Source organism: Homo sapiens, chromosome 9 (assembly GCF_000001405.40).
Source record: "Homo sapiens chromosome 9, GRCh38.p14 Primary Assembly".
Lineage (NCBI taxonomy): Eukaryota > Metazoa > Chordata > Mammalia > Primates > Hominidae > Homo > Homo sapiens.
The window spans coordinates 66,081,830-66,226,008 of NC_000009.12; the positions used below are offsets into that span (position 1 = coordinate 66,081,830).

At 38.6% G+C, this 144,179-nt stretch overlaps 5 pseudogenes across 7 annotated transcripts, besides 4 other annotated features; 1 reads left to right on the plus strand and 4 right to left on the minus strand.

Moving 5' to 3' along the window:
* SNX18P4 (sorting nexin 18 pseudogene 4) lies at positions 556-1,943 on the minus strand (annotated as a pseudogene).
* On the minus strand, positions 12,117-71,358 carry ANKRD20A3P (ankyrin repeat domain 20 family member A3, pseudogene; annotated as a pseudogene). Of its 6 annotated transcripts, none has more exons than XR_001746296.3 (18): positions 70,823-71,355; positions 67,396-67,510; positions 67,060-67,233; positions 63,070-63,176; positions 61,886-62,023; positions 59,233-59,288; positions 52,655-52,685; positions 49,899-49,968; positions 45,867-45,951; positions 43,130-43,158; positions 42,966-43,038; positions 36,920-36,990; positions 32,698-32,861; positions 31,090-31,270; positions 28,996-29,919; positions 27,384-27,459; positions 20,349-20,478; positions 12,117-12,205 (listed from the first exon to the last, which is right to left on the minus strand). The product of XR_001746296.3 is annotated as an ankyrin repeat domain 20 family member A3, pseudogene, transcript variant X2 (transcript). The 6 variants fall into 6 exon arrangements; XR_001746295.3 differs by having other exon boundaries at positions 27,310-27,459; XR_007061553.1 differs by lacking the exons at positions 12,117-12,205; positions 20,349-20,478 and adding an exon at positions 22,479-22,595.
* On the minus strand, positions 60,392-60,498 carry RNU6-538P (RNA, U6 small nuclear 538, pseudogene; annotated as a pseudogene).
* Positions 71,280-71,329: a silencer, noted in NCBI's record as "silent region_19926". NCBI's record gives its function as "represses an Ori minimal core promoter by ATAC-STARR-seq in GM12878 lymphoblastoid cells {active_cell/tissue: GM12878}" and the evidence as "EXISTENCE:reporter gene assay evidence [ECO:0000049][PMID:35858748]".
* Positions 71,280-72,061: a biological region, named in NCBI's record as "H3K27ac-H3K4me1 hESC enhancer GRCh37_chr9:43133708-43134468".
* Positions 71,301-72,061: an enhancer, noted in NCBI's record as "H3K27ac-H3K4me1 hESC enhancer chr9:43133708-43134468 (GRCh37/hg19 assembly coordinates)". NCBI's record gives its function as "activates a minimal SCP1, AML or CMV promoter by ChIP-STARR-seq in primed H9 embryonic stem cells {active_cell/tissue: H9 hESC(primed)}" and the evidence as "EXISTENCE:reporter gene assay evidence [ECO:0000049][PMID:30033119]".
* Positions 72,062-72,822: an enhancer, noted in NCBI's record as "H3K27ac-H3K4me1 hESC enhancer chr9:43134469-43135229 (GRCh37/hg19 assembly coordinates)". NCBI's record gives its function as "activates a minimal SCP1, AML or CMV promoter by ChIP-STARR-seq in primed H9 embryonic stem cells {active_cell/tissue: H9 hESC(primed)}" and the evidence as "EXISTENCE:reporter gene assay evidence [ECO:0000049][PMID:30033119]".
* On the minus strand, positions 78,130-97,646 carry LOC642929 (general transcription factor II, i pseudogene; annotated as a pseudogene). Its single transcript, NR_027472.2, has 7 exons — positions 97,457-97,646; positions 89,378-89,601; positions 82,737-83,160; positions 82,466-82,611; positions 80,984-81,058; positions 80,222-80,373; positions 78,130-78,400 (listed from the first exon to the last, which is right to left on the minus strand). The product of NR_027472.2 is annotated as a general transcription factor II, i pseudogene (transcript).
* Positions 100,495-107,267, plus strand: MEP1AP3 (meprin A subunit alpha pseudogene 3; annotated as a pseudogene).

Sequence of the window (144,179 nt, forward strand, 5' to 3'; positions counted from 1 at the left end):
ACTCATGATTGTGAGGATGGTACAAGGGGATGGTGCTGAACCATTCATGAGAAATTTGCCTTCATAAATCAATTGCCTTATACCAGGATCCACCTTCCACATTAGGAAATATAATTAAATATGAGATTTGGTGGGGACACATATTCGAATTGCATCATCAGTCTTTGAGTATAAAGACATGCACAGCAGGCTTTATCCAGCCAACTTATTTGGGACTCTTTATAGGGTTTGTGGTCTACAGCATATACACTAAAATATTCATACTTCAAAGAGCAGTAAAGTGGTATTATCATTCTTCCAAAAGTCCCAATGGTAGTTTAGGCATTCATGGCATGATTTAGTTCATGTTTGCTACTGTTTCTATTCTGTCAACATATTAACTGTTTCCTACACAATTCTGTATTCAGCTGGATTTCAGTTGAGCACAAAACCATCCTTGTGCTACCACGGATAGCTGGCACTAGCTCCTTGCTAGTGTTATTATTCTGTGTAGAAAGTATCCTTGAACTGGAAACAGTCCACAATCAAATATCTAGTCATTCAACATTATCAATTCCTGGATGATTTTTGAAAAAATAGTATCTCTTGTTGCAAGAAATGCTGCATCTGTGATTTCATGTCTCTCATTCAAATTGGATGGAAGTGGTGAATTTCCACTGAAGTGGTGAAAGAATTCCTGTTCCTGTGATTCTGGTGTCATCAGCCTCTGCATCTCTATCTTCCCTTCTGCCACATGTTGCCTGTCCTCCGCGACTTTGGTAAGAACTTGCTTGTGTATGTGGATGATGTTCAGGATGTTGGTCTGGTGTCCCTGAGACAGCACTAACAGGTCCATGACTGGGTCCAGGTTCTGCCTGGGATGATTGGCAAAGAGCTCACTGACAGTGTTGAAGGCATCTGTGGTGAAGTGGATGGGCTGGTCCAGCTCCAAGGCCTGGCTGAGGCTGAAGAACTGGCAGCCTTCTGATGCTCCTTCTTAAAGCCTGTCACCATCACCTGCTTGCATGTCAACTCATTGGCTGTGAAGTTGAGCCGAGTGCCCTGTTGTTCATCTTCTTGGTGAAGCATTTGAAGCTGTCAATCTTGCTCTCCCACTCCTAAAGTTTGAGTGTCACCCTGGAGGTGGGCTCAGAGCCAGGGAGAATCTGGCACTCACCATCTCATCCTTCTCAGCATTCCTCTTGCCCTGTCTCCAGGCTGTCTCTTCAGTGCTGGTGTGGCACATCAGGAAGTGATGGAAGATGTGGCACTGTGCCTGCACCCAGAAGCTGGCCATGTGGTTCATCCACCAGATTGGGCCCTTTCTGCACTTGAACATAGAATCCTCCTCAAGAGGGCCTGTGGTCTGCCTCTTGGCACCCAAGAAGCCCACAGTGCTGTAGGAGCCCTGATGCATGGATTGGAGCCCCAAAGGCAGCGCAAACCCTGCTCCTGAGGCTGCTGCTCATTTCCTCTATGTGGCTCCATTTGCAGCACAGTTGTTGAACTGAGGCTTGTGCATGCCAGGCAAGGCCAAGTTGGCTCAAAGAGCAACCAGCCACCTCTGCAAGGGTGTACCAGGAGCAGGTGGACCAGCCACCAACCTCACTTGCTGCCAATCGGGGTAAATCAGTTATTCTGCCCTGGAGGTAGGGCCCCAGTGCCATCTGCTTTTCCTCAGGCCTCCACTTCATCAGCTGTCAGGTGGTGGTCACTCAGGGTGTGGGAACCTGGCCATCCCTGTTTCCTTGAGTGGGTGAGGTTGGTGGCTGGTCCACCTGCTCCTGGCACACCCTTGCAGAGGTGGCTGGTTGCTCTTTGAGCCAGCTTGGACTTACTTGGCATGCACAGGCCCCGGGTACTGACAAGCTGCTCCGAGTGAGCTTGTCTTGTCTTGGGCCAAATTCTAACTCTGGCCAGGGCCACAGAAGGCTGAGTCCCCTGGGTGGTAATCCTGGCTGCTGCAGGGAGGCCCATGGTGCTCCTCCCCTCCCAGGGCTCAGGATGAGGTTCAACTAGGACAGGACCCTTTAGGTATGGGACTTGTGCCCCAGGAGGGGGCCTCTGTCACACAGGTTGGGTAAGATGTATGGCATGCTGCTGGCTTCCAGGGCTGTTGGGATGACACATTCACCCTTCCCTCCAGGGACCTCAAAATGACCAGCTTCCCCTTTGAGAATGACTTCCCAAGGCCTAGGAGCCATCTGGGGCTGCAGGGCAGCTGGCTGCATGCTGCCCTGGCTTCTTCCATGTCGTGCTGGTCACTACCCACCAAGGGGGGTCAGATGCAGGCACCATGCAGGGCAGTTGTCTCTGGACCTGCGTCTTTGTTATCATGGAGCTGGACTGGGCCTGGGTGAGAGGGCCTGATGGGGTTGTCCTGGGTAATCACGGGGGTGATCAGAAAAGATGCAGAATGGAATTGCTGCGAGGATGAACGAGATGACTGTCAGCACAGAATAGGCAGCCGGTGAGTGTTCAGGGATTACCCTCAGTAGCTGCTCAGAGGCCAAAACCACCCAACTGATAGCGACTGTCCCCAAGCTAGGAGCAAGAGAAGAGAGCAGGTCCCACTCACCTGAGTCTGATCAGTCAGCTGTGTTGAGATGTGCCTCTCACCTAGAAAACGGTCCTTCACGCAGAGCCACTCAGACACCACAGTGTGTCTCTAACTGCTCCACAACACAGAGGCGATGGGGGCTCAGCAACAGTGACATTGTGGGGTGACACAACCCACCACAATGGGAGCCTGCATGGGTCAACAGCGCCCAGAGTCAGTGTCCTCTATCCCCTGAACTGACATGTGTGGATGCAGTGTGTTTGTGCATGCGTGTGTGCCTGTGTGTGTGTGTGCACATATGTGTGTGTGTGTTTCTCTTGCTTCTCTGGCCAGGCCTAGCTTCTCCACTCACAGGTGCACCCAGGTCATCACCGAGGGCTCATGGCCAGCATTAGAGCTTCTACAGGTGCTCCCCAATCTCTGCCTTCCCCACCCATGGTGGTCCTGGGGATGCAGAGAGAGGAGGGGCACCAGGCACAGCAGAGAGGGCTGGGACCCCCTCTAGGTGGCACACAGGTCATGTGTAAAGTTGTAGGTCTGCCAAGTGGTGCTGGATTCAACACATCTTCTCACCTTCTCTTTCCAGCCACCCTCCAAGGTGCCCTGACTCACCTTCCCTGCAGATGGAGGCAAGGAGACTCCACAGACAAACCCCCTGCCTGAGGTCACACAGTGGCCAGCTGGCCAGGTTCCTACTGACCAGCCGCCCAGGACCAGTTTCCCACTGATGAGGCCTCTAATGACCACTCCTCCATTTACCAGTTCCCACTGACCAAGTCCCCACTGACCATGTCTTCCTAACCAGGCTCACACTTAATAGGCCTCATAGGCCAGACCTCACTGACCAATTTCCCACTGACCTGGTCCCCACTGACCAGGTTCCCACTGACAAGACCACAGTTGACCAAGTCGCTGCTCACCTGACCCCCACTAAACAATTTTCCATGGATCAGTCCCCAGCTGACCGAGCCCCCTCTGACCAGACCCTCACTGACGAGGCTCCAAGCCACTAAGGCCCCACACTGACCAGGCCCCTAGTATACTGCATAGGCCCCACCAGTTTTTCATTGTTTATGTTCCAGCCCATCAGGCCTCACTAAGAAGACCATCAGTGACCAGGTCCCCATGAACCGGGCTTCCAATGACTAGGTCACCAGGTCCCCACTGAGGAGGCCTTTACTGAGGAGGCCACCACTAACCAGGTCCCAACTGACTAGGTCCTAATGACCAGGTCATCTCTGAGCATGGTCCACTGACCAGGCCCCTGAGCAGCGTGCTCAAAGTCTCATTACAATGCCCCCCTCAGCCCACAGACCCTCCCTCCCTGTATGTGTGTCCAGAGGTCAGGCCCTGGGGTTTTTTTTGGGACATGGCTTTTCCTCCAAGACAGAGGGAGAGACAGCTGGCCTCAGGCTCCAGGTGCCCAGCTCCACACTCACCCCAAAAGCCCTCTGGGCCAATCTCAAAGGAGATAGTGAGGTGGCCTGGCACTGCCTGGACATGCCATGTAGCCTATTCCTGAGTGTCAGAGTGGGAGGAAGGCAGGGACATTTGGCAGATGAGACATCTTGTGCTGTTGGGCATCCCAGGGCCCTTCCCACAGAGTCCCGATCTACAGACACAGCACAGAGGCTACAGGAAGACTAATGCAGGACCCTTGAGGCTGAGCCAGGGACCACATGAGGACTGTGCCCAGACAGCCAGAAGGCCCTTTGCTAGTTTCTTGGTACCTCATGGATGTGGCAGCGGTTGTTCTGTTGGGGACCAGTGAGCACGTGCTGGGGAGGGCTCGCCTGTGCTTCCTCAGTGGCTCCACCTCTGCTTCTAAGAAAAATCACTCATTCCATGGCTGGAGCAGAGAAAATACAACATTAGCTTAGAACATCTTGTTCCTGAAACTAAAAAAGTGCTGACAGAGTAACGAAGACAAATAAAAAAGACAAGAAGTCAGCTTGAAATGTCTACCACTGGCCTAATCTTGGGGAATTGGAGCACCAGAATCATGAGCTTTCCCTTCTCAGTTATTTATTGGTTTTACTTCTCCAGGTACAGCAAAGAAGAGAAGAAAATAATCATCTGGCAACCATCATAGTAATAATTGTTCAAACACAAGTCATCCATGAAATGCTAAATCTAGTGGGTTCTGGGAGTAACTGGATATTTACAGAGCCTCAAAGTATCTCCCCACAAAATACGGTTCAACTACAAAAAGAAAATTGTCACATTAGCATGCACAAGCCTGGCAGGTACTCCTTAACTCCCCTAAGTAGTAAAAGCTGTAAAATGCAAAGAAGCCTTCGATGACCTTTACTAAAGTATCAATGATGACTTCGTTCTTTGGCTGTTTAAACAGCTGGCATTTGGGCAATTTGAGTACGTCAAACTCAATAATACTGGTGTTCATTTGCAAGATCCACTTAAAACTTAAGGAGGCTAAAAAACATCATTTAAATTACCCTATAAATTATCATCACACATGTGATACAAAAACATCCTACTTCAGTAAAGATTGTAATGTTATATATTTTATGAGAAACAATTAAAATGTTGTGTAAACAGCCCAGTAATAAAGTTTTATAATCTTTTAAATAATAAAATTTTTCCTTAAGACTTTATGGTTAAACATTCTCTTCATTAGATGTGGCTTACCAGTGGATTATAGAGAAGTAAGTAGACGGGAGCAAGTGTTCAACACAGCAACAACTGGAAAGAGAAAGAATTATGTTCTTTACCTAAAACACTTCAGTTAACTAAATGTGAGTTTAAATACTAAAGAGTTGAGAACTTTATCAGAGTTAGTAAGAATGAGAAATATCTATGTACATTTACAATACAAAATTACTATTAAATAATTTACACATGGCATTAATTCTATTGTGTTTAAATATTAGAGGTTTTTCATTCTTCATTCATGTAATCAACAGCCACGTGCTAAGGTACTAGAACCAGCACTGGAATTCCAAGATGAAGATGGCATGGTCCACCTCCCAATAGTCATATGCTATAACCTAAAAACACAGACAGGTAGGCAATGTCCACATAGTGTCATAGATACCATGACAGGTATACAGCAGGGCACTACTGGAACACACAAAAGGGACATCTATCCCACTTTTATGTCAATATCATGGGCTTTCTGGTGGAGGAGATAACATAGGTTGATACCTGAAGGACAAGGAAAAGCTTGCCAGATAGAGGGAAGAGGCGAAGGCAAAGAGCCTGAGGTGAGGAAGAGCCCTGCGGAGTTCTACTCTCCTCCACTTTGGTGCTAGAGCAAAGGGTAGAGTGCGGTAAGTGGCAAAAAACAAGGCTGAGTAACTTGACAAGAATCACATTGACGTGGGTGTTTTTATTTCATGGTGAAAAATTTGGAACTTTTCCTGAGAACAGATGTAAGCCAATGACACAGTATATGATAGGAGATTTAAAATGTCACCTGTCAAGTGACTGCTTATGAAGGGTTATTGCCCAGCTAAGAATTTCAAAATGAGTCTGAGGTCTGTTGGCCTTCAATCTGTACCAAAACCCTGAGAACTTGGTGATGCCTTTGTTTTCTGAGAATCGTTTCAGTGTGCTGGCTGACAGTTCCATGATGATGGCAAAACTTAAGAAAGTGTAGAGCCAGTAAAAAACAGATGCACAGACTTCTTGGGAATTTTTTAAGCTATGGAACATGATGAATTTATAGTGCATAAGTACAGTCTTCTCTGTGAAAGTTTTTGTTTTCACATCTTGCATTAGATGTGTGTAAGAAAAAAAATACTTGACATAGTATCTACTAACCAAACAATGAAAAGGAATGCCATTTGTTATTTACACTTAATTTCTAAAATAAACCTAAATGTAATTAATAAATTTTGGCAACATACTTCTCTTTGTTTCTCTAGTTATTTGTTCTACACAGTCCAGCTCCATCTAAAATAAGTAAAAATAATAATAATGTTTAAGTTAAACAAGAAACATTATCATGCAAATAATGTATCACTTACAAAATGTGACCTTTAGTATTTTTAGTGACTAGACATAACTTGAAGTTTGCTTAAATAGAAAAATAATCACATAAATAAAGTAAAATTTCTACTTATTTTAAGTTTAGATAACAGAGGATGCACCTGTGTAATGCTGTTTAGAGTAATCAGACAAAAATACAGTTAATATTGGTCTACTGCATATACATGATTTTAGAAAGGTAGTGTTTTATTAGTACAAAGGTTAAACAATGGCCAGGTGTGGTGACTCATGCCTGTAATCCCAGCACTTGGGGAGGCCAAGGCAGGCAGATCATGAGGTCAGGAGATCGAGACCATCCTGGCCAACATGGGGAAACTCTGTCTCTATTAAAAATACAAAAATTAGCTGGGCATGGTGGTGCACACTTGTAGTCCCAGCTACTCAGGAGGCTAAGGCAGGAGAATTGCTTGAAGCCAGGAGGTGGAGGTTGCAGTGAGCCAAGATTGCACCACTGCACTCCAGCCTGGTGATACAGTGAGACCTTGTCTCAAAAAAAAAAAAAAAATTAAATAATTAAAGTCATCTTTTCAATGAATGCATTGCTTTGAAATTCTTAGCAAAACTCTGCCCTTTATACAAGTTTAATCCAATTTTTTTACATCAATAAATTTTATCTTAAAAAGAAATTTCTATTCTCTACTTATAGTAAACTTTTTTAATAGTAAATTTTTCTTGTTTTTTTTTTGTTTGTTTTTTTCTAGTTTGTATTCTAAATTAAGGTGGTACCTGTGTAGGCTTCTTCCAAGAGAATATTGAGGGATGCCAAGGTTTAGAGTACAGTGGAACCCATCACACAGGTAGTAAGCATAGGACCCAATAAGTAGTTTTCCAACCCTGGCCCACTCTGTCCCTCCCTGTTCTTATTTCCCAGTGTCTATTGTTCCCAGGTTTATGACAATGTGCACCCAATGTGTAGCTCCCACATAAGTGAAAACATGAGATATTTGGTTTCTGTTTCTGTGTTAGTTTGCTTAGGATAGTGGATTCCAGCTGTATCCATGTTGCTGCAAAGGACATGATTTTGTTCTTTTCTTGGCTGCATAGTATTCCATGGTATGTATGGAACATTCCAATCTACCTTGGATTTTCAATCTGCCTTGGATGCACCTGGATTGACTCCATGTCTTTGCTGCTTTGAATAGTGCTGCAATGAACACACATGTGCAAGCATCTTTTTATTACAATGATTTATTGTCCTTTAGGTATACCCCTAGTATAGTAATGGGATTGCTGCATCCAACGGTCATCCTTAGTTCTTAATTTCCAAACTGCTCTCCATAGTAGCTGAATTAATTTACATTGCCACAAACGGTGTGTGTTCCCTTTTCTCCACTGCTTCCCCAACATCTTTTTTTTTTTCTTTTTACTTTTCAACAAAAGTTATTCTGACTGGTGTGAAATAGTATCTCACTGATGTTTTGTTTGGCACTTTTCTGATGATTAACAATGGTAAGCATTTGTTAATATGTTTGTTGGCCACTTACATGTGTTATTTTGAGAAGTGTCTGTTCACGTCCTTTGCCCATTTTTAATGGTGTTATTTATTTTTTGCTTGTTGATTTGTTTAGATCTCTTATGGATTCTGGATAATAGGCGTTTGCTGTATCCATAGTTTGTGAATATTTTCTTCCATTCTCTATGCTGTCTGTTTAATCCCGTGATAGTTTCTCATGCTGTGCAGAAGCTCTTTAGCTTAATTAGATCATACTTGTCAATTTTTGTTATTCTTGCAATTGCTTTTGAGGACTTTGCCATAAATTAATTGAGAAGTATGAAGTCCAGAAGAGTATTTCCTAGGTTTTCTTCCAGGATTTTTATAGTCAGAGGATGTACTCTTATGTAAGAAAAGCACAAACCTTTTTTTTTTTTTTTTGAGACAGAGTCTCCATATAGTGCAGTGGTATGATCTTGGTTCACTGCAACCTCTGTCTCCCGGGTTCAAGTGACTCTCCCGCCTCAGCCTCCCAAGTATCTGAGATTACACATGCCTGCCAACATGCCTTGCTAATTTTTGTATTTTTAGTAGAGTTGGGTTTCATCATGTTGGCCAGGCTGGTCTCAAACTCCTGACCTCAGGTGATCCACCTGCCTCGGCCTCCCAAAATGTTGGGATTGTAAGTGTGAGCCACGGCACCTGGCCAAGCACAAAGCTTTGAACATAAAAATGGAAATGAACATTTTAGTGTTTTGTTTAATTCATAAAATGCAATTATTTTGGATTCTACTAAATAATAAACATCTATATGTGGTAAACTGTTTGGATGCCAATCATTCAGTTGTGATTATGGGTGGGAAGAGTTGAGATGGTGCAAATAAACTTTTTTTTAAATTTTTTATATTCAAGATGAAGTCTCACCCTGTCACTCAGGCTGGAGTTCAGTGGCACGATCTCGGCTCACTGCAACCTCCGCCTCCTGGGTTCAAGCAATTCTCTGCCTCAGCCTCCCTAGTAGCTGGGATTACAGGTGCTCTCCACCACACCTGGCTAATTTTTTTTTTCTACTTTTTGTACTTTCACCATCTTGGCCAGGCTGGTCTTGAACTCCTGACATTGTGACACACCTGCCTCAGCCTCCCGAAGTGCTGGGATTACAGACATGAGCCACCACACCTGGCTGGTGCAAAGAAACTTTAAAAGTGACATGGGCTGGACGTGGTAGCTCATGCCTGTTATCCCAGCACTTTGGGAGGCTGAGGCAGGCAGATCACAAGGTCAGGAGTTTGAGAACAGCCTGGCCAATATGGTGAAACCCTGTCTCTACTAAAAATACAAACATTAGCTGGGTGTAATGGCAGGTGCCTGTAGTCTCAGCTACTTGGGAGGCTGAGGCAGGAAAATCGCTTGAACCTGGGAGGTGGAGGTTGCAGTGAGCCAAGATGGTGCCACAACACTCCAGCCTGGGCAATAGAGTGAAACACTGTCTCAATTTAAAAAAAAGGGGGGGCAGTATGAACCACAGCTAAACTATAATCAATTAGAGAGTAAGCCAAAGCATCTCAAACTATATCATCAGTTATCAGGCAATAATATGCAATTTCTAAAACCTAACTTAAATGCAGCTTTTAAAGACATTTTAAATGTGTCAGTTTAGTCACATTTATGGAATAAAGTTAGTAAACGGGTATCTCTTGAAAATGAGAGCTCCAGGGAATTAAAAAATGTAAAGTTCCCATTTCCTTTCTGTGTTAACACAGCTAATTATGATCTTTACAAAACATGCATAAGTCAACAGAATTCAGTATTTCACCAAATTAAAAACAAGAATTATATTAGAGAAATGAAACCCAAAAGAGAAATGGTCATGTAACTAACCACAGTCTAGGAGTTCTTGCAGTTATTTGAAGTCTGTGGGCTTGAAATAGGAATTCTTATGGGTGTTTGGGGAATATATTTTCTGTTGAGTCCTATACTAGTAAGATTTTCAACACAAGGTGACTCTGGGTCTCGCCTTGTAGGAAGAGCACTGAGAAAATATTTCATCTGCTCTTTCTCCATAAGGAGCTTCATGCTGATCACTGCTATTTTCTTATTTGATCTGTAAAGATAGCAAAGACACACGCTTAGTATTTCATTTTTCCTCTAATGATTCTTAATGACTTGCAGTTTTTAAAAACTTGCCCTGAGAGCAAACCAAATTATCCACTAAACAGTGTTTTCACACTGAAGATGTGTGAGAGCATACCTGTTGTAAGCAAGTATAATTTTAAAATCATTCTAAAGAAGCACCTGTGTTTCTAAGGTGATTTATACTGAACAAGCAGTACAAACAAAGTAGACAGGGAAGAGAAATGGCTATCAGTGATATATGGCTTGACAGGTAACACTTGCTGCCTTCTAAAAGGGCTCTACTTGTGAGATTCTGAAGATTCCATTAGAAATACTCATATTTAAAGGGTAACAATGTGAGAAAAGAATATGTTGATTTGCTTGATTATAAGAACCACTTCACTAGAAATAATTGTATCAAAACATCATGTTGTACTCCTTAATGTAGGTTAAGAAAACTAAAATGAACAACAACAAAAAAATTTAGGAATACTTGTGTTTAGCAAACAAATTTTAGGTTTCACCCTTGTGCATTTCACCCATTATCTAGGAACAATTAAGCATTTGGCACTGAGGAATAATTCAGAACAACAACTCCTGGGGGAGAACTAGATTGGCTGGTTGGTGATCAAAAAGAACTAAAGCATGTCTGAAGGCAATTAGCGCCCAGCACTGTGACCAAGGCACTGGAGGTGGGGCTTTTTCCTTCTGCCTTCCACACACCCCTTCAGGCTGAACAAGTTTTTTTTTTTTTATACTTTAAGTTTTAGGGTACATGTGCACAACGTGCAGGTTAGTTACATATGTATACCTGTGCCATGTTGGTGTGCTGCACCCAGTAACTCATCATTTAACATTAGGTATATCTCCAAATGTTATCCCTCCCCCATCCCCCCACCCCACGACAGGCCCCGGTGTGTGATGTTCCCCCCTTCCTGTGTCCATGTGTTCTCATTGTTCAATTCCCACCTATGAGTGAGAACATACAGTGTTTGGTTTTTTGTCCTTGCGATAGTTTGCTGAGAATGATGGTTTCCAGCTCCATCCATGTCCCTACAAAGGACATGAACTCATTATTTGTTATGGCTGCATAGTATTCCATGGTGTATATGTGCGACATTTCCTTAATCCAGTCTATCATTGTTGGATATTTGTGTTGCTTCCAAGTCTTTGCTATTGTGAATAGTGCTGCAATAAACATACGTGTGCATGTGTCTTTATAGCAGCATGGTTTATAATCCTTTGGGTATACACCCAGTAATGGGATTGCTGGGTCAAATGGTATTTCTAGTTATGTTTTAACCACTTTGTGAATTACACTTCTTTAAATTCCTTGATAATTATTCCCTATTTCACAAGGATGCCTTTCTGTAACATCTTGAAAATGTTACACAAATAGTCTTTCTTGAGGCACGCTCTAGTGATAATACTAAAGATCACAATCAAAAATGATTGTGCCCGGAGTAGCAGTACCACTTGAAACTTTGGGTTTAGGTTGTGATCTACCAAAAAATAAATTAAACTCATTAATATTTCTATTTAGGAAAATTCTGACAAGCAATTTTATAACAAGATCACATTATTAATTATAAAGCTTCGAAAGTACTTAGTGACAAAAACTAACAGATCAGGTTAACTACATGAGACTTTTCAGGGGAAAAAAGCCATACAAAAGCAAAAAAAAAAAGAGAGAGAGAGAGAAAGAAATGGGACAGAAACTATCCTTGACTAACATTTTAAAGGTAAGATTATTTACTAACATTATTTTCTGAAATTACATTATTAGATTAGCATTCACTTCCTACTAATCTCCTGAAGCCATCTCACTAAAAATTATGCTTTCAAAACAAATTAATGAGCTTAATTCATTTTCTATGAGTGTATGTTTTGACTTACTTTGTTAATTTTTTTGACATGGAATTGTTAGCTTTCAATGCTGCTGCAAAGGCTTCCTTATATTCTTCTAATTCGGTTGTAACCTCTTCATAAGCAGTTTTCATTTCTGAGAATTTACATTCCACATCTTTAAGTGTGAGTTCCTTTTTATTTAGTGAAGCCATATTATCCTTGTTTAACTGCTCTAATTGTTTTTCATATTGTGCTTGTTCCTAAAACAAAGGAAAAGAATACACTTTTAAAACAATTATAACCTAATTATTATATGTTTGTTGCCTTTCATTTTGAGTCAGTGATTCAAAGAGCAATTGTGAATATGTTAGTAAAAGAGGCTGAAGCTTAAAATATTTATCAGCAAGTTCAAAACTAATAACTGAATTCAGAATTGTCTGATTTATAAAAATTTGAAATCATAATTATGTTAGTATTAATGTAATCTGGTCATATAAAAAGTAATAGAATCCATTCATAATTTTAAAAAGTGATTAATGAACAATGTAGCTTAAGACCAATTCAAAAGTATCACATAATTTTGAAATCACAATTGTTTCTTATGCCAACTGATCTTAATCATCAAATGACTCCACAGTGAGAATCATTACTCTGAAAGATTGATTTTGTTATAATAATAATGGAAATGTAAATATTTAAAAGAAAAAACAGATGCCATTTTTTTTCTAGAACTCTACAAAGCAAATTGCTACAAGAGAGGCAGAGGAAACATAATATATACATATCCAAAATATAATTTGCGGTGAAATAAATGAAAGCACATTACAGATAAACTTACCTGATTTAAAAAACTAACCTGTAAATGGATTTCTTCTAATTTTTCTACTGCCTGCACTGCCTTTTCATCTAGCTCCAATTTATATTCTTGTAGTTTACTAAGTTCTACCCTATTGTTTTCCATATGTGTCTTAAGATTTAATATTTCTTCTTTCAACATCTTTTTATCCTCCTCAAGTTTCTCACATTGCTGTTGTACTTTTTTCATAGATAAAAACTCCTGTTGAAGAACTTGATTGTCTTTAGCCAAATTGACACATTTTGAAGATAAAGCTTCCTTCTCTGCCGTAAGATCATCAAACTGCATGAATAAAATAATATAGCTTGATAATGAAGTAGGCTGAGAATAATCTAATACAAAACCAATAGCAAATTTTGAAATGCATTTACTTGCAATAAAATGTTATCCGTAATGCAGTGGATTCTTCAAATGTGAACCCTTAAATTACTCAGAATTTTAAGAACAAAGTTAAAGCTACCATGAGTCACAAAAATATATTATTTGCTATCATCATCTTTGCCACAGAATTTTTGCACTTCATCTTACTTTTATTTTTCTGATAATTCATTTTTGTTCCTCCTTAGATGGCACTAAGTTATCTCTTAGTAAAAAGTGTCTAACCACCTTCCCTCATTATCATTCCCCATAATATGTCAAAAAAAAGTTTCAGAGATATCATATTGAGTTATTTAGGCCAAAGTCAATAAATGGCTCTCAGAATAAGACTTTGAAAATAATATAACACTCTATACTAGGCATGGTGGCTCATTCCTGTAATTGTAGCAATTTAAAAGCCTGTGCCAGAATGATCACTTGAGGCCAGAATTTGAGATCAGCCAGAGCAACATAGTGAGACCCCCATGTCTACAAAATTTTTTTTTTAAATTAGCTTGGCATGGTGGCTCATGCCTCTAGACCCAGCTAGTTGGGAGACTGAGGCAAAAGGATGGCTTGTACCCAGAGTTCAGGGCTGCAGTGAATTATGACCACATCACCGCACTTCTGCCTGGATGACAGACAAAGACCATATCTCAAAAAAACACAAAATAATGAATCCTGTAAATAAGGATTCTGATGCCATAAGCCTTTCCTTAAACTGCAAATGTTTCATGCTAATTTGAATTGCATTTTACGAAGTAATGATTCTTGGGGTAAAGGCCATAGAATACACACCCAGAAATAAATCCACATATTTACAGCCAACTGATTTTGGACAAAGGTGCCAAGAACATACACTGGGGGAAGGACAGTCTCTTCAAATGAATGGCACTGGGAAAACTAAATATCCATATGGAGAAGAATGATACTAGCTTCCTATGTAACAGCACATAATGAAATAAACTCAGAATTGATTGAAGACTGACATTTAAGGCCTAAAATTATGAAACCACTCTAAGTAAATGGAGGAAAAATGCTTGAGGACATTAGTCTGCACAAAGATTTTTATGGGTAAGACATCAGAAGCATAGGCAAAAACCAAATGATAGACAAATGGTATTACATTAAGATAAAGAGCTTCTGCCCAGCAAACTGAGTGAAGAGAAAACCAGTGGAATGGGAGAAAATATTGTCAACTATTCATCTAATAAGGGACTAGTATCCAAAATATACAAGAAACTCAAAAAACTTGACAGTAAAAAAAAATCTGGGTTCAAAATTGGGCAAAATATCTAACTATACTTTTCTTTAGAAAAAAGAAATACAAATAGCCAATAAATAAATTTAAAAACGCTCAGTATCACTAATCCTCAGGGAAATAAAAATCAAATCTTCAATGTGATACAATCTTGCTTCAATTTGAATAAATTGCTATCATTGAAAAGACAAAAAAATAACATATGCTGGTGAGGTTCCAGAGAACAGTAAACTCTAACATGCTGTTGGTGGGAAGGTAAATTAGTGCAGCCACTATAGAAAACAACATGAGGTTTTCTCAAAAAGCTAATAATGGGACTGCCAAGGGATCCGGCAAACCCACTATTGGGTATTCAGGCAATAGAAAAGAAAACAATAGATCAAAAAGATACCTGTACTCGTATGTTTATTGTAGCACTATTCACAATAGCTGATGTATGGAATCAACCTGCATGTCCATAACCAAATGAATGGACAAAAAACTGTGGCACACAAACACAGTAGAATACTATTCACCGTATAAAGGAATTCAATCCTGTTATTCGTGGCCATGTGGATCAGTCTGAGGGATGGTATGTTAAGTGCAGACACAGAAAGATAAACACTGCACATTCTCACTCATATGTGGGAGCTAAAGAAAAACTGAGGGCTGGGCAACATGGCTATTGCCTGTAATTTCCTAGCACTTTGAAAGACCAAGGCAGGAGAATCACTTGAGGCCAAAGTTCCAGAGCACCCTGGACAACATAGGTAGATAGCTCTACAAAGTCAAAAATCAGACAGGTGCAATGGTGCATGCCCATAATCCTAGCTGCTCAGGAGGGTGAGGTCAGAGGATCACATGAGCCCAAGAGTTTGAGGCTGCAGTGAGCTATGATCAAGCCACTGTCTCTAGTCTGGGTGACTACAGATGCCCAGAGCCCAGACTGGACTAGCAAGGCCCTGTCTCTTAACAACAACAAAAAAGCTCACAGAGGTAGGGGAGGGGAGGATGGTTAATGGATACCGAATTACAGTTAGATAAGAGGAATGAGTTCTGGTGTTCTGTGGCATTGTAGGGTGAATATGGTTAACTATGATTTATTGTATATTTTTAAAAAGGCAGAAGATTTTGAATGTTCACAATTCAAAAAATGAAAAATGGTTGAAGTAGTAAATGTGCTAGTTAGCTCGATCATTACACACTATATACATGTATCAAAATATCACTCTATTGGCCAAAATTATGTATATACATGTCAATTAAAACAAAAGAGAAGCTATATTTATCCCATTAAAAAAACAGAATATGGGCAATCCTTACTGACTTCCTTCTAATGAATAGAATGCAGTAAAAGGGATATCATGTGGCTTCCCTATCTCAGACTGCTTTCCCTTTGAACTCAGCCCCCAGATTGTGAGTGAGATCAGGCCAGAGAGACAGCCTGGGAGTGTCAGTGTCAATATTCATGCTGCCTGCTCCAACCAAGGTTCCAGCCAATGGCCAGCATCAACCATCAAACACATGGGTGAGCAAAGCTTCAGAGGATTCCATTTCCCCAACTGATCAGCTATTCCTAGGGAAGCTGAGGGGAGCAGAGATGACCTGTCCTGGCTAAGCTTTTTTCAAACCATAGGTTCATGAACAAAATAAATGTTTTTCTTTTAAGCCACAAAAACCTGGATAATTGTTAGAAAAATAAGTTTTAAAAAGAGACAACAGGAAACATAACTTATGCAGAGAAAAGAGTCTCCTTTAAAGTAGGATCTAATAAATGTTGAGATTAATTTATTGATGGCAAACATTATTGAGAAGCAGTAGATAACCAGGAGAGAGACATAAGCTGCTGAGGAGGAACATTTCCTAAAACCCCCTTCAATTATGAACTCTGATAACAAGGCAAGGGTGTCTCCTTACAATTTCCCCTCAAGTTAGGAAATAAGACTGCAAAGAAAGAAGAAGTATGATTTGAAAAACAACTAGAAATACTTGGTTAGATAACCAAAATCAGACATTTGCCTGATTTCAGTTAATGAAAATTCTAAAAGAATAAGCTTTGAGTATTTATTAATCAATCTAGTATTCAATTTTCATTTTCCTTTTCTCAATGAGGAAATAAGGAGAACATTATGGAATGATTTTTAGTCTTCACAGAAGTAAAATAAGCACAATATGCTTTGAGTGTTAAGACATCAAATGCAATTTCTCCTTTATCTTACTTCAAGCTTGTTTGTATGGAGAAGTTAAGACCATCCCATCTCTGTATTATACCACAATGCTTCTCTACAGCACACAACTTGGCTCCGAAATTTCAAAAGTCAAAATACTAATCTACTATTTGTCTCTGATAAATTGCCTGAACATTACCTGATTTTGAAGTGCTGCACTCCTAAGACTTTTTCTTGGAATGAGTTAAACTTTATATCCCAAGAATCCTCTACTGAGCTAGAAAGCAGAGCTGTGCATCTCTGTTTCAGTAAAAGGAGGTCAATACAGGGAACTGTGGTTTCTGAGAATGCAAGATCTGCACCAAGTAAAGGATTAGATGCAGAGCTACCCAAGAGAACCAGCTACCAGGTGGAAAGAGGATCTGCGAACTACAACATGATGACTTCACATGATTTCCACTGAGGAAAGCTGGCAGCTCAGACTTCTCCTTCCTGGATGGTAAACATCTATGGAAGATTCTATGAATTATAATGAGTTAGCAAAACATAATACACTAAATATTAGACTACATCAGCAGATCCTGTGATGAAAACTTACTGAAAATATAACTATAGAGGGAGGCAATGGAAAAGAGACTAAAGGTTTGAATAGAGAAAAAAAGAAAGAGTGTCTTGTAAGCCTGACTTGCCATCATGTCTTAGAGTAAGTAAGGTATAAGCTGGCCAGAGATTCCTTTGAGGCACAAAAGGTGAAGTTAAAGATATTCCACTAAATTTAATTTTTATTATGATATAAGACAACTGGTAATATGCAACATGCTTGAAAAAATCTTCTCATTAAATTCAATTTGGCCTTGGCATAAGAATAGATATAAACAAACTAAGAATTGATAATCTACAAATAAACCTGCACATTTACAGTCAATTGATTTTATACAAGGTTAACAAAAGAACAGAATGGGAAAAGAATAGTCTTTTCAACAAATGGTGCTGCGACAACTGGATATCCACATGCAAAAAATAAATAAAGTACGAAGAAAACCCTGGCATAAATCTTTGTGACTGCATTTGGCAGTGTTTTCTTAGCTATGACTCCAAAGGAAAAATGGATTCAATGAACTTCAAAATTGAAAACTGCTGTGCTTGAGAAGACAGTATCAAGAAGTGAAAAGGTAAGATACTGAGTAGAAGAAAGTATTTGAAAAGCATGTATCTGATAAGGGACTTACATATGTAGGATATATAAAGAACCTTTGCAATTCATAAATAACAAGATAACCCAATTTAAAAAATGGGCAAAGATTTTGAATAGATATATTTGCAAAGAAGATATAAAGATGGATAATAAGCACATTAATAGATGCTTAATGTAATTAGTCATTAGGAAAAAGTAAATCAAAACCACGTGTGGTATCACTTCACACCACAGGATGAAACCTTTATTCAATAAAAAAGAGAAAATAAGTGTTAGGAAAAATGTAAAGAAATTAAAGCCCTTATCCAATGCTGCTGGGGATGTAAAGTGGTGCAGCCACTTTGGAAAACAAACTGGCAGCTCCTCAAAAGGTTAAGCATGAAGTTACCATATGACCCAGAAATTCCAGTCATGAGTATATACTCCAGAAAATCAAAAACATATGCAAGCACAAAAACTCATACGTAAATGTTTACAGCAGCATTATTAATAAGAGTGAAAAGTGGAAAGAACCAAAATGTCCATCACCTTTGGGTGGGAAAGAACCCAAAGGTCCATCACCTGGTGAATGGATAAATAAACTGTTTGATGTATCCATACAATGGAATATCACTCAGCAATAAGAAGAAACTAAGTACTGATACTGTATTAGGAGGAGACAGCAAAATGCCTAGGCAGATAAGGAAGGGTCCCCGGAGAATCCCCAACAAGCCTCACAAGTGTTTACACCAGACGTTATGTGCAGATAAGGGAACCTGGACTTGTCTTGCCTGGACATGCCGGCAGCAGACCCGAGGCCCACAAGCACTGGGGGGATGGGGTGGAGTCACCAGGAATTCACGCCTTATGCAGAGCAGGAGCCTGGCCGCTTCAGCTCCTGTGCTCCTGGTATTCAATTGTGAGGTGGAAACCTGTTTGCAGGACGCCCCTCTTTGCTGAGAGCTTTCCTTTCACTTAATAAATTCTGTCCTCCTCACCCTTCAATGTGTCTGTGTGCTTAATTTTTCCTGGTCATGAGAGAAGAAACCAGATTGAGCTGAACTAAGGAGCAAAAACCCTGCATCAATACCTGCTGCAACACAGATGCAGCATGGAAAATTATGCTAAGTGAAATAAGCCAGTCACAGTAGACCACTTGCTTTTCATTTCAGAGGCTTATAGGCAAATCTATACAAAGAAGGTGGGTGGTTACCTAGGGCTGAGGGAGGAAGGGAAAACTAGTGAAGATAGCTAAATGATGTGGGGTTTGCTTTTAGGGTGATGAAAATGTTCTACAATTGATTGTAATGATGACTGCATAACTCTCTGAAAATACTGAAGTTAATAAATTGTATATTTTAAATGAGTGAATTGCATGGTGTGTTCATTATTTCTCAATAAACCTGTTACCCCCCACCCCAAATTAATTTGGTACTAGTGATTTTGGTAGTAGTGATCTGGAGACAGGTACTGCTTGGTTTCAGATCACTGGCCAGGGTTCAAGGCCTAAGAGAATCAACAGCATGTCCTTTTCATAGAAAAAGAGATTGATATTTTAAAAGCTATCCTTTTCATTAGTTTCAAGTCTGTAAAATTAAATGAAAAATCTTTCACTGCTTAAAGCACTGACAGATTTATATTGAGGAATAAGACCTTGTTTTCCTTGGCCCCAATTTCTATCTAAAGGGTCTGGGAATCACACCCTTCAAACTATCAAATCTCATCAGATGGGTTTTATTAACTCTTATAATGTGGCTTCCTTTCTAACCTGATTCTGGTGCAGCATCACAGAGAGAAGAAGCTGAAGGAAATCAAAATATTTTACCCCAAAATATATTTTTTGTCATATTTTGAAATGGCTGCTGCAGGGCCAAGAGATTGAAATGGTCCTCATTAATGTAGCCCAATCTCTCCCCTTCTAGGTCTTCCCAGATCTGGGGAAGATTAACTAAGAGCCTGAGGCATTCAAAGTCTGAAAAGATATATTTACCCTCTATTTTCTCAACATATTTTGGCAGAATTTGGGTTTTTCCATTATCAATATTTTCCAAAATTACATGATTTTTAATACCAAAACTGATTTAAAATTACCATACGTTGGAATATAAATTATTCTATTATAAAGATACATGCATTTGTATGTTCATTGCAGCACTATTCACAACAGTAAAGCCATGGAATCAACCCAGATGTCCATCAGTGATAGACGGGATAAAGAAAATGTGGTACATATACATCATGGAATACTATGGAGCCATAAAAATGAATGAGATCATGCTTTTTGCAGGGATATGGATGAGCTCAAAGCTGATATCTTCAGCAAACTAATGCAGGAAGAAAAAAACAAACACTGCATCTTCTCACTTAGAAGTGGGAGCTGAATGATGAGAACACATGGACTCGGGGAGGGGAACAACAAACACTGGGGCCTGTTAGGATCAGGAGGGAGAGCATCAAGATCAATAGCTAATGCCTGCAGGGCTTAATATCTAGGTGATGGATTGATAGGTGCAGCAAACCAACATGACACACGTTTACCTATATAACAAACCTGCACGTCTCACACATGTAATCTAGACCTTAAGATAAAATAATTTTTTTAAATTACCTTCTGTTTTAGCTTCTTAATCAGAATATCCATTTTCAGTTGATCTGTTTTTAAGTCTCCATGGCAATCAAAGTCTTCATTTCCAAATACATTTAACATATTTATTGTCATTTCCAGGAGTTTCTTATATCTGCAGAAATGTACAGAATTAGTAAGTCAAGTATTTTTAAGAGTAAATATTTAATAATTGTTTAAACATCTGTTATGGCATATCAAAGAAACAAATCTATAAACTATGTTACTTTCAGTTTCAACTGAACATAGTTTGAAAGCATTCTATATGAAATTATAATCTTAGATAAATAATATGAAGAACAATTTTATGGCATATATGGCAGGTAAAGTGATATTATAGCCATACAGTGTTTTTGTTTTGTTTTTTGTTTTGTTTTGAGATGGAATTTCACTCTTGTTGCCCAGGCCAAAGTGCAGTGGTGTGGTCTCAGCTCACTGCAACCTCTGCCTCCTGGACTCAAGTGATTCACCTGTCTCAGCCTCCCAAGTGGCTGGGATTACAGGTGTGTACCACCACGCCTGGCTCATTTTGTATTTTTAGTAGAGACGGGGTTTCACTGGTCAGACTGGTCTTGAACTCTTGACCTCAAATGATCCACCCACATTGGCCTCCCAAAGTGCTGGGATTACAGGTGTGAGCCACCACACCTGGCCTAACCATACACTTTTTGTAAATAAACTACTGATATCCATGTTGGTATGCTAAGTAAAATAACGTATTACTAAATATAAGCCATAACCCAGAGATGAGTAACCAAGATAAAAAAGTAAAACACATACATTTAAAAAGACACAAAAGTACATTTTGATACCCACTGACCACAGTCTATCAGAAGAAAAAAAAGTACACACAAAAAGCATCAAGGAGATCATTCAATGTAGAAAAAGAGAAGAAAACATCTTTAATATCTGAGTTGAGGAGAAAAAGGATACAGGCAGTTTTAGAAAAAAGGAAAGGGGCAGAGAGATGTGTGACGATTTAAAGACTTTGAAGAAGAGATCTAGACATCTTTGCTGACATAATGTCAACAAAATGAAAGAGATACAAAACCATGTAGAGAAAAGCAATGACAGAAAAATGTTGATTCTAATCAGAAAACCAAATTAAGTGCTCAGTAAATAAATAGAAAAGTAGCTGTGTTCAGGGCTTCAAAGACAGATTCCATTGTTTTAAAAAAAATCTGTGATCAAAACATGAATGTTCATTTTACTTTTTCTTTAAGTTATACGTATATTTTTATATATATGAAATTTATTTATGTAAAACAAGTTTAATAACATGTATACTTCATGTATACAACAGAGGTACTCATGTACAATGAGTAAATTTCCACGTTTTATATCTAAAAGAAAAAGCAGAAACAAAATATAAGCTACATATCAAGATAAATTTGATGTTAAAGAATGACACAAACAGGTCTTCTTTAAACAATTTGAATGCAGCAGAGGATACTACAAAAGGAAGAAAAAATGACCACAGACAGCAAAAAAATATCTTCAGAAATAAAAATTCAAACCAGATAATGAAGAGTGCACTGGACATTAAATGTCCAAGGCGTGGTCATTGTTTTCAAAATCATTAAAGAATAAGTGGCTGGGCATGGTGGCTCATGTCACTTTGGGAGGCCGAGGCGGGCAGATCACGAGGTCAGGAATTCGAGACCAGCCTGACCAACTTGGCAAAACCCCGTCTCTAATAAAAATACAAAAATTAGCCGGGTGTGGTGGCACATGCCTGTAATGCCAGCTACTCAGGAGGCTGAGGCAGGAAAATTGCTTGGAGGCATAGGTTGCAGTGAGCCAAGACCGCGCCATTGTACTCCAGTCTGGGAAACAAAGCCAGACTTTTTCTCAAAAAAAAAAAAAAAAAAAAAAAAAAAGAATATTTTGGCATTCAAAAAAAATTTCACCTTGCCCCAGCAGCTCAGCTGACTCCCACCCCCATGACACACGTCTAAAAAGTTGTGCTGTGAGTTTCTGAAATACATTTTAAAACAGAATTCATTTAATTATGAAAATGCAAACATAAAATGAATTTGTATCTAGGTTTTAGTCAAGTAAAATTAGAGTTAAATCAATTAATAAATGGCTAACATGTTCTACAATATGAAAACCATACCCAGTTGCCTCTTCTTCTAATTCATCATTTTTCTTTCTTATTCGATTCACATTATACTTCAGTGATGATATTAACTCAAAAAGTTTTCTTAATTCTTCATTTTCTTTTTTAGGCTTAAAAAAAGTGTTTAAAATTATTTTTGTAAAATCTGGAGACCCTCTTTTATCTCAAAAATATTATTTCTCATAAGTGGATTAGTAATACGTATTTATGCAGGTGTATAAAGTGCATTTTATAAACCTGATGCCAATAAGGTCAGATTTCAATAATAGTCACTTTTCTTAAAACTGCTAAAAATGATTCAAATTTTCATCATTATCTTTTCTGAAATTTAAACTGCCAACAATGTTTGTTACAAATGAGGGTTTTTACACACAAAATACTAAGGGTTAGTTAAAAAAAAAAAGAGTAGTTATATTTACATTTTAGTTTTTAAAGATGCTCTAGAAATATTGTTTTTAACAGTTTAAGATATTCCAAGTTCTCTTAAATTACATCTTACTAAGACAAATTTTAGAAAACTCTTATCTAGTTCCCATTACATTTTTCATCCTCATCTGTCTTCAGGCTGAGCTAAATACTGTCATTCTAAGTATTCACCCATAGGTTTCAGTTTTTCCCTTTCTCTTAACCATTTCTCTTTAAATAAAGTTTATTTTTTCTACAATAAACAAAAACAACTTTCGTCTACTTTTTGTGGCTTTTCTATTATCCTGTTTCTCCCCTTCCATTGGACTCTATGACACATGGTTTCATTCAGAAATCTTTTTTCATCAATTATTGTGTTTTTTATACTGAAATCTGATTTTTAATAATTCCAATAAAAAAGTCCAACGGTCATGAAGGACTTTATCCTGCTTTACTCAGCAGAGCAGTGACCAAATGCTCCCTCTGCTCCTCTGACCCCACTTCCTTTCTAAATGCAGTGACCTCTGTTCTTCAGCCCTATCCTTTTCTGGTTTTTTGTTTTGTTTTTGTTTTTTGTTTTGAGATGGAGTCTCCCACTGTCACCCAGGTTGGAGTGCAGTGGCATGATCTCGGCTCACCACAACCTCCACCTCCTGGATTCAAGCGATTCTCCTGCCTCAGCCTCCCAAGTAGCTAGGATTACAGGCATGTGCTACCACACCCAGCTAATTTTTTGTATTCTTAGTAGAGACGGGGTTTCACTATGTTGGTCAGACTGGTCTTGAACTCCTGACCTCATGATCTGCCTGCCTTGGCCTCCCAAAGTGCTGGGATTACGGGTGTGGCCACTACGCCCGGTGGCTATTTAGCTTTTTAAATTCTCTCAGGACTCCTAAAATCTCAAAACTTTGACCTAGATTCCCTAATCTACATTTCCAGCTCTGACCTTTTTCTTGAGGTCTCTTCCTTCTAGTACACATATTATAGACAATATTCTCCACCACATGCTCATACATTGCTACTTGGTGCAGATTACTTTTGTAGATAGTGAATCTTGTCTATTTTATGTTGGTTCTTATTGATGTTACTTTGAGTATACTGTTATTTTCTAATCTCAAAGGGGGACTATCTCACTGTTACGATACTAACCAGTATACTTTGTCCTTTTTTTCATTCTTTCTTCTTTTTTGGACCAATATACTTTGTCCTTTTCTTTTTTTGAGATGGAGTCACACTGTGTCATCCAGGCTGGAGTGCAGTGGTGCCATCTCAGCTTACTGCAACTTCTACCTCCTGGGTTCAAGTGATTCTCCTGCCTCTGCCTGGCAAGTAGCTGGGACTACAGGTGCACACCACCACGCCTGGCTAATTTTTGTATTTTCAGTAGAGACAGGGTTTCACCATGTTGGCCAGGCTGTTTTTGAACTCCTGACCTCAGGTAATCCACCCCTCTCAGCCTCCCAAAGTGTTGGGATTACAGATGTGAGCCATGGAACCCAGCCCTCTTTTTCTTTGATAATGAAAACTTTCCCATGAGAATCAGATTATCAATTGTTTGCCTTTGTTTTCTTTTAAATAATTTCCTTTTCCATAGAGATATGGCATGATGAACATCTTGTTCTAAAGTTCCTTTTGGGGGACACTCAACTATGTCATCGGGAAGCTTCAGTAAGTAGAGATCTCCCTTCTTCCCATTCAAGATTCTTCATCTCAAAATGGTGTCTACCAAATGTCTTAATCCAGGTAGTCCCTTGCTTAGAAATTCATGAAATAAGAACCTTCTGGAGAAGTTAGAGGCTATTGATTGAGATGGTTTAAAGCTGCCCCTTATTATGTGTTTTACTCCCAAGGCAGACATCAAAGCGGCTAATAATTCTATGCCTGATGTCTAACTCACTTCTATGGGAATCTATACAACATGATTTATTTATGAGACAGAGTCTCCCTCTGCTACCTAGGCTGGAGTGCAGTGGCTTGATCACTGCTCACTGCAGCCTCAATATTCCAAGCTCAAACAACCCTCCTACCACAGCCTCCCAATGTAGCTGGGACTACAGGCATGCACCACCATGCCTCAGCTAAGTGTTTAAAAAAATTTTTTTTTTTTTTTAGAGACAGAGTCTCACTATATTGCTCTGGCTGGTCTCAAACTCCTGGGCTCAAGCAATCCTCCTGCCTCAGCCTTCCAAAACCAGGTGTTTAAATGGGGACTAACATGAAGCACTTAGAAGACTACATGGAACATAGTGAGCTACATAAAATATTTGCTATTAGCATAATAATTTTATTGTATATCTTAACAAAATTGTGTATTTACGCAGGTGGCATGCCAATGGAAGTAGTCTCCTATAGCTGCACTGAATCATTCTTAACACTGAGAGTTGCAGCAAATGGGGGACATAATTTATAACTTACTTTTCTCTCTGTATGACTCATTAGGCAATGACTGTGTATGTACTACAATGTAAATAGCACCTCCTGGATGGAATAGTACGTAACTGACATGACCAGCAGAGACAGGCTAAAGACACTGAGCTGAAAACCCTGGACTCTATTGCTAAGTCAAGGCTCCTGAATCCGTTCCCTCTGAGCAACTGTTGCTGTGGTGCTGCCTTCACAAGCACTCTGCTGAGCACTCAGATTGAGGGGCTGTGCTATCCTTCATCAGACAAGCTGCACCCAGAACTGTTCAGCTGACAGACTGGGAGCAGTCCAGAAACACAGTAATGGCTGCATAGTGAAAAAAGGCCAATTTATATTCTTTTTCATAGAGAGAAAAACATAAACACGTGATTGAACGCATCTCCTGTGTTAGACTAATTGGGTTAGATTTGATATTTAATTGCTAAAAATATATTTAGAATATAACCTTACTGTGTCAAGGTCTCAAAGAAGAAATAATTGGTATGGTATAAATGATTGAATTGTATGCTACAAACTTCTAAGCTAAAATATTTTCAATGTATGCAAGGATAGGTGGCATACACATTATATATTATTCCCCCATTAAGCAAATTTATAATGAGAGAAAATTATCTTCCATAAAAAAATAAAAGCCATGTAAAATTAAGGACTAAGTTTTTCAGCACAGACTAGACAACGATTGCTAACACATAAGGTCAATGACAGAACAGTCAGAGAAAGCTTCATGAAAACAAAAAAATTGTCTGCCAGGTCTGAATGAATGAGGCTAGATGAACAGAAACTGAGAAGGCAGAAAGAATAGCATGAGCAAGACAAGTGCTGAAATCTGCCCAATTAACTCTGAGGATAAAGTCCAATGGCAGGGAAATAAAAACCCGTGTCCACATAATAACCTGTAAGTGAATGTTCACAGCAGCATTTTTCATAATAGCTAAAAAGTGGAAACTAACCTAAAGGTCCATCAACTGATGAACGAATGGAAAACCAGTATAGCCATGGAATAGAATATCATTTAACTATAAGAAGAAATAAACTACGAATGTGTGCTAAAACATGCATGAATTCTGAAAACATTATGCTAAGTGAAAAAGCCAGTCACAAAGGACTACATATTGTATAACTCTATGTATATGAAATATGCAGAACAGGCAAACATATGGAGACAAAAGTAGACGGTGGTTGCCTACAACAGGGGTAGGTGGAGGGACATGGAGGAAGGCTGCAGTCATGCCTAGGAGATGTGGGGTCACTTTTCAGGGTGACGAAAATGCTGTGAACATACTAATAGACACTGAGTTGTACATTTTAAATGGTTGAACTGTCTGATATGTGAATGACATCTCAGTGAATCTTTTTAAAATCCAAAGGCAGGATCAAGATAATTTTCTCAACTCTTAATTTTTGATGTACATGCTATATCAAATCTAAATATTTCTACAGTTTTACAGTATATTTTAAATAAAAGATAAAGAAAATGCCTAACTTTTCAAATAGTTTGTAAATTAACCTAAAACATGCACATTTCAAAGAATAGTATAATGGCCTTTCTGTACAAGTTAACCTAGAATCTGTGAAACAAATAGACACAGATTCTGTGTCCATTCACAAAAGTGAAGAAATAAGACAATTTTCTGGAACATTCCATGAAACATTCTCCTCTGATTTAATCTGGCTTGCCTCATCAGAGCAATACACAAATTACTTAAAAATACTGTTTAACAGGAAAAAAGTCAATTTTCTATGAGGAATGATGTATAATTCTCAACTTTTCCAAGGGTACATATTGTAAGAGAAAAGGTATGCAATGGTTTTTCAAAATGGTATAATGAAAGTCACAATATAAAAAAATAGTACATTATAAAGATAGTAAAATGGAAATCATTCATTATAATGAAAATAAAAAATCAAGCTTCTGCCAAAATTAGTATCCTAAAACACGTTATATAATTCAACTAGCTACAGAATAACTGTTGACATGTTAAATTCCATACATATTTGACTTTTCACTTGAAATAATTTCTTATTTGAGGCCTGTGTCTCATCCAAATTAATGTGACAACGTGATATACCTTCCAGTGGAGACTCTAACGTCGTTAATTTTTTTACGCTGTCAGCCACTTCTTGTTGAAGTTGTCTCACAACCACCTGATAAAATATTTGTTACTGATTTTATAAACTGCCTTATTAAATTATGTTAATAATGTTTAATTCTAACATATCTACTTTGAAAATTATCACCACACATATCAATTCACCTTCTTTTAATCACATGTACACATTTTTATTTATTACTGAATTCAGTGAGGGATGCAGAATATGTTCTCTTCCTGCCAAATTGGTATTCTCTTACTTACACAACAGATTCATTCCAACATTCAATCATCTCAGAAGCTCAACTCAGCCTCAAAGTTCCTAACATATTCAATCACCTGTTCAAATCCTTCCAACAGATTCCTATCTCAGAATAAAAGTAAAATTCCAATGGCCTTTGAGGCCCTAGGTAAAAAGGCCTCTACCTCCCTCTCTGACTTCAAAGCTCCTACAACTCCCTCCTGTAATTACTCCATTCCCACTGTATGTGAAGCCTGCCACCCCTCAGTCTGAAAATGGAGATGTAGTGCCTAACTCGTAAATCACAGACAGCTACAAGTATCTTTGTACTGAACAAAATTATATTCCAATGACAGTCATTGAGCCTTGCAATAAAAATTATGAGCTAATTATTAATATAAATATTCAAAGTAAACTATAAATACCAGTGGGAAAACTAAACCAAATATAGTTTTGCTAAGTTTTACCACATTTATCCTAAATTATGATTTTATAACAAGTAGGTGCCTTTAAAACATTACATGGTCATAAAAACACGTAATTTGACATATTTTCAGATTTGTTAATATGAATAATAACAAAGCTATACCAACTAAAATACATAAAAAGCTAGTTAAAGCAAGGTATTACAAGACACAGCAATACACTTCAATTCATCTGGGGAATCTAGAATTAAGTGTCGAAGAAAATCACTTAATTAAATTTTAATTTGAAAATACTCACTTCAGGTGTAAACATTTCCATTTATAACTACATTATGGTCTTAACATGTGGCAACATAAAGACATTAAAATTACTATTTCAGCAATACAGAACTATCTACCTTAAAATATGACTCTGTGCCTAATAAAATTTCATAGGTGACACAATGTCTTTTCTCAAAGTAAATCATCTCTCACCTCTATCTTTTATTTCCTAGAAATGAGGCATGTTTCTAAGCCGATATAGTAAACACATTTTTCCTTTTTTTATTAAAACAGCTTTGTTGAAATATAATTTACATACTATAGAATGTATCTGTTTTAAGTTAAAAGATTTTTAGTACATTTACTGAGTTGTGCAGCCATCTCTACAATCCAACTTTAGAGCATTTCCATCACTGTAAGATTCCTCATGCCCATTAGCAGTCACTACCAGCTTCCAGCCCCAGCCCCTTGCAAACATGAATCTACTTTTTGTCCCTATACATTTATCTTTTCTGGATGCTTCATGTAAATGGAATTATACAGTATGGTAAACACACTTTTAATCTAGATTTTTATATTCAACTAAGTTCAACATGTATCCAGAACCAAATGTTTAAATTGTCTTTCTAGAAGTTTGAAAATATTTATCTTCCTTGATACTTACTACTCCTTCTGTTTTCTCTCTCTCATACTGAAAGAGACTTTCTTTTAAATGATCACATTCATTCATTAGCTTCTTACTTTTCTCTTCTAGCACGAGGTCTTTCTTTCCACTCTCAATAAAGCCTCTTTGGATATTAGTTACTATCTCTTTATGATCCTCTTTCTGATGAACGTCATCTAGTTGCTGTACAAGCCACGCATTTTCACGTTGGAGGTGACATATCCTCTCTTCTACACAGTTCCACTTTCCAGTGGAATTATTCACTTTAGCTTCTGCATTTTGATACATCTCTTTCATTTCCTGTGTTTGCTGCTGTGTTTGGCTTAGGTCGTTTTGTACAGTTTCTAAAGCCAATGACTTTTTTCTGAGACTATCTCTTGTCTTACGGAACTTATCTTTTAAGGCATTGAATTTAATTTGTGTTTCAGAAAGTTGTTCAGTAAGAAACTCATTCTCATCTTTTACTTTGGAAATAGCAGAACTCATTTCTACTTGTACAGAAACATCTCGTGTTCTCTCTAAAGCAAGTTTTAGGTTTCTTTCTGTTTTCACACTTTCACTGTGTTTGCTTATAGCAGCAGCCAGTCTAGACTGATAAGATTCAATGTCAGCTTCCAGTCTTTTCTTGCTTTCTTTTTCCTTCAACAGTTCGGCATTGAGCCTTGTATTCTCAGCCTTGAGATAATTAAGCTCTTGTTGATACCGGAATGCTGTTTCTGTTATCATTTCCTCATTGAGTTTTATATACTTTTCAAGGGCAGCATTTGTTTCTTTAACAATTTTAATGTCCTTAAGATATTTATTTTCTTTTTCCAAGTTGTCATTTTTCATTGTACATATTTCCTGTCTGAGTATAGCAATATCTGCCTTCAAAATGCAATTTTCATCCATCAGACCTTTCATTTCTTCATGATTATGAAAATCCTAAATAAAACAAAAGAAAGTTTTAGCTAGTACTCAATAAAATAACATATCATGATTACCTCTGAAGTTAAAGAATAACCTGCACATCCGTACCACTAAAAAGTTTACCATAAGTGGATATCCACCTGGAGAAAAAGTTGAAGCAAAACTTTGAACCTTATAGAGCATAAATTCCAGAAAGTTCAGAAATGTATTTAGAGTCAATGAATTTATAAAAGTAAACACACACACACACACACCAGAGAATTTTTAAGAATATCAGAATTGGAAAAGCCTTTCCCTGAATTACAACAAACTCAAAAGCATAAATTAAAGCATTAACAAATTTGACTAAATTAAGATATATCAAAAAATTGCATTTACACTTTGATACCTAACCCATACACCACCCTATAGTAAGAACTTTTGTTCACACATATTTGGACAGATAAAATTTCCCAGAGTTATTACAGTTCTGTTTCACTGATAACATTCTATTTCAGTTTGACTCTTTTAACACTTTTATAGTCAGTTATAAGAATTACATTCACTAAATCATAAACTAGACATTATACTAGTCACTCCTATATACATTCATTGATGAACTCATCTAGTTACCATAATTTTGAAAAAGAAATGTTAAAAATATAAGCAAGCTACAGGATTTTCCCCAGGACTTCTGACTCTACTTCTAGTTCTCCAACAGATCACAGTTACTTCTGTGGTGTAAATACATCAATACGAAAGAAAACTTTTATTTCAAAATGCCAATAGTAAATAAGATAAAATTTATAGAGCTCTTCTTAGAATATCATGAGATTATTTGCGATTGCAATAATTTCTGCTTCCTCTTTATAATATTAGGTGCAGTAATCAATATGAAATAGGGGAAAGTACAAGGAAAAATTTTACCTGGAACAAAATTTTTATCAATAGGTTATCACTAAGTATAAATTATGGCATATTATTGTTTTCAAAAGCTCTTTGTAATAAAATAATATCCTATGTGGATGCCAAGATTTATAATAAATATTAATAATTGTACCTGTAAGTGTCATCATTCATTTTTAAAAATGAGATAACATTTATGGTTTTAGACCTAAACAATATATATTAAATCAAGTGGATATTATAAGTAACAGTGATAAGATAAAGTTTAAAATATAGAATTTTTACCAAAGATTGATTTACCCGATTTGGAGTATTTCTTGCAGTCTTTGATTTCATCTCTAGTGACTGAACAGTTGGTTCAAGTTGTTTTGCTTCAACTTCTTTCTTATATTGTTTCTCTTTCCTTTCTAATTCTTCTCTATTTTTTTTGTACAGCATATTAACATTTGTTTTTTCTTCATTTTCTTGTTTTAAGGTGCATCTGCAGATAAAGACATTTGTCTTAAAATTCATTTTGTTAAAAAATAAGGAGTTCATCCTGTTATCTACCTCTGCAGATGTTGTTTATTATCCTAATAAAATTTCTATGTTCTGGATTATTTTTCCTTTGCAGTTCTCAGATATTTAATTTCTCACTTCAACATCTTCAAATGAATGCATATACTTGAAAAGTAGTAAGGAAAGAATATTCTGCTAAAGTTTTTGTTACTAGTCACTCTAATATATATTATAAAAAAGGATACCAGAGATAATTCAGTAAAGTTACAGGTTCAAAATTACCTTTTTAAATCACACAGTCATAATTACTCCCTAATTAGAAAAGATCATTTACAATCAACTAAATTTTTAAAGTTACTATTTATTGACAAGCGTATAAGTTCACTAGAAATAAATTTTCATCTTTATGAAATATTGCAGGTGTTTCTCCAAATGATTTACAGAGTGAGATGACACCTTCAGATGTCTCTCACACAAACTATATCTGCAGATGACTGTCATCCAAAACTAGGCTGAAAAGTCTAACATCTGTTTCCCCACACTTTTTATATTTCTTTCTTAATACTTTCAATTCACCTTCTTATTACATATATTTTATATATTCATTAACCTATTGTTCATTATGTGTAATATATAATTAATGCATGTTAATTATATATTAATAAGTGTGTGTATGTTTACACCAGTTATGTTTTCCTGTGAAATCTAGTCCCAGAAGTGGAGTTGTTGAGTTAAAGGGATGTCAGGCTATTTGAAATTTTGATACACAGCACTAAGTTACCCTTCAGAAATAATTTACTAATTTCCTATACCAACAGTGTATGAGAATGCCTTTTTCCTCACATTTGCCAACACTAATAATTACTTTTTAAATATCAGCATGACTTTACAAAATATATCTTATTTTATGTTAATTTGCTTTTTTCTGAATACCAGGCAGGGCTAAATACCCCTGGTAAAAATATAAAACTTGTTAATCATAAGGAATATTAGTCCAATTTTCAATTAGTTTATAGCACAATGACAATTATCTCCTGTGAAATACTGCTATAGGCGGCCAGGCACGGTGGCTCGCTCCTGTAAACCCAGCACTTTGGGAGGCCGAGGTGGGCAGAACACGTGAAGTCAGGAGTTCGAGACGAGCTTGGCTAACATGGTGAAATCCTATTTTTACTAAAAATACAAAAAATTAGCCGGGCATGGTGGCACATGCCTGTAATCCCAGCTACTAGGGAGACTGAGTCAGAAGAATCGCTTGAACCCAGGAGGCAGAGGCTGCAGTGAGCTGAGATCACACCATTGAACTCCAGCTTGGGCAGCAAGAGAGAAACTCCATCTCAAAAAAACAAAAACAAACAAAAAAAACCCAAAACCAAACAAACAAACAAAAAAACACTGCTATAGGCTTACCTATCATGCTCTTCCTTCAGCTTCTTGGGAAATTGCTGAGGATACGTTTTCCCAATCTTTCTTTGTTGGGTTAATCTGCCAGCAGCAGCAGAAGATGTACTATCACATATATTTTCTGAAAGTTGTATTTTTTCACTTTTGTTTGTATTATTTCCTTCTTTGACCTTTAATAAAAGATGAATAATAATTGTTATTATTTTATTCAATAAAAAGAACTTTTTCCCTGATTTTTATTACTTGATTCAGGTTAACTATCACCACTTTAATGATAAAAGTATTTTGTGCTTACTTTAATTTTATCATTATACATAATTATTATAATTATAAGATACTCTTATTTTATCATCGAAATTTTTGTCAAATCTGCTCATTTCTGTTTGAGGGAATAGAAGAATTTTCCAAAATTTCAAAAAGGGCTCTTCTCCATTTTGTGCTTTTATTCCCATCCACTCTTTGCTATCTGGTATAAATTTTTATGCTATCTGGCTGGCAGAAACAGAGAAATAAAAAGACACAGGCATAATATATGTCTTCTGTCTTTACTACCTGGATTTTACATGAAATAGCCAGATTAAGAAGATGTGACCTTGTAGGCCTTCAGGAACAGTAAAGAAGTTTTCCCTTTTCTGTACTGAGCTACTCTTTTCCCCACTGCCTTTTATCTCTCTTTTTTTTTTTTTTGAATCCTGTGATATCAAAAAAGTAAAGGTTCTCTTTGAATTATGGGAACCAACGTTTGCCACAACAAAAGAAGCAGAGTGAAACTGCTGAGTTTCTAGTGCAGAATTCTGGAAAATGAGATGCTTCCCAGATTTCACATTCAATTACCACAAAAGTTTATAGGTGGAAAACATATGGTACAGTTACCTACTTTAACCCCATTATCTACTGATAATGGGAGTCAAACCAACCAAGACATATTAAATGTTTCATCCAGAGCTCTTGAGGTGGCATTCACTAGCATTTCATGGCACCATATAACATGATACAATTCCATATTGCTGAATTACATAAATTACCAGATAAATTTATCAAATTAGATATATTAAAAGTCTAACTTGAGCAAAGCAATTTAATGCCTCAGAGGGTGGAAAAAGGCCTCATCTGCTTTTACTTTGAAAGAAGAAAATCTCTAGATTTTTGTCTATCTTTAGAACACAATGTACAGAACTCAACTTTCTACTAAAGAGTCAAAGGCTAAATTTTTGGCTAAGAAATTATGCTTCTTATATGATAAAAATCATACATGCCAAAACTTACCATACTTTATTAAACAACATAACGTAAGGTCTGATTCAACAGAAATATTGCAGAGTGGTGATTTTTTAAAATATGTGTAAGTATATGTTTGTTTTCAAAAATATTGGAAATAACCATGATGGGACTGTAAGTTCAAACAGTTTGAGCTAAGCAGATAAACTTGCATGCATGAAAACACATTAAACAGACTCATTTGGCTGGGAATATTCGTTGCAACTCTCAAGGCTAGACGTGTTTTTGTGGCTTGTCTCAGTCATTGCTTCCCTCCCATTGTATTCCCATTCTATCATTAAATAAATGTAAATTATCTCTAAATGAATACAAGAAAAAAGAATCTAGAATCTAGAGCTTGTTTCTTTAGCAATTTCTTTATGTTGATCTGGTTCAGAAGGTCACATGGTATGTGGCTTAATTAGTTTCCCAGCTCATACGCCACTTGGAAGACTGATAGTGAGACATAGGTTGATTAATGAACAAACATTATGAGAACATTCTCCAGAACCATTATTTAGATAGCAGAACTAATCTACTTTGACACATAATTACACATTTAGATAACCCCACTGTAACTGTACACATGAGATTTTCTTGAATAGAAAATTTGACTAAATCAAATAATTGATAAAGAGGAAAAAGAAGCAGCAAGTGAACCTCTGTCTTTTTGAAGTTGGACTTGCTTTTCTCCAAAGCCAGGAACTCAACTTGTAACATGCCTACCTCATTCTTTTTTTAATTATTATTATACTTTAAGTTCTGGTACATGTGCACAACATGCAGGTTTGTTACATATCTATTCATGTGCCATGTTGGTGACCTTGGAATATCTTCCCATAAGTCTTCTAGCTATATTTTTGATGTTCTCTCACTATGTGGTAAAGAATAACTCACATTTTATAATTCAAGATTCATGCTTCTGTAGTTGTTAGCACTGGGATTGCCATATAGTGGCTGCTGGAATAAACGCTGTATTGGTTTTCTGTTTTTATAAGTATCTGTAGCAGCAGAAATACTGTGGCTTTCTATCTGAATCATATGCTTCATTTCTTTGGGGTGGGTAAACAACAAATCAAAAAGACTTTCTGGATCTCTAGACTGAGGCCAATGCCTAATGTCCAATTTCCAATTAGTGGTATCTGGGTTTACATTTTTTGCCATTTGCATGTCAAACTCTTAATCATCTTTCATTTCAATCATAATTACTGGGTTCCTTAATTTTTTGGTTTCAGTATCATTACAAAAATTTTCATCATCTGTGTTAGAAACAAGCTATGTGTCTGGTTTGCTATCATTTTTATAGTCTGATTTATTTTCATTTAAATGAAGCTTAGAAGATGACTGGTAACTGTATTTCAGGGACCTGGAGTATGAATGGAATAAAAAGACATTTGACATGGGCTTCCTCTGTTCAGGCGCTGCCTGGAATGCCACAGAGTTAGACCCTCCAGATGCATCTTCCTCCTCACAATCAGGGACCTGATTCATCAGATTAGAGGGCACTCCTTTTTTGTTCGTCCCTCTTTAGAGTTACTATGTAGGAGCTCTTCCTCAGGGCAAGCAGTAATTCTGGAGTTTTCAAAACTTTCACCAATATTCAGCTTGAACTTGTTTGTAATGAATTTTAAAGAAAGTCGTGAATATACAGACAGATTATTCCCTTTATCACAATTCTTACCCAGTTCTGGTTCTTGAGACTTTTTTTTTTTTTTGGCAGGTGCAAAATGGAAAACAAATTTGCTTGTTTTGTTTCTCAGATGCCTTTTCTGTCAGAGTGCATGTTTTAAAATTAGCTTTAATCAAGTATAAACAAAAATACTAGAAAATAATTAAAATTTAACTGTGAAACTTAATCTATGTGTTGCCACTCTTAAATTATGGGATTGTAACTAAAAAGTGAAAAATAATTTGCCTTGGCTTAACATAGGACAGAAATATGAACTGGCAAGCTGAACGCTTAGCATTTGTTTGGATTAAACTTAATGCATTATGTGTAAAATCTACCAGAAATGAATTCAAAGCTGATAGGTAGTATTATAAAATCTTCCTCTCTTACAAAGATTTTACCTCAGCATACCAGAAAAAGTGAGCCCCTACAGTACGTGTATATTTCTGAAGATTAACTACAGACTAGGCAAACACTGAATTATTAAGAGCCAAACTGAACACCAATAAGAAAGGGAAGCAAAATTTTAAATTCTAATTCAAATAATATACTATGATAGTGTTATGTATCTAGATGGATTATCTGCTTATATCCACTTCTAATATATTTTAAGTTCCACTAGTGATAGTGGATGGATTTTTTAAATTTTAGTAACATTTACTATGTATTTATGTCAAAATAAAGTTATTGTTTGTACCCTGACACCAAAGGTCCCATTCCACAAGGTAGGATTCTCTTAATAGGCAACTGGGTTGACTTTTATGACCCCACTCACTCCCTGAACACAGACACAGAAGTCAAATGGTGACCACAAAACAGAATAAATCTTTAACCTCGGCACTGGTGACCAGCAATATAAAACTGCAACATTTGAACCATTGGCAATGATGACTCCTTTAACACTAGTTTAACTCAGTGGCCATCATTGTTAAATTGTTCACAATTTCTATTCCTTAATAATATGACCCAATATTTCATGTTACCTTCTGTATTATGAGTAAGGTTATAACAATAAAAGAGCAAGATAATTCTGAAAATGTCTTGCCTCAATTCCAAGGGTAAAGACAGCTATGAGTTACTAGAGATAGTAAGAATTACCAGAATAACTAATAGTTACTAGAGATAGTAAGAATATCTTAAGTTTCATAACTGGTTAAGATGTTTTAAAAATTAAATATAAAATTATGATCTATCGGATTCTAAAGGTATAGTCTAAAAGGTCATGTCATTTGGACTATGCTTTGTTACTGAAGCAAAAAAACAAAACCCAATATTAAACAAGAAACTTGAATTTTCATATACCTGTGGTTGCTTCTTTTCACTTCTTTCATGCCTTTCTTGCTCTTCCTCTGAAGCCACTGGTAAGGCTTGTTCTGTTGACAAATTCATTGGTTTAGTTCAAATGAACTAAGAACAGTTAGATAAAGACTATAATCTATATAAAAATAAATAGAGAATAACATTTCTTTGTATTTTATATTTTGAGAGTTTCAATGAAGCTTAATGTTTACTGAAATATTTAGTTCTTTAAGAAATACTTCTAATCATCCAAAATTTCAACAAACCACTTGGGGAGACATTAGATATCACCAGGTTCAAGCCATATGAAATCTCAGGGTCACTCACAAATTGTTCCACCCAACATAAATCAACAAAACTGTTAGAAACAAAACAAAATTTTGAAATACAGTCAAAATATACAATGTAACACTTTACTATACTTCATAACAGTATCTTTTTAACAAGACACTAATTGAGTTGGCAGTTACTAATAATTTGCAAAATTATTGTTGTTTATACCTTAATTAGTGTGCACCCCATTTTTTACATCGCAAATGTTTTCCCCTACTATTCTGAAAAATTTATTTTCATCTTTTAAGACTCAGAAAGTAGGCTGGGCATAATAGCTCACATCTGTAATCCCAGCACTTTGGAAGGCCAAAATGGGGGAACTGCTCAAGGCCAGGAGTTTAAGACCAGCCTGGGAACCATAGATAACCTTGACTCTACAAAAAATTGGACAGGTATGGTGATATGTGCTTGTAGTCCCAGCTACTCAAGAAGCTTAGGTGAGAAGATCCCTCGAGCCCAGGAGTTTGAGGTTGCAGTGAGTCTCGATCACACCATTGCACTCCACCCTGGGTAATAGAGTAAGAACTTGTCTCCAACAACAGAAAAAGAAAAAAAAAGGCTCAGAATGCTGTGTGAAGTCTTCCTTGATTCTAGCTGTCTTTCTCCACACACACAGGTGTCTGCTTCATTGGAGTTCCTTAGTACTTTGTCAACTTTTCCAGCGTCACTTTACCACCTGAACTGCACATCATGTCTTTACATGTTGATCCCCTTTGCTGTTAGACTGTAGAGGACAATCTTTTGAATCATCTTTGTATAAACAGTCTTAATTTTGCTAAATAATTACTTATTGAGTTCCTGCTAAGTGTTAGGCACTGGGGTATAAGGAAGGAAAATAAAAGCTGTCAGGGATGGCTTTCCTAAAGATCATGCATGAGCTGAGACTTAGAGAGTAAGGTTAGCCAGATTAAGTGAGGCAGAGGGCAGGAAAGGGTGAGCACATGCCAGGCAGCAACAAGAGAGGGAGAGAAGCCTCCAAGAGAGTATGTATTTCTCTGCAAAAGAGGAATGGTGAGGGGGCCATTACCAGCAGCTCAGTAATTCCAGAGAAAAAGGCAGATGGGGAAAGGGCTACAGATGGAGATTTGGGCAGAAATCAGTTTCCTTTTCTTTTCTTTTTTTGGGACAAGGTCTTACTCTGTCTCCCAGACTGGAGTGCAGTGGCATGATCTTGGCTCACTGCAACCCGGCCTCCCAGGTTCAAGTAATTCTCCTGCCTCAGCCTCCCAAGTAGCTGAGATTACAGGCATGTGCCATTACCACCTGCTAATTTTTGTATTCTATTAGAGATGGGGTTTCACCTTGTTGGCCAGGCTGGTCTTGAACTCCTGACCTCAAATGATCCACCTGCCTCAGCGTCCCAAAGTGCTGGGATTATAGACACGAGCCACCATGCCCAACCCAGAAATCAGTTTCTGAAATCCTTATATAAAACTTTAAGATGCTTGGACATAGGTATTCAGGAGTGGTTCACAGATCTATTTGCATTAGAGATAATTAACTCTAATTATTGTGAGGAGCATAAAATTCTGAGGCATATAAATCAATGAACAAAGATAAAATATAAGGCAGTGTTGCAAAGATGATGCAGGCCTGAGGAGATGTTTTCAGAAATATTTAGGACATAAGTATCAGTGGCCATTGTAAGCATGAATTTTTATTGAATGAATAAATGTATATATCTGGGTCCCTGGAGAAATACACTCTGCTCATTACTTTACAAATTTTATCAAATGAGAAGTAGAATAATATACATAAACTGTTTCAGTTACTTGTATTTACTTTACACTTTTTCTGTTTCAGTTTTACTGTGCCAAGGAAATGCATTTGGGTTTTGTGGTGGTTGTTGCTGTTGCTGTTGTTGTTGTTGTTGTTGTTGTTGTTGTTGTTGAGATGGAGTTTCACTCTTGCTGCCCAGGCTGAAGTGCAGTGGTGCAATCTCAGCTCACCGCAACTGCTGCCTCCCAGGTTCAAGTGATTCTCCTGCCTCAGCCTCCCGAGTAGCTGGAATTACAGGTATGTGCCACCATGCCCAGCTAATTTTGTGTTTTTAGTAGAGATGTGTTTCTCCATGTTGGTCAGGCTGGTCTCAAACTCCCAACCTCAGGTTATCTGCCCGCCTCAGCCTCCCAAAGTGCTGGGATTACAGGCACGAGCCACCGCGCCCAGCCACATATGGGGATTTTGTTTTAAAAGTTCTGTTTCCTGGATCTACCAAGCTCATGAGAAAATAGAAGCAAACAAGTCATTTGCATAGGTAAGAAACTTTGGATTTATACTTTGTCATCACTACTCTAGAAGATTATCATCATGTTTTGTAAAATAAAATGTTAATTCTAGACATAAGGGGAAAGAGAAATTAAAACTATAGGGGTGAAAAAATATTGCATAATTTATTACTGTTGACCTGACCATATGACTGATTAAGGGCACTGAATTTAACTTGTATGTGAAGTAGACCCCATATTAGCTGCAGTTAATCAATAGACCAGGTATTCTAGCAGAATTAAATTTGATGCTCCTGTGTTATCTTTAAATGATACAGCTCTTCTGAAAACCCATACTCATAGTGCATGATTATCCATTAAGACAAGGTGATGGAATGTGTGAATACAGCTCAGGAGACACCACAAGGCAAATGCTCAATGGTTCCCATTAATATTGGGGAAATCAACATTATAATACAGAAAACCATAGGCATTATTTAATATTTGGTTTTGGAAGGTATTTTTAGTGACACTGCATAGAGTTGTACCTAATAATTGCAAAATTACAGATGTAAAAATAAAACAAAGGCACATTGTGTTTGAGTAGGAAATCTGTAGACGTCTAGCTGGTTTTCTATTCCAGGCCCAAAATTCTAAATATAATCATGGTACCCGCACACAAATTTATGTTAAATACCAACTTCAATGAAATTACTCTTTCTCCTCATTCTCTTTGTTATTTATATGTTGCTTTCCTTAAGGGAAGAATACAAATGCCTTGCTAAGAAGCATTTTGTTTGGTTGTAGGCTGCATAAAGGGAGTAAACACAAAGTACATTTGACCACAGAATGACTTTTTAAAAGCCAGAACTATGGTAGCATGAAGCCAACTGAGGTAATCTAGAATAAAATTTTCTATGTTTGTTTCCCTTCTTTGCTCTCTTTCTACTCTAATAACTGCGATTCACAGAGGTAATGAAGAGTATAATTCCCTGATAAAAACACAGCTCCAAGATTAATCCTTTCTTTAACTATGAAGTTCGTGTGTCCAAAGTCTTGTAGTTGCTGATTTTTGATCACGAATGGTGATACAGATATTTATCATCAACTCACAACTTCCCAAATCTTTGAAAAGTCTTACTATTGATGGTTCAACTAGTAGAAACATAATCTAAAATATCTGAAAATAAAGTTTTTATTAGAATGTAAATAGTAATACAAATTGTAATAAGGTGTAAAAGTTCTTTCTTCACTGAAGCAGGACCATGATGTCCTCTACCCCACAAACACACTACTCCCTCATGGTCTAATGTATCTTAAAAGTCCTGTAATTGCTATTAACTCAGACAAGTTTACTTAACTTGTTCTAAGCTTCTGTTATTTACTACAATTTACTTTATCACTCAACAATCTCTATTATATATGTTGTTTTCCATGAGAAATTTTTTTATTAATAATTAGGATTCTTCAGGGATAAGAAAATATTTGAATAACTAAGTTTGTGCATAAACACATTAAGGTCAAATACCCATGACAATATTGTGTGTTTCTCTGTACTAGAGACAAAAACTTCAAAAAAATTTTTAATGAATATACATTAAAAACTGCTTTCATTAAACTGAGATGATCTTCCCTCAATGCATGAATACCTTCAGAATTCACATAGACCAAAGAATTGTATAAAATATAATAGCCTTAAAAATCTTATTTGTACCTGGCACAGTGGCTCCTGCCTGTAATCCCAGCATACTGGCAAGCTGAGGCAGGCAGATCACCTGAGATCAGGAGTTTGAGAGCAGCCTGGCCAACATGGTGAAACCCCATCTCTACTAAAAATAGAGAATTTAGCAGGGTATGGTAGCACATGCAGGTAGTATCAGCTACTCGAGGGCCTGAGGCAGGAGAATTGCTTGAACCCGAGAGGCAGAGGTGGTAATGAGTCAAGACCGAGCCACTGCACTGCAGCCTTGGTGACAGAGCAAGACTCTGTCTCAAAAACACAAACAAACAAACAAAACACCTAATTGTTCCCACATAAGTCTATATTCACACAAGATCTGAAGAGTACACAACACCGTGAGACAGGACAGACATAAATTTTAAAAGTTATATTCCCAGTTTCTGTAAAAATAAAACGGTTGAATTTAAGCTTTTAAGACAAGTCAAGGAAAAGAGCAAAAAATGCAAAAGTGAAACTTGAAAGGTCATTTTCCCATCAAGGGCTCATGATCCACTGGACATTCACAAACTATATTGTTCAAAACATTAGTTCTGAATTTTGATCTGAGTATCCCTGGAGTTGCAGTTTCATTCAAAGATGTCCAAGAGGTCAAATAAGACAATATCATTTGCTATTTTCAGTTTTCTTTTCTGAGAACAGCACAACAAACTTCTTCAGAGAAATGAATTGTCCTAACTTCATAGGCTAAAGGCTCATGAGTCACAGTTCTAAGGGCATTTATAAAATATGGTGGTGCATGCTTGTATTCTGAACTTTTCAACTTTAAACTCTCATATAGTAAATATTAATAGATACAAACTGATTAAAGAAAAGCCCACTTAATCTGACATTATTTTTATTTTTCTTTCTTTCTTCATTTATCAGCAACAGGAGAGTCTAACTAAATGTGGTAAAGTGGTATAAGGGAATACAATGAAAAGTGTAAAATGAATTAAACCAGAGATAATCATATCAATGTGGATACATCTGGAAAATATAATACAAAATACACCAAAGAAAGTGGCAGAAAGGTATGTAAAGTGTATAACCACTCACATACCATTTTGGGACACAAATAAAAAATTCTGCATATTATTTCTGAGCATCACAATATAGTTAAAGATTTCAAAAGGGCATTGAAATGAAAAACAACCAACTTATGATGTCGGTAGCCTCTATGCAATCATGTTTTAAAAACCTTAACACCAAAAAGTCTCAAAATCACCATTTTAAAAGACTGTGTCTACCAGTTATAAATGAATCATTACTTTCCTCATTTTTAATAGTCAAAGATGCCACAAACACACACATACACACAGCTATATATACACCTACACACACAGTCTTGCTCATTAGAACATCTGATTGGCTTCAGATCATCAGTGTAATAACACTAGCAGCAAGCCTCTAAAGTTAAAACAGAATCTGACATGTTAATAAGTAAAGCTTTCCTCTAGGTAAAGTTCAGAACTCCAAGTAGCACTTAACTCATTGGAAATATCTTAGAGTCTCAAAATTCACTGCTTTGAATCCCTGACAGGTATAAAAATTTTATACTGAAAACTTCATGCTATTCAAAACATTAAAAGAGAAACATCTGAGTTAAAGCTTACATTTTTAAAATCTTTTTTATGCTTCTAAATTTATTTTTATTCAAATATGGATACCAACAATAACATTTATGTCAATGCCTTCCATTCAATTTTGAACAAATAGAATTAGGAATAAGAATAATGTGAGTACTTCCAATCATTGAATGTACTTATTTCCAGTATTCCATTAAATGTACCTGCTCTCAATGTCTGTACATTCTTTCTTTGTACTGCTCCTTTCACAGCAGGATCTTCTACTTCAGTGCTAGGCTGAATGGGTTTTAAAAGAAAATGATTCATAAATCATATATATTTTATACAACATGGAGTTAGTGATTCAAAAATATACATAATTAATTACCTTCAAGGAAGGATGTTTTGCAGGAGGCCCTACAAAGCAAAGGGGATATGTCATCAATTATATGTAAGTATGACAGGGCCAACCAAACATTCATGCAGTGGTACTATCGAGCTGAATTCTCATGCCTGGCTATAAAAATAATTACTTAAGGTTTTGAGGGTTCTTCTTGGCATCTTTTCATTGCCTAGGACGGCAACATGACAGAAACATAATGAGGAAAATAGGAATATAGGATTCCTAAAATGCACAGTTTACATTTCAGTAGTGAGATTATGTTTCAAATGCCTATACCTAAAATAGAAAAGCATGGATATCACCGTGAACATGTGGACTGATGAGGAGAAAAGGGACCATTAAACAGAGGAGCAAATCAAACCTGAGGGAATCGACGTCAAAGCTGATGGTGAATGTACAGAGTATTTTAACTCAACACAGCAGAGGCATTGCTGCCAGCATGCCACAAACAAATTCCCCTTGTCTTGTCACTGAGGAAATACACAGTTGGGATGACAGTTCAGGTGAATGTGTGATTCACCTCTCATCAAAGAAAGTGTTCTACATTGATCAGCTAGTATACACACTTATGAAATGACAGCTAATCAAACTACTCATTTTTCCCATGATCACATGGGCTACTGCAGCACCTACATTTCTCCTATCCCCTCATTTGGCCTTGAGTTAGAGCTCCTTGATCCACTCATGCAAGGATCACATAAAATAAACCATGTCGAATAAGCTTCCGATATCAAAATATTTATCAAAAAAGAAAACACTGAATTACCACAGACTTGCTGGATATGAATACATATTTATATTTCAAAATCAGTGCAGTATTTATTGAAAAAGAGAATTTTGGTATTCACAGAATGAATTTTGTAATATCAAAAAAAATTAGCCAAAGCATCTATATGCAACTTAATCACATCTTATTCACTCATGTCAGTGAAACTTCTCTCTCTGAGGCCTGACAGTTATCAAGTGAAATGAGCTGCTGTGGTTTACCCCAACTCTAGCACTCCCTCCTGCCTCCAGTACTCTCCACAGCAATAACCTCTTTTGTGAGACTGGGCATATGCTGAAGCAACTGGAAGTGAGTTGTCTCAAGTTTACTTGGCTTCAACTCCCAAGACCCCAGCAAATGTCTTTCTTTCCTCCCTCCGTGTCCTTTCACAATCCCTCTTCCTTTGAAAAAGTGATTTTTAGAACTGTCATCCTGATGCTTCCCTTCCTAACTGCTTTTTATGGATAATTGTGACCACTTTTTTCATCTGTATTCAGCAGTAGTATACACCTGTAATCTCTCTGTTTTCATCTCATTCTCCTTCCCCTGTGGCTAGAATCATGCTCAGAAATAAAAGGAAATTAATGCTTTCCCTGGATTCTGTTATTTTTTAAATTGCTCTCCAATGGTTCTTTTTCCAGAGTTCTCTAAAGGAAGGCTATTCCCTTGCTATTCAGAGCTGTGTCCAAGGACCAGCACCAAAAATCACCTGAGTACTCATGAGAAATGCAGACTCCCATACCTGCTGAATCAGAATGTGCACCTTCCAGAAGCTCTTCAACTCATTCATGACAATTTGAATGCCCTGTTCTACACTGATGTGCTTCCATATTGGTTTCCCCTAATTGCCCTTTTGGCCTAGCCTCAATTTCTTCCCTATTATGTCCCTCAATTTAATACTACATTATAAGCCATAATGTTTCTAATGAACTTTTAATCAGGCAATAACTTCTTGAATTAATTTCTTCTCCATAAATCACCCAACACTATTCAATTATGTTAATTTGGCCTATATGATACTATCCTATGAGGTTACAACATTTTCTATAAAAACAAATTATAGCCATACATGGCTGACCATCTTTGGTGATGTTCATCTATGGTAGATAAAACACAGGTCTGTGTGGTGAGGTGCCTCAATCCTTAATGCCTCCCCAGTAGCGAGGATGACAGCAAGAGAAGGAAAATGTTACTGTAATTCTCTGACACATTTTGGTACTGGAAGCTCACTTTATCTTCTTTCCTGTTTCTAACACCATGTTCTTCCTTCTTCTACAGATCAATTTGCCTTTACTATCCTCTCTTACTTACCTCTGCATATGCTTTTTTATTTATTCCATGTACAATCCGCTCTCCTCATTCTTTCTTTCTCTTTATTCATTTCCTCTTCCCTCTCTCCTGACTTGCCTCAGGTCTTAGAGTATCTTAAAATGGAACTCACAATTCAGCTCCTTTAGTGGTACTCCCAATAGAATCAACTGCTGACCCTTGGTTAGAGACACAACTTATCACCATTTCACTTCTCCTTTACTTATTATACAGTTAATAGGACACTTTCTTTAGCTATTACACTCTATTAGTGCTCATATTTTCAAAGAAACATTCCATCAAATGACTTTTTTTGTTTTGTTTTTTCTGAGACGGAGTCTCGCTCTGTCGCCCAGGGTGGAATGCAGTGGTGGTATCTCCGCTCACTGCAAGCTCCGCCTCCCGGGTTCAAGCCATTCTCCTGCCTCAGCCTCCTGAGTAGCTGGGACTACAGGCGCCCACAACACCACCTGGCTAGTTTTTTGTATTTTTAGTAGAGATGGGGTTTCACCATGTTATCCAGGATGGTCTGGATCTCCTGACCTCGTGATCCGCCCGCCTCGGCCTCCCAAAGTGCTGGGATTACAGGCGTGAGCCACCGCACCCGGCCTCCATCAAAAGACTTTTTAAATAAAATACGGTTCTCACCTTCTCCTTGTCCATTGACTATTCTGTTTCCTTTTTCATGCGAAGATCCAGGTAAAGGCTCTGACACTTTCTCGGGGACACACTGCTAAGGTAATATCAAGAATTAGTTTCCATTTTAAAATTATAATGAGTTGCATCAAGAGTTTCTTATCAATCTCTTTTTATGAAACTGGGTCTCACTCTGTCAACCCAGGGCTAGAATGCAGGGGCCTGATTATGGCTCACTGTTGTCTCAAACTCCTGACCTCAAGCAATCTTCCCACCTCAACTTCCTGAATAGCTGGAACTACAGGTGTGTCCCTTCATGCCATGCTAATGTTTTTATTGTTATCTTTGCAGAGACAAGGCCTCATTATACTGCCCAGGCTGGTCTCAAACTCCTGAGCTCAAGTAAATCTTCCACTTCTGCCCCCCAAAGTGTTGAGATAAGCAGTGTGCACCACCACACCCAGCCCTAATCAATTTCTTTAAATCAATCTCAATGTTGCCCAGGCATGGTGGCTCACACCTGTAATCTCAGCCCTTTGCAAGGCCAAGGTGGGTGGATTGCTTGAGTTCAGGAGTTTGAGACCAGCCTGGGCAACATAATGAGAACACATCTCTACTCAAAAAATACCAAAAGGAGTCAGGCATGATGGTGTGCGCCTGTAGTCCCAGCTGCTTGGGAAGCTGATGTGGGAGGATCACTTGAGCCTGAGAGGTGGATACTGCAGTGAGCCAAGATCATGCCACTACACTGCAGCATGGGCAACAGAGCAAGACCCTGACTCCCCAAAAATTTCAATTTAAAATATGAGAATGAAGAGAGATACAAACAAAAAACAAGCCTAATTGGTCAATGAAATATGAGCTTAAGCCAAGAAAGAAAAGAGACAACATGAAGTACAATAAAGTACATGGGGAAATAGATCTATAACAGAGCCTTTTGCTCTTTCATATCCCTGATAATACTAATTAATATTTATGCTACAATTAGTTTTTTGTAAGTACTTCTGTGATATAGCTTATTACTATAAGACATTCAATTAGCTAAATATGGTCATCGACCACTACCTGAAAGAACATTATTATAACACAGAGAGAAAACTAGAACTTTCAATCAACTTTCCACCCAGAAAAAAATTGGTCACCAGAATTCTAAAGAGTAACGTATGGCAGACACATGAAAAAATGCTCATCATCACTGGCCATCAGAGAAATGCAAATCAAAACCACAATGAGATACCATCTCACACCAGTTACAATGACGATCATTAAAAAGTCAGGAACCCACAGGTGCTGGAGAGGATGTGGAGAAATAGGAGTACTTTTACACTGTTGGTGGGACTGTAAACTAGTTCATCCTTTGAGGAAGACAGTATGGTGATTCCTCAAGGATCTAGAACTAGAAATACCATTTGACCCAGCCATCCCATTACTGGGTATATACCCAAAGGATTATAAGTCATGCTGCTATAAAGACACATGCACACGTATGTTTATTGCGGCACTATTTACAATAGCAAAGACTTGGAACCAACCCAAATGTCCATCAATGATAGACTGGATTAAGACAATGTGGCACATATACACCATGGAATACTATGCAGCCATAAAAAAGGATGAGTTCATGTCCTTTGTAGGGACATGGATGAAGCTGGAAACCATCATTCTGAGCAAACTATCGCAAGGACAAAAAACCAAACACTGCATGTTCTCACTCATAGGTGGAAATTGAACAATGAGAACACTTGGACACAGGATGGGGAACATCACACACTGGGGCCTGTCGTGGGGCGGACAAGGGGGGAGGGATAGCATTAGGAGATATACCTAATGTAAATGATGAGTTAATGGGTGCAGCACACCAACATGGCACGTGTATACACATGTAACAAACCCACACATTGTGCACATGTACCCTAGAACTTACAGTATAAGAATAATAAAGAGTAATGTATGGCTTGAAAACGTATATTTAATAGAACATGAGTTAGAGCTAATAAAAAGCTTAAGAAATGTTAATCTAAAATCTCAATGTTAAGATTCCAGTTGAATGATACTAGAAAATATATTGTAACCCTATTTGCTACTGATGACCTATTTCTATTTTATTTCCTTTTTAATTATGGCATAATTTCTCAACATAACATATCAAAACTTATACACCCTTAAATATTAAAAAATACAATGTAAGCAATATTTTAAATACAATATTTAATTATTAGATACATTAGGTTTATTATATTACTTATAACATTCCATTATATAAAAATTCATTTGTCTATTTATTCAGATTAAACAACTATTAAGGCTGAATGTCTTATGCCTGTAACCCAGCACTTTGAGAGGCTGAGGCAGGCAGAACACTTGAGCCCAACAGTTAAAGACCAGCCTGGGCAACAAGGCAAAACCCTGTCTCTACAAAACTCAGCTGAGCATGGTGACACAGGTCTATGGTGACATAGCTCTATTGTTTAAACTACTTGGATGGCTGAGGTGTGAGGATCACCTGAGCCCAGGAAATGGAGATTGGAGTGAGCCAAGATCTCACCAGTGCCCTCCAGCCTGGGGGACAGAGTGAAACCCCATCTCAAAAAACAACAACTAAAATGCTTCTTACATGGAAGACTGTATTCTAGGTACTCCAGGATACACACAAATATGTTTACTGACCTCCAGTAGCTTACGGTATGCAGGAGCTTCCAATGATTATTTAAACAACTAAATAGAAAACCTTCTGAAATTCAAAATTTCAGAATATGATATGAGGACTTTGAGTGGCTATTTTATTTTTTAAGATGTAGTCTTGCTCTGTCACCCAGGCTGGAGTGCAATGGTGCGATCTTGGCTCACTGCAACCTCCGCCTCCCGGGTTCAAGCGATTCTCCCACCTTGGCCTCCTGAGCAGCTGGGGTTACAGGCATGCACCATCACGCCTGGTTAATTTTTCTGCTTTTGTTTTGTTTTGTTTTGTTTTGGTTTTGGTTTTTTTTAGAGACAGGGTTTCACCACGTTGGCCAGGCTGATCTTGAACTCCTGACCTCAGGTGATCTACCGACCTCGGCCTCCAAAACTGCTGGGATTACAGGTGAGTCTCCACACCTGGTGAAGTAAATATTTTAAATAAACTACAATGACAAAATTATGAGGATAAAGTCTTACCATCCATTGGTATTAAGAGTCTCTGCTTCTAGAACTGGTTATTTGCAGCAAAATACATGTTATTCAATTAGATGAAGTGCCTTATATAAACTCTTCATGGACAACTCATAAACCACACAAAAATTCCTTTGCAATACACATTTTGAGAACATAAATTTAAATTTCTATATTTCCACAATTTATATTTTTAAATCAGATACGATGTTGCCCAGGCTGTTCTCAAACTCCTGGGTTCAAGCAATCTTCCTGCCTCAAATTCCCAAGTAGCAGGGACTACAGGTGTACACCACCACACTCAGTTATTTTTCTACAATTTTTATTTTTTTTTGTCTCACTACAGAACCAATAATATAAGTAGAAAAACAATCTCTCGTAAAAACAATATGATACCAAAATAATAAGTTTCCAAGAACAAAAGCTATATGCTATGTGCTGAATATTCTTGCCACTAAAAATCACCAGGAGGATCCCATGATTACTGCAAATAATTTGATCCACTGAAGATTTATACAGGCATAAATATTAAGAAAGTCACACTCGTATGATTTAAAAGTCAAAGTATTAGTATTTATCCAAATAAACCTTAAGCAAATTTCATATTTCCTCTATTGGAGAAAGCATTTCCTAATGTGATTTTCCTGTCACTACTAATTTTCCAGTTCATTTTTTTTCAGCTCCCACCCTGTCACAGTACTTATCAATCTTTGTTAGTTACCAAAGTTAAACACATTTTTTGAATCAACTAGCCATATGTATGTTTTTCTCTGACCAACTTTCCATTACCACCATAAAACAATGATAGGTAAACCACTGCTAAATTTGAAAAGTAAATACTATGCAAAAGTACATTCAGAGTGAGAAAATTAATTTTACAAGAGACCACTTTACCTTAGTAGCAACATTCAAGTCTTTGTCATCCGATGCAGGCAATGAATCCACACGCAGTTCATGGAAAATGCTTGAGAGCAAAAACACACAACGAAAATGAGCAAGTTGATTTCTTTACAATTTTTTTAACTGCCAGTTTATATCCAGCTTCCCCCTCAAAAAAGGAAACCATAATCTAGGGAAAGGTCAGCAATCTATATATTAAATAGTGATTCTTGATATAATTAAAATATGTCCTCTTCTAAAAATAGATTTTAGTTACCTATTTCTGCCTCCACTTGTCTAAATCTATAAAATATTCAATGAAAACTAACCTTGAGCTTTATAACAAATAGTGACAGTCAATAAATTGGCAGAGCCTGACAATGATTTGCCCTCACAAATTATCTGTCCTGAAGCTGAACTTAAAATTCAATTAATGGATGACATAAATTTTGTTACCTAAACTGGAAGAAAACTAACAACCTAAAACAAGGTAGAAAGATCCACTGTCTCTTTTCCATGATCTGTCTCTGGATAAAAGACTAATCTGCATCACTTCAATATGGCAGTCTTGATTCCTCAGCATGGAACCCACTTAGGAAGGTCCTATTGCTTTCCTTTGCCCTAAATCAGTACAGGAAAGCCCCTACAATATTTGAAATGTATGAAAGCTAAATGTACAGAAGTCAAATAACAAAGGTGTATGTTCTTATTGAGAATACTTTTCCCAGAAAGATTGAAATATTAACAATTATAAAATCCCATTATTTTCACCCTATAGGTCCTACCTTATTCAGGTCCACATAAACTAGCAAGCCCTTAAAACTTTTCATAGGCACTCAGACACCCAAGGAGAGAGACTGTCAGAAAAAAACAGAGTCCTGGTAGGTGTACCTCTATTTCCCTAAGTACTCTCTAAGTATCTGTCTTCCTATGGGCTCCCACTTCCAGATTCCACTTCTGCAGGGCTCCACAGAAGTCTCCAATCTTTAAATCTTCAGTCTATGAAAGCACAGATTCCTGAAAGGATGGCCTCAAATGACCAGGACTAGGAGCTCTCTATATCCCTGCTCCTGAAAAACAAGCTAACTGGAGTCTCCATCACCTGCCCCCAGCTAGACACACTACCAACTACCCAACTGAACTCCATGACTGATTTGCCAGCCAATCATGCCCCTGAACCAGCCCACATGGACATGGGAAGGACATCAGTGAATCGGGAAAAGAGGCAGAGGTGAGGAGACACCTGTACTGGGCCACAGATCTATGTAGTTCAGCAATCTCCAGCCCCTTAGTACTCCAGGGGCTCTAAGCCACCCCTTTCTAAGTCAGGATGGAAGTAGATGACACCACATTTCTATCTGCTGCAGACGCTCCTCCCAGTGTCTCAAAATGTTTTAGCATCTTTCAGTAAAAATCTTCAAGTTTGTCAGTCCTTGATTTAAAAAAAAGCAGCAAACTTTTTAGAGCTCCCTTGAACCTTCTATTTTAATGTGCCTTCGTAGATAATTCCCAACATCTTGTGTCCTTCATTTTTATAATTTATCTTTATCAAACTTGTCATAAACCCCAATATTTTGATCTCTTATAGAAGAGTCTGTACTCCTATCCAATCCAGTGTTGTTTATCTTCAAACTTGGACTTCCCCTGCTCATTCCATTCTTATCTACTTCCATTGGGTTCCCCAGCTAATTCCATTCTCATTCTACCCACAGACTCACTCCCGTTTGTATTATTAAAACACACGCCAATAGGATATAAAAAGAAGCAAGAGTACTGGGCTTTAACATGAGTTCAAATCTCATTTCTGCCAATTCCTATGTCTAAAAAAAAGCATCCTAAACTCTTTGAGCCTCACATTCTCTATCTAGAGAATCATTTGACCAGAATGTTCAACACAGGTAAAAATACTAGAAGGTATTTTAATTCATTCCAAGATTCCTTAAAATTCTGTAATTCTATGTCCTCTTGATTCTGTCTATAGAAAAACTTAGAATACATAGCCAGCAGAGTTTGAAAAAATAATAGAACAAAAGAAATACCAAGAAAAGCAGAGAAGAAAGTTTTAAAAAATGAAGGCAAGATTATAGAAAAGTCACGGAAAAAGCAACAAGACTAAAAAATGTATTATGGAAGTAAGCAGAAATACTTGCCTAAATGGAAAACCAAACTGGGAAGTCAAATAATTTGTCTCTAAGACTTGCCTAAACTTGCTTTTGTAAAACTTACACCCCTATGGCAAAGCTAAGTAAGATCTGCCCTAGAGCCTTTGATGGTAAAAATAAGATACTGGTTACCACTGAAATTGTCAAATTTATTAGGACAAACTCTTGGACTAACCACATTCTAATGATAAACTTAAATGAGAGTTCAAGGTATTTAAACTCTCATTAATTTAGACATTAATCAAATTAATCAATCTGACTAATCTGATTCAGACCTATACCTTGATCCAAGGGCTGCACAGATATCTGTCAATCTATGCTGAGGAGCAAGAGACAGGATTTGGAAGGCAGGCAGGCTGATGGTCAAACTGTAGGCCAGCTACTTTGTTAACTATGGGATCATGAGGCAATTAATCAGCTCTAATCCATAGTTGTTTATTTAATAAACAGTAGGTTATAGGAACACAGATGTTGTGATGGCTTTATGAGATGATAAACGCATAGAACATATTAGGATGTCTAGCCCAGAATACAACACTCAACAGATATTCGTTTCTTCCATCTATATTTTCTTAGTTAACATAATTTTTTAAATCTATAAAATCCTACCTGACTGCAGATTCATCAGAACTTCCAACATCTATTAAAGAAAAAGGTAAAATGCATTTTAAATCAATAACAAATGTACAGAATATTAAAAGCATAAGAATGCACAGTGATGCATCCCTCTAATCCAAACTACTTGGGAGGCTGAGGCAGGAGGATCACTTGAGGAGCCCAGAAGTTTGAGACCAGCTTGGGAAACATAGTAAGACTCTACCTTCATAAAAAAATTGTGCACACTTGTATGTATGCTTTAGATCCTGTTTTTTGTTGTTGTTGTTTTTGTTTTGTTTTGGTTTGGTTTTTTAAAGCATAAGACTGATGCTTTGTTACAAAGCATTCCTTTGAGAGCATGCCTGGGACCTTATTAGAATTAACATTCGTTATACATATTGGTAGGTAATTAATGCAGTAAGAACTCTTCCCTTTGTATTTATTAGATGCAAAGAAGAATAAATTTATTAAAATTTGGTATCTACAAGTGAACTGCAGTATGCAAGTCATCTTAGCCAAACCCTATGAGGTTGAGTAAAAATGGTATTGTTAGCAGAACAGGTGTGATGAGTCACCAGTGTCAAAGAGCATGATTTCTGGACCAAAATATGAGGCGCCATTAAAACAGAGTACACAGTAGTACCCCTTATCCACTATACGTGCAGAAAGACATACTTGACACATTTTTCTCTACTGTCACACCACAGCAACAATCATCAACAAAGAAGGCTTCTGTGACCAAATGTGTGGAGGGTTTTTCCCCACCAACAAGCAAGCAATCATTCCTGCTGATGACACAATTCAATTCTCACACCTTATCTGCTGGTAACATCAGATTCAATTTAATTTATAAATTAAACTTTAGCATAGATATGTATGTATAGGGAAAAACAGTTTGTGATTCAGTACTATTCATGGTTTCATGCATCCACTTGGGGGTCTTGGAATGTATCTCCCACAGTTAAGGGGGAGCTACTGCACTTATTTTGTTATAACACAACACAGCCTCTCTAGCTCTTCAGTTCAAACTGCTCAGTTTAGAATAAAACACCCTAACACCAGATGTCAGCAAAACATAGGAATCCGACCAGAAACAGGAATCCTTGCAAAGACTTTCCAGCCGCTAGTGGAAAAGAGCTCAAAAGAGATCAATGTATTACTCTGGCTACTACTCTTTGGGGAAGGTGCTGGGTGGTTTACTTAGTTGTAGCTATTTGCTCTGCCCTACATATAGCAAGGCCCAAATTCACCTGCCATTTTACCTCCCACAGAAAAACCACTGGAAAGATCACTCCTTTAAGAGCTTATACGCTAGGAACCACACCTCACATTCAGAGAGAAGCTGAAGAAACACCAGGGAGGTGTGGCAGGCTGCTGGACAGTACTATATGATGTGAAAAATATATAGAAAGAAAACCATCAATGCCCTTTTACTACCAGAATGTTCCAGTGCTTGCCCTTCTCCCTAGTAGGGGAAAAAAATTCTTTTTCACCTCACAGAAAGCAAAACTCTCTTGCTATCCCTCATGACAGAATCTAGTTGTAGGTGAGTCACATCATCATAATACAGGCTGTTGTCAACCTCATCCCTCAAAGGAAGAGGATCAGTGAGGAACCTATGTACTTACCTATAGCATTCACTGTCTGGTCTTATTTCCAACCGAAGGTAAGTATGAAAGACTTTGTGATTCCAGTTTTATAAAGTACAACCCCTTGCACTTGTCCCCTTCCATTGCTAGAGAATCTATCTGGACCCACCTCACAGAGCAAGATGCTCCAGTTTGTGCTGTGTGGTACAGCATGGTGTCCTTTTCCTCAACCCTTTCTATTATGTGCACATATCTATACAAATCATGTTTTCTAAGTATGTAAAGCATATGTCATCAGAATATATCATTCTTTACAATGATAAAGAAGCAAAAGAAAAACAAAAGGACAAAGAACATCTTAAATGACTACATTCAACTGCCATGGAGCTTTAATTTTTTAACTATTCAAAAAGATATCCACTGTATTATTCCAACTATGTGACTCTTCTGAAAAAAGTAAAACTATGAAGACAGAGTAAACATCAATGGTTGCCACGAGTTACTAGGGAGAAAGGGAAAGATGAACAGGCATAGCACAGAGAATTTTTAGGGCTGTGAAACTGTTCTGTCGATAATATTACAGTAATAGATACATGTCATGTCATTATACACTTGTCCAAATTCACAGAACGTACAGCATCAAGAGTGAAGCCTGATGTAAACTATGAACTTTGAATGATTATAATGTGTCAATGTAAGTTCATCAGTTGTAACAAATGTACCACTCTCTGGTGGAAAATAGTAATAATGGGGGAGGCTATGCATGTGTGGGAGGCATGGGATATATGAGAAATCTCTGTACCTTCCTCTCAATTTTGCTGTGAACCTAAAACTGCTCTAAGAAATAAGGTTATTGATTTAAAAAAAGATATTCAGCTGGGCTCAGTGGCTCATGCCTGTCATCTCAGCACTTTGGGAGGCAAAGATGGGTGGATCACCTGAGGTCAGGAGTTCAAGACCGGCCTGGCCAACATGGCAAAACCTCGTCTCTAATAAAAATACAAAAATTAGCTGGGCATGGTGGCTGGCACCTGTAATTTCAGCTACTCAGGAGGCTGAGGCAGGAGAATCGCTTGAGCCTAGAAGGTGGAGGTTGCAGTTAACTGAGATCGCACCACTGCACTGCAGCCTGGGAGACAGAGTGAGACTCCATCTCAAAAAACAAAAAGATATTCACTGTCTATGCATCCCAGGATCTCCAGAACAATTACAATAAATAAATAAATAAATAAATAAATAAATAAATGGCTGGGGGCAGTGGCTCATGCCTGTAATCCCAGCACTTTGAGAGGCCGAGGTAGGTGGATCACCTGAGGTCAGGAGTTCGAGACCAGCCTGACTAACATGGTGAAACCCCATCTCTACTAAATACAAAAAATTAGCCAGGCATGATTGTGCATGCCTGTAGTTCCAGGTACCTAGGAGGCTGAGGCAGGAGAATCATTTGAAACTGGGAGGTGGAGGTTGCAATGAGCCAAGATTATGTCATTGTACTGCAGCCTGGGCAACAAGAGCAAAACTCCGTCTCAAAAAAATAAGTAAATAAAATAAAAAATAAAGATATTCACTGAACCTGTTACTATGATATATTTAAGCAAGACACGGTGACCCTAAAAATTAGAGATCATTGAAGACCAAAGTAACAACATGTGGTCATTACTTCTCAAATTGAACTATATAAAATATATAAAATAAATAAATTTAATTGCATGCTTAGGTAAGAAAATATTGATAAAAATAATTGAATATTTTATCTTATTTCATAATTCTAAACAGGGATTTAGCACAATATGAAAACTAGACTATTCATGTAATCAAAATAAAAGACAATTTTTATTCTAATGTTAACTCAGAAATTATTTTGCTTATTTAATTTAACAATTTTACTGAAAGGTTAATGAGATAAATAGGACAGATTATAATTACCTAACATTGCTATGGTAACTTATATACAAATAGCTGTTCATCACCAAAAGTCAAAAAAGTAACAAGCACTGCAACTTAAGATGGATTATACAACAGAAATTAGTACCAAGTTACCTTATCTTATAATATTATGTTATTAAAATGAAATTTTAAAACAACACCAAAAATTAAGTTGGGGTTACAAGTGTTGTGCAGAAAAGATTTCATATAGCAGGCAAGAGGCTGCCATCCTTAGAAAGGCCTGCATGCAAGGCTGGCCCTTGGCTGGTGTTTAGGAAATTGGAAATGGGAGGGTTTCCACCATTCCCTGAGAAGAGTGGCTCACTGTGTCTAAAGTGCTTATAGAAACAGTGTATTTACTCTAAACAGCTGCTTTCCTTGTAAGAGTCTGGAATTTGGGTACATGTGAGGGAGAGTAACCTCCATAGAAAAACTTGGGCACTTAGTCTCTAATGAAACTCTGGTACTGGTAGACATCACTGCACATATGTTGTCAAAATGTGAGCCTGGGAGAATTAAGCAGATCCCGGGAACTCCACAGGACAGAACTCCTGGAGGCTTGTGCCTTGTTTCCTCCAGAATTGACCACATGCACCTTTTTCCTCTACTAATTTTGCTTGTCCCCTTCCTTGTTATCAATTAAAGATCTGAGTATGACTATTTGTTGAGTCCTGTGAGTCCTTCTAATGAACCACCAAACCTGGGGTGGTCTTGGGAAACCTTGACACAAATTCATTGTGTAAGATTTGTATTAAGTTGATATGATACGTGTAACTGTAATCAGATGGTTATTTCACAGAATAACTTTACCTAATCTGTTTTTCTTTTCTTTTTTTGCCTTGATATTTGACTTGGAGATTCTCGTATTTCTATATCTATCCAATTGAATAAAGCCATAGAAGGAATAAATGAAAAAATAATGTCAGAAAATAATGTGAAATGAGCAGCAATCCTCTTTTATCTGAATAAAAAATAGAGAATCTGGGTGATTGACAATATGTTCTACAATATGAATGTTTCTAGAAAAAAAATGAAAAAGTGGTCAATTTTCTGCAACTCAACTGGGCTTCATTCCTTTTTATAATAATTTTGAAGGCCAGGTGCAGTGGCTCACACTTGTAAATCCGAGCATTTTGGGAGGTTGAGGCAGGAGGATCACTTGAGCCCGGAAGTTCCAGACCGGCCTCGGCAATATAGTGAGACCTCATCTATTAAACAAACAAACAAACAAAAATCCCTTAAAAAGAAAATTAGCCAAGTGTGGTAGTGCATGCCTGTAGTCCAAGCTACTTGGGAGGCTAAGGTGAAAGGATCATTTAAGGCCAGCAAGCAGAAGTTGCAGTGAGCCAAGATGACACCACTGCACACCAGTACTGACAACAGAGGGAGACCCTGTATTAAAAATAAATAAACAAATAAATAATTGTGTATCAGGCCAGATGTAACCACACAAAACTGTAGTCCCAGCTACTCAGGAGGATGAAGTAGGAGGACTGCTTGAGCCCAGGAGTTCAAGGCTACAGTGAGCTATGATTGCACCAATGAATAGACACTGTATTCTAGCCTAGGCAACATAGAGAGACCCCATCTCCTATGATAATAATAATTGATTAATTGTGCATCATTCAAGTAAATTGTGTAACTGGAGAAAAACATATGACTATTGAATATACTATTATAGTCTACTACTGACCATAGAGTTCCTGTTTACTTGCTTCTAATCTTTTTCTTCATTTCTCATAAAACTGAAAACATGATTTAAACCCATTAAAGGCAGTTCATCACAAAACAAGTCAAAAAGTCAAAAGAATTGCATCCAAACAGTAGGATGCGTTATCCACCGCTCTCTGTGAACAGTTGGATTTGGTCATTAAGAATCAGCAGGACTTTTAACTTTGTGTCTGTGTGCACAGGTGTGTGCACATGTGCACGTGTGTATGTGTATGTATGTAAACTATGACAGATAAAATCATTTTGCTTGTGTACGAATATGTAATATAACTTGTGCTTCTCACAAAGGAATTGCTTTTCCGTCTCCTGTGCTCAGTAGCTGTCTTCAAAAAATAATCTCCTATTTGTATGGGTGCACACTGGTTCAGTTCTACAGTTCTTATTGCCATTTATTTATGGTACCAGAAAGGGATTGCTGAGTTCCTGGTTCTAAAGATAGTTACTTTCTTAGTGACACAAATCAATATGTAATACAGTTCACCCTTGAACAGCAAGGGTTTCAACTGCAGGGATTCACTTATATGCAGATTTTCTTCTGCCTCTGCAACAGAGAGACAGCAAGATCCACCTCTCCTCTTCCTCCTCAGCCTAATCAACCTGAAGATCATGAAGACCTTTGTCAGGACTACTTATGCTTTATGAAAAGTCAATATGTTTCTCCTGATGATTTCCTTTCTAACAGCTTCATTTCTCTAGCTTATTTTATTGTGCGAACACAGTATATAATAATGCAGCAAAAACAAAATAGGTGTTCATCAACTGTTTATGTTATCAGGAAGGCTTCCAGTCAATTGTGGGCTATTAGTAGCTAAGGTGAAGGAATCAAAAGTTATACTCAGATTTTCAACTGCACAGGGATCAGAGTCCCTCACCCCCACATTATTCATGGGTCAACTGTAGTTATTTGTTTACTAAATATAAACAATTTATTATAAAAATGAAATCGAAGATCCATTTGTATAACAAGTCCAATTTGTTATAATGTGACTATAGAGGAAACATACAACATACTAACTTAAAAATCTTTTTTCTTATTTATGCAAAAATATTATATAGGATTTTAGGGATCATAATTAAATAAATGAATGTTTTCAGACAATAATGTTTGAGATTGTAAATTAGCTACAACTACCTTCTTAAATAAATCTGAATTTCAAACTAAAGAAGTTAAATTTTAAAAATTAATTTACATATGTATATACATATATACACATTCAATTTACACATATTTTTAAACTGGTCTTTTTTGACTGAAACTACCTTAATCTTACATCTTACTTTGTATTTTCTTATCAAGAGTAGGACCACCAAGACAAGTAAGAAATTCACAATCAGAAGTCTTACCTGATTTCTCCTTTTTAAGTATCTTCTTTTTATGTTCCAAAATTTGTTGTTGAATTCTATGTATACAAAAGTAATAAATAAAATTGCCATTTTTATAATGAAATAAAAAATATTCACCAAACATATTAAATTCCAAAACACTTTCAAGCAATATCAGACCTAATATCAGAATTTTAATGTCCCATACACTTCAAATTTGTAAACCTTACAAGCTTATTAAGCTTATAATTAAAGAAGAAAAGAAAGTGAAGTACTCATAAATGGAGGAAGCACAGCTCAGTAAATGAACTCTAGTTAGCTGGATATCATGCAAAGTGTCCTGCACTCAGAGTAAGTCCTTGCTCTGTAACCAAAATACCTCGCTCTGTAGGTATTTTGTCTTCAGACAAGTTGCTTCTCTTAGGCTCCATGGTTTCTTCTAAAAAACAAGGATTCTGCTACCTTACTTCACTAGGTTGTTTGGAAGATGTAATGAGATTACATGTTTATATGTTCAGAGAAATAGTAAAGCAATGGAATAATTTATTCTTGAACTTTATTGCTGAAACCATTTTGGAATCCCAAATAATGCTCGGTGTGTGTTTTTCTGTAAGTTCTAATACTCAAATGTTGCAGTTTTCAGAAAATGTTATTAAGTGCTAATTTTGGTTATTACTTGTATTCATTGTGGCTTGTAATTCAGGGCATTTTACCTAATTCATAACTTATTACTAAATTTCTATATATATAAATTTAGTGAGCTCATCACTGAGCTCATCAATCACACCAAGGGCAGAAAACTAATAGGTGTCAAAACCTGGCTTGGACAACTACCACTCCTTCTCTACCTCCTCAAACTCTGAGCCAGCAGATCTGTGCTTGGCTGCTGGATCTCCATGGTCCTCTCCAACTAACAGACAAGACAAAACCCTGCTTTGATTGTTTTTCAGTTCCATGAAGGAAATACAAGTTGACATTTTCTCATTTCCAAGACATGTACTAACAACATGTAACATCCCCTTATTACTCAGCTCTGTTCCCATTTCAGAGATCACCATACATCAATAGTTTCATAGCGATAATCACAATTTCAATATTGCGTGTCACCTGTTTTGGTTTTGCTCACACTGCTTCCTTGGAGCTACTCAACAAATAGTCAAATGGCCTACCTGGGACTAGGCAAAATATGGAATGTTTTCTGAATTTGTGTGCCATCCCTAGGCAGTAGCCATGCTTATCTGCTCTGTATTGATCCAATTTTAAAATATGTGCTGTTGAAATAAGTACAAAGCCCTGTTTGATACATGGATATTCATGAGTCATGGATGAGGCTTAGCTCTATTAAATCCAACTCACTTACTTCAGATTCAGAGAATTTTATTGAATGGCTTCCTGTGAGGTAGAATTTTAAAATATATTGAAAACTTGAGGAAGAGCTGCAAGTAGCCCAGGAGATTTTCATGATTATAGAGACACATTACTTGAGGGGCCAACTGCAAGCTGGTTCCCACTACTCAGTGGAAAGATAACATGGAACATTCCGCTATCTAACCAAAGCTGCTGCACAGGATATAAAAAAGCCTCAAGGTACAGATCTGATAGCAAAAGAGACAGGGAACTCTGATCTCTTCCTGCAACATTATTTGAACATCCCTGACTATTGAGAACAATCCCAACTAATATTGGTTAAAGGAAAGACAAACATGGCTCTCAAAGGATAACATACCACGAAGGCCTAGGCAAAGTCTAGCTAAGACGTGGGCTCCAAATAAGGTTTTTAGTGTAGGGTGAGCATCAACTTGCTCAATATTTGTGTGGATAAAGCTAGGAGGCCTAGCTGCCAGAGCAGGGTGCTGGGAACAATGACTGAGCACAAGTACATAAACTAATAAACACCGTAGCTTTGACCTCTATATATGAATCACCATGAAAACTGAGGGGTCTGAATCAGTGAAGGCATCCTGGTGGCAAAGGTCAATCATTATCAGATTGCAGGACCAGTTATAATGGCAATAATACAGCAAGTGAGTCCATGGAAACAACAGAATGATTAGAATGGCCTTTTTTCCCCTTCTTCTGACTTGTAAAGAAAGATTGCCTTCCTTGGACTTAGGAAACCCCTTAGCTTCTTGGAAAATTCAAAGAAGGAAGACACAGGAGAGAGCCCCAGGGGACAATACATGATTTTCTGTTAAACTGGACATTACAAGACTCAATAACTAATTAGAAAAGTCAGGCCAGGCATGGTGGCTAGCACTTTCAGAGGCCGAGGCAGGGGGATTACTTGACCTCAAAAGTTCAAGACCAGCCAGGGCAACAGAGTGAGACCTTGTCTCTACAAAAAAAAAAAAAAAAAAAAAAAAGGAAAGGAAAGGAAAAGAAATCAAAGACATGGCTCTTTTTATCCCATGCATGGGGATTATACTTAGAATAAAATGAATAACATTGAGATCCCTAGGGATAAATGTCTCAAAAATCCAGAAAAAATCTCGCACTCTACTTCTAACTAATCTAGACTTCTGCTTGATTTCTGGCTAAAAGGTAGACTAACTCTTCGCTATTTCAAACTATCTGAACCAAACTATGAACTCTCACCTAATGCATAAGATGGAGTAGTTGCAATTATTTTAAACTTCAATTTAGCATTAACTGGCCTTTTAACATAAACACTTACTTTGTCAAATGATGAGAAATAGCATAATCTTCTGCATCTCGTCCACACATGTCTTGAGCGAAGACATCAATATTTTGCTTAAGAAGGATATTGACAATACCTGGTGAGTCATAGTATACAGCAAGCATGAGAGCTGACCTAAAACAACAAAGAAATAACTCCACTCAAGAACTTTAATAAAGACTTTTTTAAAAAGCTAGTTTGATACACTTTACCAGTTTAATATCCGCCTGTCAGTATAGATGTAATAACTATTTGCATGTACTAGCTTGGGTCTATAAGCATCTAGGGTGCTCAAGTGTTCATCTTTGTAAATTGTCACCAAGGCTAAAAGAAAGGGACAACAGGGAAGCCTCTTGTCCCACTGGGGTAAGACATAATACAAGTTGCTAACTTATAGTCCTTTGATGGCCAAGAAACTGTGCTGAGGTCACTTATCTAAAGTAGGCAAAGATTTAGATGAAGATTTCCCCATTGCTTTCCTAGTCAAATCAGCTAGGGGTCAGATAAGAGTTATCTGCAGGCTGAAAACAACAACAACAACAATAATAATAATGACAATGCTAGTAGTCATAAACTAAAAGTCCACACTTTGAAAATGAATAAAACTTGTCAGGTGCAGTGTCTCATGCCTGTAATCCCAGCACTTTGGGAAGCCAAGGAGAGCAGATCACGAGGTCAAGAGATCAAGACCATCCTGGCCAACATGGTGAAATCCCATCTCTACTAAAAATACAAAAATTAGCTGGGCATGGTGGCGTGCACCTGTAGTCCCAGCTACTTGGGAGGTCGAGGCAGGAGAATCGCTTGAACCTGGGAGGTGGAGAATGCAGTGAGCTGAGATCACACCACTGCACTCCAGCCTGGCAACAGAGCAAGACTCCATCTCAAAAAAAAAAAAAATTAATAAAACTAATACAAAACCCTTTAGCTAATAAAAGATTACAGTACGAAAAACATCTGATTATAAATACCAAACTCTGTATATTATAAGAGAAGATGAATCCTACTATATACTATTCTTTATGTTACTCAGTCCAAATATTTGCTTGTCTACCTGATTATTCATGGTGATATTTTTCATTATATGCCAATAATTATGTTAATCTTCTTATTAATATTTCTGACTTGAGTGACCACTCTAGAATACTCAGGTTTTATTTTTAAAAAAAGAACTACTGTACCGTCTCAGCCTATCAACGGCATGTGAACTTGCTTTCCTTTTCAATAAAAATTCCACCATTTTCTCTTTCTTGCAAATTATAGCAAATAAAAGTGGGGTATTATTGTCCTATAAAACAGCAGAAAAAATTAATAATTCACAAAATTACATATTTCTCAACTGAACTGAAAATCTTCTCCAGGATGCTTTGAACTTCAACATACAATATAGAAAGGAAGTAAATGAAAAGCAGTCCCTTCATTCTCACTCCTCTGTGCTTTCTGATGTGCTGTGCTTTGCCTTGCAAACAACCCTCCTCTGTCTCCCTGGATTAACTGTGGTCATTGCCAAAACTCACTTTAAACATTTACTAGTCCCAAGAATCCTTGCTTTGATCACAGCACTTATCATGGTACATTGTAGTCATTTCATTGTTTCCCACTGAAACCAAGAGCTTCTTGAGGCAAGGGCCTAAAACCCTAAGACACAGTAGCAAATATTTTAAGTTTTTTACATTAATTAATGATCTAAATTACTATCTCTAAAGCAGTGTCTCTTAAACTATATTCCAAAGAATATTTGCTTTATCAGAAGTATTATACCGCAAGAGAAAGACTCCATGACCATCTGTATTTGAGAAGTATTACAAAACTGTATTTTATGTCCAATAATCAAGAAATCTCTTTAATTTCACCTAATCCCCTTTCACAATACTATTTGTGGCAAACATTAACATTTGAGGAATTAAGAGTTTCAGAGATACAGTTGCCAGAGCTTCCCAATACAGGTGGCAGTTCCCTCTGGGTGGTACAAACTTGCTTGATTCACTTTTATCAATGGTGTCAGGATCCCAGATGCCAATGTCAGGCACTCCTGCTCCAAATGGGTCACCATGGAAATGAGCTTTGAATTAAGAGAGATTGGCTTCAAATGCATTTATTTTCCTTATTATTAAATAGTCCATGGGTTTTTCCCCTAATACAAGAGAAGAGATTTTTATCTTTACTGTTAGAAAGCTCAGTATATTCTGTGTAAGAGAGATAGGTTTAAAAAACTTAAGAACAAATATTTTAAAAACCAAAACTCAGTAAGAAATACTATTCTCAATTATAATGGTAATCCCGGGACCCTAGTGCAGCTCTACTTTTTAAATCCATTTTTACTGGCTTCCACTTAAATGGCTACTTAAAATTATTTTTTATTTTAGACAAAATATAAATCAGAAATAAAAACATAATGGCTTATCAATAGAAGTTCTCATACTGATCCACATGGATTATTTCTGGCATAATACAAGCCAATAAGTCACTTGCATCCTTAAGGAAGAGCACTGAGGAGAAGGATGTACTGTCTGCAATATTCATAAATTATCCAACTATAACCAGGAATAACCTAAAAAGGCTTCTAGGCATTCTTATGGGCAGAGAATTATTTGTGGTATATATAAAGAAAAGAGTTAAAAACTTCTAAACTCTAAAATTCAACTCCATAACTGAGGGATTTATATACTCTATAGACTATATATTATAAACAAATACATGCTGACTTAAAAACCTTGAAATTTTTATCAAAATATACTATAACATAGGAGTTGTAAACTCAGATACTTACAAGGACAAAGGAAGGTTGCCTGAGTAAGGGAAGTACTAAGGTGGGCACAGTAGCAAACTGGAGAATACCTGCCTTCTATAAAGGGGCAACTTCTGCACAGCAGACCAAAGAATGATAGAAACTCAGGGGACACCAGATTTGATTTTTTAGGATATGCCTGAAGTCCACATTTCTTCACGAGTCTTCTAAATTTTACATGTTGATTCAACTTATAGAGGCAAACAAACAAATCTGTGTACCACATTAGAATACAGCCCTTGTTTTTTTTATATTCGCTATTAATGTGTTACTAAATGGTTGTGTATAATCCAAGTATTTTCATGTAAAATATTTTCTTTCTCTGGTATCATATGTTCTACCAAAAAATCAGGCTCTCATATATAATAAAAATTGCTAAAAAGACTCACAATACCTGCTTCAAGAATTTTTCCAACATGTATTCATTTAAAATATGTTTGTATATAATTTTCCCAGATTGTTAACCAAATAGATAATTGGTTCACAAGACTGCTAAAACTAAATTATTAAAAGAATTCCTATCTATATTCTTATTAACTTCATGGATTTCAGTGTTTAAAACTGACATTTTGGGTATGCTAAAGTTCTATAAACTTAACAAACATACTGAGATAGTTCATAACAAAACTTCAACTAAAAAAAATAGTTTAGGATTTGCTACTATTCTAATTGAGAAAGCCAAACTTGTAATGAACATTTGTTGACACATAATCACCTGCGTGGTGACAAAGGGACATGAAATCATGAAAGGGTCAGCCTCTACCTATTGAAAGATTACTCATAAGCAAATTTCTGAAGACTCTCTGAATGGTAGTGAATGATTCATGGTGGGAAGCAAAACATGTTATTCTGTAAGCTGAGAGATATTGCCAATGATATTACCTTTCACTTCCCAGTCACAGATGTAGAGAAAGACAGATAAGTCAGGCTAATATAATTGAAAAGGAGAACTTTGAAGGAAGTGGCAACTATCAAATGCCAACTCTTCTAGAGATTTCTTACATTTTTGAGATACAGAAATTTATATATTGCACTTATCTATTCTGGGGTTTTTAATCAAGAGTGTATCCCAACCTTGAAGGTTTTTTGTTTTTTTGTGGGGTTTTTTTTTGGCTATTATTGTTGTTAGAGACAAGAGTCTCACTATGTTGCTCAAGCTGGATTCAAACTCTTAGGCTCAAGCTGGGACTACAGGAATACACCACTGTGCCCAGCTTCAAGAAAACATTTTTAAACACGTTCAGGCCTTAATAGGTCTATTACATCAAAATCTTCAGGGGAAAGCCTACAATTGTAGATTTTTAACAAAATGTCCTCAGGTCACTGTAATGCACAATTCTGAGAATCAGTGCAGCAGACAATCACTTCAGTCTCACCTCTCACCCACATGGCTAATTCCTTTATCAGTTGGAGATGTGGCCAAAAAGAGAAAAGAGTAAGAGATAGTGTCATTTATTAAAACTCCAGTTAAGTTTCCTGGCTACGGGTAGAACAGGGACAAGTAAACTCAAAATCCCACTTGATTTTGCTATTTACAAGCTCCTTATCTCCCACCTTCCCACTAAGACATTCTAGATTTGAGAGGAGGCTTTAGGTTCTTATCTAAGTGGCTGTTTCTGCCAGGATGAGCAATAAGTCAGTTAATAATTTGTTCCACCTTCTGCTGAAGTGTTTCTCACTTCGTCACCACATATTCACTGCCAATCTGGTTTCCTCAGAGTCCTCCTAAAATTCATCTCTAGGCAAGTTGCAATTCATTCTTTTTCAAACCAAAAATTATTAGACCCAAAGCTAAACAGCACCTTGTCTCAACACATAAAACAAACTTAAAAACAAAAAAAAACCTCTTCCTGGCATTTTCCCTCATTATCTAATATCCAAGTGACCTGCATATTTCTGATTGCTCTCTTTCTCCCCTCCCATTTTTCCCTCTTAAGCCTTGCCACTGAAAGATGATACATCAGTTTTTCAGAAAATTAGCAGCAACAGCAACATGTCCCTTTATTGTAAGTTGCTTTAGTTTTGTTTGAGTTTTAAGATAAAGCCTAATTCCGGGGAATATTTTCTTTCCTGTGTTGTTTTACACTAATTAAGAAAAAAAAAAAAAAAAGAATAAGCCTGTGTAGAAAAAAAGTTGAAAAGGTTTTACCTTTAACAAATTCACAAATATTTTCCAAAGTGCATTTTATAAAGCTGTGCCCTTTAATGCTTCTTTAAAAATATCAATATTTAAAATAAAATCTTAGACAATTAAGTTATTTCAAAATAACTTAATTTGTATTTGCATTCAGGGAATGGTTGAGCTTCCAAATATAAAAAATTGACCCTTACCTATGTCAATGTTAAAACAAATATTTTGGAAAGAAAGTTGATTGACCTATACCTTGTCCAGTGCTTCAATATGTGCACCATGGGAAAGCAGTTTTTCTGCCAGTGAGGTGCTCTCACTATACACGGCATAATGGAGAGCAGTGTTGCCGTAGATATCCTTAAGGTTTGGATTGGCGCCATGTTCCAGCAGAATAACGGCACAAGCCTCTTCCTGGCAATGGACAGCCTGTCCGTGTTAGACCAAGAAACAGATTGTAAATTCCAAGAATTCAAAATACACATTCCACAGGTTTCACCAACTAGTTATATGTAAATGAGATCAATTTATTTTAATTCTATATATGTAAATCAAATCCATGTCATGCTAAAAGAGTTGGCTCTAATATACCTGTATCAAAGGCGTTCTGTTTTCTTTGTCACAGACATCAATCTGGCATTTTCTGTTAACCAGGAGAGTGACCACTTGCACATGGCCACTGGCACAGGCCAAGTGTAGAGCAGTTCTATGAGAGTAAGAGGATTTTTTAAGAAACTGTAGTACAATATCTCAAAACATACAATCATTCATGTAATGTAAAAACTGAATAGCATGTTTTTCCTCTGCCTTCAAAACAAATAAATTTTTTGAAGAAAGTACAATACTTACTAGCTCTTATTGCTCACTGCCTTAATGAAAACAGCAGCCTATTTGAGTAGAAAGAGCTCAGTCTTTGGATTCGGTTCAACTAGGGCTTGAGTCCTACTTTAAGCCTTGACACTTACCAACTATTGCTTAGCCTTTCTGTACCTCAACTTCCTCATTAATAAAGATGACAATAGTAGCTATCTCATAGGACACCATCGTGATGCTTAAATGAGAAGCTATGTAAAGTATGTAGAACAGTTCCTACGACAACTCAATAATTGTAAGATTTTTGTTTTTTGAGACAAAGTCTCACTCTTTTGCCCAGGCTGGAGTGCAATGGTGTAACTATACCTGGAACTCCTGGGTCAAATGATCCTCCATCCCCAGCCTCCTGAGTAGCTGGGACTACAGATGAGCACCAGCATGCCCAGCTATTTATTTAAAAATTTTTGTAGAGTAAGAATCTCACTTTGTTGCCCAGGCTGGTCTCAAACTCCTGGCATCAAGCAATCCTCTCACCCCAGCCTCCCAAAGTTCTGGGATTACAGGTGTGAGCCACTGCACCCAGCCAGATATTATAATTATTACTATTACTACTACTTAACAAAACCATTTTAATTAGGTAGAATGATACAATTATACCTACTTTGCAAGATGACTTAACGAGTAGGTCACATTTTAACACCTCTGACATTGGAATGCCACTTATAATTCATGATTTGTTATAACTATAATTGGTAGCATTTTAAAAATTATCTTATTGATATATAAAATATCGGGGCATCACGCAATCCATGAGACCTTACATTAAGTAGAATATGGTATACTCAGCAGGTCTAGGGCAGTTCTAGGCATGTAACTGAAACTTAAATACATTTTAGTTCTTAAAGGTACTATGGGGAAAGAGCACTGAAATAACAATAATGCATTTTTTAAACAAATTAATTCTTTGATTTTCAAACAACTTGAAACCAAAGGAAACTCATGATTCAAATGAATACATATGGCTCATTGTATTCAATATTTATACTTAGAAAATATATGCAAATACGACTTTCCAATGATTAATATTAGTATTTAAGACTGATAAACTTTCGAAAGAGCAGTTAAAGGTTATCTTCTACTATTTTCTAACTTCAGAAATGCTTTTGTTTGAAAGGTGGGAGATAAAGTTTCAAGGAGATTAAGTCCCAATATTCCTATTTTAAATCTCTCAGCTTGTGCAGGCGGGGCAGGTAAACATGAAGTGTTTAAGGATGGACGGGTCCTGAGAGATGATAGAATATGTCTGCTACATAGCAGGTACTCAGGTTATGCTTGATCCATAAATGGAATGAAAGAATGGATAAATACAGTTGGGGAGTTCATTATTTTTAAATAAACTCCTATAAAGCAATATTTTTGCAATAGTAATTATTTATATGTGTTGTTTTATTTTTAAAGAACACAATTAAAATGAAATGATTATGTTTGCATAAATGGAATGAGTATATAAGCAAAACATATGTACATAATAAAATATATAGATAATAAAATCTGGAAACAGATAAAAACATTCCTTTTTTACTTCTGAAGAGGCTAAAAGCTCAAAGAAGATAACAACACACACAATAATGATAAAAAATAGAAAGTGAGAAATTATTTTCATCAGCGCAAGATTCATATTCCTCTCTTCCCAAGGATTAGTCCATTAATAATAAACTTTTACTAGAAGTTTTGTACTCACTGCAGCAATCACAGATAAGAAAAAGGAAAAAAACTTTACTTAAAATACAAATGCTCAGAAATTACAAATTTTATATTTTGTACATATTTTTGCTAAAACAAGACCATAGTATGTTTGTGTATGTATAATTTAACTAATTTTTTCTCCTTGCTAGCTATAACAAAATACATCTTTGCACATCAACGTACTTCTGTATCTACTGCCACCTTCAGTGGTCACATATTATTCCATCCTATGGATGCAACTGAAATTTATTTATAGGATCCATTCTATGGGTTCTCTTTAAAGTAAGTACTGTGAAAAATAAAGTGCATGTATCTTTATTTCCTAAGGGTATTTTAGTATAATGGAATTGGTGGGTAAAGGGCATACACATTTTTTAAATGTAGTACTTACCATTTTCAAATGAGTACTTTGAAAAGTAATCAGCAACTTCAAGCAGCAGTATAAAACATCCTCACAAATATTGTGGATAGAAAACTGTTTCATTCCTCTTTTAGTTTAAATTCTTATACCAGAAATGCGAAGGATTTTTTCCTATGTATATAAGTAACTTGTAGATCTGGAAAAAGGTACTTTGCCCACTTTTAGAGTGTTTGATGATTTGATTTGAAAGAATTTCCTGTAAAATGAAGAGGTACTTTTCATCTAATGTGTATATATAACTGATATATATAACATATTATATGTGTTATATATGTATACATATCAGTAATATATATATATCTTATGATATATAATAAACAACATAGGCCAGGCGCGGTGGCTCACACCTGTAATCCTAGCGCTTTGGGAGGCGGAGGCGGGCAGATGACTTGAGGTCAGGAGTTCGAGACCAGCCTGGCCAACGTGGTGAAACTAAATATACAAAAATTAGCCAGGCATGCTGGCACCTGCCTGCAATCCCAGCTACTTGGGAGGCTGAGGTAGGAAAATTGCTTGAACCCGGCAGGCAGAGGTTGCAGTGAGCCAAGATTGTGCCATTGGACACCAGCCTGGGCAAAGAAGCGAGACTCCGACTCAAAAAAAAAAAAAAAGAATATAATGAATTCCCTATAAAATGAAAACATACTTTTCATCTGAAAAAATATATATATATAATATAGTAAATATTTTTCAAGTAAGCTCTCTTATCTGAGAACTTTTCGCCCACTGAAACAACTCACGGTTATTTTTGATAGGGGAACAAGTACTCTCATTAGGCACCTCCTATAATGTATATAAACCATGTTTTAAACGTGTACGTTAAAAATAACAACGCTGTATATGCTTAACTTTGTGAGTTAAATCACTCAAATTCTCCAACTGCTCCAGCCAGGGAATTATGAGGGATGGAAAACAGATGAGAGTCCGTTTGGCTCCGCCGCTCCGAGGGTGCCCGGCGCCCTGCACGGCCCCGTCCCAGGGTCTGCGGGGAAGCCGGGCCTGGGGGCCCCCTCCCACCCCCGGCTGAGCCCCCGCTACCTGTGCTGCTTGTCCAGGGCGTCCAGGTCTCCGCTCCTGCGCGCCAGGCAGCGCTCCACCTCCGCGGCGTCGCCTTTGACAGCTGCCCTGTGGATCTTCTGCAGTTCGGAGTCCCGGATTCGGTATCCGGAACCCGTGTAGACGTGGTCTATGGAGCCCTGGGCCGTCTGGCCCCTGCGGCTCCCGAAGCCGAATAACTTCATATTGGTGACTTCTTCTCAGACCCCCAACCACCGGCTCTTGAGCGAGGGCAGCTCCCTGTCACCTTTTCACCACCCCCCTCCCCGACCCCGGCCGACCCAGCCCCAAATCCCCTATCCAACCCCAAAGCCCCGATCCAACCCCAACTCCGCTATTTCAAATCTATAATCTACTCCACAATCCGCGATCCAGCCCGGTCCACCACAGCCTTCAGCAGCGACACTCGCAGCCTCCGACCTCTCAGACCGAGTGAGCCTCGCAAAGCCGTTGGGCGCGCGCCTGCACGGCAGTTGCTGCCGGGCTCCCAGAAGACGCTCCCTGGCGGCGCGCGCCTGCACCGCGGTTGCTGCCGGGCTCCCGGAAGACGCTCCCTAGAGGCGCGCGCCAGCAGGTGGGGCTGCAGCTCCGGGCGTGCGCCGATGGGCTCGCCGGTTCTCCTGGGATCGCCCGGGCGGCCCCAGGATCGCAGGCGCGCAGCCAGCCCGGCCTGAGAAGGAGGGCCTGTCTGGCCTTGCAGCCCGCCCCGCTCCTCCTCGGAAGGGAGATACGGTGCTGGCAAGGGCACTCCGCGGCCACCTGAGTGGCTTCGCGGATTGGCTGAACGCTGAGGCTCTGGCCCTGAAATCTGTGTGGCTAGTGTCAGGTAGCTGGAGAGGGATGGAGGCAGAGTCAGGGGCTGCTCCTTCCCCCACCCGCCCTCACTGCTGCCAGTGCCACACGCGCGGTTTGCAGCTGCAGATCTGGCACTGGCGCAGGTTGGCGGAGCTTCCTTTGGATGGCCTCAGGGCCGCAGAGCGCACAGCCCACCTGGCCTCAAGGTCCGCTCCTCTTGGACATCTTTCTGGATCCTGGGCCCTGGCGCTGGGCACTCTGTGTCCACACGGATGAAACAGCGGCTGCTGGCGGGGCCGGTTGCCTGATTTTGCCGCCTGGGGGTCTGGCCTCAGGATCCACGCTACTGCGGGGCGGGCCTGGTCTGGAGTGTCCAGTCACTTGCTGCCGGTGCACCACGTCTAGACTGCAGCTGCGGCTCCGATGCCGGCGTGAGCTGGCGGGCCTGGTACCTGATGTCCTCAGGGTCAAGTGCATCGCCCTCCCACTTGAGAGGTTGCTCTGACTTGGCCTCCTCCAAGAACGCAGGGGCCGCCGGGACTGGCTCTTCGTGGTAACCGGGATGGTACCGAGCAGCAGGTTTTCACCCTGGTGCCACTGCTGTGCGGACTGCCTGACTTGGGCGCCCAGGCACCCGCCCCAGGGTCCGCGCGGCAGGTGTGCAGGTAGGGTGAGTGGCGCGGAGGGTTGGGGGTTGCTCCGTCATCTCTGCCCGTGTGCAACTTGCAGTTTTGCAGTTTTCTGCAGCAGCTGAGGCGCTGGCGCGGGAAGGCGGAGCTCCCCTGGATGGCGTCAGGTTTGCGGGCACAGAGCACAGCCCACCAGGCCTGAAGGTCCGCTCAGGGGCCATAGTGGTTGAGTTCTCTGTGGAACTGGGATGGGGTGAACAGCCAGTTCCCGTCCTTTGGCCGCCTGGCCAACTGCCAGACTTAACCGCTGCCGCCCAGGCATCTGTCTCTAGCGTTGCCACTACTTGGGTAGAAGTGGGGGTCGGGGTGGGGCGTGGAGCGTCACCGGTTGCCAAGCCAGCACTGTCTTTGCAACATATTCAGATGGCGGCGGGCAGCTCGGGCGCCAGCATGGGCTGGCGGGGCTCCCCTGGACGGCCCTCAGGTCGCTCACAGCATTGTCCCAGGACTTCCTCGGCCTGTGCCAGGTGGGCAAGGTACAGGGGTAGCTTCCAAGGCTTCTATCCCAACTCTACCTATTTCTACCTATTTTCTCTTGAGTTATTTTGCCTTTATCTCAGTTTTATTTGCAAAAATAGTATACGCAAAATACATCGAGTGAATGCACATCAGGCATATAGAAGATCTGGCAGAAACATGTTTTCTCCTGCTCATTTCCAGTCAGTATTTGAACACAGAGGCTTCCACGGTTTTGATTCTTTCCACAAAAGGTTAGTTTTGTCTGTTTTCACCATTTATGTAAGTGAAACTATAAATTATATAATTTTTATGTTCACTCACTAAACATGCTTGTGACACATCATTTTGCTCCTATTGATTATTCATTATTTTGTAATATTCAATTTTATGACTATACCACAGGTTTGAGGCCTTTGCTTGTTTTGTTTTTAATCCATTCCACTATTGATAGACACAAAAGCAGTTTCTGATTTGAGGCTATCATGAATAAACCTGCTACGAACAAATCAGATATACATATTTTTTTCTGTAATAATATTTTCACTTTTCTTGAGTTTAAGTACATAAGAGTGGATTTTCTGGGTTATAAAATAAGTATATATTTGGCATTGTATGAAATGGGGAGACATTTTCCTAAGTGGTTATGCCATCTTAAACTACAATGAAAATGAGAGAATCAGTTCCACTTTCCAACCAATACTTGATGCTGTCAGTTGTTTTAGTATTATCCATTCTTATGGGATATAACTGCTGAGTAGCTGTCTGCCTTCTCCCATAACACAGAAAATTGAGGGCCCAGAGGACAGTTTTATTTTCATATTTGACATCTTCTATTATTTTTTATAGAAGGATGATTTCAGTAGTAAAATTTTCTTTCAATTTTCTAGGTTGTCTCTGAATCTTACTGGGGTTCCTTGTCCTAAACCACATTCAGAAATTTTCACGACCGACTTCTTATCTTTGTCATACCAGGCCAATGAGGGACAGCATTCCTGAGACTTTTTAAGTACTTTGTGTGTGTGTGATGGTCTAATAATCATAGCCTTAAAACTTTCTGGCTGGGCATGGTGGCTCACACCTGTAATCCCAGCACTTCAAGAGGCCGAAGCGGGTGGATCACCTGAGGTCGGGAGTTCGAGACCAGCCTGACCAACGTGGAGAAACCCCAACTCTACTAAAAATAAAAAATTAGCTGAGCATGGTGGCACATGCCTGTAATCCCAGCTACTTGGGAGGCAGGAGCTACTTGGGCTGATGCAGGAGAATTGCTTGAACCCATGAAGTGGAGGTTGCAGTTAGCCAAGATCACACCATTGCACTCCAGCCTGGGCAACAAGAGTGAAATTCTGTCTCAAAAAAAAAAAAAAAAAAAAAAAAGAATCTCACACTTCTGGGAGACACTGAATTTGTGAATGTGTACAGCATATCACAATAACTTTTCTTTGAGACCAAGTCTCACTCTGCTGCCCAAGCTGGAGTGCAGTGGCCCATCTCAGCTCACTGCAACCTCTGCCTCCCGGATTCAAGCAATTCTCCTGTCTTGGCCTCCCGAGTAGCTGGGATTACAGGTGCTGCAACCATGCCTGGCTAATTTTTGTATTTTTAGTAGAGACAGGGTTTCACATATTGGCCAGGCTGGTCTCGAACTCCTCACCTCAGATGATCTACCCGCCTCGGCCTCTCGAAGTGCTGGAATTACAGGTGTGAGCCACCATGCCCAGCCAGAAAGTTTTAAGGCTATGATTATTAGACCATCACACAAAGTACTTAAAAAGTCTCAGGAATGCTGTCCCTCATTGGGACCACAACACCCAGATAATTTTTTTTTTTTGTAGAAAGAGAAGCCTTGCTATGTTGCCCAAGCTGGCCTCAAACTCCCACCCTCAAGAGATCTGCCCATCTCGACAACCAGAGTAACTGGTTCTACAGGAAAATACCACTATCCCATGATAATTATATTTTATTAAGTTTTATTTGCATAGACAGGAGGTCTTGCTATGTTGCCCAGGGTGGTCTCAGACTCCTGGACTTGAACAATTCTCCCATCTGTGCCATCTGTGCCTCCCAAAGTGCTCCCAAAGTGCTGACGCCACAGGCATAAGCCACTGCACCTGGCCCGACTTAAGATGTCTTTAATCTAGCATCCCATACTTCATATAATCAGGAAAAGCAGTAGTGTTTTTTTTTTTTTAATTACTTAGTATCTCAACAAGAATCAACCATCTCTCACCATTGCCAGGACCCTGGTCAGAACCACTATCATCTCCTACCTGGATGTTGCCACAGCTTGGCCTCCGTGCTTCTACCCAAATCTTCCCACAATCTTTCTCAACTCAGCCACCATGGGATGCTTTTAAATCAATAGACAGTTCGTGTCACCTCTCTGCTCAGAACCCTTCTGCATCTCCCATCTCAGACAGCATAAAAGCCAAAGCCCCAGCAATAGCCTCCCAGGGCTTGCACAATCTGTACTGATCTGAGTCCCACAACTCCCTGGCCTCCTCCCCTACCTTCTCTCCCCCTCTCTGCTCGACAATCCTCTTTCCTGAGCTTCAGACACACCACGGAGTTCCCTCTTAGCATCTTTATTCTGTTGTTTCTGCCTATAATGCTCTTCCCTCAGTACCTTGGCCAGCTCCTTCCCCTCCTTCAAGTCTTTGCTCAATTTTCACTTAGGAGGCCAACCCTGACCACTCTATTTAATATTGCTATGTGTCCCCATTCCTGCCATGCTCACTCATTTCTTTTTACTTTTTTTTTAAGATATAATCTCGCTGTGTCACTCAGGCTGGGGCACCATGGCACGATCACAACACACTGAGACCTGGAACTCCTAGGTCAAGAAATCGTCCTGCCTCAGCGCCTCTAGTAGCTAAGACTACAAGTGCATGCCACTACACCCGCTAATTTTTTTTTCCCATGTAGACAGGGTATCACTTTGTTGCCCAGGCTTATCTTGAACTCCTGGGCCAGAGCAACCATCCTGCCTCAGCCTCCTAAATAGCTGGAATTATAGGTGTGGGCCACTACCCCTGGCTTCATGTTCATTTCTTCTTGCTGCTGTTACAAACTACCCTACGTTGAGTGGCTTAATACACCACAAATCTACTACCTAACAGGTCTGGGGGCCAGAAGTCCAAAATAGGTCTATTAAGGCTAAAGTCAAGGTGTCAGCAGGACTGCATCCCTTCTGGAGGTTCCAGAGAGAAGATGTTCCCTTGCCTTTCCCAGTTCCAAAAGCCACCCCTATTCTTTGCCTCATGGACCCTAAATGCATCTTCAAAGCCAGAAGCAAAGCATATTCAAATCTCCCTCTGTGACCTGTGCTTCCATCATCAAATCTCCTTCAATTCTGACTCTCTTACCCCCTCTTTCACTTATAAAGACCTCTTGTGATTGCTGGACACAGAGGCCGGGGCTCACAACCATAATCCCAACAGTTTAGGAGGTCAAAGCAGGAGAAATGCTTGAGGCCAGAAGTTCGGGACCAGCCTGGGAAACACAGTGAGACCCCCCCCCTCAATTAAACAACAAAAAGAAATAAGAGAAAATTAGCTGGGCATGGTGGTATGCATCTGTAGTTTCAGCTACTTGAGAGGCTGTCGTGAAAGGATTGCTTTAGCCCCAGAGTTCAAGACCAGCCTCGGCAATATAACAAGATCCCATCTCTACAAAAAAATACAAAAATCAGCTGGGCATGGATGGTGTGCACCTGTAGTCCCAGATGCTTGGAAGGCTGAGGCGGGAGAATTGCTTGAGCCCAGGTGGTTGAGGCTGCAGTTAGCTACGACTGCATCATTGCACTCCAGATTGGGTGAAACAGAGACTCTGTGTTCAAAAGAAAAAGAAAAAAAATACACATTTGGTTTCTGCCCCTCGTCCTGGCACAGAGCTTCTCAAGTTCTTATAAAGGCCTTGGTGATAAAGGTGATAGGACCATCTTTTGTTTGAATATTTGGTCTTAGTCCCAGGTTTCTAACACAAGAGCCTCTAAGACCTTTGGGATCACCATAGTAAGAATGCATTTGGTGATGTTACTGAGATGACTGGGTGACTGAAAGCTCCTAGACAGCTTAAGAAAAAGGGCTGGTTGCCAGAAGAACAAACCATGTGATTAGAGGCTTGGAACTGTCAGCCTCACCCACTGGGCTCCAGGAAGAAATAGTGGCCGAAGACTGACTTAATCACCAATAGTCAATGATTTCATCTATCATGCCTGCCTAAAGAAGCCTTCATAAATGACCTCAACAACCAGATTTGGAGAATGCCGGGGTTGCTGAACACAAGGGAGATAACAGGAAGGTAACACGCGCAATAGAGAGCATGGAAGTTCTGCACCCCTCCCGACCTCCCGACACACCTTGCCCTGTGGTTTTTTTTTTTTTGAAACAGGGTCTGGCTCTGTCCCCCAGCCTAGAGTGCCGTGGCACAATCGTGGCTCACTGCGACCTATGCCTCCCTAGCTCAAGCCCCATCTCTCATCCTCTCACCTCAGCCTCCTGAGTAACTAGAATTATAGGCACTGAGTAGCCAGAACTATAGATCACTGCACCTGGCTAATTTTTAGAAAAACCTTTTTGTAGAGATGCGTTTTCACCGTGTTACCCAGGCTGGTCTTAATCTCCTGAGCACTTAAGCGATGCTCCCGCCTCAGTCTCCCAAAGAGCTGAAATTACAGGCATGAGCCACTGTGCCCAGCATGTACATCTCTTTCACCGGCTGTTTCTGAGATATAGCCTTTAAAATGAACCAGTAAAAGAAAGTAAATTGGTGAGATGCAGTGGCTCACACCCATAATCCCAGCATTTTGTGAAGTTGAGGTGGGAGGATCATGTGAGCCCAGAAATTTGAGACCAGCCTGGGCAACATAACAAGACCCCTTCTCTACAAAAAATAAAAAAACTTAGCCAGATATGCTGGTGCGGGCCTGTAGTCTCAGCTATTTGGGAGGCTGAGGTGGGAGGATCACTTGAGCCCAGGAGTCCCATGCTACAGTGAGCTTTGATCACACCACTGCATTCCAGTCTGGCAACAGACTGAGACCCTGTATCTCAGAAAAAAAAAAAAAAACAATCTGTTTTTCTGAGTTCTGCAAGCTGTCCGAGCAAATGATTCCACCCAGCAACGGGGTCATGAAACCCTGTTTTCTAACTGGTCGGTCAAAACTACATGTAACAACCCAAGACTTGCAATTGGCATGTGGAGTGAGGGTACACTCCTGGGACTGAGCCCCCATCCTGCGGGGTCTGCACTAACTCCAGGGAGTGTCAGGATGGAATTGTGGGATACCCAGTTGGGATCCAGATTGTCTGAAAATCAGTGTAGAAACTCCACATGCACATTTGGTTAGAGGTGTTTAACCATAACTACTATTCACGAAAAAGGTCTACTCATTACAACTGAAAATCATAAAATTGTAAGTTCTACAAAAATAAGTCAACCTTATCTACTGCCCAGTCCTACCAAACTACAGAATGTGAGAACAGAAGGTCTGACCGTGGACTCGAGAGCTGACATTAGGAATGTCACCACCATCCTGCTCTCCAAGGACTCCTCATCTTCAACAAACTCCTCATCTTCAATGGGCAGAGTGGAAACTGCAACTTGTGCCATGATCCTTGCACAAGAAAAGTAGTAAGAAAGTGAGTGGTAGAAATCCAGTGTCCTAAACTCACATCCAGAGCTGTGAGAGCTTTTCCACCGGCTGGATAATTCACAGTTTTCTTGAATCAGGGGAAAAATAAGACTCAGAAACTAGGAATTCGTTTTGCCCAAAACTCTCATCAGATAGAGAATCCATCCACTAACTTTCTGTCTAGTATTATTTCCATAAGTTAGATCAGTATCACTCCCAAAACAAATGCACATGGCACCCAGAATCTGCGCATTTCTCCCAAGTAAAAGAGGAGGTGGATGGGCGCAGTGTCTCATGCCTGTAACCCCAGCACTTTCGGAGGCCAAGGTGGGTGGATCACTTGAGGTCAGGAGTTCAACACCAGCCTGGCCAACATGGTGATACCGTCTCTACTAAAAATAAAAAAAATTAGCCAGGTGTGGTGGCACGTGCCTATAGTCCCAGCTTCTTGGGAGGCTGAGGCAGGAGAATCGCTTGAACCCAGGAGGCTGAGGTTGCAGTGAGCAGAGATCTCAGCACTGCACCTGAGCCTGGGTGACAGAGTGAGACTCTGTCTCAAAAAAAAAAAGGGGGGGGAGGAGGCAATGCACTTTACAACCCAGTGATGGGCTACCACAACTCAACACAGCAAAGAGGTGCCAAGCTCCCTTTCTCCCCTGCACAACCCGACACAGAAGAGTTGGTGCAGTGGAATGAGGTTGAATGGAGAGAAGTTCCTCTTCTTTCCATTTTTTTTTTTTTTTTTTTTTGAGATGGAGTCTCACTCTATCACACAGGCTGGGTGCAGTGGCGCAATCTCGGTCACTGCAACCTCCGCCTCCCAGGTTCAACCAATTCTCTGCCTCAGCCTTCCGAGTAGCTGGGATTAGAGGTGCCCGCCACCACACCCAGCTAATTTTTGTTTGTTTGTTTGTTTAGTAGAGACTGGGTTTCACTATGTTGGCCAGGCTGGTCTTGAACTCCTGACCTTGTGATCCACCTGCCTCGGCCTCCCAAAGTGCTGGGATTACAGGCATGAGCTGCTGCGCCCAGCCAAGAAGTTCCTCTTCTTACTGAGAAAATGGATCACAGGGCATCAAGTAACACATAAAATTCTTTATAATAAGCAGTATTATTTTTGGAAAACCTTTCCTAATATTTTGGTATCAGCAAAAACCCTCAGATTAATTTCAAACACTATAAAAATACAATACATAAACAGAAAATATTAACTGTCAGCAATGCTATAGAGAAATTGGAAGCTGTATGCATTGCCTTTTGGAATGTAAAATGGTACAGCCCACTGTGGAAAATGGTTTAGCAGCTCCTTAAAAATATTAAGCACAGAATTATATGATCCACCAACACCCTTTAAGTGTATATACCCAAAATAACTGAGAGCAGGGACTCAAACAGGTATTTGTACACCCGTTTAACAGCAGCATTATTCACAGTGGCCAAAAGGTAGAACCAACCCTAATGCCCATCAGTAGGTGAATGGATAAAGAAAATGTAATATATACATACACAGAGTATTATTCAGCCATAAAAAGAAAAATATCTGGCCAGATTCAGGGGCTTACACCTGTAATCCCAGTATTTTGGGAGGCCAAGGTGGGCAGGTCTCTTGAGCCCCGAATTTTGAGACCAGGCTGGACAACATGGCACATTTGGTCAGAAGTGTTTGACCATAATTACTATTCAAGAAAAAGATCTACTCATTAGAACTATAAATCATAAAATTATAAATTCTACAAAAACAAATCAACCTTATCTACCACCCAGTACTACCCAATTACAGAATGTTAGAACAGAAGGTCTCACCATGGACTCAAGAGCTGATATGAGCAATGTCACCACCATCCTGTTCTCTGCGGACTCATCTTCAACAGACTCATCTTCAACGGACTCCTCATCTTCCACGGACTCCTCATCTTCAATGGGCAGGGTGGAAACTGCAGCTTGTGCCATGATCCCTGTGCAAGAAAAGTAGTAAGAAATTGAATGGTAGAAATCCAGTATCCTAAACTCACATCCAGAGCTGTGAGAGTTTTTCACTGGCTGGCAAATTGTTTCTTTGCATCAGAGAAAAAAACAAAACTTGGTAACTTGGTATTCGATTTGCCCAAAACTCTCATCAGATAGAGAATTCATCCGCTAACTTTCTATCTAGTATTATTTCCATGAAGTTAGATGAATATCACTCCCAAAATAAATCCACGTGGCAACCAGAATCAATGCATTTCTCCCAAGAGGAGGTGGCCAAGCGCCCACATCTGTAATCCCAGCATGTTGGGAGGCCGAGGTGGGTGGATCAGGAGGTCAAAAGATTGAGACCATCCTGGCCAACATGGTGAAACCCTGGTCTCTACCAAAAATACAAAAAATAGCTGGATGTGGTGGTCTGTGCCTATAATCCCAGCTACTTAGGAGGCTGAGGCAGGAGAATCACTTGAACCAGGGAATCAGAGGTTGCAGTGAGCCGAGATCGTGCCACTGCACTCTAGCCTGGTGACAGAGCAAGACTTCGTCTAAAAAAAAAAAAAGAAAAAAACAGTAAAATACAAAATGTCTTTTTCTCCTAACCTTCTTAGCCTTCTGCTGGTACTTCAATTTCTGCTGGTACTGTTTGGTCATTGCCCTCTAAAGAATGATGGCTTCCTAAAAAGAAAACAAACAACATATAAACCAATAAAAACTCACATTGAAAGATAAAAAATAATCTAGGTGACGATGCAAGCACTTTTAAGACATAATAGGCCAGGTGCAGTGGCTCACACCTGTAAACCCAGCAGTTTGGGAGGCTGAGGAGGGCGGATCACCTGAGTTCAGGAGTTCGAGACCAGCCTGGGCCAACATGGTGAAACCTCATATCTACTAAAATACAAGAAATCAGCCAGGTGTGGTGGCAGGGGCCTGTAATCCCACCTACTCGGGAGGCTGAGGCAGGAGAATCACTTGAACCCAGGAGACGGAGGTTGCAGTGAGCTGAGATCGCGCCGCTGCACTCCAGCCTGGGTGACGAGAGTGAAACTCCATCTCAGGAAAAAAAAAAAAAGACATAATAAACATAAAATATGATTCTATTAACTCTATTAATCCAAATAACGTTTTCTAATTCAGAAGAAATATATAACATGTCTATTTGGTAGCTTAAAAACATTCTTTTAAAATACAAATACAGTAGACCCAAGTAGGCTTGGGGACTTAATATTAGTTACTCTAGCTACATGATAAAATTACTGGATATTGGAATCTGAAGCAGCACAATTATGCTACAAGTACCATGCTCATCTGTCACTGACACACACACACAAGTGTGAATGCCTGCTTTGCTCAATTAACTCTGTAAATAAGTTCAGGATTTGCTGTGGAATGTTCCCTGCTTTCCATTTTCACTATGGTGAAAGTTATGGAAACTCGATCCCCATAATTTAAGCAAAGTTGTACTTAAAGTAACTCATATGTAAAAATTTAAGATACTACCTTTAGTGTCAAAAACATTTTAATCCAAGTAACGTAATCTGCCTGCTTCTAAAAACTGGCATATAAAGCAACAGATCTGTTAGGCAGTCACAAGGTAAACAGGCTCATCCTACTGGAGCAGAAGTTTTACTCACAAATATGAAAGAAATAATCTAAAATATCAGAGTGCCACTTAGGATTAAGACCACAAACTGCCCCCAGTACACATCCTCTGTCCTTAAAGATCTGAGCTACTAACATGGAAAAGATTGAAAAACACTGTCTTCAAGTATAAATAAAAATATATTACATTTCGGTAAGAATACATTGTTTAGGGGGAAGGGAAGCAGATGCTCATCTATTTTGTCCTATCTGTTGATAACTAAATTCAGAAGCTGTACTAAAAGTCAAACAAAAGTTATAAATACATCTCAATTTTTAAAGAGCAATGATTACAGTCAGAAAAACTCATTTGGTGGCTAGTATTCTTGAATTAAAAGTGCCATACCAAAGTGAAATCTTTTTGGTTTTCAACATCTAGCTTTTTCATGTCACAATTATTTTGGGATTCTTTTCCACTTACTGCATATTGTGAAAACTCACCTGAACTCAAAACTCTAGGTAAATCTATAAACCTGTATCTCAGAATCCACCTTTAATTCATTTGTAAAATACACTTTCTCTGCACACATTTCCTCTCTCTTCTTTTAACCGTAATATTTGGATTTAGGGAGCATCAAGTTCCTTGACTGTAAAGTCAACGAAAAAAGAGATATGAAGTCAAAAGAATGGGAGATAATGAACAAGAGGCCAGTAGTTAAAAAGTAAAATTTCAATAAAGAATAACAGTTAAGATGGTCGTTCATGTTATTACCCAAACACTAGGGGTTTCGTCCAGGTCCTCCTGCTCATCGGAGAAAAAGCCAGTCACTGAGGTGACAAGTACTGCCAAGGAAGAAAGCTTTAACCTGGTGCTGCGGCCCAGGAGCTGGAAGCTCAGTCTCAAATCCATGGGCTTGACTAATAGGGGCAGGAAAAAAATTTAACAATGTATAAGAGAACAGAAATTAGGGAGGGGCAGGAGGCATGTGGTGCTGTGATCTGGTATGTTTCAGTTATCTGATACTTCCTGAAGGTCTTTTTTTGAGGAGAGAACTCAGATACAACAGATCCAAGTTTCAAGCTTTAACAGCAGGGTCAATTTTGACGTTCATCCAAAAAAAACCCATCCATTGGGACAACAGGGCCGGTGTCAATGTAAGCAATGATTCTGTAGTTCCTCTTTGTTCTTTCAAAATCTGAAATAAACAATTGAATTTATATTATATGCTAAATCTAAAGAAAATACATCTTGTTGTACTTGAGGCCAGAAGAGATAGAAGTAAGGCAGTCAAGTTTGGGAACATTATAAAAAATTCAAAAAAAGTAATAAATGCATAAAACTTACAGAGTAACAAGTGCTATTTCAGAATTCTTCTAAATACTAAGTATTGACATGACCTTATCAATATTTGCATTACTAACCATACAATAAGAACCTGACTTCTGACTGTTCTGAGATAAGGGATAAATGTGTACTTTACCTTAAATGGGAAAGTGCATCATGTACCCACTTCGAGATTCACAACAGGGAAAACTGATTTGAAAAATTGTTGCTTGTGAAGTTCATTTATATGTTAAAAAAAGGCCAATACATTTTCCCTTTTCCACATAGAAAAGGAACACTATACTTATAAATACTAAAACACAGTCTGTGGAATACAAGGAACCAATAGAAACAGTATGTAGGAAAATGGAAGTGAAAAGATTATACATTGCAAAGACTTCAGTAGAAGGAGTTTTTCATCAACATCATCAGTTTCAGAAGGGCCTGCTTTGGGATACAAAGACAATACTTCAACAGTAACTCCCCCAAGCCAGACGCAGTGACTTATGCCTGTAATCCCAGTAATTTGGGAGGCCAAGGCAGGCAGTGAGGTCTGGAGTTCAAGACAAACCTGGCCCAACAGGGTGATACACCGTCTCTACCAAAAAATACAAAAATTAACCAGGTGTAGTGGCATGCACCTATACAGTCCCAGCTATATGGGAGGCTGAGGCAAATGTACTCATTTTTTCATTCCTGCACCCAAGAAACTGCAACCAATCTACTCTGTTAAGAGCAGAGATAAAGGGTTTAGACTCCATATTACATGTGAAATAGAAGAAATGAATCAGTTTAGTATGAACTTGTATGCACTTTTGGAGAGGAAAGTAGGTCAAGAAGCCATTAAGATACATGAAGGAAGGTCAAATCTTAAAGAAAACTAGAAATTCAGATTTATTTACATAGCTCTAGAAGGAAGAACCAGGAATAGTGGAGAATGAATGTAGAAAACATTTTTAGTGAATGAAAGCATGAGATGATAACACAAGCAGCCACCAATGGAACAAACTGATGTGCAACAGCGGATTTGCCGTCACTGAAGCTATCCAGTTTCCAACTGTTGCAGGTATTACAGAGCTATCAAGAGTTTTAGTAGGCGGCTGGGGTTCCTTTCAGATCTGACATGGCATGATGCCAAAATGCTGTACATGTTCTCATCTTTTTATGGCTCATTTTTTTTCTCTCTTCAGGTTTCTTAACCTTTTATCTACTTCCCTCTATTAATAATCACCTAAACCATACACTCAGTCTTCTGAAGTAAATTTCTTTATCTTTCACTTCACAAATAAACATCTTTGATGGATGAAAACACCGCAGGAAAGCCACCTAAGCAGATATGACTTCTCAACTTTTTTTTTTAAGTGATTTCCATTCATCACTAATTCCAAACAAAACAATTACAAACTATCATAAAATTATTAGAAAGTGAAAATGGGAAGCATTGGTTAAATATGTGTTTAGTATGCTTCACCATGTCCTCAAACATATTTAAAAAGTTAATCCACACTTCTTTAAGTGCATTGGGGGACTTGCTTTAGATTAAGAAATATGTTAACTATTTCAGGACACTAAGGACCTTACAAATCTGAATTAGCTCAGATTGGCTGCTATCTCCTCAATTATTTTCTGATAAATAAGAAACAAACAGTAAATAGCAACTTGCAGAAAATCTACCAGTAGTACACAAGGGCAGCCAAACTTCAAAATTCTTGCCACTCAAACTCTAGACGGTTACTATTTACTAAAATGTAAATAATAAAAAGACTTTTCTCAATCTTGTCCTCCAGAAAGAAAAGCCATAAAGTTCAAACACTAACCAAAAAAAGGGTAAGGAGAAACGTTTATATATTGGCGTTCCTTTTATTAGTGTCTTCACATACAACACTCCTCAATTTTAAACACCGCTTTCTTTCAGAAGACAAAACCAAGACAAAATGGTAGAAATCAAAGGGTTACAGACTTTGATTTAAAAGGCATAACCTTTTCAAAAATGAGAGCTATCGATGGAACACTTCTGAGAAGAAATTCCCTGGCACTAGGATAGAGGTTGGAAAACCATCTTTCCAGGTGCTCTAAAATAGAATCCTCTCATAGTGCAAGAGTCCTTCTAATTCTAGGGGTCTAGGATTATTTTTATTATTATTGTTACCTTTCCCGTTCTGGAAAACCCTCAAGACTCTGTCTTGTAAATGTCACCAACCCAGTAGGTTCTACAGAAGCAATAAAAGAAAAACATACCCAAAATAAGTTTCAATTTTGAAAACATTATACACACACACGTGCACGCGCGCGCACACACACTCGATAAAAGAATAGGTCTAACATTGACTATAAAACTAACCAGGAAATACAAAGCCTAGCATTGGAAAATAACAGAATATTGATTGAAAATATTATCCTTACAGTAGAAACTCCTATAAAACAGTAAGACTTCACTAAACGAAACTATACAAATAACAGCACAACAGTAGGATTTGAGTGCTGGTACTTTTTGGTAAAGTTTTGAAGCTGAATACACTTTTAAAAATAAAACCATTGAAAAAAAGGATGTATAACTGGTACAGCTTATGCAGTAAAGACAAAACTGAATTCAAATTTGTAGACTCCTTTACAAAGAAAGGACTTAACCCTACATTCAAAGACTGGTGAATAAAGACACATTTATGTACTTTGTAGTAAAGTGAAATGCCACAGCTTTAAAAAGAAAATCATTTGCACATCCTCTGAAGTTAGTAAAGCTAAGTTTCAGGCTTAGATAGTGGGCAATCACTCTACTTGTTAGTAGCAGTCTTAGCCAGAGAAGAAATTACTGGTTCTAAGAGTTTACAGAATAAAGATGACATATTTTTCAAGAAGCAATACATTTGGGAGGATCAAAATGGAGTAGTATTAATGTAGTCAATAATTTTAAGAGGATGAGATCCTTTTCTAGTCAGATTTATTTATTTTTTAAAGCTAGTAGCAAAAGAAACAAATATATCAGCTGGCCAGAAGTAATTTGTCTGACTCAAATCAAAGAGCAAACTAAAAAGGCTATGCCATTTCTGTTTTCTTGAATAGAAAAAAGCTCTTAAGGAAAGAGAGAGATGTCAGGAACTATTACTGATGACAGTGTATAACCCAGTGAAAGCCTGGCCATCATTTCATTCCTATGCACAATTCCACATTTCCTTGTTCTCAGTCAAAAGCAGGAACCACTCAAAAACCATACGGAGCAGTTGCAGAAGAAAACAAAATTTTTTGTTAACATAGGTCTTACATTCTTTAGATATCTAACTTTAAGATAAACGGATAACATATTTAAAACTCACGAGTAAGTGGTCAAACAACTCTAACACTAGAGATGCAATTCCATGAATATAATAGAAAACATCTCTCTTGTCATTCGGTAACTTAGCAGAGAAGTAAGAACACCAAATGTCCTTCATATATACTAAGAGATGCTAAGAGAAATTCGTAAACACTGCTGGCAAAGCAAGAAAAGGCAGAAGAACATGGTTTCTCAGATTAACAAAAAATGCCTTGAGAGCATGTCTGTTAGCTTTCTTTTTCATAACAAGGCAACTTTCATCTCAGAATAGGATACTCTGATTAATCAAATACTTCCCATAATAAAATCACAATATATACTACATACAGGTCATAAATTTTCAAAAATCTGATCTATAAGATACTTTATCTAAAACTATATAAAAAGTAATTTAATTCAGAAGGCTTTTTAAAACATTTCAGTCTCAAGATCCTCATCAAATATAAAATACACGTTTAACAATCCTGAAAAGTTGGTCCTGATGGAATTCTATTTTATCAATTCTAAAAGGCGGGTTTTTCCACATACTACATTTCTGAAACTGGAATACATCTTTTATAATGGAGGTATCTTACCATAGGTCTAGACTAGAGGAGAATTTTCCCAGAGAAGATGTGCATCTGCTTCTGCTGTCATCTGGGAACACTATCAGCCCAACACCATCTGAATTAATCCTTTGTGGCAGGCCTTTGTGGACCACACTGGTGGTAAGGCTGCACACCCAAAGCTTAGGGTTTGTGGTTCAAATTCTCAGAGAAATGTTTCTTTCTTTCTCTATTTAGTGTCAAGGTTGAGACTTGCATGCTTCTTTATGGTCCCTTTTCTGGATGGTCAAGTTAATTTCTCATTTATCCCTAGGTGTACCAGCCTTGTGGGTTAGGTCTCCTACTAAACTCCCTGTCCTGAGTGTTTTTTCCTTCTTAGAGGTATATAATGTAATAGCACTTTTTAAAAATAATCTATGACATCTTAGATTCGATGAAATATGGTACCTTAAATAAGCTTCTCAAGTCTATTGAGTAGGCTCCAGAACTTCTACACAACGACTCATTATACTGCAACCTCTTTTATTCTCTTTAGGATTTCCTCTTTAAACCGTTAGCTTTACATACTGCAGACCAAGAGCAATGTTGTACTGTATTTCTACAAAGAACTTAATTAACATGTACAGTAAAAAAGTCAGAAAATAAAATGTCTAGTTATAATTTATTTCTTCAAATTCCAAATACTTATAATGGCATATACATTTCTAGTTTAAAAAACAAACTTTTAGCTTTTTCCTCAAAGTATCTGAAATCCTAAAATGTAGAAAGCCAAGTTAGTTTTTAGAGAAGACATACATGATTTGACTCCCAGGACAAAAAAGTAAACTCTGTACTACTTAGTTATAACAATTCTACTTAAAACGGCAACTCAAAGTACTGTAAAAACAAAACAAAAAAGACCAACAGTAATAATTCTACTTAGACCTAGAATAGCCAAAAAAAAGTAGTCATTTTTTTTTTTAGACATAATCTTGCTCTGTCACCCAGGCTAGAGTGCAGTGGCACAATCTCAGCTCACTGCAACCTCCACTTCCTGGGTTCAAGTGATTCTTGTGCCTCAGCCTCCCAAGTAGCTGGGATTACAGGCTCCTGCCACCACACCTGGCTAATTTTTTTATTTTTTATTAGAGACGGGGTTTCACCATCTTGACCAAGCTGGTCTGGAACTCCTGACCTCGTGATCCACCACGCCTGGCCTTACGTAGTCATCTTTTTAACAAGTCATTACAAATTCTAATTTGATTTTGTGTCTCATAGGTCCAAATGATTCTGCATTTTAATATTTCATTCAGTACAGGGCACAAAACTGAAATTCAATAAGCTATGAGATAAATAATTCCGTATCAGAGAAGCATATAATTTTCCCTTAAATATTAAAATCCTGATAATTGATTTCATTCTAAAAATTTAACAATGTCCAATAGCAATACATTCAAGGGGGAAGATGCCAAGTACACTGTAATGCAAGAGTAAAAGAAGGATATGAGAAAAATGACCTTAAAATTATTCAAAGACATGTTTTAAGACAATCCTACAACCCAGAACTGAAAAAAAGCCATTTCACTTGACCAGGTTGACATTACCTACTTAGCACAAAGAAACTTTTAAGGTGTTCTGGTTTACATCCACTTGTAGGAAAGGCGACCCATTGATAATAGCTTACATTTATTAAGCATGTATCTCCTTGTTTAATATCTATAACTACCCTGTAAGATAATAACATTATATTATTTCATAGGTGATAAAACTGAAGCTTAGAGGTGTCAAGAAACTTGACCACAGTCATTCAGCTTCTGAGATAAGAGTGGCAATACCAATCTATTATCAGCTGGTCATTACCAGTATTTGTTGGACATTTACTATTACTGCCTCAGCTGCTATCAGGTTTTGGGGAAGCAAGAATGTTAAGGTTCAATAGAGGAAGATGGATATAAAACTCAGTACAAAACAGTTTTATGAGAACTCCACAAAGGGCTTAGGGGGGCACAAAAGAGAGGAATGGGTAGAAAAGCAATGCGTTAGTTGACTTATACAAATAAACTAGTGAATGCTTCTTTAAATAAAGAGCATCCAAAATTTATTTCCTGGTCAATATACTTTCTCTGATTTTTATTCATGAAAATGTTTTGATGTATAGAATATGTGTCCGATTTCAGAGTATGTAAACCCCGCCCCCCTACATTTATAGCACACATTTATGCTTATACACAACACAAGCATAAAACCGAAGTTACCTTGTTGCATCATTACTGTTTCAATGTAGTTGGGATAGGAAGGTTTACGTTAAACACAAAATGTTCCTCACATGTCACTTGACTTGAACTGTTCCCATCAGCAAGAAAAATTACTGCAAGAATGAAAGGAGTTCACTTTTCTCTGTGACTGTTCCAAAGAAGCGGAAGAGCATTTTAAGTTTCTCCGGTTTCCTTGATCAATGTCCCTCAAACAACCTAAAGGACTTAAAAAATAAGAGAATGAAAGATGAGTTAAAATGCCTTAATGATTCAGAAAGCTACATCCATATTGCTACCAAGTAACAAAAAGAAATAATTGTTCCAGAAGACAATTCTGTAATGATAAGAACTAGAAAATTGGTTTAGATTCAAATGGCATCTGGAGAGAACTGAAATCAACTAGAACCAGCCTTCTTTAAAGCTGTTCAAATCAGACAGCATTTGCTACCAACCACATTTCTCCAACCTATCTTCCACCACAGAGAAGGCACCATCTAGCCCTCCCAGTCAATTGGGGTCAGTCAGTGCACAGCTACTTTCTCAATGGCTAATAACATTTATAATTCATAATGTTACTACGTAGTTTGATAAGTAACAATAACAGTATCTGAAAAAAATCCTTATCTGAGTGTTTTTGAGGAAATGAGAGTGGAGGGGAATGGGGGAAGGACACAGGCAGGTATAACAAGATATCAGGGCTCAACAATCCTTGTTAATTAAACAACTAGTTTCTTTTACGGACTGAACGTTTGTGCCCTCTCAAAATGTATATGTTGAATCTTTAATCCCTAATATAGCTAAATTTGGAGACAGGGCCTGTGAGGAGGTACTAACAGTTAAATGAGGTCATGGGGTGGGACTCTAATCTGATAGAACTGGTGTCGTTTTAAGACAAGGTGAGACTACAGTACTCTCCCCTTTGCCATGTGAGGACAAGATGCCAGCCAACCTATAAGCCAGGAAGAAAGCCCTCATCAGGAACCAAAGCAGCAGCACCCTGATCTACAGCTTCTAGCCTCCAGAACCGTGAGAAAATTAAGCCACCCAGTTCTATGGTATTTTATTATGGCAGCCCAAGCTGACTAATAGAGATCCTTTGCACGGTAACCAAAACAGTGCCTACCCTGTGTCATCTAGTTTTCAGCAACCCGGACTTGGATTACTTAATTCAGTTTCCTTTGAAATGATGTGGCATTGTTATTGGTAACATGTAATTCAGTTTATTCTGAGGAAAGAAAAGCAGGGCTTTAAAAGCATTATGACCTGAGTAAGTAGTTCACTAAAAAATTTGTAACACAAAAGCATGCTTTTGAGTATGAGATCTAGCTTTCCAAAGGCATTTAGAAATTATAGAGACTCAGTGGCTATGAATGATGAGGTACTCTTCATCTGCCTCTAGCCATGTGCTCTGACTTTAAAACCAGAGACCCTTCAAGTAAAGTCCACGTTAGTAAGTGCTGAAATGGGTAATTATTTTTCATGATTACAACAGCAAGCTTATGTAACTACGCTGAGAGGGAAAAGTTAATTCCATGAGAAAATCCTATTGAGCGACTGAAATAAATTAGGAAAAGGAAAGGAAATGCAGATTTCAAATGGTTCCGTTTTCAACGATCTGAAATCTGTATTCAAGGCCAATTTCTGGAAAAACAATTTATGTGAATATTTATTTCCTAGAAAGAATACTAATGTAGGCTAGTATTTTAACCAAATCTAAAATCAGATCTCTTTTTTAAAAGTTTAAGACAGCCTGTGTGATAATTTTTATTTATTTAAAAGAATCTGTCTTCTAAAATATTTAATACACATACTCTTATAATCCAGTTGCTAGTTGAAACAGGATACAGGTTAAATAAGATAGTATTTCTAAATGGATTCTGAACGGATTAAAACTCAATAAAATGGACATTTTATTGAGTGAATGGAGAGATCTAATCCATCTGGCAAGTCAGTTAAGAGAGCTTCTGCTGCCATTTTTATTGACATGTAATAGTGTAATAAACTCACATGTAATACTGTAAAGCTCTGTAAAAAAATTTTAACCTAGCCTATTTGTTTAAAGGAGATGTTAACAATTCATGCTCCCTTGAACCACTTCATTTTTGCTTTTAGGACAGGACTGTTCATTAACACACACAATCAATTACTAAACACAATTACTGAAATAAATATTATCAAGCAGTAACCAAAAAATTCAACGTAAGGCTATCATACCCAAACTCCAATATCCAGAAGCCAATTTAAGTAACCCATGCCTCCTTGGCGAAAGTGTATGGATATTACCTTTTCCTTGTGATAGTAAAACCTATCCATTTTCTTACATCACCCAAGTATCAGCTTTTACGCTTCTACAAATAAAGCAGACAATGAACATACTGTGTAGAAATCTTGAGCCCTTAATTAAAAGGTACTCACAGAGTTGTATCTAAATCATTGGCTACAATGATCTAAAACACACACACAGTTATAGCTAGGTCATTTGCTACAGTGATCTAAACCACTTCATTTACATCTTAGTATTAATCACAGGACAAAAACGCTAATATTTTCAGAACTACAGCCAGTGTTGCTATCTGGCACAGGCAACGTGTCTTCAAAACCCCATGATACTATGTGTTTGCCCCCAAGTAAATAGGAGGGAGATCCAGGCGCCCCTTCCAAAAGCAACAGCTTAGAGGAGAGAAGGAAAATCAAAGATACTGAGACGATTCATTTTAGCCAAAAGCGAACCTGCCACCCCCAAGAGCAAAAAACAAAATCTGAAAACTAAGATGTATGTTATTATATGTTATTCACAGAACTTATTTGCAATATTTTTAAAGAAAAAATTACAAAACCGTGTTTCTCAAAATGTTACAATAAAATTTTATGTGTGTAAAGTCTATCTATTTTACGTGTACATTTGTGTGTGTGTAAAAGAGAGGGGATTATGAATAAGGAAGCGTATGTACCAAAACATTAGAAGTAGTTATCCTTGGGTAATGAGATTATGATTTTCACTTTCCTCTTTATACCTTAATATATCATCTCCAAATTTACAATCAGAATTCATTATAAAGCTATTGCATTTTTATTTATTTATTTATTTTGTGAGACATGGTCTCACTCTGTCACCCAGGCTAGAGAGTGCAGTGGCGCAATTTCAGCTCACTGCAACCTCGGCCTCCCAGGCTCAAGCGGTCCTCCCACCTGAGCCTCCTGAGTAGCTGAGACCAATCAAAGTTAAGTTTTCTTCGGTTTAAAGTAACTTGTTATAATTATGTTGTTTAGCCTCATGGTAACCAGAAAACAAAAATCAACAGACACTCTAAACATAAAAAGCAAGGAATTAAAACACTACCAGAAAAAATTACTTCACTACAAATAAAGACAGGAAGAAAGGCAAAGAGGAAAGAGAAGAAATAAAAAGAGATCAGAAAGAAAAGAGGAAGGGAGAAAGAACAAAAGAAAAAGTAGCAAAACAATCAAGAAAGTAAAAAATGGCAGTAGTATGTTTTTATCTATAATAATCTTGAATGTAAATTAAATTAAGACAGAGTGGCTGAATGGATTAAAAGACCCAATTATGTCCTGCCTACAAGGAACTCAGTTCACCTATAAAGACATACACAGACAAAGTCAAGGGATGATAAGAGATATTCCATACAAACGGAAACAAAAAAAGCAGGAGTAGCTATACTTAGATAAAATAGCCTTTAACTCAAAAAAAGAAAAAATAAAGATAATTATATAATGAGAAAGAAGTAAACAGCCGTTAAGTGCATATGCAACCAACACTCAAGCACCTAAATATAGATGCAAATATTAACAGGCTTTAAAGGACAGAGGGACTGCAATACAATAATAGAGTACCTCAACACTCCACCGTAATCAACACCCCACTATCGCGAACGGACAGATCATCCAGACAACAAAACATCATCAGTTAAACTGTACTCTATACAGAATGGACCTAACAGACATTTACACAGCTTTTCACTCTGCAACTGCACAATGCTCATTCTACTGAGTGGCACATCGATTATTCTACAGGACAGACTGTGTTAGGCCAAAAAACAAGTCACAACACTTTTTTTTTTTTTTTGAGGTGGAGTCTCTGTCTCCCAGGCTGGAGTGCAGTGGCACTATCTCGGCTCACTGCAAGCTCCGCCTCCCGGGTTGACGCCATTCTCCTGCTTCAGCCTCCGGAGGAGCCGGCCACCACGCCCGGCTAATTTTTTGTATTTTTAGTAGAGACGGAGTTTCACCGTGTTAGCCAGGATGGTCTCGATCTCCTGACCTCGTGATCCCGCCTCGGTCACCCAACACATTTTTAAAAACTGAATTCATATCAAGTATCTTTTGTGACCACAGTCGAATAGTATTAAAAATCAATAACAGATAGAACTTTAAAAACTGTACAAATACATGGAAATTAAAATACACACCCATGAACAACCAATAAAAGAAACGAAGAAAACACAAGGGAAATTAAATATTTATTGAAACAAGTAAGAATAGAAACACAACATAACAAATCCTGTGGGATGCACCAAAGGCAATTCTAAGAGGAAAAGTGTATAGCTATAAATGCCTGCATCAGAAAAGTAGGAAGATCTCAAATAGCCTGACAGTACACCTCCAGTAATGAGAAAAACAGGAACAATCAAATGCTAGAATTCGCAGAAAAAATACCATAAAGATTAGAGAAGAAATTTTAAAAATAGAAACAAAAAATACAAAAAGTCAATGAAACAAAAGCTGGGGTGTTTTTAAAAAAAAATCAAAATTGACGAGTTTTAACTAGATGAAGTTAGATAAGAAAAAGAAAACAAAGTCATAAAGAAGGCATTACAACTGGTAACCCAGAAATACGAAGCATTAAGAGATTACTAAAAACATCACAAACAAATTGAAAAATCTGGAAGTGAATACATTTCTAGACACATAACGAATTCCCAAGATAGAATGATAAAAAATAAAAATAAAAAACCTGAACAGACCAATAATGAGTAATGCAATTAAAGCAGTCATAAAAAGTCTCCTGGCAAAGAAAAACACAAGAATCATGGTTTTCCTGCTGAATTACCAAACATTTTTAAAAGAGCTAATATGTATTTTACTCAAAATATTCCCCATAAAATGAAGACGAAGAAAGGCTTCGAAACTTGTTCTATGAGGACAGCATGACCCTGGTACAAAAACCAGACCAGAACACAACACAAAAAGGAAACCACAGGCAAATATCCCTGATGAACAGAGGTGTAAGAAATCCTCAGCAAAATACTTGAAAATTGCATTTGACAACGCAATAAAAAGATCATCTGCCATGATCAAGTGGATTTCATTCATCCCAGGAATATGAGGATGATTCAATAAACACAAATAAATAAATATGCAACATCACATTCAGCAAATCAACAACAAAAACCATATAATCATTTCAGTAGACGCTGAAAAAATTAAAAGTCAACATTCCTTCATGATAAAAACTCAACAACATGAGTACAGAAGGAACATATCTCAGTGCAATAAAGGCCATATATGACAAACCCACAGCTAACATAATCAATAAGGAAAAGTTAAAAGCTCTTCTCCTCTAAGATCTGGAACAAGTGTGGCTACTTTTACACCACTTTTGTTCATCATAATACTGGAAGTCCTAGCTAGAGCAATTAGGAGAATGCAATAAAAGGCATCCAAATTGGAAAAAAGGAGTCAAATTGTCTGTTTCCAGGTGACATGAACATATATAGAGAGAACCCTAAAGATTCCACAAAAAACCTACTAGAAATAATAAATTAGTCAAGTTCCAAGATACAGTATCAAAATATAAAAATGAATACTACACCCATGCACCAATAGTGAAATATCTAAGAAAGAAATCAAGAAAGCTATTTCATTACCAAAAAAAAAAATGATATCTAGGAATAAACTTAACCAAAAAGGCAAGAGATCCCAAAATGAAAACTTCATAAAACATAGATGAAAGATACTAAAGCAGACACAAGTAAATGGAAAGATATCCCATCTCTATGCACTAGAAGAATGTTAAAATATGTGTATCACCCAATGTGATCTACAGAATCAATGCAATCCATGTTCAATTACAAGACATTCTTCACTGAAATAGAAAAAGAATCTTAAAATTCACATGGAAGTTCAAAATACCTCAGATAGACAAAAGAATGTGGAATAAAAAGAAAAGCTGGAGGCATCACACTACCTGATTTCAAAATATACTACAAATTTATAGTAAGGATGGTACTATCAAAACAGCATGGTACTATCAATAAAAGGGGCGGGGGAGAGACAAGAGAGATGAACGAATGAGACAGACAGACATAGACAAGTGAAACAGAATAGAGAAATCATAAATAAATTCACGCGTTTACGGTCAATTCATTTTTAACAAAGGCCCCAAGAACACACCTTCGGGAAAGACAATCTCTTCAATAAACTGTACTAGGAAAACCCAACACCCACATGTACAAGGATACATCTAGGCCATTACCTTACCATATACAAAAATCTACTCAAAATAAAGATTTAAATACAGGACCTGAAACTATGAAACTACCAGAGAAGAAAACATAGGATAAATGCTTCATGAAATTGGTTAGGACAAGGAATTTTCAAATAGACATCAAAAGCACAAGCAACGAAAGCAAAGATGTAATTACATTAAACTTAAAACCTTTTCCAAAGCAGAGGAAGCAATCAGTATAATGAAGACAGAACCCGAGAATGGAAGAAAGTCTTTGCAAACTATGCATCAGGCAAGAGGTTAATACACAAAATATCTAAAGAACTCAAACTACTCAAAAGTGAAAATACAAATAATCTTATTTTTAAAAATCCACCCAAAACTTTTGTCCCCCACCATTTCCCCACCTTCTTTTCCCGACCGCATTTCGCCCTCTCCCTCTCACCACCCTTTCTCTTCCTCCATCTACCCCCAAACGTTTTCACCGTTTTCTCCCCACCATCATTTCGTTTTCTCCCCGCCCCACCCCGCGTCATTTCGCAAAGCCTTCTCTATTCTCCCGCTCACCACGCTTTTCCCCAACCATCTACCCAAACACTTTCTCCCGTTTTTTCCCACCGTATTTTCCCCCTTCTCCCTGGCCACCCTCTTTTTTCCCCCTCCTGCTGTCATCATGCCCTTTTCCTCCTCCATCTAAGCAAAAACATTTCCCCCCCGTCTTTTCCCAAAGCCTTTTCCCCACTCCTGCTGCTCACCACCCTCTTTTCCCCCTTTATCTACCCAAAAACTGTTTTCCTCATTGTCTTTCCTCCTGCTCCTCCTTGCCACTCTTTCCCTTCTCCATCTACCCAAAAACATTTCCCCACCATCTTTTCTCGAAGCCTTCTCCCCACTCCTGCTCACCTCCCTCTTCCCCCATCTACCCCCCAAAATTTCCCCATATTTTCACAAAGTCTGCCCCCTCTTCCCACTCGTCCTCTTCTCTCCCCTATCCTGCTTGCCACCCTTTTTTTTGCCCTGCATCTATCCCAAACTATTTTCCCGTCTTTTTCCCAACCTTCTTTCCCTGCTCCCTTCTCGCCACCCTCTTTCTCCTCCTTGTCACCCTCTTTCCCTCCTCCATCTACCCAAACACTTTTTACCTACCATCTTTTCTCCACCATCTTTCTTTTCTGCCACTGTTTTTTCGCAAAACCTTGTCTTCCTCCCGCTAGTTACCCTCTTTTTCCTTCTCCCACTTGCTATCTTCTTCTGCTCCTCTATCTACCCAAAAACTTCTCTCCCCACTGTCTTTTCACAAAACCCTCTCTCCCTACTGCTCGCCCATTTCCCCCACCTCACCACTCTCTCCTCTCCCCAATTGCCACCATCTTTTCCCCCTTCATCCACCCATAAACTTCCTATCCACCGTCTTTCTGCAAAACCTTCCCTCACTCCCGCTCCACAACCCGTCTTTCCACCTCCGTCTACCCAAAACCTTTTTTCCCCACCATCTTTTCCCCATCGTCTTTTTGCAATGCCTTCTCCTCCTCGCTATCCTTTTTTCCCTTTGGCAATAACCAAACTCTTTACCCACCCCTCTATCTATCCCAAAACTATTTTCCTCTTCCTACCCTTCCAGCCGCGCTGCAATCGCAATCTCCACTGCCACCACCAACCATAGCGAGGCGAGCTGCGCCTCTGTGCCGTGTCTCAAGCCTCCAGCATACGGCCGGTGACTCCTTTTCCTGGTCCTCTAAGCTGGGCACTGAGCAGCTCAACAGTAAAACACCCAACCCTAAAAAAAAAAAAAAAAAAAAAAACCGTAACGGCTCTTCAGCATCATTTATATACGGAGGTTATGCGCATGCCGGTTCCTAGACTTCATGTTCTGATTGCATAAGAGCAAGTCTTAAGATAACCAATCACAGCATGAAAATAAAGTCCAATCAGAGTAGGCCTAGAGGTTTTTCTCTCATCCAATCAGAACATGTAGTCCAGGATCCGTAACTTCAGTATATAAAGCATGCTGAGGAAGTGGTGCGTCATTTTTGGGTCTTCTGTGTCGGTGTGTCCAGCTGCTAGGTACCTGGGTTAGAGAACTAGAAGGGTCCATTAGTTTTCACCGCCTGGAGCCTGGAGCCTGGAGCCTGGGGCGCTGCCTCCCTGTTGGTGGTGTTGGTGACGGAGCGGTAGGAGGGAGGCTAGCAGCAGGAGCTTCTCCTGCCGGGCTGGAAGACGAGGAGAAGGAAGAGACACCGCTGCATGCTGGAGGCTGGAGCCAGAGCCTGCGCCTCCGTGGCTTACCTCGCTGCAGTTGGTGGTGACATCAGAGACCACAGCTCGGCTACAGTGGTAGCAATGTGGTTGCAGTGAGCCAAGATTGCATCACTGCTCTGCAGCCTGGCGACAGAGCAAGACACCATCTTAAAAAAAAAAAATTGACCCAGTGTTTTGCATGTTTCAGAAAAACAAATGATACCATTATTTAATATGCTGCAGTAACTAGAAGCCTACTTATAAAGTTGGTGGCAAATAAGTCATTGGTATATGTTAACTTCCTATAATCACTTACATGTTCCTAAGAGTCACTTTGTGTATTTATATAAGAAGGTCAGCATGTAAATGAGTATAGATAGAGAAACTTTTTGTTGAAAAGTAAGAAAGCTTGTCTCCCTTTTCCTAGTTATGAAGGAACCACCACCACAACAAAATAAAGCATATACTTTGTTTATAACCCTGAATCATGATTTATGGCCAGATTATCCTAGCATCCAACTGCCTACCTTGGCATTTATCAGTTGAAATGAGTCCAGAGAAAGGAATTATTTTTTATATATCTGCTGCTCTTGAAGGAGAAACCTTCTTTAGAGGTCACTTGTAAGAACAGGTTCCCAAATCCCCTATATCCAAGGCACTCTGGGCTGCCTGGGAACTCTACAAATCACAGTTTTGAGGGGTTCACTTTTCTGGTTGAAATTTATCATAGTTTATATGATGAAAGGATGACAGGTAGATATTCTTTAAGAGTTGAGGATGTGTTATGTTACCAAGGATTGTAAATATTTAATGAGAAAATGAGTTAGAGTTTCAATAATATTGATGGGACCTATTATCACTCACTTTCATCTAAAGCTCAGTGTTACTTCAAAGCATAAAATCAAGCAAACATCCCATGATTAATTTAGTTTCTTACACTGCTGTGCTTTGTGTTTCATTGAATTCAGAGTATGCCTGTGTACGGTCCCTGGGAACACTGTATGAAAGGATTTTTAAAGTAGTCTGTTCTGATACTGGTTTGTCAATGAAACTTTTCAAAAAGGTTAGTTGAATATCACTTAGTGTTCTTTATGTGACCCTCTTGGGTCTCCTTCCCAGTGCCAAATTCCCCCATCTCAACCTCATTTGGACATCCTATATTAAGAAAAAACAAAGCAGGTACTCATCAGCAGGAACGGAATCCTATTCTCTTGACAGAATTCCCGTGATCTATAACCTGCTGGATAAATAGTTCAAATGCTGTATCTCTGTTCCTATTCCTAGACTTTCTGGCACCTATTACCCTTCAAGTCCATGTGTCTTCCAGTAGGTTGCAGTGCTCTCCCCAGGAGATGGCAGCTACCTAGATTTGTATGTTACAGAGGTGGTCGTGTGCCTTCTCTACCTCTCTCCTATGTTCCCATGTAACCTAACCACACAGGCCATAATCAGCTCCACCCTAGGAAACATAACATTGGTACACCTGTCCCTTGAAGTTGTCCTTAGAGAGAATGGTCTGAAAACAAAGGGAGATTAAAGGTCTTTTCTGTTTCAGGGAAAGTATAGTTCTGTCAGTGGATTTCTGGTTAAAAGACACAGAAGAAGGAAAAAAGACACTCATCTGTAGGAACTCAGTTTAGCCAATGTGACTTCCACTTGGAAGCATTTTTCCTCTCCTCTTCAAGCCCAACTCTAGGGAATGTCCTGTGCAAAAATATCAGTGTAGGCGCATCTCTTTGCGGAACTGAGTTGCTCTGCTTTCAGTTTCCTCTCTCCAGTGCCCCCAAGCTCCTGCCTGGCTTCTTCTGCTGTTCAACCCAGGATCCCATGCTCTAGGACAGCCTTCTCACCATCTTTCTTCAGCTCTTAATTCAAAAGTCCCACTTCCAGTTCATGCTCAGAGAAAAAGCAAGTAGACCTAATCTTTATTAGAATGTGAATTTCTAGACAATAGTACTCTCTTTGGCTTACTTCACTGCCCTACGTGCTGAACTTTCAGATAATATAAGGAAGAGAAAAAAGTCTAGATGTTGGAGAGGGAGTCGGTTTCATTTTATACGATTCAGCCTAATGGGCTTTCATTGCTAACATTAGGGGTTACAGTTGAACCAGCCAACTCAGGAGGAAATTCAGAACCTGGATTCTTATAGTGATAGTGGAAAACAAATTCATGGTTAAGATTTGAATGTGAATTTTAAAATAAATCATAGTATTTTAAAAAACCATTTTTTCCTTATTAAATATGTAACTTTGGAAAAGTTACTTAACCAGTTCATAATAGTACCTATTTTATAGGGCTGCTGTGGGGATTTAATGAGATCATTTATGGAAAGCACATGGCACTGTGCCACACTCATAATAAGTACTCATTCAGTGTTGGCCACAATTCTCACCAGCCTTGTTCTCTGTCCTCAGGAGATGATGACCATAATTGGAAAATTGCCCATGTGGTACTCAAAGAGGAACAGGAATTTCGCTAACTTTTCCAGGGCACAAAAGGCGACCCTCGGAACTCAACTGGGGGAATTTACCTGGATGACATCACTCTTGACAGAAACCCCCTGCCCCACAGGGGTCTGGACAGTCCAGAATTTCTCCCAGGTCCTTGAGAACACCAGCGAAGGGGACAAGCTTCAGAGCCCTCGATTCTACAATTCAGAGGGATGCGGTTTTGGGTTAACTTTATACCCCCATGGCAGAGAAAGCTCTGGCTATTTGAGACTTGCTTTTTACATGTGCAGTGGGGAGAATGATGCTATCCTGGAGTGGCCGGTAGAAAACAGACAGGTGATAATTACCATCTTCGACCAGGACCTGATGTCAGGAACAGGATGTCCTTAAGTTTGGTGTTCACTACCTCCAAGTTGCACATATCTCCAGGTGGGTGGTGTTGGCATAAATAAGAACTGCCCCTCGAACCAGAGAGGCCCACAGATGTGATTCTGTGGTGCAAGAAAGAGTAACGTTCTCCTCACATTTTCCGCCTGGGAATACCGATAACATAGGCGTGTTGGAGTTTCAAGTTAAGATTTTCAATGCCATCACATCCTCCTTCCCTTTCCTAAATTCACTCATCAAACATCTGTTGAGGGCTTACCATGTGCCAAACTCTGTGCTAGGTACTTACAATACAAGTGAATCAGGTGATCCCTGCCTCATTGATCTCATTGTGATTGAGGAAACAGATACTGCTAATCATTTATCAAATACTCGGAACTTGCTAGGCTCTGTGCAGAGCTAATGTACTTACTCCTAAAATAGCACTCAATATCACTATGTTCATGAAATAAACTTACATCAGTAAAGAAATGGGAAAACTATTTTTTTTTTTTTTTGAGATGGAGTCTCGCTCTGTCACCCAGGCTGGAATGTAATGGCGCAATCTTGGCTCACTGCAACCTCCACCTCCCAGGTTCAAGCAATTCTCCTATTGCAGACTCCCGAGTAGAGAAGGGGTTTCACCCTGTTGCCCAGGCTGGTCTTGAACTCCTGAGCTCAGGCAATCAACTTGCCTCAGCCTTCCAAAGTGCTAGGATTACAGACATGAACCACCACACCTGGCACTATTTTTTTTTTTCAAAAGAGAAGACCTAAGCCTCAGAAGAAAGAAGCCATAGCTGTCCCTCTCTTTTCATTAAAAAAGTCACGCAGTAGCAGACAACTGATCACTCAGAGCTGTGATTCTCTGCTTCTCCCATCTTTCAATTCTGAATTGCAATTCTCCTGGAAAGAGTAAATAGCTTAATTTTTTTCCAACACTTTTTTTATTTTTATTTTTATTTATTTATTTTTTTCTGATTCACAAAGCCCTGTATCCTCATAAAAGACAAACTGGAAAGTGAAGTCTAAAGAGGTAATGTGATTTTATGTTACCTACAATTTTGCAGCGACAAATGACACTGTCATCTGGGACAGGCCGTCCAGGGTGGGAACCTATCATGCTGACTGTAATTGTTTTAGAAGCATTGACTTTGGCTGGAGTGGTTTCATCTCCCACCAAATGCTGAAAAGGAGGAGTTTCCTGAAAAATGATGACCTCATCATGTTTGTGGACTTTGAAGGTACTTTTCTTGGTCTTCCTGAGTAAATAATCCTATGCTCTTGGCACTCTACTGATTTTATCCTGATTTTAAAGCACACATGGAGGGTGGGGATGAGGTTAAAAAAAATGTGTTGTAGGAGAACCACATTTTCTTCAATTGGTCAAGGACTCACATCTTTATTTTAACTGTCCCTGAAAGAAACTGAAATTTTAGTGTCATCTTTTTGAAAATTTTATCAGAGGTAACAGTTCACTGATTTCAATTTAGTTTCCATCAGTCTATCCATGCTAACTTTATGCTTCATTTTGCAAATTCAATAAATAAAAATGTGACTGGATTACTTTAAAATAAAACTAGCTAGTACCGTGGGAATCAGCTGGATTCAAAGCCACTTTTCCATGTCACTGGGGGTGACATATCACTAGAGATAGAAGCAGGCTGGGGAACTTTCACCAGAAGTGGGAGTTCGCTGTAGTCAGTTACTAATCCTGGATCTTCCTCGTGACCCTCTATTTCCTGAAGATATCACCCACCTCAGCCAGACTGAAGTTCCCACTAAAGGCAAAAGACTGAGCCCCCAAGGCCTCATTCTCCAAGGCCAGGAGCAGCAGGTCTCCAAAGAAGGTTCAGGAAAGGCCATGTTAGAGGAAGCTGTACCTGTCAGCCTCAGCCAGGGGCAGCCCGGCTGACAGAAGCCGTCAGTGAAGAACACAGGCCCCCTGGAGGACCATAACTGGCCACAGTACTTCAGAGACCCATGTGACCCAAACCCTTGCCAAAATGATGGCATCTGTGTGAACCTGAAGCGGGTGGCGAGGTGCAGGTAGGCTCTGTGGCCGGGGAGACAGGCAGGCCAGCAGACCTGGGCCGTGTGCATGCTTATGCCTGGTAAAGGCTGCTGTTTGCAGAGTAGGGCGAAGACTACCTCAGATGGTCAGCTGGATGCGGTTTTCCTTGACTCTACAAAGGTGTGCCCTGGATTCATGGGCTTACGCTGCCAGGACAGAGGCGTCCCAGGTCTCCTTGTCTCTTGACTTTCACCCCTTTTCCTCCTCTGGGGTATTGTCAACAGCATCTTGGATGTTGTTGGAATTTCTAACTCTAACAACATCCAAGATGGCTTCTAGCCTAGGGACTTTCTACTCCATGACAGTGGGTCTCAAGACCAAGCTTAAATCTTTGCTGACTACACAGATGTTATTATTAGCTCCTAATGATTATTAGTTATACAGTCTGTCATTTACACTGCACTATTATTAAAGTTATGTTTTCAATAATAGTAGTAAGAACACCTGATATTTCTGACCCCTTGTTATGCATCATGTGGTCTCCTGAGCATCTTACACGCATGATCTAAATTCATTCTCACTGCCACCTGTGACATAAGGGCTCTCCTTATCCCCATTTGGTGTATCAAGAAGTTGAGGCTTAGAAAGGTTAAGTAATTTATCTAAAATGTACCCAGATGGAAAATGCTGAAGCTGGGACTTGCATCTAGGTCTGTCTGGCAGCACAGTTTGCTATATTTAATGTTTAAATATTAAAAAGCAGTACAGTTTGCTATATTTAAATTTGAATATTTAAAAAGAACTTTAATAGTTCTTTTTATAATGTTTGCTTGCATAAAACCCTAAAAACTGTTTCACAAAAGGAGGTATGTGATGACAGAAGCAACAGTTCCATTTGAACAGTAGCAGATGTAGGAGCTATTCTGCCTACCTCAAAAATTTACATTACTTCTGAGTTCTTTTTAGTCTCCTTTTTTTTCTTTTTGTAGCTTTTGCTTTGAAATAATTTTAGACTTACAGATACCTTGCGAAAATACTACAGAGGCTTTCTCTATACCATTCACCCTGCTTTCCGTAATGTTGGCATATTACACAAACCGTAGTACAATTAGCATAGCCAAGAAATGAACATTGGTAGAATGCTAGTAAATAAATTACAGGCCTTATTCGGCTCTTCTCAGTTCTCCCACTAATGTTCTTTTTCTATTTCAGGATCCAATTCCGGATCTCACGTTACATTTAGTTTTTATGTCTCCTGTCTCCTAATCCCCTCCAATCTGGGACAATTACTCAGTTCTTTCTTGTCTTTCATTACCTTGACACTTTTGAAGATTACTGGTTAGGGATTTTTTTTTGGTTCATCTTGTTCTCTCATGATTAAATTGAGGTTTCACATTTGTGGCAAGATTAGTAAATATGTGCTGTGCCTTCTTGTTGCATCATGTGAGCAGGTACATGATGCCGATACATGTCATTACTGGTGATGTCAACCTTCATCATCTGGCCAACAGCATGTCCACCAGGCCTCTCCACTGAAGAGTTACCATTTCTCCCTCGGTAATTGATACATATCTTGGGAGAGATAGTTCAAGACCATTGAGACATCCTGCTTTTCCTCAAATCCTCACATGCTAATTTCAGCATCTATTGATACAACCTGCTGCAATATTCACCACTGGGATCTTCTAATGTTGATTTCCTATGTCCTTCACATTCATTAATTAGAATTCTTCTGTAAAGAAGAATGGCCCCTTCACCCCGTTAATTTGTTTATGTGATTATTTATGTATATCACAAAGGAATCATAAACATTTATTTTATTCAGTGGGCTCTGTTGCAATGATTTCATAATTTATTTTGTTGCTTCTATTGTCCCAGCTTTGGCCTTTGGGAGCTCTTCCAGGTTGGCTCCTGTGATCTTTCAACATCAGATTTTATGAACACAATGTTACTTTCTGGCACCATAGCATGCTCTAGGCTCATCTTTTATATTTCCTGCCCCACCCATAGAATCAATCACTCTTCCAAGAAGCCCTCTGGCTCCTTTTACTGGGGAAGGCCCATCTGTTTCTGGGCTCCAAAGCCATGGGTCTTCATATCTTTGCCTGACAGGTCCTTAGATGCCAGATTCCATTGTGTGCCCCCAACACGCTTCATCCTTCCCAGGCTAAGGGAGGCCAGGGTTGCCACTTGTATGTCAGCCTCTACTCAGCCAAACTATTCCTCTCCTAGAAACCTGCAGCTGAGAGTTGGCAGAATAAGTTTTTCTAAGATAACAGTAGGGGATATTACGAAGTTGTGTTTGGAGGGGACTGGGTCAGAAAAAAAATGAAATAAACTTGCTATTACTCACTGATTTCTAAGAAGTCAATTCTCAGGATAGAGATGAGGACTTGGAAGGTAAAATCATTCAGGATTAGTAAAAGAAAATGCTGACTTCTTTTTTTTTTTTTTTTTTTTTTTGAGACACAGTTTTGCTCTTGTCACCCAGGCTGGAGTGCAATGGCACAATTTCAGCTCACTGCAACTTCGACCTCCCGGGTTCAAGCAATTCTCCTGCCTCAGCCTCCCGAGTAGCTGGGATTACAGGTGCCCACCACCATGTCTGGCTATTTTTGTTGTTGTTGTTATTTTTAATAGAGATGAGACCATGTTGGCCAGTCTGGTTTCGCCATTTTGGCCAGGCTGGTCTCAAACTCCTGACCTCAGGTGATCCACCTGGCCTCCCAAAGTGCTGGGATTACAGGCGTGTGCCACCATGCCCAGCCAGAAAATGCTGACTTCTGATTGTTTCACTCTGCCTTGTAGAATTCTGCTGAGTAGACCTTCTAGTGGGAATGTTTGAAACAAAGGCTGGAATTTTTACAAAGGTATGGATGAGACACTACAAGTTATATGCCTTGGTTATGAGATTAATTCGTCTTTATACCAGATAACATTAAGAAACAAAACTAAGGGCTGGCCATTATGTGCTTACTCTGTGTCAAATACCTTGATAGGTACAATGTCCTCATTATCTCAGGTGAACTTCAGGGCAACCTTGTGAGATAGTGACAGTACACACTAACCTTACAGTAACATTTTATTTAATATTATTTAGACGTTTTCAAGCTACCACTGATGCTCTAAGTCAGACTGTATCTGGGGAATTTCCTTTGTAGCTTGTATTCTTAGCCAGTGTCAGGCAATGTATTCCTTTAAGTGTCTCAGACCATCCTCCTGAATCCTAGGTGGCTGAGAAGCCTGGATCTGGAGGCATACCTCTTGGGATTAGATTTCAAGTGTGAAATGCTTACTAACAATGGGACCTTGAGCAAATTATTTAACCTTCCTGTAAGATGAAGATGATGAGAATGGCCAAGTAATAGCCTCCACCTCAAAAGTTGTTGAAGGGTTAAATTAGTTGGTCCATATACAGCACTTGAAATGGGACCAGGCACCACGTGGACCTGCTCAGTGAGCGTTTGCCATTTTTATTGCTGTGGAGATGAGTGTTGCTAGGAGGCACCTGAGGCCTGGGAGTTCCCACACTCTCTTCATGTCCTTTTCCCTCAGGTGCATCTCTGGACATGCTTTCTTCTAAATGGGAGCGCTGTCAGGCCATGCAGTTGCACGGCAGCGTCCTGGGCATGGTGATTGGAGGCACGGCTGGTGTGATCTTCTTGACCTTCTCCATCATTGCCATCCTTTCCCAAAGGCCAAGGAAGTGACCTGCCTGTTGGCATTGGCCAGACCACAGCAGCACCTCCTCCATGCAGGCCTTACCTTCCAATGGTCAGTGCAGTTTGGGGCAGCTTTTTTGTCAGCCTTGCTTTGGATAGGATCTCCAAGGTCTAAGGCCTCCAGCCCCATGTGTGACCCTTGTCATCTTTCTGCCCCACATAATTCTGTTACTCTGCTATGTGCTCCTAATGTATCTAGTGTGTCCTGTGACAACATTCATCATACTTCATTGTAAACCACTTGTTTGATTGACTGTCTTTCCTATAGACTGTAAGCCCCATGAGGGCAGGCACATGTTGTTATTGACCATGCTGGCCACGTGCCTAGATGCATGGCTGGCACATTGTGGGCACTCAACAATGGTTGAATGAATAAAACAATAAATGAATGAATAAGATATAGAAACTCTCATTTATATTGCAGATCAAATATATATTATGAAATTCTTATGTTGAATATGTTAGAATCAAATACTCATTTTTCATTAGACACAGTACTGTCATTACTCTTTTAAGATCTTGTTAAAGATTTCAAATAAAGGTACTTCCAGGCAGGCTGGCTTCACAGCATTTGCTTTCCTCTGAGATTCTAAGAGAAGCCCTTTAATAAATTTAATAAATATTGAGTTAGCACCTTCTTTGTATCTGGTATTGTATGTACGTGTGGGTGTGCATGTGTGTGTTGAAGGTTGGGGGTGTTCAAAAGCTCTTTCCCAGATCTTTTAAGTTTAACAGTATATTTTATAGCTATTTATGTACAACATTATCATATTAACAAACAGAAGGTATCAGAGAACTTTAAAGAAGTATTTTTAGATATGCTTTCTTTCCATAGTTCCTAAGGAGATAAAAATCTAGCTGGGGCAAGGAAGTTCCAAGATAGATCAAGTGAAAAAAAAAAAAAAAAAAAAAAAAAGCTAAAGTTTCTATACCCAATCAGCAATGAGTCAGCTCAGGAAATTTAACAAACAAAAATATTTTAAGGATTCTGAGTGGTCCTTTAAGTTATAAGGTTTCCTAAGTAGAGACTTTATGACAATTTTGTAGAGTTAAAATGCACTGGAAACAAAATGAGAGATTAACAAGAGTTTCTTTAATGCAAAGGTATGAGAACAATTTGTAGCAAGTGAAAACAGCACCCCTGAGGGCAATACCTCTCAAACTTGAGGTGCATCTGTATCCCAGGGAGGACTGATTAAAACAGATTACAGGGCCCCACACTTTACAAACCTCCACTTTCAGTAGAGCCTCCAGGTCCCTCCCAAGAGCTTCCGTAAGTCACCACAACCCAAGAGGACCAGGGAGATTCCCTCATGCAGATGTTCCCAGACCATGCATGTGATGGCATGTGGAGGGCTTCCCACCTTGACATCTTCCTGTCCTCTGTAGAAACTGGGTCAGTAGATCTAGGGTGAGATCTAAGAATGTACATTCTTAAATGTGCCAGGATCTAACAAGGTATAAGAATGTGCCAGAATCTAATAAGTTCTCAGGCCATGCTGCTACTGCTACTGACTCCCCCACAACCCCCACCTCACAGACACCTTGAGAACCACTGCTCTAGTGGATAGAAAACAAGTCTGGAAGCCAAGCATCCTGGCTGCAGGCTTGGATTGCCCATCCAGCTGGCTGGGTAATTTTAGTAAGAAATCATTTAAGCTCTTGATCTTAGTTTACTAACTTGTCAAATGGAAATAATAGCTGACTATCTCCTTCCACATGACTTTACTACTTACAGAGTAGCAGAGTAATACAATGGGATAATGAATATGAACCTATCTTAGAGTTTAATATGTATGAAAATATTACTATTCAATGTTCAGACTAGATAGGAAGCTATCCTGTCACCAGCCCAGTTGTATTATCTCCAAAGTCCAGATTGGAAATGGATTCCAGCTTTGTTTCTCGCTGTGCTTCACAGTCCTGCAAACCCTCCACTAACCTCATAGTTAGGCCTAAAGAAAGCTATGCCCTTAACACTCTGCTGAGTATCTGACCTCAGAAGTGAACTCTAGGCTTTGTTGCTGCTGCTGCTGTTATTGTCCTTTGGTTTTATTAAAAGGAACATGCTGTGGTCTGTCTCACATGGAAAGGTCCCTAGCCCAAACCAATGACAACATTTCTTAAATATATGAGTTTCTCTCTGGAAGAAGCAGAAGCTCAAATTTCAAAGATAACCTAGTATTTTCATCTAGTACTGCAAATTAAAACTGCTAGGTCAAAATAATGATAAGGAGGTACCAGAATGAGGGTAAAGCATTTTGATATTTATTTCTCTCTAGATTCTCAACCAGTACCATGCCTACTATCTATCTTTATCACTTTTGGTGATTAATGGTCACCTCAGTTGATTAATGATCTGGCTCACCATAAATCTGACATGGTATTCAGCTTTTCTTTGAGCCCAAACCCTCAATCATTCCAGGAGGACTAGCAGATACTTTATTCTTTTGAGGTGTTGGGATGGTGATGGCAAAGTGGGCATGTAGGATGGGGAGTGGGTAGAAATTAAGCATTTCATAATCTCTAGGCAGTATGGAATTTGGGATTTAGATGAGCAACATGAAAAATGTGGGAAATCCTCCCTGAATCTGAGTGTCTGACTTCTTTAATCTTACATAGTGGGAATAAGTCATAGTGGCTTGAAATTTTGAAAATGTCTCATGCTTCCCACACCATATCCTTGATACATCCCCATCTGCATCCTTTCCTTCTGTGAACTGAGCTGAGCCAATCTGGCCATTCACAAATGTCAGGTTCTTTCAGTAATATCTGGAGCCTCTGATAATTAGAAGTGGATGGGAACTCTAACCCCCTCTCTGATTATGTTAAAATGAATCAAGATTTGAACTAAATTCTGCTACACATTCATATTTGTTAACCATTGTTGTGGGAAGTCAGGGACTCTGAACGGAGGGACCAGCTGGAGCTGCGGCAGAAGAACATCAGTTGTGAAGATTTCATGGCCATGTATCAGTTCCCAAAATTGCTACTTTTATAATTTCTTACGCCTGTCTTTACTGCAGCCTCTGAACATAAATTGTGAAGATTTCATGGACATTTATCACTTCCCTAATAATAGTCTTATAATTTCTTATGTCTGTCTTTACTCTCTTAATCCCATTATCTTCATAAGCTGAGAATGTATGTCACCTCAGGACCACTATTGTACAAATAGATTGTAAAACATGTGTGTTTGAACAATGTGAAATCAGTGCACCTTGAAAAAGAACAGAATAACAGCGATTTTCAGGGAACAAGGGAAGATAACCATAAGGTCTGACTGCCTGCAGGGTCAGGCAGAATAGAACTGTATTTTTCTTCTTGCAGAGAGCATATAAACAGATGTGCAAGTAGGAGAGATATTGCTGAATTCTTTTCCCAGCAAGGAATACCTTGGGGAAGGAATGCATTCCTGGGGGGAGGTCTATAAATGGCCGCTCTGGAAGTGTCTGTCTTATGTGGTTGAGATGAGGACTGAAATATTCCCTGGTCTCCTGCAGTACCCTCAGGCTTACTAGGATTGGAAAATTCCAGCCTGGTAAATTTTGGTCAAACTGGTTCTCTGCTCTCGAACCCTGTTTTCTGTTAAGATGTTTATTAAGACAGTATGTGCACAGTGGGACATAGATCCTTATCAGTAATTCTAATTTTGCCTTTGCCTTGTGATCTTTATTGCCCTTTGAAGCATGTGATCTTTGTGACCTTCTCTTTGTTTGTACACCCCCTCCGCTTTTAAAATCCTAATAAAAACTTACTGGTTTTGTGGCTCAGGGGACATAACGGACCTCCCAATATGTGATGTTACCCCCAGAGGCCCAGCTGTAAAATTCCTCCTTTGTGCTCTTTCTCTTTATTTCTCAGACCAGCCAACACTTAGGGAAAATAGAAAGAACTTGCATTGAAATATTGGAGTCTGGTTCCCCCGATAAACCAACAAACCCACAAATAGCCATCCAACCTGTTTTGTATGTGTAGGGAAGTCTCTGCTCTGTCCTTTTAAGTGCTCCAGCACCAAGCCTCTTGGATTAAAGGTTCATTCTACACACATGCATTCAAATAATCTGAAGGCCAGGATCAGTCAACTCTCTACCCTAGGGTTTCTGAACCTCAGCCCTGGTGATATTTTGAGCTGGATATTCTTTTCTGTGAGGGCTGTTCTCTGCATTGTGATATGTTTAGTGGCATCCCTGGCCTCTACTTACTTTATGCTCATAGCACACTTCCCCAGTAGTGACAATCCCAAATCTCTAAGACATTGACAAATGTCCCCCAAGGGGCAAAATCATTACTGATTGGGAATCACTGCTCTAGTTGGATGAGCCAATGAAAACTTGTATTAAGTGAGTGAAAACTAGGACCAAATAGAGTTCTAGTCAAAGGTTCTACCCCAAAAGTTAGTTCACTGGGCCTGCCAAAGTATTGTACCTATAGCTATCTTGATAATTGTATTTAACCAATGCAAAAATTATTTTAAGCATCCTTTATACTAATAACAAACCCTCTGGTATAGCTTGCTATAGAAATATTTAAAGTTTTGCAACAGATATTTCTCCAGTAGAGACTTTTGATTAGGATCTTTCAAATACTAACTAACTGCTATTGGAGTGTGTATTCCTTTTCAGAATACTTTGCATACTATTTAACCTCCCCCAGGGTGTGGATTATAGTCCCCCTGCAGGCTGTATACAGTGTAATACCTATATGGAGACATTTACAAGCAAATTACAGATGATCTCACACCTTCCCTTCTTGAGCTCCTCCTTTCTCATGAATTATATCATCTGTTTTATGGCTTGATGAAATTTTTAGAGATTCTGAAGTCCACCTCTTGTATTTGGGTAAACTGAGGCAATTCTGGAGAGGCTAAGTGCCTTAGGCAGGTCACAGAGCCACTTAATAGCAGAATCTATTATTCTTGTTTGACTACAGAAAACCTTAATAAGATTAGAGGTTTGGAAGGTGCTATAAAATATAGGCAAATCTATATTGAACACTATGTAAAGGTCTTTTTTACTTGGTTTCCCTTATTAGGGATATCAGGTTTATGGATGATTTGTCACCTACTCAAATTTCTATATGTTTATAAATATGGCTAAAACATCTTTCTTATGCCAATTTTAATATAAGTATGTTTTTCAAAAGTCTCTAAGCAAAGAAAAGTTTGAAAAGATTTATAGTTATCCTGTAGCTGTGAGTGTCATTTAGCAGACTCTTGAAAACCCTAATGAATGGGGGATGGGAGATAATGGAGTCAGGTGCCAGTGACCTCTAATGAGTACTGATGTGAAAAAATATGATAGGAAATATTTGATATGGGTAAGGCAGCCTAACAGGATGTGTGTGTGTGTGTGTGTGTGTGTGTGTGTGTAAGAGTTGCAGCTAACAGTGATATCAGAGTAAAGACAAGACCCATCTCTCTTTGCCTTCCACAATTTTACCAAGGACTAGTCCTGGAATCCCAGAATGGATTGAGACATGGGCCTCATCTGGGTCACAGCATCCCTCAGGGCCTAGACAAATTTAGGACAAATTGACCCATGTGTGGCTCACCAGCTCAATGAAAATCATTAAAAACATTTAAAGATCCTATCTGGTCAAGAGAATAAAGGGAGAATAGAAAAATGGGGTCATAAGAAAGGTATGAGAAGAGAGCAGGAGGCAGAGGAGATGTTCAGATATCAGCCCCCAACAAAAATGGTCACCAACATCCATTCTTCTTTTCTCAGTAATAGAATCCCCAAACTCCAACTGGTCAAATGGCTACTCAGAGTCTAGTTTACCTTCTCCTGCTTCCTTTGCAGGTAGATGGGTGATATGGTTTGTCTCTGTGTCCCCACCCAAATCTCATCTTGAATTGTAATCCCCACGTGTGGAGGGAGGGAACTGGTGAGAGGTTATTGGATCATGGGGGTGGCTTCCCCCATGCTGTTCTTGTGATAGTGAGTGAGTTCTCATGAAAGCTGATGGTTTTAAAGTGTGGCACACCTCCTTGTTCTCTCACTTTTCAAGTCTTGCTACCATGTAAGACGTGCCTTGCTTCCGCTTTGCTTTCCACTATGATTGTAAGTTTCCTGAGGCTTCCCCAGCCTTGCAGAATTGCTAGTCAATTAAACCTCTTTCCTTTATAAATTACCCAGTCTCAGGTAGTTCTTTATAGCAGCGTGAAAGCAGACTGATACAGTGAGGTAGTGTGATCAAATTCAGGCCAGTGGAATGGAAGAAGGAATGTTGCATGTGAGCTTCTGGGAACCTTTCCTAAAGGAGTCTTGGTGCACACCTGTAGTCCCTTCTTCTATCCTAATGACTGATAAGGGGATGTAATGGCCAGAGTGAGAGCTGCCAAATGGGGCCACGTGGTGACCTTGGCAAAAGCAGATTAAAAAAATAGAAAGTATCTGGATTTCTGAGGACTGCACCGAGCCAGGCTGCCACACCAGTCTTGGGCTGCTTATCTGTGTTAGAGAAATAAACTTCTACTTTAAGTCGCTATTATTTTGAATGTCTGGCATTCACAGAAAACATGATCCTAATGGATATAATTATTTCTATGGGGCCAGCACATGGCTCAGACTAAGCCAATCATGATACCCTGTACTGCCACATATACCTGAACATTTGGAGAAGAAAAGGGTTAGTCTTCTCAATCTATCGGTCTGTGGACCTCATAAATTCCTCTCCTTGAAGATCTACCTTGGAATGAAATAAATACACAAAGAGAGGCAACAACACAAAAGGAAGAGCCAGAACTCTGAGAACACTGTTTGGGCACCTGAATCTAGCTGTACCTGAAGGTGTACCAATCTACTATCTTTCCCAGTTACGTGGTAAGTGCCCACTTTTGCTTAAACTAATTTGATTGTGGTTCTGTTACCTGTAACTGAGAAAGCCTTAATTAACACCACTGTTATAGTGCATAATTGGCTCATTTGTAAAGAAAAGAAATAATGAAATTAGTTTGAAGATTAAATAAAATTATGTAATATGTAAGATTACCAAAACTGATTTGAAATGCAGACATGGGGTAGTTAACCAGGCTCACACACTTGTTATGTGAATTACTCACCCATTCTGGCTTCATAATGAGCACGATTTAAACTCAAACCTTGATAAAGTTATGATTTAGGATGTCACGTACCTTTGACGTTACTCTCAAAAGCTCTTAACCATGAATTAAAAGTGACAATGTGAAAGGCATATGTAGTTTGATTCTGAATAGAACTGGCATCTAAATCTGAGTTCTGTCAAGATCTATCAAGAATTCTGAGTGTTGGATATTATTTAGACACATAGGAAGAAAGTATGACTTCTCAGAAATGAAGTGTAATTCTGAGGCTGTGTTTAAATATATCAGGAGGAGAATTGAAACATTTGCTCTAATAAATTTGGCTAAGTCATGATGCATGATGTATATATGTGTGTATGATATATATCTACTATAGTTTTTATGCACACACGGTAAGATGCAAAATAATAAAGGCTAACTTTATTCAGCAATAATTGCAAGCCAGATATGATTTTGTAGGCTTTATAAGAATTTTACAACAACCCATGGAGCATGTACCATTATTATTTCCTTTCACATAGTGTAAATTGAGGCAGAAAGAGTTATTTTACCAACAGTCAAACTAAGAAGTGGTGGACCTACAACTGAAAAGCACACAGTTTGGCTCTAGAACCAATGCTGTTAACCACCATACCACATTTGCCAAACTGGCTGTCAATCAATGCTGAAGAACAGCCCAATACCCCTGTCCATGCAAAATGAAGCAGAGAATGCAAAGCATTCAAGTAGCAAATCAGCTGCTGTTTCAGTCTGCATATCAGAAGGAAAATCATGACTTAGCTAAACGTATTAGGACAAATGTCCCAATTCTCCACTTGATATGTTTAAACATAGCCTCAGAATCACGCTTCATTTCTGGGAAGCCATATTGCCTTCCTACATGTCTAAATGCCATCCAACACGCCGAGAATTCTTGATAGATCTGAGACGAAAATAAAAACAACACTGGTGATTGAGACCTTACAAGAAGCTCACTTGACTGAAGACTCAAGCTGGGGGGGTCCACTAGATAACTAAGTTGAGATCTACTTTCAATAAAGCAGCACAGCAGGAATTCTTTGATGTTTCACCAGAGACTTAAAAAGGAAGTAGGCGCACTCTGAAGTTTGCCCAGAACATTGGTCATTATGTCCTGGGCTGCCCCAAGGTAGAATTATAAAGTGAGATGAAGCTTGGGGAAGCCTTAACTCCTCCAACCTCTCTGTCACTGTTGTTCTCCCTCTCATTTTTTGCATTTGAAACTCTTCCTGCTACGGAAGCCTACTTTTAAGCAAGTAACTGGCATCAGGTTGCATAGAGAAGCAATATAAGGTGGTGGATACATGCCCATGTTCTAGGTCAGACACTGCATTTAGATCCTGATTCTACTGGTCCTCAGCTGTGTGACTGTGGGCAAGTTATTTACCTCTCTGTGCTTAGCTTTTTCCTCTAAAAATGCAAAGAAAAAGAATATTTAGTTACTTTTGGTTTGCTATAGAGTTTAAATGAGATTATACGCATAAAAATCTTAGAACAGCAGCAGGTACACAGAAAGGGCTCAAAAAATGTTGGTTAATATAGTTATATAGTTACCAGCCATTTTCATTCGAGGGTAAATTTAAGTTACTGTGTTTCTCACCCAGAGGTGTATTTGCATACCTTTTCTCTCCTTGAGATTAACCTGAGATTAACCTTCTTAACTTTATCTGTCTTTGAGATTTCTGTTTTTGTAAAAGGAATGTCCAACATGAAGAAGAAGGTGTGAGAGCTATTCCGAGGGTATAGGAGCAACAGGCCAAGGTGCGTGACATCCCCCCAAACTGGGAAGCTGTCTGCCTCATTACTGAAGGCCAGTTCAGCTTGTCCCTCTACACCAAGGACCAACCCTGCTGGCAGTTGGCCCTGTTGACTTCTCCTGGGTCTTCTCGGGTCACACGTTAGCAATGTGTGCTCAGAGGATAGGAACTTGCCATCCAGCCTCAGCTGCTGGCTGGACTGTCAGATTGCCCTGGGATAGCTGCAGATTCATCTGCAGATTCATGATGGATTGAAAATGAAACTCCAGGCCAGCAGTGGCTTTCAATGGATGAATTAGGAAAGGGAATAGGACCACCTATGTTAATCCTTTTGCAGCTGCCTTGATGGAAAAAGTATTGGGTTAACATGAAACATGGAAGGCACCCATTTTTCTTCCTCAAACGACCTTCCAGCAGCCTATCTGGAATGGGTGAACCAGATCTTTTCTGGGGCTTTCAGCTTTGCTGTTAGTGCCATAAATGAGATTCAGTCAGTAAGAGGGGGACAGAGAAAGGAAGGAGCTATCTCAGCGAGTATGCCTCAGAAATGTATGCCTGCCTGCAGATGTGCTATGCACACTTGTAAACCAGTCTCTGAGACAGGTCTCAATCAACTTAGAAGTTTATTTTACCAAGGTTAAGAACATGCCTGGAATAATGGAACACACAATCACAGAGACAGCCTGTGGTCTGTGTCTTTCCGCAAAGATATTTTGAAGGTTTCAGTATTTAAAGGGGAAAAGTGGAGGCGAAAGAGGGAAGGTATGGCAACATGGCATAATCCATGCATTGCAGGAGAAAAGGAGCAGGTAGGAAAATAGTCAGTGATGTATTCATCTCAGTAAATCGGTACTTTACATAAAAGGTGAACCTAGTGTAGCTCTCTGTGGAGATATCTGGCCTTTCATCTGTTAGCTATTTGCTTAGCAATAGAAGGAAAAGGCTGTTTCTTGCATGGCTCAGCTTCCATCTTAATTTTTTCCTTTTTGCATAGTGATTGGGGGCCCGAAATTTCCTTTGCCTTTCACACACTGAAACGACGTGACTGGGATTTCCCTCCCTCCACAGTCCTACGTGGCTTTCTGACTACCCTTTCCCCTGTAAGGATCATAATATGAAAGTTAGGAGGCTGGAGTGAAAGAGATTTTTTTCATTTCTGGTTTCTGTTATCCACTATGCCTTGACCTTCGCTCTGCCCATATGATCAAATGACTTCCTGAACGTAGCCCACTGGGCGCGTCATCCGCGGGACTGACTCTGCCTCCCACGGGCTTCCTGAGGCCGGACCGCCGCGGGGACGCCTCCTCTCACGCCCACCAGGGGCGCGCGAGCCTCAGGAGACGCCAGCAGGGGTTGCGGAGCTGCGGTGCTGGAAGCCAGCTGTCACTCCAACCCAGCTGGAGATTCCTGTCGGGAATGCTTGGGATAGGACAGCTGTGAGGGAGCCCCTGGGGCATAGGAAAACCCTCACAGTTCCAGAAAAAAACAGAAAACGCATGCACAGTTTTTCTCGGTTAATCAAAGTCAAATTCCTTTTCCCACAACTGCTGGGGTGCCAGCTGGCTGGCAGGATGGAAGAACCAGGATGGCACCAATCAAAATCCGAAAAAGGCAGGGTCCAAAGTCATTCCTGGGTTTTGTTGTTTAATGTCATCGGAAGTGGGCCGTGACAGCAATCTGCCCACCACTTGCCCATTCAGGTCCTCTTGCCTTTCATACTGAGAATAAAGCCATTTTTCCCCCCGGGCTCCTGGGTTTGTTCTGTTTAGGCTTCAATAGTCACCGGCATCCTTCACATGGCTCTGCATGACAGAATAAAAACCCTGGGGTGGGAACAGGCTCATGTATCTCCTAACCATGCCACCATGTGTGCAGAGGGACCTGTCATGGACACTGGTGGCCTTTCAACTTCATTTCAAAGTTTACAGGTAAAAGGGGAAAAATGGGTGTGTATAAAATCATTTAAGAATAATCCCAGCACTTTGAGAGGCCGAAGCGGGTGGATCATGAGGTCAGGAGATCGAGACCATCCTGGCTAACACGGTGAAACCCCGTCTCTACTAAAAATACAAAAAAAAAAAAAAAAAAAAAAATTAGCCGGGCGTGGTAGCGGGCGCCTGTAGTCCCAGCTACTCCGGAGGCTGAGGCAGGAGAATGGCGTGAACCCTGGAGGCGGAGCTTGCAGTGAGCCGAGATGGCGCCACTGCACTCCAGCCTGGGGGACAGAGTGAGACTCCGTCTCAAAAAAAAAAAAAAAGAATAGACAGGACGGTTGTGTCTGAATCATAGGACACCACGACCAAGGCCCCCACGCCCACCCCGGACACGTACAGATGATATTTGGAGATCAGAACTTGTGTCTGGCATAGAGCGGACTTCGGGAGTTGCCCATCTCCCCTCTTTTCTTCTTCTGTCCACTAACAGTGGGAAACTTGGTTTCCGTCTAGAATGTGCTAGAGGATAAATAGAGCCCTCACATCCTTTATATTAATCTATAGGACATGAGGGCTCTATTTTCAGCTGTCAATGAAAATTTCAAGCCATCCTCACACAAATGTTGGAACAGGCATCTGTTTGTTCGCCAGACAACTGGTTCTGAAAACTTTACTTCAAGGACCCTTGTTTAAACCTTCTATAACGTGCTGGATCTTTGCACACGGCTTGGGAGTGCGGATGGTGTGAGGGAAGCCATCAGACCTGCCAGCCAGTTGAGCTCAGGGGCGAGCTGCCGGCCTCCCCCATACCTGGAAGATGGAAAGGATCGTTCGCTGTTTGGAGAATAGAGCTGCATTCTGGGTGACATGCAGAAGCCTGAGAGGCAGCAGCACCACATTGCAAGAAGGCAAACAATTGCTACAGAGACAGTGTTGCGGGAAGTCAGGGACCCCAAATGGAGGGACCGGCTGAAGCCATGGCAGAAGAACGTGGATTGTGAAGATTTTATGGACATTTATTAGTTCCCCAAATTAATACTTTTGTAATTTCTTATGCCTGTCTTTACTGCAATCTCTAAACATAAATTGTAAAGATTTCATGGACACTTATCACTTCCCCAATCAATACCCTTTTAATTTCCTATTCCTGTCTTTACTTTAATCTCTTAATCCTGTCAGTTGAGGAGGATGTATATCGTTCTAGGACCTTGTAATAATTGTGTTAACTACACAAATTGTACAGCATGTGTGTCTGAGCAATACGAAACGTGGGCACCCTGAAAAAAGAAGAGGATAACAGCAATTGTTCAGGGAATAAGAGAGATAACCTTAAACTCTGACCGCCGGTGAGCCGGGCAGAACAGAGCCATATTTCTCTTCTTTCAAAAGCAAATGGGAGAAATATCGCTGAATTCTTTTTTTCAGCACAGAACGTCCCTGAGAAAGAGAATGCGCACCTAGGGGTAGGTCTCTGAACTGGCCCCCCCAGGGCGTACCTGTCTCTTATGGTCGAGATTGCAGAGGTGAAATAAACTCCAGTCTCCCATAGCGCTCCCAGGCTTATTAGGAAGAGGAAATTCCCACCTAATAAATTTTGGTCAGACCGGTTGATCTCAAAACGCTGCCTCCTGATAAGATGTTATCAATGACAATGGTGCCCGAAACTTCATTAGCAATTTTAATTTCGCCTCCATCCTGTGGTCCTGTGATCTCGCCCTGCCTCCACTTGCCTTGTGATATTCTATTACCCTGTTAAGTACTTGATGTCTGTCACCCACACCTATTTGCACACTCCCTCCCCTTTTGAAAATCCCTAATAAAAACTTGCTGGTTTTTGTGGCTTGTGGGGCATCATAGATCCTACCAATGTGTGATGTCTCCCCCCGGACGCCCAGCTTTAAAATTTCTCTCTTTTGTACTCTGTCCTTTTATTTCTCAAGCCAGTCGACACTTAGGAAAATAGAAAAGAACCTACGTGATTATCGGGGCAGGTCCCCCGATAAGACAGCTCACGAGATCTCATTAGATATTTCATTGTTATAGTATGGAAAGGAAGCATATTTGTGTGCTGGTATACATGATGTGATTTTAAATCCCAAGTGATAATTTTAGAAACCAACAGAACCTAATATTAAAGCTAAACTACTGTCCTCTTGAAATGATGAGATGCTATTCCGGTTGCCCTTTTAAAAACACTATCAAGAGGTAAGTTCCCTGTAAGTTCCACCTTCATTTTGTACACTTAAAGAATCAGTCTTTTACTGGCCTGGGTCACTGGGTTTTCTCTTTTGGATGAGGAGGGCTTATTTGACTTCACCATCACATGGCACAAAATAAACGCATTCCACCTACCTGGCATTTCTAGGACCACCTATTTCTTTTTTTCTTCAAATGATTGTGACTTCCTGCTCCATTCACCTCAATAACTCACCCACACGTCCTTTCTATACTTACTAATTACTGTAATCTTTCTCATCTCCATGTAACTTTTTTTTTTTTCTGAAGCATTCCAACATGGATCTCTTTGAAATTCTCTATACAAACCACAAAAGGCCGTGACTTCCCACAGTCTTTCTGAATTTCTGGCCTTAGCAAAAACCTGAAAACCCCACAGACATTTATTTAACCATTTTCCCATGCAAACAATAAGAAGTGGGGGAGGAGGATAGCAGACATCTGGCTTACTCAAGAGATGATGTGTTAGTCTGGACTTAGAATATTCCCAGAGAATATTCCTATAATCTGTATTAGCTTCTCATTTGTGAATATTCTAACCTCACAGACTCTGACGCATTAGGACAAAGCCCTTTGCAAGAAACTGACTTAATGGAAAGCTCTTAATGCAAGAAAGTTTAGGCTCAGGGAATGGACTTTATACACTGAGAGATGTCAGGAACACAGGGAAGCACTGGGCACCTTACGAACAAAGTAGATCGCACAACTCCATGTGCCTTCATTCTCAGGAATCTGCTACTAATAGCCTTGTAATCATTACTGATTGAGAGATGGCAACCTCAGGGCCAAATGAGGCTCCTGCATTCATAAAATTCTCAGCTTCATAACTGCTGTTCTACAATTTTGAATTCTACTGTTCATTTTAGGATTTTCCCGGGAAAGGGTAGTGGCTGGGCTAACGTGTATTGCAGTGGGCAGAAAACCAGCAAGTGTTTCTCCAATTATTTGCTTTCATAGCTTTTCTGGAATTTGGACCCAGTGCTGTGGCTTGAAAGGGTGAAACACATGCATGTATGTGGCTTGAAAGGGTGAAACACATGCATGTATGTGCACATGTGCACATGTGTGCATGTGTGTATTTGTGTGTGTTGGGGATAAGGGAACATGCCCCAGTTAACGAATGGAGCAGTGGGCCAGATCCACATCCTGTGTAACTCCCACAGGCTCCTGCTACGATGAAAGTTCCCTTCACAGGGTTGAACACAGTGATTCCCCAAGGGATCCTGGCTGAAGTGGGTGGAAGTTCAGCGTTTCTTGTCCCACTGAATTTTTGAACATGACAACCACGTCCTGCTCCTGATACTGTGTGCTTTCCTTGATTGATCATGTCAAGATAGCCCTGCTAACATTGTGTTCCAAGCCTGGCTCGATTCTTCTTGATATAACTCCAGGAACCAAATCAGCCAAAGGCCTTCTTTCTCTAATTCTAATTCTAATTCAAGGGATTTCCCCCAACCCAACCTCTGTCTCCATCTTCTTAGTATCAAGCTCTGCCCAAAGTTGATCATTCCTGAAGAACAAGGCATGCATTTATAGCATAACAATGATTTCCTTTAGGGACTTTCAGTAATGCACCATTCATTTGGGACAGTGATGTGACAATTCTCAGGCAAATGTGGAAGTAGATGTCTATGTCATTTGTGAATATGTAGAAATAAAGAGTTCATTTACATCAACTGTCCCACCTCTGTCCCATACCTCTCCTTCCCCATGAAGAAAAGAGAGGCAGAAGTAGAATTTAAGTAGAATTTAAAATTAAAAATAAAAAGAAGATATTTTAAAGGGTTAAAATATTAAAAGAAAACTCCTTTGAACCTCAATAAAGAAATGGCTGTTGAATCTCAGCCTCTTTTGCCCCATCTTCCTAATGGCTGGGCCCATTTCTGTTGCCACACAGCCCACATATCCTAAGTAGCCCCACATCTCTATTTTTGTCTTATTCTCCTTTTGGGATCAGACTTTTATTTGCAATGTAGGGTTGCTGTATCCATAGCACATGGTTAACTCTAATATGGATGCAATTTTCATAAGTATTTATATTTTTTAATGAAATACATACACACGAAAAAAAGCACACATGCAGATAATTCACAAACAATCAAATCCTTGGGAAAGTCTCTGCCATCTGTTCAACAAGGTCAAGTGTCATTAGGAGCACAGAACAGCCAAATGTAAAATTTCTTTTCAGGAGCTTTCCAAGTGGTTGGAATAAACACAAGTTAGACCATGCAAAATTCTTAATGTATATTGGTCTGGGAAAGTAAAGATGGAAACAGAGAATACCTAGGGAGCTATGCAACACACCAAGGGCCATTATCCACAGTAACAATAACAGTGACAACAGCAATAATAATGTACAATGCTATAAGATTATTAAAATCTATTCTATAATGCACAGAGAAGTACCTGCTTGAAGCCATTAAATATATGACAGGGTCTGTCTTCAGTGCGATATATCAAATTTGGCAATTGAAAGGTATATAAAATATATATTTTTTGCTTTCAAAATATGGAACGAACTAAAATACAAGGCTTTTCTGATAAACTATAAAAATTTAATCAGCACTTGGATCTAATGACGTATCTTTATAATACTTCCTCTGCAGATACATTCACTTAGTTCAAACCTTAACATACAAAGTTAGCCTCAGGAGAATCATGTTTCCTTCCATTCATTTCTTATAAATATTATTATCCACTTGAAGTCGTTCTGATGAAGGAATTTCCTCCCTATTTTTTCAGCCTTTTTTTTCTCCTCTTAGCTAAGAAGACATCAGGAAGACACTGCCCAAAGTATTCATTCCCCATGACTTACTTTCAGTTTCCATTTTTGAGCCATTAAAAAAAAATTCTCAATGTTGCACTATCTGAGTGATTATATTAGATCATTAACATGGAAATCTTAAAACGTGGCCCTTAATGTTGTTTGTCTATATTTGTTCCTATTTTCATCTTTCTCTTTTTCTTCTTTTTCCCTTTCTTCCTGTTTCCCTCCCTTCTTTCCTTCCTTTCTTCCTTCCTTCCTTCTTAGAATTCACTGAAGTATTTCCTAGGTTGTCTTTTACTTACTACTTTAATCAAAGCTTATCTTTGTGCCCAATTTGTAGGAAGTGAAAATGTCTCTTTGAAATTCTATATTACATAGACAGAGAAGTTGGGCCTTCGAGGGCTTGAGTTTCACTTAAATACTATACACATGTGGTATCACACAAGGGGGAGGGGGAGGGAACAAACATAAACATAACAATTATTTTCAGTCTGTCTTTACAAAAGAAAGCCTCTTCTCTATGAAAGTCTTTTTGACATCTGCTCCTGGAAACCTGCCCCAAGAACACATTCTCCATTGCTTTGCAAGGATCTCTTTTTAAAAGCACATCCATCCACTGTCCCCAGGAGGTCACGTATGTTGGATTATCCTGTTCTTAGTTGAGCAACGAATAAGCACTGGATGAGTTTTCCAGGGATAAGCTGGTTGCTTCTGGGGTGGAAACATTATATGTTCCTGAAAAACAGAGCAGCAACTCAGCCTTGAAGACAAGCCATCATGAACTTTGGGGTGTGAACATCTCCTAAGGGACCCAGGGGAGCAGTGGTCTAGGCACTAGGTAAACTCGGCCATGCCTGGAAACCAACCCATACCTGCCCTCTTCCCAAGAGCTAGAAATGCCAGAGAACTAACAGAGTTGTCGTTCTCATGCATGTGTGGCAGCCAACAAGCAGTCACTACTTCACATCATACCAGCAGCCAGGTTTCTACAAAGGACGGGAAGATGTCAAGGTGGGAAGCCCTCCATATGCCATCACGTGCATGGTCTGGGAACATCTGCATGAGGGAATCTCCCTGGTCCTCTTGGGTTGTGGTGACTTACAGAAGCTCTTGGGAGGCACCTGGAGGCTCTACTGAAAGTGGAGGTTTGTAAAGAGAGTAAAGGGAAAGAAAAGAGAAAATTATAGGGAGAGAAAAGGCAGGACCAGAAAAGAAGCAGGAGTCAGGAACGTCAACAGAACTGCTGAGAATCAGTGCAGCAAGGAAGGCAGCCTCTGAGCAACTGCACAGGCTTGTGTCTGCGGGGAGGTGGGGACTGTGCACAGGGAGTGCGTGGAGAGTGTGTGTCGGGCAAGAAAAGGGTTGAAGTGCCCACCCTACCATCAAATTGCTGAACCGCCACCACCGCTAACAAAGTTTCCGTCATGGCCTGGGGGGATCTTAGGGGCTGCTGACAACATAAACCAAAGTTACGGTACTTATGGGGCCCCCAAACATGCCCAATTGGGACTTTCATAATCAGAAGTGAAGGTCCCCCAGTTTCATGGGTAATTCATCAAATTGAAGCAGAAAAGAACCCAAGTCCTCTGGAGTTTTAACAGTTATAGGCATTCACAAAATTTGCTTGTATATGAAAAGCCTTAATGTGGAACATTGATACATTTCTCAACTCTGCATTTGTGAGATCTGTTGAGTTTCAAAAAGCTAGAAGAAATCCTGGGGCTTATTTTCCTGTGGGGGAGGGATGGTGGCATGGGACAGGGGTTTCAATTTGCTAGAATAGCTGAGATCTGTTGCCCAAAGTTATTAATTCCATTCATTTCAAATCTCCAAGGTAGAAATTTAACTGTGAATATTTCTAATAGAATAGCTAACTAGGGTGATCCCTTATGTAATGCATGCACACTTCTATGTGCTTCCATGTGTAACACAAGCACACTTTATAAAAAGAACACAAAAGGAAAACAAACCTAAATAGTGAGATCCTGTAGTAAGATTTTCTAACTGTATTCTTTGCTGCCCCGTAACCCTGAAACATCACCTATCTACTCTTATTTGACATAATTTGAGAAGAACTCTGTGTTTGACAAGGCCAGCAATTTACAGTTCTCATTTTGATGGATGATAGTTTGACAGACAGCTCTCCAAATCATTGTCTAGATTCTCCAAATCTTATTCTTTATGAGTTATTATAAGTTCCCAACAAAGGCAGCTGCCCTCTGTACCCACTTTTTGGTGATTTGTGAAAATGTAAGTTCCTCTATTTAACCTCTACCCCAAAAGAGGACATTTTAGGTAAATGCCATGATTGGGGTGAAAGAGTAGGGGTGTTGAGGCTCCCCATTTGACCAAATGTGTTCTGGGCAAGCAGGGAGAACATAGAGGCCACTACTCACCTGTTTTACCAAACAAACTGTTAAATCTCCTTGATATTGGAGAACTCATAGAAAACACAGGTGTGGATGAACCCAGGGATGTTGACTAGAAGAGAGAAAAAAAGGGAAAATCACAAAGCAAATTTGTGGGACCAAAGCTGTTTACATCCCTAGAAGGATTGATTTTCCACCCTCTAGTGGTCACTGCCGGCATCTCTAGTCCCACTCCCAGAGGTCACATTAAAATACTGGAATCTTGTCATCTGTATTAGAAAAATAACTGTCAAATACAAGTTTTATTGTTTGTTAGGCTTCTAGTATTTTCTGACATGTGAAAGGCAGTCAGATATATCCAAGGGCAATAGTTATGTTCCACAATGAACTATAGAAAATTTTATCCATTATTATTCTTCAACTTGTTTTCTCTAATGCCTTGAATCCCCCCAGAAGACTGCTTCTCATTGAACATTTGATTTCAACCTTCAGTTTATATCATATATTATTTTAAACCCTATTTAAATATGTGGAGTAGCATCTCAATGACAGCTCTATGGCTCTGTTTAATAGGCAGAATGACTTGAGAAGCAAAAACAATGGAATGATCTATGCCAAATATAGCTGTTGAGGGAGATGGGTTTGAGGATGCAATATATTTAGCCTAATTAATCAAAATCCTGAAGAAAAAATTTAGTACTCTGTACTTCAGAATGCTAGTGGAATACATGAGGTTATAAAACGAAAAGTATCTGCAGAGAAAAGGTTTACCTTTGAGTGTGGTGAAGACCATCTCGACAATGAAAACTTATTCAGCAAAGCTTCCTGTACCTGCATTGTTAAAAAGAAGCTATCGTAACTTCAACATGCCAGAAGCACTTCACGCTTTTCTAGAAACATGAAACTGTCATTGCTCTTACCTTCAGATCCTAGAGGCATCCAAAGAGTAAACTGAATAATCCCTGAGAAAAAAAGATTAAAAAGAAGTGCATTTTAATTATAGTCTATTGTCCAGCAAAAGAGAAAGTACTATTAACCTGGTGTTAAATTTGTACTACTTCTTTTTCTATCTGAGTTTATGGAATGAGTCCAGTACATGATACTGTTCAATGAGAGGCAGTTGGTCCACACCAAGGGACTCTAAATGTTATGATGTTAGGAGGATATTTTCTATTTTCCCATTTTCCTTTGGTTGAGAACTGGAGGTCCTGTTGGTTATGCTATTTATACACCTCTTGTGTCTACAATATTCCTCACATAGTTGTGATGAGAATCTTGGCTATGGGGTGGGATAACTAGTTCCTTCCAAATGAGGCATATCATGAAGGTCATTACATATGAACTTTATAACTTGGAGACACAGGCCCAGTAACAGAAATTAAGGTTCATATGTTCTTGGCACAAGCATCCTGAAAGCAGTATCTCAAGTGCACCTCCAGCCTCTGCCTCTTCACAAGCTCACAGTGGCCTCAATCCTTGGGCAGGTTTTTTCCTGTATTATCACCTCTCCATTGGGTGAAACAGAATTAATCACTTCCTTCCTTGTGGTTTAAAGGCTTGCTATCTATACCTCTGTTATATTTCTTCTAACAAACTGGTCTGCATTGTAATTAGTTACGTGCTGCAGGAGAGCAAAGAAGATGTTTTTTGCATTGTAGTACAATCAAGCAGATTGTCTGGCATTCACAGGACATTCGTTCTTTGATTTTTGATGTTTCCAGAGAAGCTGCTATGTGGTACATAGGATTTATTTCATTCAAATGATTATTGAGAACCTACTCTGTACCAAGGTCTCTATCAGGCATAGAGGTATAGTGATGAACAAGAAAAGGGCAATCCCTGTCCTCACAAAGACAGGATTTTCATTTAGGAGATAATAGACTGCATCAAGATAATCTTAGACAAATGGGGATTTTCCTTTTACTGGTGTAATCAGGGTATTTAGCAGAGACTGGGAAATGACACTAAATTATAATGTAGGTGATAAAAAGCATGAGGTTCCATAGGATCAGAAGAATGTGTTCTTTCCATCTCATTGAATTCTCATTATTACTGCTCTTTAGAGCTGAGGCTTCCTCTGGGCTGAAATCCTTCCCCATTCCTACTCTTGTTTGTGTTTCTATCATTAATTTGTCCTACAGGAATAAAATCTTCCTGAAAGTCCCGCACTGCAAAACTCACCTGGAAGACATTGAGGATGGCAAATACGATATGGAACACAAGGAACACTACTGTCTGCTGTCACTGGTTAATCACTAGATGCCAAGAGCTTACTGAACAAAAGCTTGGCAATCAGAATAAATGGGGAAGGAAGGACCTTATGAATTGTCTACTTAGCCTAAGAAACGGCAGGTTTAGTTCTTCTCTTCCAAAAGATACAGGTATATCACTGGAATTGTACTTAAAATTTATAGATGACTAGCAAATATATACTTTATATGTACTTAACATTTAGATCAATCTTATTTAATACTTGGAGGTTAGAAGAAGCATCTTTAGGGGAACTATATAATATTCTGTTAGCATTTTCTCTGCATTTTAAAAAATCATTTCATCTCAAACACTTATCAGCGTCATGAAATCAGTAATGACTCTTAAACAATTCAACATAAAGGTTTGAACTCTGCACTAGATGTCTCTTTAATTTTTTAATATTTAAAATTTAGTTCAGGCTTTTCTCACCAGGTGCCTTTAGTGGTGACTAAGATAACTGACTTCTCAATTGTTTCTCTGAAAAAAGTGTTGCTGTGGGAATAATTTTAATGTTCAATGTGATATCATGGTGGAGTTTTGTCTTTTAAAACATTAGAAGCATTTTAAATACTAAGAATCAAATATTTATAGATCAAACACTTGTGTTTTAAGTATTATACGGGACCTGTTTACATATAGTAAATGTGTATGTATACATGAGTTGTTGCTGAAGCCGACAAGCATATTACATACATGCATTTTCCCTGTGCCATCATAGTTGCAGTTAGAGTTCTAGTACCTGTAGGCTCGCCTGGGAGGCAGATTAGACCCAAAGGTAGACATTTTTCCCTTTCCCTGAAGCATGATGGTGGTAGTTGATTCTTTGATTTCCTTAGTACCAAACTTTAAGGCTTTTGTAAAAACAAAACGAAAAAACTAGGAGCTTGGAACATTTAAAAATTAACGCTGCTACCATCAATTCATCAAATATTTACTTAGAACCTTCATACATTAAGATTCTGGTAACCAATAAATTAGAATTTATTTCTTCTGCATAAAGTAAATTTTCATACACTCGACCTACTGAGACAGCAAAGGTGTCCTAATTTGAGGCATTTGTGTAATGCCTACATAACTAAATGGTAACTAAAATGGGACAGCATGGGGCAAGACCTTGTAGTTCTTCACAGACTATTTGTCATCAGTTTCTCCAATTAATTTGCTGCATGAGCCAAATAACCATAATTCACCTTTTGTACCCACTGGAGCCATAATTAGAGAATCAGAGGGTGTAGACAGAGGTTAATGCCAATGACAAACACAGGGCAGGATTTATTATTATTATAAAGATCATTACATACAAAAGATTTTTTTTTTAAATTCCTAATTCTAACAAAGGGGATCAACCAGAAATGAAACTAAGCTACTTTCTGAAGTGACACTGTGTCAGAATAATCCAGATTTGAATATAACATTTTGCCACCCACTGACATTTAGATGAAGGACTGCCTCTCCGGAAGAGTTCAGAACATATTCAGGGGTGAACCTAACACCAGGGAAGAAAGACTACTGATGAAAATATTTTTCCACTTTGAACAAATCTGTAAACTACACCTTTCTTTATAGAAAAATGCTTGGAATAGTCACTGTAATATTTAGCTGTGGATAAAAATTTGTGAAAATAAATACTTTTGAATTAGAAAAAGCAAGGAAGAAGAATGGGGTTGATAGGATGTATATTTAAAATAGATTAACCAGGAACAACTGCACTGTGTTTTATATATGTGTGATAACATATGTATAATTATATATCACTATATATAATAACTATATCTTTATATCTGGTGCAGGTGAGTAAATAACCCATGCAAATATCTGGGGAAGGAATAGTCCAGGCACTACAGGAATATCAAAAAGGCCAATATGACACAAGCAGAGTAATGACAGAGTGATATGGAGTGAGGAGCAGATGAAATAATAAGAAAAGTAGGCAGGTCGTTTTGAGGGGTATGTGTCTCAAATTCTAATTTGCATATAAATCACCAAGGTTTCACATTAAAATAAAGATTCTGATTCAGGTGGTCTGGAGAGTTTATATTTCTTACAAGTTTCAGGGGATGCTGGTGCTACTGGTCTGTGTATCACACTTTGAATACCAAAGGACTGGAGATGCGTGCATGGTAAGGAGCTTTGGGATGTGAGTAATGTGGGTTGAATTGTGTCTTCCCCAAAAAGATGTTCAAATCCCAACTCTCAGTACTTGTAAATATGACATTACTTGGAAATAAAATCTTGCCTAGTCAATCAAGTTAAGTGGATTCAGATGGGCCCTTATCAAATGACTAGTGTGCTTGTAAGAACGTGGATATTTAGAAAAACACACAGTGGATAAAGTATGGGAAGATGAAGGAAGAGAATGGAGTCATGTAACTACAAGCCAGAGAATGCCAAGGATTGATGGCAACTGTGAGAAGCTAGGAAAAGACAAGGAAGGATCCTCCCCTGGAGCCTTCAGAGACCCTGAGACTGATGACACCTTACTTTCAACTCCTAGCCTCCAGAACTGTGAGAGAATAAATTTCTGTACTTTTAACCTACTCAGTTGGTGGTAATTTGTTGCAGTAGCCTGAGGAAACTAATACCTTGAGTGGGATGGAGAGTGAAGTCATTGGAGGGTTTTAAGAGAAGAATGGCTCGGTCTGACTTATTCTTAAAGAATCACCCTAATTGCAGAAACAAGAATAGACTGAAGGCAAGGGGCTACAGGGAAGTAGGAAGACCAGTTAGGCGGCTATAGCAGTAAACCTAACTGGAGAGTGGAGAGATGGTGGTTTGAATCAGGGGGGTAGTGATGGTGGTGAGACAGGAACAGAATCTGAAGATGTTTTGAATTACTATTGATAAAATTTGTTAACATTGTATGAGCTATAAAAAAATGAGGGTGGCTGGGAATGGTGGCTTACTCCTGTAATCACAGCACTTAGGGAGGCTGAGATGGGTGGACTACCTGAGGTCAGGAGTTTGAGACCAGCCTGGCCAACATGGTGAAACCCTGTCTCTACTAAAAATACAAACATTAGCCGGGCATGTTGGCGGGTGCCTGTAATCCCAGCTCCTCAGGAAGCTGAGGCAAGGGAATCACTTGAACCCAGGAGGTGGTGGTTGCAGTGAGCCAAGATCATGCCATTGCACTCCAACCTGGATGACAAGAGTGAAACTCCATGTCAAAAAAAAACGTAGAATGATTTATAATACTTTGGGTAGAAACCTAGTAACGGGATTGCTGGGTCAAATGGTGTTTCTGGTTCTAGAACCTTGAGAAATCACCACACTGCCTTTCACAACAGTTGAACTAACTTACACTCCCATCAACAGTGTAAAAGCATTCCTATTTCTCCATATCCTCTCCAGTGTCTATTGTTTCCTGACTTTTTAGTGGTCGCCATTCTAACTGGCTTGGGATGGTATCTCACTGTGGTTTTGATTTGCATTTCTCTAATGACCAGTGATGTGGGAGATCGGTCAGGGTGGTGGGAGAAGCTATAAGGAAAGACGCAAGCCTTCTTGAAAGGTTGGAAGGTCTTGCAAAAGCTTCATGAGAGAATAAAGGTGAAGGAAGAAAATTCTCTTTCTCTGAGGCTAAGGGTGAGAAGTAGGTGCAAGGAAAAGTGAAGAAGTTTATCTAAATATGCTTGTTTACTTATGTCATCAGGAAACTGACTTTTGAACTTCTGAGCATGAGACTGCTCCCTGTAAGAGGGAGCAAAAATGTTAATTACCCAGCAATTGTGTTGACTCCAGGCCTTGGACGTTATGCCAGTACTGAATAAATACAAGCAGCTCTGGCTTATCGAGACTGCTAACTCTCCTCTGCCCCTAGGGCTCGCAGCCTCCTAGCCTGCTCTTACCCTGTATATTTGTGTCTGAGTACTCCTTTCTTCTGTTGCTCAGCCAGGGTCTGCGGGATGGACCCGGCACAGTGATGATGAGCTTTTTTTCATGTTTGTTGGCCGCATAAATTTCTTCTTTTGAGAAGTGTCTGTTCACACCCTTTGCCCACTTTTTGATGGGGTTGGCACAAGCACATGTATGTTTACTGCAGCACTATTCACAATAGCAAAGACTTGGAACCAACCCAAATGCCCATCAATGATAGCAGCCTGGATAAAGAAAATGTGGCACATATATACCATGGAATATTATGCAGCCATAAAAAAGAATGTGTTCATGTCCTTTGCAGGGACATAGATGAAGCTGGAAACCACAGTCTCAGCAAACTAACACAGGAACAGAAAACCAAACACTGCATATTCTCACTCATAAGTGGGAGTTGAACAATAAGAACACATGGATACAGGGAGGGGAATATTACACACAAGGGCCTGTCAGGGAGTCGGGGGTAAGGGAGGGATAGCATTAGCAGAAATACCTAATGTAGATGACAGGTTGATAGGTGCAGCAAACCACCATGGCACATGTATACCTATGTAACAAACCTGCATGTTCTGCACCTGTATCACAAAACTTAAAGTATAATTAAAGAAAAAAATAGGGCTGCCAAGGGTATAAACAGGGTGTTTCGTGGCTTAATAACTGTATAACTATAAGGATGGAGTCTATTACCTCCTGATATGAGGAACATGATGAGAGAAGGTGAGAATGGGGAAGATGCTGGGTAAGTGGGGAGAATAGTAGGAGATTAAGAGCTCTTTTTGAGGTATGTTCGCTTTGAGATGCCTATTTTGCCTGCAAGTGGAGATAGTAATTAGGCTACTTGGCATAAGTCTGGAGTCCAGAGCATAGGTCTCCACTGGAGATTTATCTGACATGAGTTATTAAAAGAAATTATGATGTTTGGCAAGCATGTCCTTAAGTTGTGAGATTAACATCAAGAAGGACAATCATGTACTTCTAAAACATGGTGTTCAGTGTCACTTATTTGAAAACATACTGGGCCATTATTTGACCTGTGACAGTTCTGACATTCATTCTAAGACTACCAGATATGAAAGTCAGGAGACTGATTAGTTTCTTTTTTGGTGCTTTTCTCACTCTAAACTTCAACTTTCCATATCATTAAAGCCACTAAGGTAAACAATTAGCCTAAGAGGTATATTCATTACTTTTTTGCTGCCTTTAAATTTGATGCCTCATTGTAAAAAATATGACCTCACTTGTATTTGTGTGGATGATATTTTAAAAGATCATACTGGGCAGAGAATATGGACACTTTCATTATTTAATACTTTAGACTAATGCCAATCATTCAAACATGAATTCTTCATTCATCTGTCTTGTCAAAGAAACAGAGCTCATATTGCATATGTGAAATATCACCTAGTGTCTATTTCAATCGTATATATTTTCTGTTTGTATCTTAGAAAAATTATTTCACCTCAACAAGCATATTGCTTGTTGGAATTATCTGGATATAGTGATAAAATAATTATTTTCATCAACATCTGAAGAAAATGCCTATGTATCTGTTGGGATGGGAGGTGGGATGGAGAGGTGTGCAGTTGTCTAGCACCACTTGTGGCTGGGAAGGTATGTGTGTCTACAGTAACAGAAAAATCTATTGTCACCACAAAGATTCCCCATAGCTCCTTTAAAAATAAACCTGCCATCTTGATCTCCATCTGCCTGAATCTTTGGTATCTCTCCCTTAGTTCAAAATTCTGACAGAGAATAGAAGCATATTTATCAATCCTTCAAGCCCCAGTAGAAACATCAGAGGGAGAAAACTTAACCTATTTTGAAATGGTTGACCAATTCTCAGTGACAAAGCTACAGTTACAGTCTGATTTTCTTGTCCATTGCCAAGAAAAAATGATTCAGTCTGACTCCAATTTATAAGGGCATGTTGAAAGCAAGAATCCTACTTGTAGAGATTCTTCTTCTAGGCATGAGGAATGGTTTTTCCAGGTAATGGATTCCTAATTTGCCCTTCTGTGGAACTAGATTTGCATGACAGATGACAGAATATTTGTCACCTTAAGATTCTTGAAAAATTAATTTAAAGCCATGCTATTTCTAATTGTTTTGGCTTATGCTCTGAAGTTTTTTTTTGTTTTGTTTTTTGTTTTTTGTTTTTTTGAGACAGAGTCTCGCTCTGTCGCCCAGGCTGGATTGCAGTGGCGCAATCTCGGCTCACTGCAAGCTCTGCCTCCCAGATTCACGCCATTCTCCTGCCTCGGCCTCCCGAGTAGCTGGGACTACAGGCGCCCGCCACTACACCTGGCTAATTTTCTGTATTTTTAGTAGAGAGGGGGTTTCACCGTGTTTGCCAGGATGGTCTCGATCTCCTGACCTCGTGACCCGCTCGCCTCGGCCTCCCAAAGTACTGGGATTACAGGTGTGAGCCACCGTGCCCGGCCCTGAAGTTTTTCTAAGGCTGCCAAAATTGTGGTCACCAACATAATAGGTACCATTTTTCCATTATCTAGTGTAAAATATATATAATATGTTATATAATATAAAACTTAATATATCTGCTGGTGCATATAGCTTTATTATCATATAAGCTATATGAAAGCAGAAATATGCATTTAAATTCAACATTTGCAAAATGTTTCCTTTTTTTTTTTTTTTTTTTTTTCTTGAGACAGAGTCTCGTTCTGTCGCCCAGGCTGGAGTACAGTGGTGTGATCTCGGCTCACTGCAACCTCTGCCTCCCGGGTTCACGCCACTCTCCTGCCTCAGCCTCCTGAGTAGCTGGGACTACAGGCGCCCGCCGCCACACCCAACTAATTTTTTTGTATTTTTAATAGAGACGGGGTTCACCATGTTAGCCAGGATGGTCTTGATCTCCTGACCTCGTGATCCGCCCACCTCAGCCTCCCAAAGTGCTGGGATTATAGGCATGAGCCACCGTGCCCGGCCTGCTTTTAGCTCTTACAATCGAGGGTAAATAAGGGTGGATTGCAATATGCATATATTTGAAGAAACCTGATACACATTGCTTCATTTTTTCATACAGCCTTAAGCAGATTATTAAATTTACCTTTTTATTTGAGTACTAACACTTTTCCTACATAGTTAGAGAGAGCTGTTTGCTCAGTTAATGCAGCAAAGGGATGAGGGTAAGAATGTGTGACAGTTAGCTCATTCTAATTTGCTTATTGATTGTTGGACATATTCCCTCAATTAGTTGACCTCAGCTCCTATATTGGGGCTTACATTAGGTGAACACCCAGGGTCTCAGGGCTCCACGTGGGTGTTTGAAATCACTTGTCTAGATATATAAAAGAGAACAGGATATACTCACCACTTGCTTGGACACATTTTACTGCCTAAACGGTTCATTTACACTGGCCAGTGATGCATTACTTCTTGCCCCTAAGTGTTTCTCAATCTGTGTTTTGTATCTAAAATACGCCTTTTTCTCCATAATCTTTTAAGTTGTCTTTTTTTGCTAGCATTGCTTATAAAATCTCATTTTCTCCAAGAAATCTCTCTTGAAGCTTAGAAAAACAAAATTGGGGTAATATTTTCTAGGTAAGTAGGCACAATTCTATAATTCTATATTCCATGATTTGTATTAAATATAATATAAATATTGATACATATTCTTTGTCTTTCAGAATAGGTATGTTATGTTCATATGTGTCAGGTTGGATCAGTATTTAAATTTTACTACTGAGATAAACAAAGAGTTATTAGCAATTTTTAAAAGTTGCTGTACAATTTGTCATATTTCATTGTGCTTCTTAATGACAAATATGTCCAAGATTATATTGGGAGCTGCCATTTTCTGTACTTTATCCCCAGATTTGGGAGTGATACTTATTACAGCTTTCAGAATTTCAAGAAATAGTAGCACTACTTTTAACTAGACTAAAGTCTTTTGTTTTTCTTTTGTATAACTTTCTGGACATTTGTAAATTCATAGGATGTCTTCCTCAAATCACAAAATGCCTATCGTCTAATTCAATTGGGAGGTCAGATACCGGTTTAATTCTGGAGCCATATGAATATTGCCTGAGTTAATGTTATAGCTGAATATCATGCAAATGTGGAAAAAGTCTATTGAATCAATGTCATTTTATACATGGAAATAAGCAAACAGTTGTAAATAATATGGAATATTAAAAATCTTTCTAGTAAACCATTGTTTATGCTTTTCAATTGTCTTGCTAAAGAAACATAGCTTCTTTTACCATGATGGAAAATATTGTGCTGGAAATAAAGAAAATAACAAATTTTGGGTCTCAGCTTAGGTTATCAGTTACCTAGTCTTAAACAAATGATATATCACCAGTGAAATTTAGCTTTTAGACATCAGTAAAGTAAGAAAATAAGCCTTGTTTACCATGAAATTTTATGCAAAAATTAGGTAATATTTAACTGGACTTATAAAGGACTTCTTTTTTCAAGAAACAATAAGAAAATGACCTGAAATAGTATAAGTTTTTATTCATAAGTAAAATTATTGCTAATTCACTTTACAATAGTCTACTTTTATTAATGGTGATCCTTGCATATTAAGACTTACAATCCTATTAATAATTGCTCACCTACAAAGGACATTTGTCAAGGGATCAAAGTCTTCATGTACCACATAAAATATTATTATAACAAAGTAAACCAGCTGTATGCCTTTGATCACTACATCAATATCTAGATCTTTTAGCTTCTATTTCTGTTCCATTCTGCTAGCCAAGGGTCTTTATAAAAATACAAAGGAAAATGAACAGCTAGTAACACATTTGATGTGCCACTCTGATGGACTTCAGAATGCTTAATATCATCTTGTTTAATTTCATGTTTCAAAAAGCTTCTCAATGGCAGGATCAATTACTTTCAATCTCCACATCAATCAGTCCAGATGGTTCTCATGATTTGCTAAGGATAGCTGCAAACTGAACTTTGTGAACCCACGATGCATATTGTGTTAATCCTTGATATGGAAGGATCCTTCTGCAGAATAAGCGGAGCTGAAAAAGGTGTGCTTACTTTCACAAACTGAATGTTATTTAAGGAATAAAAGGTATTCTTTAAAGTGTTAAATCCAGATGAACACTGAAAAATACAGTCTTCAGAAAAATCAAGTGATTTCACTTCTGTATTCATTGCTGAAATGAGAACATCATTTCATTTCTAATTCTAATTTGAATTTTGATTTAAGGTTAAAAACACTTTAGGATTGTTTCTTATTGCAGAATAATCTGTAACTTGTTCTGTAAACACTAGTTGCTAGGCTAAAACAGTGAGTTATATTTCTTTGTGTATGATACTATTTGTTTATTGTCAATTTTTCCTGAACTCACCAGTAGAATATATTTTAATTTGAATAATTTAAGAAGCAATGTCACCAATATGGATAGAACAATAATTTCACTTTTGTTACTAATTTAATTAAGAAGGTGATTTTTAGCAATATCCATTTCTATTTGGTTGTGTTTTTATCTATTTCAATTATTTTCTATATTGGAAGTAATTATGAATTTTAATTTTCATACAGCCCTCTTATCTTTTACTTAAAAAATTTAATGTTTAATGAATTTGGAGGGAGGGCCAACCTTCATTCTTACATTTATTTATACATTCAATGGGAAAGCAGTACTATTCTCCTGAATGTTCAAACAAGCAATGGAAATTTGCAAGAGAGAAATAATTTAAAATTTTCATCACATTGTATTGAAATTTCATCTTTGTTTCCATTTTTTCACCAGATCTTGAGCTCTTGAAGATGCATTGCCCATAGATGGTCTCATTAATTTAAGCAATGTTTTCAGGGCAGTTATTCTGTGAATATGCCTGTAGGATTTAACTGGTCTTTGAATTATGGATATTATTTGGAAAGCTGGAGAGGAGAGTGAAGGACACTATATAGGTAGGCAAACATCTTGAAATTTTGAAACATTGTGTAATTATTTTACACATAACTGCCTGGACATGACCAACAGGTATAAGAATAGAATCTGTTGGTTGCTAAAACTATACATTTTTAGTTAATGTCCAACATGTACCAATAGATGCCACTGAAGATCTTCTATGAAGTTCCTCCTAAGAGTCATAACTGGTGAACACAGTTCATCCATGGGGAATACAGACTATAACTTACTAATGGATTTAGGAAGGAATCTACCTAGCATTTTTGGGAAAATGTGAATAAATCAACCTGATCAATGTGGTGGGCTCCTCTAGAAAATAGAAAAATAGGGTTAGGCTAAGTAATGTGGAGATTTGAGAAGATAGATCTGGGGTGATAGAATATTAGATATAACAAAGGCAGTCTCTTCAACTTTACCAAGTTTTTATTGTCATTTGTGCTGGTGTCTATCAAATTGTATGTGACTGCTTGCTTTCAATATGGCAAATGCATCTTCAGAAACATTATAACTAAGATAACTTTTCCAATAGAGTGCAAAATGTGCATCTCTAGAAAGGTTTACTCAGAGAACTCTGGCAATACAATGCCACATACATGCAGCGTTATGATCTTTAGTTTGATTTCTCCTTCCCTTGACCCTGAATAGGACTCTACAGTCAAGGAAGTTGAATGGAGAAGGAATTTGAGACGTCAGGCTGTGTTTGTTAAAAGGGTTTTATGATGTCTTCTCTTTGAGTAAATATACTGGCTATTGTATCTTTCTTCCTTCCTTCCTTCCTTCCTTTATTGTATCTTCCTTCCTTCCCTCCTTCTTTCCCTGTTTCCTCCCTCCCTCCCTCCCTTCCAGCCTTCCTTCTTTCCTTCTTTCTTTCCTTCCTCCCTCCCTCCCTCCCTCCCTTCCTTCCTTCCTTCCTTCCTTCTCTCTCTCCTTCCTTAACTCCCTTCTTTCCTTCCATCCAGAATTATTTTTGAGAAACGCTGTGATGTGTCAGTTGGTAGCACATTCTCTGGAGCTGGTTGCTTGGATTAAAATCATAACCCTTCCTCCTATTAGCTATGTGACCTTGAACAAGCTACTAGGCCATAAATTAGGACTAATAATGGCATCAATATGATCTTGCTATAGACTGAATTGTATGAGTTAATGTATGTGAAGCATTTTTATATGGTAAGAATTGGATAAAATACAGTTACTATTTTATTTATTGAACACTTAGCATTTTTTAGCTTTTTATTTTGAAAAGATCTTAGATCCATAGGGAGTTTCAAATACAGAGAGGTCTCGTGTACTATTCTACACAGTTTATTTCAAGAGTTACATCTTGTATAATTTAGTACAATATCAGGACCAGGCATTGACATTTATACAATGTGAATTCATAGGTCTATGCCAATTTTATCACGTATTGATTAATGTGACCATTATTACAATTAAGTTACAGAACTCTTCCATCACTAAAAGTGTCTTCCTCACATTTTATAGCCATATTCATCTCACATTCCCATACCATCACTAACCTCTGGAAATCACTAATCTGTTTTCTATATGTATGTTATTTTATTAAAGTTATATACATGAAATAATATGCCATGTGTCCTTTTGATATTTGCTTTTTTTCACTAAGCATAATGCCCTTCAGATCTATGCAAGTTATTGCATGTGTCAAAAGTATATTCTTTTTTATTTCTGGGTAGTATTTAATCATATGGATATACCACAGTTTATTCAACCATTCACCTGTCCAACATCTTGGATGTTTCCAGTTTTTCTCTGTTAGAATTAAAGGTGCTATGAAAGATATTAAAGATCGCATATAGGTTTACATTTCTCTTAGATAAATTTCCAGGGGTGCAATTGCTGGATCTTATTATAAATATATGTTTAGTTTTTAAAGAAACTGATAAATTATTTCCAGAGTATTATAACATTTTACAATTCAAATAATGTATGAATGATACAGTTTCTTCATCATTGCCAGCTTTTGTTGTCACTATTTTTATGTTTAGTTGTTTTAATAAGTGTGTAGTTACCTAGTATTTTGATAAGAGCTGAGGATACAAATTTGAGTTGATCAAGAAGTCAAACAAATAGAAAGCAATCATTAAAGATTACAATAAAAATAAACGAAGTGAGGAGACTGCTAGTAACCAGGGAAGGAACTTTAATTAAGGTATTTCAGAAAACTTCTTAGCCGAGATTTCAAAGAACAATGATCTAATTTTACAAAAAGCCACAGAAAGCTTATTTTAGAAAGAAAGAGAAACAAGCACAAAATTCTAGAGGCAGAAAAAGGGTTGGCATATACAAAGACTGTGGAAATAATTAAGAATGTTTTGGGTGTGATAAGAAAAGAAGGGAAGTGTATGACGTGGTTGGAGAGGTAGGTAGAAAACATCAAGCCAGGATCTATGGTCATTAAAAAGAAGTTGGAAATTTTTCTTTATATTAGCAGAGGAAAGCCAAACAAGGAGTTAAAGCAGAAAGTAGGGAATGAAGAGTCAAGATCTTGTGTGCTTTAAAAAAAAAAGCCACTCTGACTACTGTGAAAATAGAGCATTTAGGGAGGAGATGACAAGTGGGGAGGCAGATTTGCAATGCATTGTGGTATTCTGACAGAGAGATGGGTGTGGCTTTGAGAAGTGTTCACGGAAGAAACGGAAATCTTGGAAATGGAGAGTCATGGGGAAAAAAAGAACCTAGGTCGACCTCTAGGTTTTGGGCATGAGTCATACAGGCACAGTGTAGTACCATTTATTGAGATGAGAAAAGCTGTTGAAGGAATTTTGTTTTGCTTTGTTTCAGTGTGAACACGTGCAGCAGTCAGCTTGATTTCAGACATACTAAATTTGAGTTTTCTGTTAGATACGCAGGAGATTTCAAATAGGAGATTGGATATATTAGCTAAAATATTGCATCTGCAAGTCTCTTTTTTCAACTGATCTTAGATGGATGGATAAATAAGATAAACCAGTTGAAGTCCAGTGGAAAAATATTCCATTAAAATAAGACCTATTTGGGCTTCTATTATGATATTTTGCCCTTTCTTATCTCTGTGACTAGAGTGAATAATAATAATCAGAGATGCAGTTTTCTCACCTGTGCAATAGTAATTTCTATTAGATATGCATAGTGTGGAAAATTAGCTAAACTCATTCATACAAAGTAACTCTGACATTGAAGGTTCTAAAATTAACAACATTTAGAATTTTAATCTTCCATCTAGTTTTACCATTTGGAGTATATAAGGAAACCTAGAAAGAAACCTTATATCCACTTGTCTATCCTATAATATTTGCACATTATAGGGTATAATCTCAGGGCATAAATACAACTTTTTATAATTCCTATAGAGTGATACTCTTAGGCCAATATTACTGATCTTGAAAAGTGGGGTATTGAGGTATTTTACTTGGTTGTAAGCCATCAACGTGTTTTACAAATGTGATATTATGTTTTGATATTAGTAAAAAAAAGAAGCTTCAAAATGTCCTCTCTTTCTTTGAATGCAATCACAATCATTTCCTTTTTGAATTTTAAATATAAGTAACCTAAAACTTAATAACTTGCTCACAAGTCTAGAAGCAGACAAAATATCACCCACAAACCTGATTTATAATACTACGTTAAACTGACTTAAGGTTTTAGACATTCATAAACATCTTTTAATCTATTCCCCTTTTGCATGGATATGTAAATATATACTCCAGGAGGTATAATTTTTGTAGTTATTGTAGTGCTTTTGTAATGAAGAACTAAGTCTATTTTCACAGTGATAGAGAATTGAGTTGAGTTCTTTTGACCCTGGATGGATTTGTCTATTTTTTAAGGTGCTACTTAAAAATGTATAGGAGAAAATAAAAATAAATTATCTCTTTCATAAGTTAAAAATATTTTACATTTCAGCATTCTGAAAGCACAGAGGTTTCAACAAAAATGATGGTTTAGAATCAAATTCAATAAAGAAACATCAGCTTGAGATCAGACTCTCTGAGGAATGTTTTTTTTTCCTGATGAATCTCAGCCATTCAAGGTCCTTATAAATAAGTGAGAGCACCTTTGATTTTTGACTTTTTATAGTTAACAATTTCAGTTTGCTAATACAAAAGACCTCATGCCTTTTCATCCAGAAAACAGAGAACACTTTCTATTATGTAAGAGTATTATGTTTGAAGGAGTATGTTTGCTTCAACTATGCGTGCTATGGTACAGAAAGAAAAACCACCTCCCTGTAGGTCTAAATCCAAGGGGTTTTCAATGTATTTGGGTTAAGTTATGTTGTAAGGTTATAGCTCTCTAAGATTTTTACAAGATGCATTATTAAACATGAATCTTCTGTAACGTGTACAGCATATCTTGTATAAAACAATGCAATATTTTCTTCTAAGTATGGGATGGCTTTGGTCACCCATGCTTAAAAAAACTTTGAAGAGACAATTCATCTTTTTCCTATGAAGCAATTTTTATTAATTGACATAATTCTTCAGCAGTCAAGCTATTACAGTCATTAGGTAGTCCTTTCCTTTATTCAGAAGCCCAAGAAGTTAGTAGAGGTTTGTATACTACGCACCTTTCACCAGAAAATAAAAAGGGAGAACTTTAAGTATTTGACATCATCAAAAATTAGGTGTTATGGTGCTATGCTTAAGTTTTGATATTATATATTAATTACATTTCCCTTAGTACTACCTCCTCTGAATTCTTGAGCTTGTCAGTAGTTGAAAACATTTGAACCTAAACCATTTTTGCACATTCAGAACTAAATGTCTGGGTAACTTGGGAATTAATACTCTACAACCTGTGATGGAGCAGGGAGCAGGGTCAGCTGTCCATTAGCATCTCTTGTGAGGTCTCTCCATTTTCATAAAGAGGCTTGAGAAAATCTCCAGATTTGCCTGAGGGTAGACACAAAGCAATACTCAGTTATACTCAATGTTATCAACCTACTGGACTTGGTATAAAAGACTTTTTGAGCACTGTATTGCCTATTAAAAAACAGTAAAGTGTAAAAGATAGTTCTTTAGACAAATTGGGCCACGGAAATGCCAAATCATTAGTTTTGGTGTCTGTAATGCCTCACAAAGTTATAAACTTTTATGAATAATTTGCTAAGAAATTAGCTCTAATGACAGGTAGTTTATGTATATACCTTGATAACATCTACAGGTATCTTATGCACATGACATTATAGAAATATTTGTTTGGGTTTTTCTCAACCAGTCATTTTCTACACCATAATTCCAGCTCAGCCCACTCCACTTGCAATTGCTTGCTCTCATCTTCTAACTCCTGTTTATTCTTCTCAATTTCTGCTGTAATGGCTTCATTTAACCTGCTCCTCTGTATCTTGTATGCTTTTTAGTTCACTGCTTATTTCCTTCTTCCTGCTGGAAAACTTGGCTAAATAACTCGTATTAATATTTTAGCCTCATTTGGCTTTAAGATTATCTCATAAGGATATCCTATATAAATGGTAGTTAATATTTCTGAGCACCAACTTCCCTTACTCCAGCTCTCAGACTTCTTCCCATTGTTATGACAATTGAAGGCTTTTTAAATTCCTGTCTTAGGAAAAGTGGCCCAAAATTTGCCATAGATCTATGATGTTTTAATTAATACTGACCTCTGAATGATCTAGAAAATAATGGTAAACCATGTATACATATTTGTGTGTGCACATGTGTGCATGTATCCATAGCATCTGTGTGTGTGTACATTTTATAGATTTTGTCTTTGTATGAAGAAATATATTGAATATCCAAATAAGCATAATTTCTCTACAAGTGAGGTATGTGGGTTAAAATCTAGTGAACAAAATATAACTATACATTCATGATTTGGAAACCTTTTAACATGATTCCTGAGGAATTACTCAATTGTTAATTGTTTCTGCCTTCTCTACCAAAATGACTAATATTTGGACTGAGAAGAAAAAAAGAGAACCTCGGTAAGGAAAAGTGGAATTTCTGTAGGTGGTAACTCTGGAATATCCCACCAAGAGAATGAATCAGATTAAAATAATGACTGTAGAAATTTCCTTGTTAGTGAATATTCAGCCTGGCCTTAAGGAAAATGTAGCTCTCTCTTACTGCTTTGTATCTTATTTCTTTTACTATGTCAATTCTCACCTTAGTAGAACTACTACTAGTTCTAGTACCATGGCTATCATAGATGCAACCATTATATTCCATTTAGTTTCTTCCTCAGGTTCCCTAACAATTGTTTGAAACTGAATATATATGTTTATGTATGTGTGTGTGTTCACTTTCATGTATATGGTGTATATGGGATGTGTGCAGTTTTCAGTTTTATATATATTCATATATATACATGCATATATGTGTATAATATACATATATACATGCATACACATGTATAATATACATATATACATGCATACACATGTATAATATACATATATATACACATATATGCACACATATAATCACTGAGTTCCAAAGTGAGTCTTTATTTGGTGCAATTGTATTCTCTCCCCTCTGTCTGCTCACTGGCCTTTGCAAGACATAGCAGTTGCTTGATTTTCCTTTGGATAAGAGTCTTATCTTCGGCACTCTTGACTCTAGCCTTAAATTTAGATTTCTATTCCAGAATACCTCTCATATCAATCTTAAAACCTAAGATGGGTAAAGAGGTCATAAGATTTTTAGTATGAAAGAGTTTGCTTAGTTAAATTATATCTCAGGAAACTCATTCATCTACCAGTTAAATTGTAAAATATTGTTTGTTGTATCTGAAAAAATCTTTAGAACAAGAAATGTAACTGGGTAGCCTGTTATATCAAAGAACCCTCGATTTATTAAGTCTCCTCATAGCCATATCCTTATATAGCCCTCTCTGACACTGACTTAATAGACACTTGACAAATTATAGTAAATTTAGGCTTGCCAAATTAAAATGGCAGCAATGCCAAATGAGAACCTGATCTACTCTACCAGAGAGACTAAGTGGAGGAGAACCCAGCTGATAGCACCAGTGAAGTGCCAGATATTTGAGTGATGTCACTTTGGACTATGTAGGCCTTGTCAGTCATATAAGGAAACCTAGGCAAGACTCCGACTATTATCCTCCTGAGCCCAACCAAAGTTAACAAATTGTGAGTTTGTGTTTTAAGCAACTAAGTTTGATGACTGCTAATTACACAGCAATGGATAATTGAAATAACAGCTAAAGCTTAAAGATGAGATAATGTGTTGTGTTTAAAAATTTAGCAAGTGAGTACTTCATGAATATATTTACCTTGATGGCATTACAAGCTAAATTTTACTGGGCTTTATTAGAACAAATTATTTGAGCATTGATGAGAAAGTGAACTTTCAAACTATCTTATTTACGTTTATGTTTCAGTTATCCCA